General features: G+C 41.3%; 1 pseudogene; it reads left to right on the top strand.

Moving 5' to 3' along the window:
* Positions 1–39338: 39338 nt before the first annotated feature.
* Positions 39339–42083, top strand: LOC134506313 (jupiter microtubule associated homolog 1-like; annotated as a pseudogene).
* The last annotated feature ends 102096 nt before the right edge of the window (positions 42084–144179 follow it).

Below are 144179 nucleotides of genomic sequence, written 5' to 3'. Positions count from 1 at the left end.
AAAACCAAACAAACCACATCATAGCCGAGTACAATGCGGGAAACCACTCGGGGTCTGTAGTTAGCTGGAGATTATATTGTAGCTGCTACATGTCGGAGGAGAGAAAGATCTTTCAATTCCCTGTTCTGATTTCTTAGCCGGGATGTGCACAGCCATGTGTATTCAATACCGCGTTGGAAATCTTGAGTGCTCCATTCCTCTCTTTAGCATCTTCTTCTTTTCTTCCCTCCTGCCTTCCCACATCTCTCAAAAGATTTCTCAGAATCACCTCTTTTAAAATGCATCAGCGAGGAGAAGAAAATTGTCTAGGGCTGACAATGATACTCTAACACATATTTGGATTTTTATTCATGAGATCAAATTGATACAACCGGATCCCCTGTGCTTGGGATTTATCTCTGCATGGTTATGGGCATTGCTTTGCTAGAACTGTCATGGATGATACTGGGATAAGACGAATAACTGCAGGTTTTGGGTACAAGTCGGGAAATACAATCATCGCTCACTTTAGAAGCAAGCGATGCATATTTTTCTGTTGGCTATCACAGCTTTGCAAGCCCTTTGACTCTTTAGTTTTGCATTCAGGCACCCGTGCTGCACATCCATTATATTTTTCCTCCATTAGCATCGGTGTCAATCAATTTGAATTTATGGCGGTATGACCTGGGAGCAGCAACAGTTGCCTAGAGCAAAGCTTTCTCTTAATTTAAGGTGTCCTGATTTCATTTCTTTCAAAACTGAAACATGCCTTTCTCACCGGGAGAAGAATCTATGGCACAGGCTGATCTCAATCTGACCAGACGTTAGGCAGTTTACAACAACCCTCATAAATTACAACACCACCGATAATTCAATAATATCAAATGTAGCAATATGTGATTATAATAAAAATTAAATTTGCGTTGCTGGCTTCAGAGAAAGCAATTCTAGAAAAAAATATGTCTTTCTGGAAGGCTGTAAGAATGTGTACGTGGGGGGCATTCTTGCCTCAAAGATTATGATATTGCGTAGGAGGGAAACACCTACAGAGATACCCTGCTGTTGGCTTCCCAATGTTGTACCTTCAGGGAGTTGGAGACCCCTGAGCAGGCATTCTCCAACTATCTGGGTCAAGTGGGCAGGTTTCATCAGGAAAAGATGGACTCTTAAATCCTCAAGTCCCCTAATATTAGCGGCTTTAAAAGTAGTGACCAGCAACTTGAACTACCCTGAGAAACAGTGACCAGTCCCACAGCAGCAGTGTTAAATGGCAACATTGAGACTAGCCAATTAGTGCGCCAGCTGCTGCTGAGACCTCTGGCTGGTCTACAAGAGCAGCCCCATGCAGAGTGAATTACAGTAATCTAAATGAGACATGCCAAGGAGAATGAGTGACTGTTCTCTGTGCAGCCTCAGTGCATTCAGCCAATGTTACTTAAATGGGGGATGAAGTCCACACTGGTTTACTCCATTCCTTCATGGTCCAGTATGAAGTTATGGTTTGATGGGCTTTCTGTCTGCTGTAACATTATTCTAACACCCTCCTTTACATATTCAGTGAGTGCATAAAGATGCAGCTGGAACACCCCTGGGTAGACTTCAGATGCAAAGCATCACTGTGGGTATCCATGGAGGGGAAGCTATGTCACATCCATCTGGATGTCATTCCTCTGATGTCATCGCAGCTTCTTACGCATCCCTGGTTCTGTTTCCCATCCTAGTCCAGGAAGTTTGGAAAACTGCCAGTCTAGCAAGGCTAAAAGATTCTACCAACTTTGTGGAGATACAACCAAGCAGAACAAAAGTGCAGCAAAGAAACAGCTATAAAATCATGGTCCACGAACAGGACCCTAGGACTAAACAGTGAAGGTGATCAGATAAGTCTTGCAAAAGGGCAAAAAAAAAAAGAAAGAAAGAAAGAAAGAAAGAAAGAGAAAAAAAGCTATGGCCAGTCAACATGATGGCTTTTAAAAGAAAATCAAAGCTTTTTAGCTGCACTTGGATTGCTAAGCAACACTCATCCCAAACTCTTCGTTAGCACTGCCTCTGAATTACCCTTGTACTTAAAGCTATAAGAAAGTATTAACCTTTTTAGTATCATCTTCAGCAAAGGAAGGACTTGGAGGGAAAAAGCAACAACAGGTAAGTGTACACAACATTGTGCTAAGTGAGTGGTCTGATTCCTTAAAAAGCAGTTATTTTTCTTTCTTTTTGATTTCAGTTCCTAAGGCTGTCCCTCCAAAAGAATTTGAATGGCTTGTCAAGAGTGGCTAACATTCCATCAGTGAATATGTCTGTGCTCCGCAACAGGTCATCAGTGAATACTTCTGCCTCAGCAACAGGTCGTCAGTGAATACTTCTGTCCTCTGCAACAGGTCGTCAGTGAATACTTCTGTCCTCAGCAACAGGTCGTCAGTGAATACGTCTGTCCTCTGCAACAGGTCATCAGTGAATACTTCTGTCCTCAGCAACAGGTCGTCAGTGAATACTTCTGTCCTCTGCAACAGGTCGTCAGTGAATACTTCTGTCCTCAGCAACAGGTCGTCAGTGAATACTTCTGTCCTCTGCAACAGGTCGTCAGTGAATACTTCTGTCCTCTGCAACAGGTCGTCAGTGAATACTTCTGTCCTCAGCAACAGGTCGTCAGTGAATACTTCTGTCCTCTGCAACAGGTCGTCAGAGAATACTTCTGTCCTCAGCAACAGAAGCCAAATTTCCATTTGTGGGAAAAAGATTTTGTGAATGAAGCCACCTTTGTAAAGCTTATTGGTTCCTTATGAGCCCTTCCTGTCATGAGTACTGATGGTGAGCAGGAGGGGCCCCTATCCAGGGGGGAAAATGCATGCGTAGTTTAGAGGCTTTGAACTTTCCTTCGAAGAAACCCAGAGCAGACCTGCCTTGATTCTTGGGTTTATCTGTGAAGGTTTCCCATGGCCTTTCAGTTTGGCAGGATTTTCTATCTACTAGAGCAATTCAATAAACACTGGAGACCAAGTCACTGTCTCAGCGTGGTTCTTCGCTCTAAGTTAGGACACTTCCTCAGACCTCCTTCACAGGAATAATCTGCAGGTCAAATGGAATCTGGGGAAGATGCTGCAGAATTGTTGGAAACAAATGCAATCCATTGTCACTGCATTCATAGCTGATAAGGAAAGGTTGCATTTCTTCTCCATTTGGATATCAGTGTTATTTTTACATTAGCCACCAGCCTCGGTGAATCAGTTTCAAAACAGAAAAGCTGCAGAGAATGCCATGATGCAAATTACAACAGGAAGTACTAGTAATCCAATTTTACAGCCCAATTTTGGTGGCGCATTAGAATTGCCAATGCAAAATTGGCTGCTTTCAGAGTCTTTTATTATTGTTGTTATATGTGAGTAAATATTGCAGTTTTTGTACCTGAGTTTTATTAACTGATAAAAAATGCATCTCCTCTGCATCTCCTTCCTTCCTTCCTTCCTTCCTTCCTTCCTTCCTTCCTTCCTTCCTTCCTTCCTTCCTTCCTTCCTCCCTCCCTCCCTCCCTCCCTCCCTCCCTCCCTCCCTCCCTCCCTCCCTCAAATACAGTTTTGACATATATTTACCGCGAGGTTAGAAATATTTATTTCCTGGTATCCAGGCAAAGAATTCCAGCTTGAGCTATGTAATATTTCTTATATGGTGAAATGTTCTGCCGGTTGATACACAGATGAAAGAATGGAAAAACTCTGCTGGAACTGACAATGAAGGAGAGACCATCAATTCCTGAGATTTGGCCATTCTCTGCCAAGTAGCTTGCTCTATTCAGAGAATCAAGATAACATTAATTCTTCTTAAAAGAATTAGCCCACTCTTTAGGTTTTCCCCTGCAGTTTCCACTGACTGGTTCTACTCTACCAACTTGGGTATGCTGGCAGATGAGCTATTTCAGTTTTAGTTTCCAGGGCCTGCTGCTGAGAGAGCCCATCAGTTTTGAAGGTCAGACTCCAAGAAGACACATTTGCATTGCATCCTGAGTGGAGGTTAGCAGAAGAGTCCAAGCCTCTTTGGCTCCTGTGCAGAGTCTGTTGTAAGAAACCAGTGACTGCATTAATTAAGCAACGGACAGAAGGCCGGGCTGGCCAGTAACGAGTTGAAGCTCGGTAAATCTTGCAAGAGAAATATCAATTTGTGTTATCAGGCTTTGCCTATAGATTTATGGAGCTTTCAGTCCTTGCTTTCCTGTTCGTAATCACTTTGGCATTTTCGGGTGAAATTCGGGTGAAGCACTTGGGTGAAGCTTCAAGTTCCATGTGAAATAATGGAATATATTGACAGAGTAGCCAATGCAGCAATTTTACTCTTGTTTAGAAAAATTGCCCATCAATGAAATGTCAGGTGTTGGTGGGGGGAAGCAAGAGAGTCCAATGACAGGTTGAAGTATATATTTCCAGCCCTACAGGACTTGGATTGCTGGTAGTGGGGTGGGAAGAAAGGAACCGTTAGTGAAGTGGGTGAATGGGAAGAAACCTTGAAATATTTGGGGCCAAATGGAGCCAAATCAGTTTTGGCGCCATCTTGGTTTCATGGATGGTCAGTCGAGAACCAATCCCAATCCACATTCTACAGTTATAAAAAAGAAAACATCAACATTTACATGGAAAGAACAGACCTAATGTTGATGCATAGCCCTCTGAAGGGTGGAAATGAGGATGGGGTGAATTCCTGCTTTGCTTCCTCCTCTTCTGGCTTTTTGAAAACCTCATTTTCTTTGGTGTAAATTTCCCCCTTTATCAAGGATACAGCAGAAGAATTACTTGTGATTAATTTATGCCACTGATTTTAAGCAGCCTCTTGGAAGCTGAGCTATGTGGTAACCCACACAGCGATGCCAAGAAGTGCAGAGTCCATCCCTTTTGCCAATTCATCAAATTTGTGGTTATAGGATCCATGATAGGCTACCCTCCAGTCTCTGATTAAGTATCTCTAATGGAGAGTCCACTCCCTTCCAAGAAGGCTTGTAACATGAAAAAAAAAAGTTTTTTTCTGGATGAAGAGAGTGCCATTTCATAGTGGTGGCAGCGGATGGATAGAGCAAACTATTTTGGCCTATCAAAAAAAAAAAAAAAGTTTGGAGTGAACCAGTCAGTGTTCTTGTTCCTGGTGGAGAGAGAATTCCTAACCTGTTACAGGCTGAAGACTCACTTACTTTTAAATGGTGTTAGTTAAAGTTTATTATGGTCACACGCCAGCATCATCACCAATACATCAACCACAGAAATGGTAAAAGACACCATGATGTCTCTGGAGTTCTAAGTGAAAATATGGGTGGGATCATGGCAAAATTCGATTGAACTGAATTTAAATGTAACTAAAATCAATCTGAGAGCCAGTCTGGGGTAGTGGTTAAGGCATCAGGCTAGAAACCGGGAGACTGTGAGTTCTAGTCCTTCCTTGGGCCCAAAGCCAGCTGGGTGACCTTGGGCCAGTCACTCTCTCCTTGCCCTAGGAAGAAGGCAATGGCAAACCACTTCTGAAAAACCTCATCAAGAAAACTACAGGAGCTTGTCCAGGCAGTCTCTGAGAATTGGACATGATTGAACGGAATAAAAACAACAACAATCCATTTAAATCAGCCAATACGATTGCTTCCCATGTATTTACTAATTTCCCCTTTGGTCCCATGAAAAGGAGTGGGGAAACCGGGTTGCATATCTTGGTTGTAAAAGCAAAGAAAACCTAGTTTGCACTTGTCATCCAACGTTGAATTGGAATGAAGCAGAGTGTATTACCTAGCATCAGTGCTATCTGCATCCTTCCCGTGTTTTGATTATATTCTGCTACTGCTGTTTTTCGTAGATGCTTATCTGACCCTTCAAATGTATGTGCAGTATTGCAATTATTTTTTCACAGAAGCCATTTTATTTATTGGCGTCAGACCTGAGCTGTCCCTAAATGCCCTACACCGTCAGAGAATATGAAAGAAAACTGCCTTTTAAAACTCAAGCAACAAATGGAAACCAGGCTGCTCGGTTAGAGTAGGATTAAGATGATAATGTTTTTTAAAAAACGGTAGCAACCAGTCAAAAATCAAAGAGAATCAAAACCCAAATTAACTAATTTCTCAGAGCTGCTGTCACATTGGCTTTCCCCAACCTGGTGCCCTTTAGAGGTGTTGGATTACAACTCCCAGGATTCCCAGCCACCCTGGTTGGGAAACAGATTTAAATTAAACAGATGATGGGAGGATTTTCGAACCCCCCTGACCTAGATCTGCCTCTATGTTAAATATACAGCTGTCCCATCATTTGCTTTTGTAACAATTGTCTGTATTAATTCTTTTATCAACAATCTGTCTAATTTGTCTCATTGTTTTGGATCCAGCCAGGCACTTAAAAGGATTCATACCTCTTTTAATGTGGCTGTGTCACTGGTCTGTTTTTAATCCATTCTGCTCTAGATCTGCAATTACTGCCCAGGTCTGTCCATCACAGAGGGGCCATAAACACTGAAGGACATTTGACACCGGCTCCCTCTTTCCTGATCCCCTGCAAATTGGGGTCAGGGCATGCTCTGAAGGGAAAAACAAGCTGTTTGATAGCTGAGCCTGCTTGCTCATTCATAACCAGCAATCTGGGGGAAGTGCTTCCACCAACCGGCTGAGAATATTAGTCTCAAAGTATAAAAGTTCTCCTTTGGCCTAATTTGCAGGTTCGTTCAGAGAGAGAAGTAGACCGTTAATTCACTCTCGATAGCTTTATTTCCGCAGACAAGAGATTTTGGCCCTGCTAATGAATGGACTCGGCGCACAGATCACTCGCTCTGTTTTTAAGAGCGTGGAGGAAAAGGGCACCGGCGTTTTTTCATTTGGCAGGGAGGTAGGAGCGATGCCACCTCACAAATGGGAGGACACGGAGGGCTTGGATTGGTCAAGACATGCAAGCAGGATGCTGAGTGGCTGTGGTCCTAAGGCCAGGGGTGGCACTTCATACAAACACCCAGCCACCTCTCCGCTTCAAGGCCAGACTCTGTACAGAGTCTATTAAATTGTGGGAAGAAAAGGCTATAAGGTTGAGCCACTGTAGGTAGAAGAAAGCCTGGCACCTCCTCCCCGGCTAAGGGCGATCAACTGCTTTGCATGCTTTGTTTTCCACTGCGCTAAGGATGTTGCACTAGCCAAGCAGTGTCTGTGAGGCTTCTGCTGAGTCCAATTCTGGAGAATCAATTGCAACCATAAGCAATGCCATGCTGGATTGGACCCCTGACCCAACTTTACTGCACAGAGCTTTCTCCCCAATCCCACCACCAGGGACAATGCTGGATAGTCACGTCTCAGAGATGCTGTAGCAGAGTCTACAGAAGGATGGATTAGATCTCTAAAGCCCCTCCTTGCTCTAGGATTCTAGGATGTCATGACATCTTTCCAGATGTTTGCCCCACTTCTGGCTCTGGATTTCTTTCTGGACATGCAGTTACTCTCGTACCCAGGAACACATAAACTGGGTTTTCAGCTCTTCCAACACTATGACATCCTAAGTAGGACCTTCTCCTGTTATACCCTCAAGAAAGTTATCAGAATCCTTTTGACCTTCAAAGTTACTGGGACTAGCAAAAGAATACATCCCTGGGTCAAGGTGGGTCCCTCCTCTGCTCAAGTAGCTTTCTGCATATCTACTTCATTCCTGGGGTACTTTCTGATGACTTTTTGTCATGCTTTGGACCTCACTTCATTGTTGCATGTTGGAAGAGAAGAGGTTGCTGTTTTGGTACCACATCATTTTAGAGTCCCACATCTTTGGGGAATCGATTTAACTACCTTTCTGGTATGAAATAATCAATGAAGTAGAGCAAAGGATGAGAAAATGCTAATGCCATGACATCACGTGATACCTTTCTTCCTTTTTTGCCAATGACAAGGTTGACACAATAAGTCAATATCATTATTTCTCCCTATAGTGTCTGGTTTGGGTTTCAGCAGCAGACCAGAGCTGTAATATGTATAATGGACAACATACCTGCATTGCATTCAAACCATTAAAATGCACATTCATTCTGTCTCTTGATTGTTGGACAAAAAGTACAGTTTTTCCTCTACAGAAAGAAATGCTAAATGGTTGATTTCTGCCTCTCCTTCTTCCAAAGCTTAAGTTTTAGCAAAACATTTTGTGGGACGATGGGGAAAGTTTATTGTCTGAATACAAGGGCAGGCAGAAAGTGAGGTCACGTGCCTCATTACGGATGTTGCCTAAAAATGATTGAAAATCCATGCCACTTAAAGGTTGGCTATTGATTTATGCTACTTCGTGGCAAAGAACAAGCTTTGCATGAAAAAGGCTCCAAATTCGAGCCCTGGCATTTTCAATTAAAAGGAGACCAAGTGGCCAGTGATGGGAAAATCTTTTCTATCTTTGCTTGGGATTCCTGCCAACTCAAGTAATATCAGACAAACAGACCAGCTTGGCTCAACAGAGCATTCAATGGATTGAGTTTGTCAAGGAAAAGTGACTTGACTGTTAAGCCAGTGATTGGAAAAAGGCTTGGCAGCTTGAGTTTCCAGGATCACATCCAGCCCTACCAAAGCCTTTAATGGCTGTTTGACCTTCAAAAATTGACAAAATTCTTAACTCATTGGGTTTGTTTTGTTTTTCCACAGACTTTGGACACAGAAAGAGAATTTGGAACAGACTGAACCAGAGTTAAGATATACATAAAATGAAGCGCTATGACCACACAGATCAGTATAGCAAGAAGAGGACATTTGTGGACCCAAATGTGGTCATCAAGTTAAGTTCATAGGATAATTATCATTAAGTCTGGTACCTTTTGAGATTTAGATGTGGCAGTTGGGCAGCTGAGTCACTCTCAGCGGAGAATGTACAGACACCCCAATTTAACTAGAATGTCATCCAAAACTTGAAGGGATTGTGTAGGAGCCAAGCTTATCTGGCCTAAGATGAAGTTTTATTTATTTGTTTGAACTCCAATCTGTGCTAAACACTCCTGAGCACAAGGATTATATTTGAGAAGGCTGATTTTTTGTTTTTTATTATTCCAATGCTGGGCAGAGTATTTTTTTCCTTTTTTCTTGCCCATCCTACTTTTTTCTACGATGAGTGAGAATTTGCTTTCAAAGAAGAGAAATTAGCTGAAATGGTCATTGATGGAGTGTGGTGGTCTTGCACTGATTTCATGACATGGCTTTTCCAGATCAAGGAGTTAGGAAAATGAGGAGTGGCCAAAAATCAGCTTTATGGCTGTCTACAATCTCCCTCTCATTGTCAAGAGGGATCCCTGCCCTTTAGAAACTGTTGCAGACCATCTTATAAAAATTCTCTTTCAAATGATAGTTCCAAGTGAATTTCAGACCTTTGTTCCACATGTTTTCCCAGGCACTCCCTGCTGATGGCATTTTACTGTTATAAACTGTCCATGTGCATCTCAGTATACACACATTTATGATATCTCACACTGAATATGAAATCATTTCTTATGTATATATGTGTCACAGTTCAAATCATGTGCTCTTCATTTGTACATATGCAGCAAAATAAATGTTTTTGGGTTTGGAAAAAAAAAAAGGAACTGTTGCAGAATTTTTCCTCTGTCAGAAGGAAACCTACCCAATTTCTCTGCTTTCAGACTTGGAAACTTTCAACCCTCTGTGGTCAGCCCAACTTCAGGTCTTTATTCAGAACACCAAGGACTGGAATCTCCAACTTTAAAGGTAAAGGTTTCCCTTGACATTAAGTCCAGTCATGTCCGACTCTAGGGGGCGGTGCTCATCTCCGTTTCAAAGCCGAAGAGCCGGCATTTGTCCAAAGACACTTCCTCTGTGGTCATGTGGCCAGCATGACTACATGGAACGCCGTTACCTGCCCACCGAAGCGGTACCTATTAATCTACTCACATTGGCATGTTTTCAAACTGCTAGGTTGGCAGGAGCTGGGACTGGCAACGGGAGCTCACCCCATCACGCGGATTTGAACCGCCGACCTTCCGATCAGCAAGCTCAGCAGCTCAGCGGTTTAACCCGCAGCACCACCACGTCCTTAGATGAAGCTTAATTGTATTGCAGCAATTTCCAATATACTTGAAAGCCACGGATCCTTTAAACAGTATCTTCCACGGATAATTATTTCCTAGGACACAGGGACACTTAGGAAAGTTAGGCGATCCTAGATGGGCCGAAAATCTGAATGATTTCTCTCTCTCTCTTCTTTCTCAGCCCTTGTTGCTTTGCATAATGCCGGTTGCTTAGCAAGCTTTTAATTGACTCATATTATAGTAGCAGGAGATCAAGGAGGTGAGCGGTGAGTCTAGGAAAGTGCTTCTGAATGGCTTTTCTTGCTCAGCTCATTAAGAGAAGTGGGAGTTTGTCTCCAAGAGGCCAGAAGTGACTCCCAGACTCAGGGGTTGAAGGGTGCCACCGCTGTCATTTCATCTCCTTGTGGCTCATCCTGCGAATCTAAGCAGAGGTTGCTGTCCTTTTGAATGGGGGGAATTTTAATCAAGGCCTGGTTTGTCAGGATAAAAGAACAGCCCTCATTTGTCATCAGGGAAAGAGCCAGCTCTCTGACCGGTTGAAACTTTTCTCGCAAAGTCCATCCTGCATCTCAGAATTTTCAAGCTGAGCCTCGCTGAGAATGGATTCCCTCCACTAGCTTTGGTTCCGGAACTGAAGAAGTTTATGCCTGGAGAAGTTTAAGAAAGGGTGCAGATCCCCAGCGATGAGAAGGGAGGGTAGATTTGTGGCATATGGATTTGGGTCCCTGCCACCCTCACAGTCAAGCCTGGTAGAATTCATTTGAAATAAGCAACCATCTATGGGTAAGGAGCAGAGAGATGCAATGCAAGATTGACCAAGTGGTCAATGATAGATCAGAATAATTTCTGACTGCCAAAATGATTTCTTATATTTCTACCCCTTCTTTCCCCTGCATATAGCATTCCCATCTCTATTTTATCTTTACTGAGGTGGGTGGGATTGAGGGGGATTATCTGGCCCAATGATACACAGTGAGCCTCGTGGCTCAGGACGGACTTGAACCTGGATCTCTTCAGTCCCAATCTGACACCTTAACCACTACACGGTTTTGGCTTTCATATTTAAGGATGTGAATAACAAAACATTTTCTCCCTCTTCTGTTACTAAATCTGGGCTGATGAAACAAAAGGAAACTGGGATGCAGGGCTGGGGGAGGGGGAGAATCCAGAATTGGTTTTGTGCAAAAATGGACTTAGGTTTTGGTTCTCAGTGCTGGCCTCTGCTGTGCCTTTGATGAGTTGAGTGATTCCAATGGTCGATTGGGAGGTGCAACCACCATCACCAGATCCCTTTGCTGTACTTTGTGATCCACTGATGTGAGCCACATGCCAACTACCTTGGAATGCTCTTGGGATCCATTTTTGCAGCTAAGAAGTCACCAATGGGGATCTTTCCAGAGAGAGATCCATGATGACTTCTGGAGAACACTTTCTGGACATCCATATGAAGTTCTGAATTTGGCGTTGGGGTCCTGTTGCATGCTAAGCATGGACTTAGCTATTGAATGAGGGGCCATCCTTCAAGAAAGGGATATGAAGACCTGCCTGTCATGATGCAGAGAAGCAATTTGGAAAGGACATTCTTCCACTTGTCTACCTCGATTGCCTTTTGAATCCTAGTAATGTTTGACAACATTGTCTTTGGCTTGTTAAATTCCAGTTTTATTTCAGTATTGTTTGCATCTTGTTGCTTTCATTGGTCTTACTGCAGGTGGCAATGCTGTGGTGGACTCTATAAAACTTTGCAGGTCACTAATGTACTTCTAATGTAGCAACTGATTCATTAAGGATAGCTGTTCCTTACCTCTGCTTAGACAAAATGCTTGCCTAACTTTTGAATCACTCTGAGATCGCCTGTCTAACCAGCATCCTCTTGGATGAGTGAAAGGGGAATATCCTTCACATTTCATCTCCATTTATGGGATGAACTTAGAAACCCAGCTAGGAACAAGAGCTGTTAAGTCACAAATGCATAGGGGTGCTGTAGGGCAAAATCTCAGTTCTGCACATGAATGCCAGCATTTTGAAGTGAGGACTGGGGAGATGGGAAGAATTTCATTTTTGCCTTATAAAATTTTTTCCAAAGTATTTATGTATCCAGCTTAGGGACCTCCTTGGGAGTACAGAGTCCTTCCTTGGGCTCTGCAAATTCTGCAGCCTACATTTCATTAGCTTTTCTATTTCTAAATTGAAGGGCACAAGTATTTTCTCTGCAGTTTTGGGAGGTTTAAATTCCCTTTATTCCTACCAGATATCGAGTGACATCATATGAAAATCTTCCTCCACTGAACTAAACAGCTGGCACTGCATCTCATTTCTTCCTAGTAAATTTTTTTTGGGGACATTATTTATTTCCTAGATAAAATTAACAGTTACAATTTTAGAATCTGCCTGTGTATTTTCAGGGGTGCAATGGGGTGTAGGTGGAAATATATATAGGAATAATTAAATGAAGGTTATGTAAAATGTGATAGGGAGAAAGGGGCTGATGCAGATGATGGTGGAAATGTGCAAATACATAAGCCTTCAGAAACGCAAGGTGTGATATTTCCCAGCATTGACCATGTTTGCTGTGTAGCCTTCTTTGAGATGAAGGACTGAAATCAACCTGGGGCTGTTCGCTTAGTTATTGATATTGCAGAAGCTGTTAGATGTTCTTCTCCTATGTGACTCTTAGCATTAAAACAGACAAGGTACAACTGATGCAGACTTCGCAGGACTATTCCACAAAGAACGAAAGCAAGGGACACCGAAATAGGAGAAAGCACTGAGCAAAATGACAGCTTCATATGATCTCTGATCACCAGTTCTTCCTCAGCTAGCTGGAGTTGTTCATGTGTTATTCTAGGAAGTGTTTTATCACTATGCTAACTTTCAGGTGGAAGGGAGGTGGAAGAGTCAATAATCTATAGAAAGCAGAGATGTGGGCATCATTGTTATGGCAAAAAAATTGGGCCCCGAGCATTTTTTTGGAATCCAGTCCCCATTTTTAACCCCAAAGATCTATGGATACATTCAAGCATACCAAGGCATTAGATAGTACAGACCAGGAAAGACTATACCTCTGTAGACAACATGGAGCTGTAGAACAGAAGATATTGCCTCCTTAAGGACATCATGATTCACTGCTCCTTAACAGTATTTGGTTCATTCCATGCTGGACTGGGATCTTGATCTATTCAGTGCAGTCCTGTTGATGGTAAGAAGGATGGTTACATTTCCTCAAGGAAACACGAAGAAGGAAAATAAAAAGTGATGTGTATGTTCTGCCATGTCTTTAACTGAATAGTCTAAGGAGTATTTATTCACACATTCCACATTCCACATACGTCTGTAGAGAGAACAGTTTTAAAATAGAGGTTTGAGACAGTCACTATGAACTGAAATGATTTCAGTAGAAACTGTCCATCATTTAGTTAGCAGAAGGCCTAAATGCAAAGCTTGGGCACAAGTCTGACCCCTTTAAAAAAAATTAATGGGTTAAGGGTCTTTGGTCTGCTTAAGAAATCTCACAAATTGTGAGAAGGTAAAGGCTGAACATCAAACCAAGGTGGGACATGAGGGGCAATCCAACTCATCAAGATTAGGCCTATTCTGCTAGGACTGTACTACTTCAGATTATCTCCCACTTGGAAAAACACTTGAATCCAGAAACCTTACCAACCTTGAGAAACAGAAGATCAGTGATGTCAAAGGATCAGGGTTGGAAAAAGCCATGGAAGTCCAACTCTTTGCCAATATGAAATTCCAAACTGAAGCATCCCAGATAGATGGCTGTTGAGAGTCTGCTTTAAAGACTCAAGTAGAGGGGTCTGGATCATTGACTCCACTTCTCTGGATCGTTGGCTTCGCTGTCAAATTGCTCTTTCTGCAAGAACATTTTTCATCACATTCAGCCAGAATGCTAGAAATTCCACTGATTGACCTTGCTGGGTGAGTGTAAATCATCAAGATGGCTTTGAGTATTCAGAAAGTGTTGCAGGAAATAAGATTAAAATTATTCTTATCAGAGTCTGGATGCTCCATGCACTTGATGTAATTCTCCTACCTCATCTATCTTCCAGATGAGATTAAAAAGAATATATTTGTTTGTTTTCTTGAAGCCTGGTGGTGCACTGACTTCTTAAAAAATCACATTTTATTTTGTTCTTAATGGGCAGAATCCAGCAGTAAGAAATATACAGTATATATAATAATAAAAGTGGCAATCTATCAAAATAAATAAATAAACCAAATGCAACACTTAGTGGAAAAAAGTTCATTTCCAACGTTAAAAACAAATTCACTAAAGCCATTAAAAAACAAAAAGAAACAGCAATATAAAACTCAGGCATCCAGGAAAACTTTTATTAAGAAAACTCACTGGGTATATCTTTCCTAATTATTCTACAGTTTTCTTCCTCTGGCAGACACCTAGAAACAGCTCCAGTTTTAAATACAACTGCAAGTCTGCTACCTTAGATCCTACTTATCTAAGTGTGGTTTTTAAAAAAGACCAATGGCATGCCAGCTACTAGACTGTATTTCACACTGTGGTTTTAATTTTTCTTTTTCTTTCTCTCTCTGAAATTAAGATTTTGCTGTTAAGCTAGGAGTCCAAAGAAGTTATTATTTCTTTTTTTTATTTCCAGGGATGGGCTACCACCGAAATGGAATAGACAGATTTTTAATTATGAATTCTAAAATCTGCTACATAGATTGTCAAGTCAACTATGCCATTTTACCTGGGAAAAACAGCCCACAAAGAAAAGATATATATTCATATGTAGGTCACACATCTTCACAGATAAGCACTGCATTTCTAGACCAGCTTCGAGATTTGAGTTTATAGCCACAATTAAGCACAACTCTACCATCCTTCTGGATTCATTCTGCCCCCTCCCCAGAATCTTGCAGCTCTCAAAATGTTGGAAGACTACAAAGTCCCAGGTTCATTGGTTCCTTCTTGAGGCTAATAGGAACTGAAGTACAATGCACCTGCAGAAGTTCTTGCTTTCACCATTTTTCATTGAAAAAAAACCCTACAAAACCCAACCAAATACTGATAGAAAATGAGCCACATGGCATATTGTATGCGCATCCCTGTTCCTTTCTTTTGATAATGCTTAAATGACACAATGTATTTGGTGTCCAAAAGAATCAAGAAGCAGAAGAAGACAACCACCAGCTCCCTTTGAATTAATCACCTTTTGAATTACTGCTTGCTCATGTTCAGAAATAATGCACCAATCTCTCAGGAATGGAATGAAACCTGGAGTTCTGGCCACCTTGGTGAGAAATGACACGTACATAATTTTGCAATTCTCTCTCTGTCTTGTGCAGACAGGAGAGCCTGAATTACTAGAGATCATTAAGGCCAAATTATCGTATCTCCTAAGCACCCTCTACAGCGGTAGCATTCGGATCTCCTGGCTTAAACTTTGCCTTGTTAATCAAGTTCTTCAGAGCCAATGTTCTGATTTTTTTTTCTTTTAGGCCAGCAAATCTAGCTGGCATTATTAAAAGGGCCAATTGTTTCTCCTAATAGCTTCATGGTTTCATCTGCGAAGAAAGCACAAATTTGTTGTGTAAGCAGAGATAAAGAAGCCAATCATAAGCAAGATCCTTGCTGAGATGGAAAGAGGAATATGAAGGGCAGAAGAAGGTTTAAAGACATTTTATATATACTGTCCTAGATTTAGGATGTAAACCATTTATTTCATCCCCAGTGTAGCCATTGTTTGTTGAACAAGCCATGTTGCCTTGGTTCCTACACCATGCTAAATGATAAGTAGATGCATATATTCCACTAAGTCAACAAAGGGATAACATGTGGCATATTGCATGGATCTTTTTTTTTTTTGGAGGGGGGGAGAGAAGAAAGGGGGTAAATACATGTGTTAAATCTCTGTTAGGCTTAACCATGAACTCTGGATGGATGGAGAAGATCCCAGCAAAGAGATTTGTTACTTTTAAAACATGGTTCTTCGCATGGATGCCACAGCAGATTTTGGAGAACATCATAGCACTGATGAGGCCGTTATTGTCTTCCTAAACTCTATCTTAAAGGAATGGGAGATGCATCATATTCACAAAATGACTCTGCCTCTGATAAACCACACTCCTTATTCTGTCTGGCTTCCAGCTTCAGGGATATGCCATTGGACATCTTGGTAATGAGGTTTTATCCAAATTCCATTCATCCCAATGTTGAGTTCTTAACTGGGAACTGGATGCATCATGGCTGCAGTTCTCTCTCTCTCTCTCTCTCTCTCACACACACACACACACACAAGAGCATGAACAATTTTGGAGCGATGTGCATTTTGTTAATATAGTAAGACTGCATGTGTACTCATATACAAACACACACAGACCCCTCCACATACATTGGGAAACACCCCTTAAACTTCTGGGTAGGGCATCTCAGAGGGATGAAAAGTGAAGCTAAATACACATAACTCCATGCCCCTTCCTCTCTAAAAATTGCAATTGTTTCTACCATTTTCTTTTAAAGGGCCTGGCTCTGAAAACTGATATTGTCAATAAGAAAATCTGAAATTTCCAAAAACATGGCACGCAAGTTCCTGAGTTTAATTAATCCAATACTTGACTATGAGCTTAATTTCATTTCCAAACTGGGTTATTCTCTTCCATTTCATTGTCCTCCGCTAAACCACTTTGGGAAGTGCAACCCATCCCAACGATGAGTGACGCCCTTGCCTCCTCCAAAAAGTTTTATGCAGTTTTATGCAACTCCTGGAGTTGTGGGTTCTCCATTGCTGGAGGTTTTCAAGAAAAGATTGGACAACCATTTGTCTGAGATGATATAAGGATTCCTGCCTTGGGCAGGGGGTTGGTCTAGAAGATCTTCAAGGTCCCCTCCAACCCTATGATTCTATGATTCCTCTCTGTATTCTTTCTTGCTCAGCAAAATGTCACTGAATGAATCAGCTTGGATGGACTTGGAAAGAGCAACTGTCTTCTTCTTAGCATTTGGCAGGGTCCACTTGTTGGCATATCTGTCTCCATTTGGCTTGGTCCAAGGCATCTTCAGGGGTGATGTTCATGCATTCCATGTCCTCCTTAATGCAGTCCAAGAAATTAAGCAGTCACCTCTGTGATTCTCTTTTTTGGTATGTTAATCTTTTCCTCCTCTTGGTAAGGGCTTCCTGTGGTCTAAATGAGCTGCTAGACAGTTCTTCATGCAAAAGGAGAGAAATGTACATTTGCTAGGTGACATGTTTCAAACCACATCAGCCCCCTTCCTAGTGTGCAGCAGTGAGGCAATGGTGATCATGTAAGCGAGAAAAATCCATCTTTGTCAAAGAGATAGATATGGAGTAGGCAATTTAGGGGAAAAGTGCTGAGGTTGAAACAGAATGGAGAGGTCCAATTAGGATATATATATATCTCCCCCCTCCAAAAATGGGACATTGCAGCCTCTTCTCCATTTCGGGGGTTCCTCATTTACATCCTAAAGGTAAAGGTTTCCCTTGACGTAAAGTCCAGTCAAATCCGACTCTAGGGGGCGGTGCTCATCTCCATTTCTAAGCCGAAGAGCCGCCGTTTGTCTGAAGACACTTCCATGGTCATGTGGCCAGCATGACTACATGGAACGCCGTTACCTGCCCGCCGAAGCGGTACCTATTGATCTACTCACATTGGCATGTTTTCGAACTGCTAGGTGAGCAGGAGCTGGGACTAGCAACGGGAGCTCACCCCGCCGCGTGGTTTCGAACCGCCGACCTTCCGATCGACAGCTCAGCGGTTTAACCCGCAGCGCCACCGCGTCCCTCATTTACATCCTAGAGGGTGAAAATTTGACCTGGAATTTAGGGAGGAGAACAAGAGCATTGCTCAATGGTGGAAGAAGTTTGGAAACCATGGTATCTTGCTGTCTGGACGGGCCCTGAATACCCTTGAAAAAAGTTGCATTTGGCATCAGCTGGGCCCTACCCTACAAATCTTCTACTCAAAGGAGTTTTGAGTCTTGGTTTGATCTTGCAATTCACTTATGAGGTCCTACTCTTTGGTCCATGGACAAGCATTATCAGGACAGCAAGTAGCGTTATCAGTGCCTTATCCTACAGTGACTTCATGATTTTGGATCTTGCTTGTTAGGAAACTGCACGCACCCACAGGTCTGTCAATTTCTAAAAACAGTGCTCAACAGTGTCCTTTAAGGCCTGAAATTGAGTAGAAGGATTGCAGAACACTGAAGACCCAATCTTCCTTCATTGTTCTTCCTCCTATATGGGGTTGGGCCCTCCTGAATTTAAGCAAATGAATGGAAATAGATTCCTACTGAAGCCCCTGGTAAACTTTTTAATGTTGACCACACCACCTCATTCTGGCCCTGCTGTGTTTCCTCCCCCACCCCCCAGCTTTTTTTTCCACACCAAATTCTTTTTCAGAACTTCTCATATATCCAAACTTGGAAAGCAGCGTTGGATATGCAAGTGTTATCTCAAGGTATCTGTTACGTTTCTGAATCCGAAAAAAAGTCTGGAAACCGGGATTGTCCACATGATTAACTTGGTCTGTGGCTGGTTGCTTTGAGACTGTTTGGAAGCAAATTCATGTATTCATGAGCTTATGGTGAAAGCCACCAGCTTTTGAAAATGAGATTTCATTAGATACATACCCCCTTTCCTTGTCATCATCAAATACCTGGTTTGCACAATTGTTCTATCAATCCAAATCCATGTCAACCTCATATATCCCAGTTATGGGAAAAAGTTTGTGATTCATGTTGGCATTGATGGACAGGATACCCCTCAAACTAAGCTCTTCTTTATTTTGGGGACATCTGTTCATCCATGCATTTTTTTGCAAGCAAAAGAGAGCATATTTCACAGCAACGTCACTGAAAAGTAAGATAAATGCTATTTTAATGCACGGGTGACATATGTTCTTCTTTTTCTTTGACACATTTGGCAGTAGTTCTCTCTCTCCTCCACCTTCCAGAAAAATAAACGAAGAGGACTCCCATCTCCAAATATATTTGTTAAGAGCTGATCCAAAAGGAGAAGGATTACTACAACAGGGAGTAGGATATATATCATTTTAGATAGATCAATACATAAATAAAAACTCTGCCTACCTGCTGGTTTCCAAGGAAATAGATAAGCATTCTCAAAGGGAAAACAACTTCTGTTGCAGAACCTGAGTGGGGTGAGAAAAACAAGGGTGGAGCAGGAATTTATTCAGTGAAAGGTGGCTGGGCTATCGTACTAAGTATTTAGAAGTGGACCTTGGGACACTTATTACTGTTGACATGTGGAAATCAAGAAGACCCTTTTGTGCAGCCAATGGTGGCTTCCAAATCAAGAAGACTTATGCCCCACTGGTTGATCTTGAAAAAGCAAAGCAGAGTTATCCCTGGTTAGTCAGTCCAGAGCTGCAAGTTAGACTGGGAAGTCCAAAACACATCCTGGAAAAAGTCAAGGGCAAATCCTTCTTCTTAGTATTACTAAGAAAATGGCCTGGATGAGGTCATCAGAACTCCAGGTCTTCTTAAAGAAGACTTTAAACAAAATTGCACAATACATTTTAAGATTGCTTTTTCCGACTCTTTGTATTCATTGAGACTTCAGTTCCTAGCCATCCTGTGGGCCATCCTGCTGGGGTTCTGGGAATTAGACCTCCAAACAAATCTTGAGGGAGCATCACATTGAGGAAGGCTAACTTGGAAGGCCACAAAGGTCTGTTTTCTCTGGTTTTATCAGATTGATGTGACCAGGTCCCTGAAATATCCACCCCAACCCTTCCTTCATGGAACCTATCACTTATAAAACACCCCTTATAAAACTTCTGAAAACTTTATAAGCAAGTTTTAGTAGCTGTCTCAGGTTTTCTCACTGACAACATCAGTTTTCAGAGCCAGGCTTCTTAAAAGAAAGTGGTAGAAAGAATTGCACTCTTTAGAGCCAAAGGGGCATATAATTATTTGCTTCCAGTTCCACTTCCCATCTGTTCCCCTTGCAAAGTGACTTTTTGAGCGCACAAGTTTTACTCTGCCAAAGGCAGCTGCCTCATCAGATAGAGTTGATCAAATTCCAGGCTGATGCTAAAACTCACAGAAGGTTCTGGGAAAGCTCTCCTCTCTTGCTTTGCTCCAGGAGATCAGAGGGACCCTACCACACCACATTGCTTGGTTTCCATTCTTCCAATTCCCCTTTCTCCTCATCTCCATCTTTATGAACTTTTAGCTCATGGAAGCAGGCACAAACCAAAATATGGACAAGGGGATTGAAGACATTTTCACCCCTATGGCCAGTGGTCAGAGATGATGTGAGTGTAAAGAATATCTGGGGCAACTGGGATGAGGAAACAATTCATGATTTAAAAGTTGTTTTCTCCACTGGGATATCAGTTACCATTAGGACTTGCCAACCTTAGAAGAGCTGTTTCATACAGGATAGTTGTTGTTTATTCGTTTAGTCGCTTCCGACTCTTCATGACTTCATGGACCAGCCCACGCCAGAGCTTCCTGTTGGTCGTCAACACCCCCAGCTCCCCCAGGGACGAGTCCGTCACCTCTAGAATATCATACAGGATAGAGATGGAAGGAATTCAGAAGATGTCCTTGAGAGTTATCTCTAAGTTTAACCTGTAATGTATCCCCATCTTGTTTATTGAAGGCTCTTGAGGGTGTCTTGCTTAAGTTGGAAAATGAAAGCTAAATCAAGGATGGGCAAATCTCTCATTTTTTCCAAACTTAGTTTCATTCTGTCACGTTTCTGCATCAAATCAATTCTGCATCTCCATCCTTTCCTCAAAGCTAATGGGATGATTTCTATGTCTTTCCGTGAACTTTTCTTCGAAGACCCTACACAATTTTTGTATGCAACTTTTCTGAGTAAATGTACCTTTCTAGGCATTTTTCCTAATACATGGATTTCCCTTATATTTTGCAAGCAATTTTGTAAGATACACACACACACACCCTCATTTTATATGACACACACACACACACACACTTTGTAAGTCTAGAGACTGGAAAATCACCAGATTTATTTTCTCATATGGGTCCATGAAGTGAAGACTGGGTAAATTTTCTATTAAAATGCAAACTAAATGAATTTTCACCCTCGGCCCGCCTTCCCCACCCCTCATCCTTGAATACAATCAAATTTTACAACTTCTGAAAATACTATTGGGAAATTCTGAGAAATCTTTTGGATAGCACTTCTTTCCCATCCAGGTGCCTAACTCTGGACCAAAGGAGAGACTCCAATTTTCTAATAGCCATATCTCCCTTTCCCCACTCTTTTTTGGCAGTTTTTGGAAACATTCCCCTTAATCATATCTTGAATTAATGTGGGGCTTGTTCATTCAGAGCTCTCATTACCCTCTTAATTAACCGTGCACAGATGGAAAAAGTCGAAACTGCTTCACTTGCGTTGTTCTGCTAGTTTTAAAATGAGATGGCAGATGGAAAGCAAGGCAAAAAAAGGACCAGCTCACAGGCAGGATACAAGTTTTCAAGCTGTCACTGAAACGTCAGCAAACGTTCCCATCTGTTTAGGAGGAGAATTGGGCCCGGAAAGGTTTGGGATGCCAACCAGTGAACATAAGTTCAAAGAATTCCAAACAATGTAAGCAGGCTAGCACATTTCCCCTCCCCATTTTTCCTTCTCTTTTAAGAAATCTCTTCTCCAGGCGGTGTGGCATGAATCATGGCTTGTAATGAAAAGCCCTAATAAAGCCTCAGACCCAGGATTCAGCATGGAGGGCAGGCTGCACATCAGCAGGCAGAAGGCTGACCTCCTCTATCTCATCTGTCACCAAGAGCTGGGCATTAAAGATGGTAACACCATGAAATACTCCTACATAATGACGGAAGGAGATCACAGCCATCTGGATTTTATTAGATGGGGTAGTTGAGAAATTGTTTTAGAGGGAGTTTATTGGAATTTTATCATATATTCATTGTTTTATATTGTAAACCACCCAGAGTCCTTCCGGTCGGAGGAGATGGGCGGTGACAAATTTGATAAATAAAATAAAATAAAATAAACAAACATGGAAATAATCTTAAAAGTCATAGACCATAAGTTGGCATGTTGAAGACTGCAACTCTAAAATGAGTAAACCCAAGACCGTTGGGGAGGGGGATAGAAGACTGATTGGAGGTCCTCGGTATGGCTAATCCATTTAATCCCTTAAATCTCCCTCCAATATTAAATAGGGGCCGTATTTTTTTTACCTTAAGTGATTTTGGGATCCCAGAAGAGATGCTAGAGAGCCATGTGGCTATATTTTCTCCCTCTGGATTAGGGCATCCATTTATATAAACTTTCATTAGACCAAGAGACATCTGGTCTAACATCAGGTTCCTGGGGGGTTAGTAAATCCCAGTTAAATAAGATAAAGCAGGAAAGGGGGAATGGCCATAAAACACCAACCAACTATCTTAATTCTGACATTTTCACTCTTAGTATTGTTTAATAGCTGGACCATAAAAGCCTTGTTATTTGCTAAAGTCCTGTTGTTTGGAGTGTAGATTCTGGGTTAGTTTGCTGAAAGTTTGGATACCTTCTCATCATGTGCCTTCAGATTGCATGCCATTGGTTCCTGGAGATCCATTATAGGTCTTCTGGCCACCAATCCCCTTTGGAGTCCTTGGTGCTCTCTGAGCTTGGTTGTTTTCTTGTCAACGTTTCATTGCCCAACTAGGCAACATCTTTGGTGCTAGCAGAAAATGTCATTACCAGGTAATAAAACATCTGCCAGCCAACCACCAAGCTCAGAGAGCACCAAGGACTCCACAGTTCAACCCTGAGCTACAAAGATTCTCTTCGAATTGGCACCATCTCCTTCCCTGTATTCGCTGCCCAAGGCCTTGTGGCAGAGGTGACTTTGCATAGGATGCCACTTAAAACAAAAACAAAACATGAGACCTTTTTGATGGAAAGTCATCTTCTCCTACTGATCTGTGGGTTGGTGTGACTAAAACCCAAATGAAGAGAGCTTAGAACAAACAAGAGGACCATACCCCACAGGTAGCTTTTGAGCTGCCAGGCAGATGGATCTCATTTCCCTTTCTAAGGTTAACTATTCCCCAAGGTACTTTTTAAAAACATACACCTATTTCCACCTCCTTTTCAAACTTCCCCTTTTCTCCTTCCATCCTCCTGAAATCCCTGGACTCAAATCATCACTGTAACTATTGAAGATGTTTGCCCAAGCCGGTTTAAAGCCAATTCCATTTAAGTCCTCCATATCATTCTCAAACATATTTCTCTCTCCTCTTTTTAATCTATGGTCTGGCTGGGCTAGCTCAGTCTTTTAAATAGAAATTGCTGCCTCGGCTAAATGTTGCCTTTCAGTGATTACAATAAATATCTGACAGCGAAGAAAATAAGAAAAGAGACAGGCAAAGAATGATCTTCCTTGTCATACATCTGAGACATGGATGGGTGTCCGTGTGTTTCCTGCCCACCTCCCCCCCCCCTGTATTTTCCCCTGTTTTGCTTTCTTACCAGTCCATTAACTGCTGTTAATTGCTGTGTTCTTTGTGGTCAAAGGTGGCTCAATTGACAAGGGTACTGGAAAATAGATGGAGCGTTTTACAATAAATACACACACCCAGACACATGATGAAATGCCCTTGCTGCTGTTTTCTTGGGGGGAATAAATGGGTGACCCAAGAGTATAAAATAAAAATGCTGAGCTATTCATCTCTGAAGTTAAAAGGGATGCAATCAATCAGACATAGGACTTTTCCCCTCGTCCCTCACCATTCATGAAATTCCTCTTTGCTTTTTGTCTTCCAACGCCGCTGATTCATCTCAGATAAAAGTAAAAATGGAATGAGGGTCGCATCCCTACCATTATCGGCATCAGAGTCTGAGACATCAAAATAATAGATTGCGGAGAAACGTGGCAAAATGCTCAGAAAGGCAAAATTTAAAGGTGGAGGAAAGATAGAGCTGCAGTTTAGCATCTCCACAGCCTGGTATTAAAGGGTTTTTGTATAAAAAAAGATTCAAAGTCTGCTTTAAACCTGCTGGAGTGTCCTGGAGGGAAAAAAAAATGTTTCCCAAAAACTGCCAAAAAAAAAAAGTTATGAAGTACAATAACATGTTGCAGTTTGAAGTGCTTCAGTTCAGTGGTCTAGACCAGTGTTTTTCAACCTCAGCCACTTGAAGATGTGCAGACTTCAACTCCCAGAATTCCCCAGCCAGTGCTGGCTGGGGAATTCTGGGAGTTGAAGTCTGCAGATCTTCAAGTGGCCAAGGTTGAGAAACACTGGTCTAGATGGTGGTCTCAGATGATTAAGAGGGTTTCCCTGGAATCAAAGAGCAAAACCAGTGCACTCCTCCCATTCCCACAGAAATAGGACTTCATATTTTATAAAAATGTGACTCCTCAGCTTACACTGCTGAGAATGTGGTACAAAGAATTCCTATCTGTCTCTTGCTGCTGTTGGTCCTGAAGGAATGGACATCCCTTCAACTTTATTCCATGCAAAAAAGGAAATTAACATGAATTACTCTTCACCACCATAATTCCATGCCCTTACTTCATGCACTGTGCATTTGTCTGTTCTCATCTCCCCCCCACAAAAAAAATCAAAGTGGCTTCCATGAGAGGGAGCTGCAGTGATGCTAGGTCACCTTTCTCCTTGGAGCAACTGAAATTCAAGAGGCAGAATGAAGCAGGATTTCTTACCAATGGGGAAATAGCCCACTGGTAAAGTCCACTGCATTTTCAGAGAAGTGAGATTGAATTTATGAGATAAAGTTCACCTTTTGAAAAATTAGAACCCAGGTGCATCGTGATGGAGCAAGTGCAAAAGGATGACCTTCAGGGGTTGGTGGAGTCAGGAGTGAAAAGATAGCTTTGGCAGGATGAAAAAGCAAAGCTATGACCTCCATGTGTAAGTACAACTCAGAGATTGTCTAAAATTCTAAGTTACAGATGGGACATTTTGGTAGTGTTGGGATTGAACAGCCAGGAGCAGAAAACATTGCTGATCTACTGCATACTGTCTTGTGATTCTGGTCAACCACTTGCTTGCCCTTGACACTGAAGTGTTGGTAATCCTTTCTGTATCTCTAAGTATCCTCCAGTTCAGTATCCAAAGATCACTCCATACTAGCTCAACCAGATCTTAAAATCTTCTGCTGAAGGTTTTCACCAAGTGGTTTCCTTCTCGGTTTCTCTACCTTTACCACCAGTTGCCCCAGCAGAACATTCTCTCTCTGTTATAAAACACAAGGACTTCCTTAACAGGAAGCATATAAACATTTCTGGGCTGAAAAAGTGCCCCTGAGTAGATGGCTTTAGACCACTGGTCCTTCAAGCAGATCATGAGGAACCCAAGTTCTTGGCATCCAGCATCTTCAAGCTGACCTGGAAAGTCTCTTACAAAGGCTGAAGAGCTGCTTTGGAGGTCACGTGGCATTAGAGCCTATTCCTAAATAATTATATGTCATTTTGCTCTCTTCCTGCCCTGAGGCTGTTTCATTCTTCACATGGCAGCGGCTAATTTAATTAGTATCTGGAAGTGTGAGAAATCAGGTCACCTCTTCCCATGTGAAACTGTGCCAAGATGGGTTTACTTTCTCCACATCAGCCACCCTTGCATCTCCTCCCCTTCTTATATTTTCTAATTGGGTAAATATTAATTAGCTGGAATTTCATGCCAAAGATGAAGACATTAAACTGTCATTAACGAACAGGTTGCACTGTTCTCCTTCCCAGGTGTCTCACGTTGACTGCGTGAAGTTTGCACGACATTGCAAACAAAAAGTGGAAAAAATCTCCTGTGATCTACCATCGGCTTCCAGGGCAAGAGGAGAAGCAATGTGTCTGTTTTATTAACTAATTATTTTCTGAATGACGCACACAGAATTATCTGCAGGTTGGGGTTAAGAAAGTGCCCCAGAGCAGATGAATTAAGATTTGCACTGGGAGGATTTTCTAGTTCTGTGTGAAAAAGCTGTAATTGATTCTGGGAACAGGACTTGGATTTGGGGACTTAGGGGGTTCCTCAACCCAGGAAGCATGTGGTTGTAGGAAGTGGAAAGGCTAACCTTATTGTGTCATGCATCCTTGATAGCTTGGTCCTGCTCCTTCACAGGAAATGCCTAATTTTGCCATGTTCAGGAGCCAGCTGCCAATTCAGGATTTCAAGCTCTACAGCAGTGCTGGCTGAGGAATTCTGGGAGCTGAAGTCCACACATCTTAAAGTTGTCAAGTTTGAGAAACACTGCTCAAGAGAGAGGCTGAGATCTGAACTGGGACCTCTATATTAAGCCTGTCTATCTATTCCAGGATTGATAGTTATGGCAGGATCTCTGGTGAGACTCATTTCCATCCCATGTCGTTGCAGGAGAACACCAAACACTTCCTTTTGTTCTACTTCATACTGCGATATTTTGCTGTGGAGCCCACTTATTTATTTTCCCCTTACAGAGTCACCTACCTACCTACCTACCTAAGATAGGAATGTCAGATTGTTATTTACTTATCTGCTAGAATGTTAAGTTCTCCATTTCTCATTCTAATCAAAATTTACCCTGAGTTTTAACCTCCCCTTTCTCTCAAAATAATCTTGGCTTACTGAAGTTGGTGGGGAATTACCACCACCACCACCACCACCATTTCTGGTCCTGCAAAGAGAAGCAAAGAAATGAAACTTAATTTCTGCAGGACAGGGGAAGAACAAGAGTTGAAATCTGCTTTTTCTCAACAGAAATACTATACAGTAAACATAAGGAATAGAAAAGTGAAGTATCTAGAAATCAGAAGGAAAATTGAAACAAAACACAGCCTTTCTCCCTTTCTTATGTCCTGCTGCTCTGTCTTGCAAATCCATACAGAACCAGAAAGCACACCAGAGAATACAGAAATAGAACATTGGCTTCATGCCATCTATTTTTTTTCAAGACTAGCAGCACCAACTCTTATTTTTCCAGGAAGGATCATCACATACATTCCAGCAGGGCCTCATTGAGCAGGCATGTCTCTCTTTCTGCTCCCAAGGAAAGTAAGAGGCTGTTAGGTGTGCAAAATAAATTCAGAACAGTTTCTTTTCATGCTGAAGAGCTAAGGAGCTGCTGGACATCATTCCTGGCTGAAAAAAATGATGAAAATCAGGGGCCCTAGCCTCTGAACAGCTTATGCATGCAAAATGGGGTAGAACTCGAAATAAGAAACAGAGTCATAGAGTTGGAAGGCACACTGGGGACATTCTCTTCAGGAATCCAGATTTAAGCATTCCAGAAAGATGTTTGCATGGCCTCCACTTGAAGAAACCCAATGAAGAGAAGCTGAACATCTCCTTGGGTAATTAATTCCTTATTGTTAGGAAGCTACTTCTAACATTCTGCTGGAATCTACCTTTGTGTAACTTAAACCCAATATTCCATATCTTGCTCTCTGGAATGAGGGGAACATAAATCTCAGCCTTGTATAAGACACCATCTCAGGTATATCAAGGGGGCTGTCCTTTCTCTGCTCTTCTAAGATTGATAATTTCCAACTCTTCTCATCTCCTGACTTCTCTGAACCTGTTCCATGTTCTCCAGATCTTTCCCAAAATGTAGGGCCTACAGCTGGATGCAATTCACAAAATGGTGTCTGACCAAAGCAGAACAGAATGGAATCATTACTTCTCATGGTTTAGAATAACACATATATAATTTACGATATTTCTGTTGATGTAGCCTAAAACTTCATTTGCCTTCTTTACAGGACATGCTAGCTCATATTCCATTTGTGGTCCACTCGTGTTCCAAGATCTTTGCCATAAGCAACATTTCCAGGCCCTGTCCCATAACTGCGTTAAATTTTTGTTTCCTAAGTGAACATCTTTGCCCTTGTTTGGGTTAAATTCCATTCTCTTATTTCAGTGCATTCTCCAACCTTTTAAGATTATTTTGTGCTTTTATTTCTCTCTTCTACGGTATAGCTATTCACCCAATTTGGGGTCATCTACGGATCTAATAAGTGTTTTGTCCATCTCTTAATTCAAATCATTAATGAAACTGCTGAAGAACAGAAGATCCAGGCTTCTCCCTTATGACCCCCCCCCCCACTTGATACCGCTCTCCAATTTGATGAGGATGCACTGAGGAGCACTCTCCAAGCAATTAAGATACATAGTCATGTATCCAGCGCACACTTCAAGACTAGAATGTCCAAATAAAGTTTAGACAACCCTTATTTAGGAAAGTTGCCTGAAAGAACCCTTCTCTTCAACACACTCACACCCATCAGTTAAAGTGCTTGTTTTAGACCAACGAACTAAACTTGGTTCTTACTAAAATGTGGAAATTTCGTATGTTGAAAGATCCATCCTGCAACGAGCAGTTTCTCCTGTAACAAGTGAGGTGGTAGGGCACTGCCTCATTTCACAGAAGTGCTCTGAAGGGGTGGCTTTGCTTGGAGCTCTGACCAAGCATACTTTTGAAGGCCAACTACTGCTCATATTATTCAGATGTCTTCTTCAGTCTGCATGACTGGCAGATCTCTCTAGGATTGTTTGGAATGCTATTTATTTATTATTTGAAAAGCGCTTTTTACTAAGTTCCACCTGGAGATCCAGAACAAGACAGAGTCCTGCATATAAACTTCCAATCCAGATGAAACTTAGACTTAGAAAAAAAATATGGGGAGATTCTAAGAAATCTCATGAACTTGGCAGCTAAACTTGTGTTGTTGAATCACTGTGTTTCCAGACAGTCATGTTCGGCCTGCGAGGCCCCCACTCACTGTTTCCCATCAGTCAATGTTCTTCATCTCTCTCTTTTTGTTTTCTGCTCTTATTCCCATAAAAGATGGCATAGCTTTTTGTACCATTTGCCAAAAAGTAAAAATAATAATAATAAAAAAATGGACTTACTGCTGGAACCAAAAGAAATATATAATGTTAGCAGTTCACTGAGCTGTGATATGAACAAGTTGGGTGTTGAAAAAGAAATCTGAGCTTAAGAGTACATTTCCAGGGTTAATAAAGCTTTCTCCTTTTGTTGTATATTTCCAAATGCTGACTCTAGGATAGGTGTCATCTGTTCTCTTCTAGAATTAGAGACTCAGAGAAATTTCAACTTCTGTAGTCTCATTTGTCCTTGTTAAGGGGTAGTGCTAGGACCTCTGTTCTCTCTCTCTCTCTCTTTTTTTTAAAAAAAATGCCCTATGTTTACTTTTTATTTTATAATTCTGTGACTGCTAGCACCGAATTGTGCTTCACGTCCGAGCTGCAATCAGGCCTCCTTCCACACGCTCATTTGAAGATCTTGAATGGTTAATACATTACCAATGACTATGTTTCTAGAATAGCCCCAACAGAAATCACCCACCATCACACAGTTGGGAAATCTACGAAGCCAATCAGATCTGTAGGTAATAATTTCATGGAGGGCCAATACAAGATCACAGGGGTGGCTGTGGAATGCATTTTAATCCCTCAGAAGTTATGAGAATGCTCGGTTTCCACCCAATCCCATAAGGTTCAGTCACACACCACATTGTTGAACATTTCTAAGCCCAGATGAGTCCTTTCTGGTTCAGAGCAAGGAGAGAAGATGGTGCTGTCAGGATCTCAACCTGTCCTTGCATAAATGAAACATTAGCTTGATGGGAAATAAGTTGCTTGCCAATGAAGATCCTCAGCATAGGGGGAAGGATAAAATGGAGTGCCTCTATTCCTATTGTGAAATGATGGGATGCTTTGTGTCTGTGGATGGCTTCCCATTACTGATTCTCAGGTGGCATCCCAGAACTGTAGCTTTGATTCTTCGGAACCCTCCTGAGTGATTAGGGGCCACTGTAGTCTAATCAAGCAAGACATTTAAACATCAAGGTGGCTGAAAACTTCCCTCGAGTTCCGTTATGTGCGTATTTCTTTTTTATTGCCTCGCTATTTGCTGCTTTCCCCTCACTTTTATTTATTTTATTTTTGTCATAAAATAGTGGGCTGCAGCCTTTGGTGGCCATAAAGCAGCCTCTGGTCCAAGGCTTTCGGCGAGCAGCTGATCCTTGGTTTACAACCTTTCCTTTTTTGCATTATAATTAATCCTCCAATTGGAACATGGCTTGTTTTAACTGAATACTAATTTGAAGGACACAAAGGAGCACTCAAAATATTCGGAAAGGAGGGAGAGAAAGCTATCATTATTTCTTGTAAGGACAAGCCTTGCATGATAGAAAGCCTTCTCAATAATCTCCACTCCCTTGACCTAGAAACTCCTTGTAAATTCACATCTGAAAGCAGTTCAGAGCGTTCTCCCTGCATTTGGTAGCAGTAAGAACCAAATGCAAGTACTAAGTATCATAAACCTCAATCTAGATCAAAAATTGCTGATATATATGGCAGGGAACTCCCTGGAAACCAATACTAATTCCTACCTAACTGAAGAATGTGCTTGATCTCAAGGCAAGACTGTCAATTGAATAGGCAAATATCTACACAGATATCTCTTCCAATATCTTACTGCTGTCTTCTCATGCTAGCTTGACTTTGCCAAATGATACGGCTGGTCCTGCCACTTGTAAAATTTTAGTGGGCAGAGGGAATGGCCTTGGAGGGCAGGCGAAAGAGCCACTACCAAGGAAAGGGTCAGATAAGTGGGGCTTGAGCCCGGGCCAAGAAAGTAACATGAGTAAACGTCTTGGACAAGCCCCTCCTTAGTTCACAAGATGATACAGGGAGGGAGGGGGTAGCGCATTCAGACATGCCAGATTCTGTGATTATAGCTTTACAATAAAAGTAGTGCTGACCTACATGGCATTGGTTTCCTAGTCTGGTCTCCCTTGAAGGGCTGACGAGTAGGGAGAGTACTAGGTTCGCCTGAGGTTAAAGGAAAGATTTTTAGCAGCTATATCAACAGGACTTGAATGGGTTAGCACTTGGATGGGAGACCCCCAGAAATGCCAGGACTGGGGTCTATACTAGAGAATGAAAACAAGCAACCAACTAACCAACCAACCAACCCAAACCTCCCATTAGAGGGGAAAATAATTTAGTGCATTGTTACTAAGAATCACCTAGACATGCCTTGGACAGGACTTCAGAGAGACTTAACTTCTAAGTATTCCAGAAGGTTAACAAGTGGGGGGGAAAGAGACTATTTGGCTTGCATCTCAATTAACTGGTGTTCTCCCAACAGGCACAGGCAATTGTAGGAATCCCACTCCTTGGAAGGAATGAACCTCTTACCTAGGCGTAGCTAGAACGGAGGCAGCACCTAATCGCTTACAAGCAGCTTAAAATCCTATGCATTCTTTCAAACTAGGTTCTCAGCCCTTCGGCTGAAGTATCCGCATGCAGGTGATCTTGCCGATAATCCTTTTTAGATTAGTGTCAGACATTCTGCTGTCGAGTGCTCTCCTTCCTGCACTTCTGTTTACCAGGCTGATATCCAAACACTGTTTCATATGGATTAGGGGAACAGCAGTAACAGACTTTTAGCCTGGATCCTTTTCTTTTTTTTTCCCTTCTGGGTGCATGCATCTCAGCACCTCATAAAATTACATTATAGATTCAGTGTATGAAGAGATGACAGGACTCAATTACAGGCCGAACCAGGGTGCGCCTCCGCCTCCGAGTGAAAGATAGCGATGCGAAAGCTGGTGCTGCCAAACCATGTCAGCCTGTTCAACCATCATCTGAAACTGCCCGCATATTTTAGCTCCATCCAATCCAACCCCAAAGCTTAGTTGGTAGAATTATCAATGCGATGGATGACTTCAGGATGACTTCCAGTAGCCTGGGCGAGTGTGTGTGTGTGTTCCTTTTTTTCCATGACTGTTTAATGCATTACAGTCATTTATTAATGGATAATGTTGGGAGCTGGGAGCCATGATGAATATGGAGCTGACCCAGAGCTCATATTATTTATCTATCTATCCATCCGTCCACCCATCCATCCATTTAATTCAATTTAGGCACTGCCTGACTCTAACTCTTTCTGGGCTGTTCACAATATATTACCATAAAATTATCCAAACCAAAACAAGATGGGATCTGGTCAGTACATACAAAAATAACAAAGATACACCCAACAAGGGGCCACGTCCATTTCAACTGAAGGTCTGGGAGGACAACCAAGTCTTCTTATTGTGGTAACTGGGAAGGGGTGTTAAATGAAGTCCCCAATCATCCCCCACCCCAACTCTTTCTAGTTTTAACCAAGTTATGGCTGTTTCTAGAGCAGTGTTTCTCAACCTGGGTAACTTTAAGATGTGTGGACTTCAACTCCCAGAATTCTGCTGGCTGGGGAATTCTGGGAGTTGAAGTCCATAAGCTGTATGGACTTCAACTCCCAGAATGCTACTTTAGCCAGTGTAATAAGATCTGCTGACTTCCTTCCTCTGCTAGTAAATTATATCCAGAATCTTTACAGTATGGGTCAACTGAGCATGGGTCATCTGAGCATGCCCATGATATTCTAACATGGTACTCACTGCCGGTGAGTCTTAAACATCTACCAGTAATAATTTCTAACCGTGGTCTGTGCTTTAATTCCTCAGGATGCGGACTCCACGCTTTGGGCCTGTCTCTTCCAGACATTATGGATTTGTGCTTATTGACTATTCAAGGGTCTTTGAAATGTTATGATCTGTGTACCCACAGTACACGGACTGGGGCCTGATGATCTCCTATAGGGAGCTGATGAATTTATGAGCTGCCTTTGTGGTGATAGCCCTGTAAAGACTGTTTCTAGCGAATTATCACCTTGGAGGATAATGGGGTAAGGTTTGATTGATCTCGATGTTGGTGTTTTGGTTGCCTCCCTTGTATCCCTTCCAATAATAAATGTAAGTTGGCAAGGTTGAGAAACACTGCTCTAGAGGCTTACTAATTATAGCAGCTGTATAGAAAAGGTGATGAGAATAGGCCATTTATTTAAGCGTAGTTGCTTGAAGAAACCAAGTTTGGCTAGATTCCCATATTACACTAAGGTACAAACCAGGATGGACCACAATGACTGGATTTCCAAATCCTTGCTAAGCTCAACACTAGTCATGTCATGCTTTAACACTGAAAGCAGAAGGGTTGGGCTATCACCGGTTATTTCATCCTAAACTGTGAGCCAGAATGTCAACTCAGTCTCCATGGACCAGAATTTGGTTTTCACGGCTTCCACTTTTCCCCAAGTGGAAAACAGCTGAAAATAATTCTGTCTGGTCCTGCAGGTGAATCAACTGCCATTGACTTAATAAGAAATAGCAACTCATTATTCATGAAGCCATGGGGATGGAAAAGGACAGGAATGTATTTTGGAATGGAAACCATGATCATCACATCTCACACTGCTTTTCTTTCTTTCTTTCTTTCTTTCTTTCTTTCTTTCAACAAGGAGAATGAATAGATTCCATTCCCAAGGGGGGAAAAGGGAGAAGATATCTGCATTTATTCATAATGTCGAAGGCATTTCTCTTTCTGTGTTTGACCAGGAAGTAATATATTCCCACACATTTTTGGGTTCTTTACTTATCCTTTTTGCAGACTGCATTGGCAAATGAGATGTGGTGGAGAATATAGGGATTTAGGTCAATGAATTTCATATCCTGGGCTTGGATATGAAAGCTGTGGATATGAAATGGAATGAACAAGCATGCAACTTTATATCTCTGGGGAATCATCTCAGCATACTGCTTCTGTGTCTGGGATTCAAGCTAGAATAGGCAAACCTGTCTCAGGTGGCCCCTTCCAAGTTTAGAAATACTTCCACATTTTCATGTCGCATTCTGGAAGTATTACAGTTTCCAATCATCAGCTTGCTCTTCAATGCCACAGCAAAGGTTGCATCAATATGTTCTACCCCACAGAAAAATAGTAAGAACGTATACAATATGACCGACTCTAACGGTTCACTCCTCAGAGATATAGCAAGATATAGCAAAAAAACTGTACAAAAATGTACTGTAGGTTAGCAATTTCCATAAAATGCCCATATTTCAGTGGATATCTAGTGGGTTGCTTTGAAAAATCAGAGGCTCACGGCTGAGTGTGTTTTGCTCCTGCTTTGATGCAAGATTTTTAATGGGATTGTCCACTTTTGTTTTGGATGGTGATGTCCATTCAGATATGGGCATCAGCTGCTCCTACTTGGGAATGGATGCACCACTTTTCTTTGGCATCGTTTCTTCCCACAAAACCTCCTTTATTTTGAGTTTAAAACAGGGGGAAATAAATCCAACGACATCCTGCTCAGATGCATTTTACTCCAGCATTTGCAAAAGGCTGCCTACAGATTCTAACCCAAGGTAATTCCAGATAAATAGTAGAAAACGTTGCACTTAGGAGCCCCTTGGATACTAAAATTTCACTGTATGGCAATCACTGGAGAACAACACACACTTTTTTCCTCTCAAGTAATACTGCCTGTGTGTGGTAATGAATTTATTGATCTTGCCATTTTTTTTAAAAAAGCACAACAGTTATTTCGGAGATAAATGCCTCTCATTTGAAGTCATTAAATCTGCCATATCGAGGACAGCTGGGGGAGAAATCGTCCAGTGCTGGAAAGGAAGGGAGAGGAAAAACAATTGCTTTGCTACCTCTTGTTCACTTAAAAAAGAAGACAGATTTAATAATCTGTCAGATGTTTTTTGGAGTACAGAGAAAAAATTGAACGGTGAGGCTTGTTACTATTTTCAAAGGTGCTTATTTAGGAACGTGCAGAATCACAGAACTGGAGGGGGTTGTTAGGGGCCATCAGAGCTGAGTCTTGGAGGACTTCAGCACAGAAACAAAAGAACCTAAGAAAATGAAGTCAGCCCTTGGTCTGTTTATTATGAGTAGTTGCATCTTTTCAGAATTTCAGGCAGGAAACCTACCTGTCTAGAGATGCGCTTGTGATCACCTACATTCAAAAAGTGTAGTTCACCACATTGTTATGGACATTCCCAATAGGTGACTATCCAGCCTTTGTTTCAAGATCTCAGGATACCTATCAGTTGCTGGCAATATGGTAAAACCATGAATCCTGTTGAGAACATTTTCCCCACCTTCTACCAAAAATGAATTTTCCTGTAATTTGAGTCCATTACATTGAGCGGTATCCTTTGGAACAGCAGTTGAGAAGCCTTTGCTGTCTTCTAAACATCTAAATGGTGGTTTTTCAAGAATTCAGAGAGAGGGAAGGGTATTCATGAAGGTGGGCAGCATATTATGAAATCCATTCCAAGTTGAAATATATTTTTTAAAATAATGATGTATTTTATTTTAGGAGATATTTAAAAGAGAGCCAGGTTGGTGTGGCGGTTAAGGCACCAGGATAGAAACCAGGAGACTGTGCGTTCTAGTCCCACCTGAGTCATGAAACCAGCTAGGTGACTTTGGGCCAGTCACTTCTCTCAGCTTTGGGAAGAACTCAAGGGCAAACCACTTCCCCAAAAACTGTGGCCAAGAAAACTGCAGGGACTTGTCCAGGCACAGTCACCAGAAGTCCTTATAGCCAAGAAAGTTGGGCAAAATCTTCTGGGTGGTTCCCCTGGGATGGACAATACCATTCTATATGCCCGCCATTATGGATGTGATAGAAAAAACTGCAACAATTCCAATCAATGCAGGGAGAAGCCCATTTGGAATTCCTGGTACATGACAGCCTGTGAGCATCTGTACAGCTTGGACTGTAAATAAATAAATAAATAAGATATTGATGGTGGGACGAGTGAAATTCTCCATCTCCACCCCCTTGTTTCCTTTATCACTGATTCTGTAACAGCTGTTTAATTAATTGCTTCAGTGGTTTCCTAATACATCTTATTTACATACAAAATTACAGAATAATGGCACGCTTTTGAATGGAGCGAGAATTTAATGCCTGCTCGCCATGCATCGTGGGGTACGACAACTCCAGAAAAAATCCAACCAACCAACCAAGAAGAAAAAATCTGGGTGACTTCAACTGCCAGTGTTCTCCTTGCCTCCTTTATTTCTCTCTTCTCCCCCCCACCCCACTTTTCACCTCTTTTTCCCACCCTACAATTACTGGAGTTTATTTCCCCCAAGTTTTCCTGGTGTCATTTTACAGATGTTACAAGTTGCTGTTGAACCGATAAGAGCCGGAAAGGATGTTTGCTTTTTGGAGACGGGGAAGCAGAACTAGAAATCTGGGCTGGAGAACAGCTCAACTGCTCAAGGCGACCACGTTGAGGATGGATGGGGTGGTGGTGGAAAGGGAAGAACATTATCATTACCTTTTTGGTTCAGGCTTGTTCTATGCTTGATGAAACTTGTTTAGACATAAAATGGTTTTGTTCAGCTACTGGACAGTCCTCTCTTTGTCATCATCCCCCCCTTTAAAAAAAAACTTTTTTTTTTTCAGTTGGCTACACAACGCCCCAAACAGATAAGTTTGGATCTACTGCTTGTTCTCCTTCCCTTTATCCTTTCCTCCTCACCTGATAATTGAGTCAGCATCCACGCCCATGGCAATGCACAAACGCATCAGCAAAGCAGCATGGAATGGAATAAGAGTCAAACCCTTCCTTTAACAGGCTTAAGTTCTTCAATTTTGCAAGACTACTGTGCCAAAACAATTTCTGGAAAATTTTCTGCCTCTTAAAAAAAAAAGAAGAGGCTTCTGTTTGTCTGCCTCATTTTAGGCTTGCCTTCCATTCAATTCAAGATGTAGACTAATTCTCCATTAGATGCCTACTACTGCTGCTACAGAAGATACATCTTCTTTTTAAATATGATTTTTATTGAAACTTTTAAAAAAGAAGATAAAAACTGACACAAAAATCGAAGAGAAATCAAAAAGTACAAGAAAAGAAAAAAAAGGTTGAAGAACAATAGAAAAGAAAGAAAAAAAGATATAAAGAAATGGCTTCCGATATTCTTCACAGCAGTTATAAGTACTATGATATTTTAACCTCTCTCTCTCTTGAGTTACATCATGACTGTCTTCTTTCTATAATCTATCCTGTCTAATTATCAAAGCCATAAATCACAAGATCATTTTTTTTTCATTTTTAGGCAAAAAGCCCATAAGGGGTTTCCGGTCACCAATAAATGTAGACAGTGTCTTTTCTCTAATCAAAGAACTTAATTTATCCATCTCAGCAAGATCTGTCAATTTCACCAACCATTCCTCCATTGTGGGTAGGGTCGGATCTTTCCACCTCCATGCATATAATAACCTCACCACTACCCAAGATACATCTAAGCTTCTGATCTTTGCAGCAAGGAAGAAATAGGCTCAGCTGTAACTCCACAGCCGAAGAAATATCTCCCAGAATAAATGAGGGGAGGGGTGGAAAATTAGCCATTCCTTTTGATCAACCACAATCTCCAAATTGTGCTGTTGCCAGCCATGCCTTTTCGTCATGCATTCTTCTGGGTTTCATGAAGCATCTCTAGGGGGAAAAGAAACCAGGAAAACACAATGTTGTTGACACCATCTTTCTTTGTGAAGAATAATGAAAGGGAAGCTACTCTTGTTCTAACCTTCAAATGCACTTTCTCTGCACTTCGGCAAACACTGTGTGCTAAGTTCACATTAGGGTTGATGCTGTCTCCCAGGCACAGTGAAGCATTAGCTGCAAGGCTCCTGTGGACTTCAGTGCTGCTATTTTCATCGCAACCACACCCATGCTGTCAATTCTTGTCCCCAGCTATGGCCTGCATATGTGATAGTGCTTTCGACATGCTTTTTCCCCCCTCAAAGCCAATCTTTTGCTAGATACTTCATGCAGAGGGATAAACAGGCTGCTCCGAGAAGCTGGGGCATCTTCTCTGAGTTTGTCACAAGCTTCAAAGCTGTGTCTGCCAAAGTCATTTTAAATATAACTCATGCTCTCTTACAGCGAGAGCTAAGAATATAAGGAAGGCTCTGATGCATTAAATCAAAATACTACCTGATCAGCATCTTCCTCCCCACAAAAGTCAATCTTCATGAGTTCTACCGGCAGGGCTTAAAGGCAGTGGCCATGTTCCCTGAACATCCTTAACTAAGCCAGACAAAGATCTAGATAATGCATTTCCACAAGATACTAAATGGGGCTAGTGTTAAATCTTAGTGTGTTGTGGGGGGGCTGTGAATTAGCATTGAGTTTTGTTGAGTTAATCTATGGTCTGGGGCATTGTACAAATGCATAAACTTGAGTTAATGAAGTTAAAAGTCTTGCATAAACCTAACCAGTATGACTTCCCTCTTTTTTTGCCTTTACTAATTTAATTAATACAAAGAAAAAAATAAAACTACAGAAAAAAGCAAAAAGAGCAAAATAACTTATATAAATGCTGTATAAAACTTTATATACATATATACAATAGCTTGAGTAAAGGATGGCCATATTTCATTGTAATTGCCCGTATATAATCTATGTCTGTAAGCGATTCATTCATAAGTTGGAAGTAACATCAGGTCTTCAATCCACTGAGTAATTGAAGCCATAAATTTATCTTTCCAATGTAGAAGGACTAGTCTCTTAGCAATAAGAAGGGAACAGGATCAATTTCTGCTGTCCAACCATCGATTATCAGAAAGACTTTTCTACTTAACTCATTGTTGTTAAATTTGGAAGAAAAAATATGAACAAATATTGGTTTGAATTTTTGGACACACTTTGTACACTTTTACAAAGAGTGTTTCAGTCAGAGGATATATTTCAATGCTGTCCTCCAAAATACCCAGAATCTTTGAATGTGCTCACTTCTTGAGCTGTGAACCATGTCATAAAGTTCTGAAAAGTATGGGGTTGGACATGTTCTTACAGGACCTATCTGAGATCCAAAAATTGAGGTGGACATTTCCCAAGATAAATTTAAGATTAAAATAAATAATCAAAGAAAACTTGCCACAGCCCAAGAGTTAAACTAATGTGTTCCACACAGGTCATTTATAATTCAGCTTGTAGTTCTTTTGCCCAGCCTCCTTCAGTCTTGTATCTTCAGCTGAGGTGGACCTTCCCCTTCTTCTCAGCTATTATGACTAAAGAGATTCGGTTTTGAGAGTTGCCCAGTGTATTTGGCGTTTATCAGACTTGCAGCAATTGTTATACACATTGACTTGAGGATAAGCCCAAAGGTTTCTTGGGATTTTACTTCAAGGAGACATAGACAATATATGGTTGAGTTGTCCTCTCTTAGCAGGACCTCCACTCCTATGATATTCATTGTGTCTGGTTTAGGTCTTCTTCCACAAAGATTCATTGGAGATTTCTACCATGTGGAATTTAGCTATAATTTAGCTGCCTGATTATTATAAACTTCACTGAAACTTGCTGGATGCACATAAGCCATCGATCATTTGCAAACTCTTATACGTGATCCAGACACCCTCTGCAGATTCTCCTGCTAGCTATTGATTCTGGTGACATTACGTATCAGTTACAAAAGGTTTTACTCCTCAAAATGTTCTCCCCCACCTCTCATAAAAGTACCTGCATATTTATTTTTGCAGCATGATTTATGAGGACATCATCACAGGTTAGAAAGAAAATTGAATTTGCAGAGGATTGACACACCATGGGAAATCAGACAAACATGGGAGAATTTAAAGACTGATGAGGAGATGGGTGTTGGATATCATACCAGGGCTCAGCAGTAAATCACAGCTCTCCAGATATTTAACTCCTTATTCTGAACTAGGCTGGACTTGGCAGAAGTCTCTCAGGCGTAACTTGGTTAGATTGGCAGCTTTATTGCAGACAAGGATGTAGCTAGGGTAAATCAACACAACAGCTGGCTGTCCACTGTATTGTAAAGACATCATAAATCTATGATGCAGTGTGCAAACTCTAGGCTACTTCTGACCATCAACAGAAGCTTGACCAGTCTCTTGGTAAAGGTAAAGATGTTTACCTAAAAGATTCTCCTAGCTTGGAGACCCCTTGCCTAGAAATGAAAGGAAAAACTACAGAGAAACTGAATCATAGTTTAAAGATGGAACAGCTAAAGATGAACCCAAGCATTGACTGATATCTCAGTCGGCTTGCATGAACGAGTGGACCTGGAGCTTGAGTGGGAAGTGTTGGGTGGCTTTAAGGAGAGGTTATTTGAGTCAGATCAAGGATTAATTTATACTGGGATGGACATTTTTGTTGATAGTGAACAGCTGCAGTGGACAATAATGTGAAGTGGCCATCATGCCATCAGACACATGGGGGAGGCAATTTTCCTTTTTCCTATAATTTTTGGCAGGGTGGTCGTGCTCTTTGGGATTTTAAAGCTTATTTAAGGGTTTTTTCCCCAAAAGGGTGGAATGTTTCTGCTTCCCAGAAACAGTCATGAAGAAATAGGTGAGTTTCAGTAAAGTTCTTCTACTTAAATGATCCCAACAAAAATGGAAATATCCAAAAGATAAATGGTACAAGTATTCCCTGCTTGGGAAGATTAAACATAATCATCATCTCCAGCCAGCAAATGAAATAGAAATTGTGATTCATTGGGATTTAAACCCTTTTAAAAAATGAAACACTCCAAATCCTTGGTATGGGTGGATGAAGATGTCAGCTCTGTCTTGTGCTATTTTCCATGCAGAGTGTAGAGGTATAGAAATAAAGTAAGTAAGAAATACTCCATTTTTAAAAAATCTCCAGTGTTTTCCTTCCTTGTGATGACACTTGAAAAATTGATAAATTCCTACCAGATGAAATTCTCATTCAGTCCTGCCTAATGTTTTATGAGTGAAACAGATAACACCAATAATGTTCCTACAGAGATGGTATTAATGAGTAGAAGGCAAGGGAAACTATTCATATGTGGCATTTGCAGAAACTTGAAATTAACAATTGACACACAACAGAACACCCAAGAATTCCAAAAGCTTTGACTTCAGTATGGAAACTTCATTATCTGAGTATTGAATTCATGGGAGTGGTTTTGAGAATGCTTATAACAGAGTTCCCAGTTTTCTCCAGTGGCTCCATCCAAAACCTATTGCTTCCTTTAATCACACAAGTAGATATATTTAATAGGAGACAGAGAGAGGGCATGCTATCCCAAGAATTATTACGAACTGAACAATTGTAATGCACCGGGTAGCAACAATCCCTCAACGCCTGCTTTCCCAAGTTTGCATCGTTAATTGACATCTCATTAAAAGATCATTAAGAAGCTGAAAATGAGATGACACACACACACACATGCGCTGCACAAGATAAAGCTCAGGACGTCAGAAAAGGCATGGAGTTTTGGCGATGAAAGCCCAGCAGAATTAAATGTGGACTGCTAAGTGACAATATAATTAAGAAAACGTGAATGAGCATATGTAAATATGCATTCATGTCAGGCAGAGAGTGTATTTACATATCTATATAGTCATTCATCAATAAATATGCAGGCTATTGCATTAAAGATAGCATCCAATGCAGGTTGCTTTCAGGCTGTTAAGATGGTAGGGCTCAGTAGAAGGTATGGGCATATATTGCAAAACCTGTTGCCAACAGCAGAATCACACAGGCCCTTTCTTTGTAATCATTTTCTAGAAATCTGGGCTTTCTGATCAGGACTGCAGATGGGAGATTGGCTAAAACCACTGAAGGAGGAAAGAAAGAATGAAAGAAGAAAAATAGCTATGTAGATATAGATATCACCAGTGGGAGGTGAGCATAGAGGTGGAACAGTATCATCCACCGTTACTACCACTGTCTATAAGGGGATGGACCCCAGTGGATGAAATATCTCTAAGATTTTCTGTCCCTCAGATGGTGGCTCCAGTGACAATGTAGATGTAAATTGCCAAAGGGGGGAAGTGGGGGTGGTTGGGTAGGGGAGAAGACATAACATGGCACCCATCATCTTTGGGACCCCAGAAGAAAATCCACCCTCCTAGGCTAAATCAATGTCTGAGTCCACCAAGGTCTGTGAAAGCTCTGAAGAAGTTGGGTCTCAAAGGAGAGGCTCTTCTGATGCAAATTCTGGGGTCTATACCAACCAAAGAGTGGGGAAGGTGAGGCTCCTGAAATCACAGTAGTTGAACTTAAAGCTGCCCCAGGCCCAAGTGATGGAAAGTTCTTCTTGTCCAGTAGCTCCAGCACCCGTACCCTTAAGGAGAAAGCCACCGACCGGGAAATCTAGTCCAGTACCTGGTTAGACTTGATAGTCCTTCATTCCTAACTTCTTGGAACAGATGCCTGCGGTCTCTGTTTTTCTTCCATGCTTGTGATCTGCACAACTTGAGCATGACTCTGCTCCTAAAGCATTAAAGCAGCATTTTATGTTCTTCACATTTCTATTTTTATTTTTTAAGGATTTTTTTTTCTTCCTGACGTCTTGTCTGAGTTGGTTCTAATAGAAGTAAGGTGTGTAATTTCTTTTCCTAGCGGTAGACTGGCCTTCACTAGGCGACCCATGGCTGGTAAAAGATTTCTAATATTGTATACAGTTTACAGTGGTGTCACAAAACTAGGCTGGTTTGATTTTGTATCTGTCCTAAAATGTACGGAAACAGCTTTGTTGTCTTAGAAGGATTGGAAGGTGGGGTTGTAGAGGCAAGAGATGAGTGTCTCCAGCAATGGGAGTCTTGGTTCAGCCTTGACCAGATGAGGCCAGTGCTAATGTAAAGCTAAAGATGTGAAGTTTTGGTCCTGTTTTCTGAATACTGGGTTCCATTTTAAGTGACAGCTGAGAAGATGGTGGCATCTTACAAAGGTATTGGGTGGAGAAATGTCTTGGGACATTGTCCTTGTCGAAATGACTCTCTGAACTACGAATGCTCATTCTGGTGCTTGATCAGAAGGTGGAAAACTCCTTCTAGAAGTAAGTTGTACCTTACTAAAGCTGAATTGTTGCTTAAAAATAAAGGATACAGGGTTTTTTTCCCCCAATAGCTACCTACGTGGAAGCAAAATTGGAAAATACTAGCTGTGAACACACATGGACAAAATATTAAGCAGTTTCGCCCTCTCCCTCTCCACAGTTATTACCACTGAAGAAAAAGAAAAATGGAAAATCCAGTATAGTGTTACAAGATGAATGAAGCTGATTATAAAACCATCATAACCCTCTAGAAATTGCACAAATCTATTCCTTTTCTAATACTTTTTTAAAAAAAAAAAATCAAGTTGATGGGGGGTTGCGAGGAATTCTTAAAAAGTTTAAGGTTTCTTATCTTTAGTGAGACAACACATCAAAGTAGTTTTCCCCCACATCTTGTTCCTGACCGTTGAAACCTGGAAAATTGGTCACTACTGCAAATGGTGCACCATCCAGAGGCCCTTGGAGGCTCCTCCTTTTGGTCTGGAGATGTCTCTAAAGGTTCTAAGTAGAACCTCTCATATTTGCAGAATAACAAAAACCCAATATTGACTCCACTTGCAAAGAGTACCTACTCCCCAAGACATCTATCCAAGAAAGGTAGAGATAAATTGGCAGATTGAGCAGCCTGGACATCACCACCTGCAATGAATAAAAGGAGTGGCCATTTGAGGCAGGGATCTCAGCCAAGCAGGATCTACACATGGCAAACACCCGGGGTGTTGATTACAAAAGGAATTCAGTAGCAAAAGCCTTCTAGAGCATGCCATGTTGGTAGTTTATAATATGGAACAAGTACCACTTTTTCAGTCTGTTGAAGCAATGTTTTAATTGTCAAGTTAAAAAAAGTTGTCAAATTAAAAAAAAAAAACGCCTCGTGGGGCGCAGAGTTGCAGGCTGCAGTGTTGCAACCAAAACTCTTCCCACGACCTGAGTTTGATCCCAGAGGAAGCTGGATTCTCTCTCGGGTAGCCAGATCAGGTTGACTCAGCCTTCCATCCTTCCGAGGTCGGGTATGGTGGGAGAGGCAATAGTTCCTCCTGGGGCTGGTTGGTATCACAGAGTCTTCCCCAAGAATGACATCTTCACTCCTTGGATTCTGTTTTTATTTTATTTTTTATTTATACTGGTTGTTGATATTGCAATTCTATTTTTATGGTTTTAATTGTTGGTTTTATTGTGAACCGCCAAGAGTCCCCCCTTTTGGTGGAGATGGGCAGTGATTTAAATTTGAATAGTAAATAAAGAAATAAAGAAATAAAGAAAATGAGGACCCGGCTTGCTGGGAAAGGTGACGACTGGGGAAGGCACTGGCAAACCACCCCGCTCTATAGTCTGCAAAGATAACATCGTGAAAGCGGCGTCCCCCCAAAGGGTCAGACGTGACTCGGTGCTGGCACAGGGGACCTTTCAGCTTTCACAAGTACCATCTTTTCAGTCTGTTGAAGCAATGTTTATTTGTCATACATTAGCAGATCAGCAGTTCTACTGGCCTTGTTTTGATCTTTATTCTTCACTTGCTCAAAGAAAAGAGCTAGTTTGTCTCAGAACTGCACAAAGATCTTTGCTGATATTTTATTCATCTCCCTCATTTATTTTCAAATACTGATGATGTTTGCTTGTTTTTCCCCCAGTTCAAGAAGCCCATTTCATTCTTGCACTTTTATATCTCCCCATCTCCCCCCCCCCAAACCCCCCCAGCAATTAATGGGGAGTGGGTTGGGCAGTTCTGGTTGTTATTATTATTATTACTATTATTAAAACATCTTCTGAAGCTCAGAACTTTGCTGACACTCAGCAAAAAAGATGTTGAGAAATATCTCTTTTTTCACCCTCCCCTCTCTGTCTTGCTGAGCGTCATCCCCTTTGAGATGAATACTTAGACGTCTTTTGAATTCCAAGTGGGAAAATACAAGAACAACAACAACAACAAAACAAATGCATGCATTCTGACAGTCCTCTTTAATCAGGATTACCCTCAACTCTTATTCTCTGTCCTTGATAAAACACGGTCATGGTTTGATAGCCTCTCCTCTTAACACGCTTTGCTAAAACCTTGCTTTTCGAGTTGCAAGTGTTCGTCACATTTAAAGTTAAACGTTCCTGTCCAGAGTTTCAGTCAAATAACTGCCTTCCAGAAGTTTTAGATTCCAGTTCTCAGAAACCTTGAGCATGGGCCAGGCTGGCTGAGGCACATGGGAACTGTAGTTTAACACACTGAAAGTTATCAAAGTGTGTGAGAGACAAAGCAAATTCTGGACAAATCTACTGATTCTCTTTTGAGATTTTGAAAATGCAAGTATATTCAACCCTATTTCTGTCTCAGGTTTGATTAAAAGTTTATATGGCTTCTATCTATCTATCTATCATCTATCTATCTATCTATCTATCTATCATCTATCTATCTATCTATCATCTATCTATCTATCATCTATCTATCTATCTATCTATCTATCTATCTCTATCTAGATTTTTGCATATGTTTCTCCTAATACATGTTTTTTTAACTCCATTTTTCCACTTCAAAGGCTGAAGTATGCTTTTCTTGAGAGTTACATTGAAAAGCTTAGAGAAGTTTAAACTTGGAATATAATTGTCCACTGATGCCAAAATGAGTAAGAAAGCATTAATTAGGTCAGACTGAACCATGAAACAATTCCTTTTCTTCTCCATCCTCATATTCGGCACTCCAAGGGAACTACATCTGGCATTACTAACCCTGGAAATATTTACTGCTCAAAGAACTGGGGAGCATGTCTGTGATACCGATGTGAAGGTGGCCTTTGTAAAAAGTGACTCACATTTGCTAGCAAATTCAAATGTTAAAAAAAGAAGAAAAAAAACCCACGATGGCCTTGCTTGGGTCTAATTGGAATCACAAAGGAGCTTCATGACAGTGTTGTGTGCCTTCCTTAAAGAAAATCCATTCTTAGCACAAGGGAGAAATGCATTTTTAGAAACTGAGAAACAGGGGCAAATTAGAATAGGAAGATAGAAGTTGCCAGGTAAAAGCATTGAAGCAAGTAATAGGCATTAGCTCAAGAGGCGAGCTAATAATATTTTTGAATGGAAACTGGAACAGAAGTCTCTGCTTTACATAAGGAAGTCATGAAGCTTTTCTTTTCAAAATTCTCTGATCCTGGGCACTCACTGAATTAATATCATCTTGCATTTGTGAGGCACTTCCCTCCTTTTTAAGAGTCCACAGGGGTTACAAGGTGAACATTTAAAACAAAAAAAGCTTCTCCATGCCTGTTTGGTTGATCTGGTTGGTGATCAAAGTTCTGAAATGAGAAGGTTGAAACTTGGATTCTTCAAGTGGTAAACCCTTTGTGGTCCTCCACAGATTGTTCTGTGAATGAGGAAGGCCTTACAAAACTCTGCAACTTACACAAACATGATTTCACCTGGTGATTGGCTGATCATGCACCCTGGGTTGCTTGGGCAATGGCTGAACCTTCTTTGAAAGTCAGCCAGAAAATTCCGACATCGTAAGGGTGATGAATCCTAAAATGCCTCCATTAAGGACCAGGAAGTAAGTTTTAGGGTCTTCAGAACATTCTCGTGGTCATGCGCATCACTCCAAACCTCGTTTGACCTAATGCTAGCTAAGAATCCTTACCCAGACTTTAACTTCAATATTTGTGTTTTCACAATCTGCTTTACTAAGTCGGTTTTCAGATGAAAGTCCTGTCCGGAGTGCAGACTTGGATTTGTTGAATTCCAAAGTTTCCTTCTTTAAATCTTTGTTTTAACATCCTGATGGGAATGGGTTGCTGCAGACATATTCCATGTGTCTTTTGTTTTCCAGCTGTGATTTAATCTGGTTTTATTCCTGACCTCCCAAGACTAAGAACTTGCTTCTCCACCAATGACTGTAAGTGAACAGAAGCTTGACCTTCAAAAGGCTGTGTTCACACAAGAAACTTGGCCAAGTCCAGTAATGACAAAGCCTTTACATTCAAAGCTTGGTTAGTGTTAACCTTGGTTCCATTTTTTTTTGGTGGGTTAGCATGTTATACAAACTCATCTGGGGAATTTAGTTTAGTTTGTTCAATAATCAGGTTAACTGTATTGTGTGAATGTGGACATTATGCATAGCAGGCTAAGCCATGCTTTTAGGGACTGGCCTAGTTTCTTGGTTTTTGACTCAGCTTCATAAATTCATACTGTTCATCTATGAAACAGTATTTCTAATTATGCTTTATTACTTGTTCATGAAATAAAAGTAACACCAAACTAGGGTTATCACAAACCATGGTTTGCAAATACCAAAAGACTATGGTATGATATCCTTGGGAGAAGAGCAATGACCAATCTCGATAAAATAGTTAAGAGCAGAGACATCACACTGACAACAAAGGTCCGCATAGTTAAAGCAATGGTGTTCCCCGTAGTAACCTATGGCTGCGAGAGCTGGACCATAAGGAAGTCTGAGAGAGGGAAGATCGATGCTTTTGAACTGTGGTGTTGGAGGAAAATTCTGAGAGTGCCTTGGACTGCGAGAAGATCAAACCAGTCCATCCTCCAGGAAACAAAGCCAGACTGCTCACTTGAGGGAATGATATTAAAGGCAAAACTGAAATACTTTGGCCACATAATGAGAAGACAGGACACCCTGGAGAAGATGCTGATGCTGGGGAGAGTGGAGGGCAAAAGGAAGAGGGGCCGACCAAGGGCAAGGTGGATGGATGATATTCTAGAGGTGACGGACTCGTCCCGGGGGAGCTGGGGGTGTTGACGACCGACAGGAAGCTCTGGCGTGGGCTGGTCCATGAAGTCACGAAGAGTCAGAAGCGACCGAATGAATAAACAACAACATGGTATGATATGTTGATTTGGCAAACACTTTCTGGACACACTGTGAGAATTGGTTCAAGAGCAACACCAATCCAGAGTTACGTTTCTGAGCTGAGTGTTGCACCAGAGTATATGTTATCTTAGAGCTTCCATAGTTTTAATAGCAAACAAGTAAGGAAGTATACAACTTGTAGGTCTTGAGGTGTGGGTATGCAATCTTAAAAAGAAATGCCTATGTCCTAGTTTGGGGCAGATATTTTCTTACCTTTCTTCAAGATGAAGAAGCCCAAAAGGCTGGGCTTTTAACTGGAGAATATTACTGGGAAATGATGTGAAAGATAGCCTATTAATGGGCAGAATTTGGAGGAATAATTTGATTATGGGAGGCATGCTGAGAAACACAATTTCCATAAAAAGCATCTATCAAGACAGTCTCGGGGAAAATATATTAGAGTGGCACCATTTGATTCTGAACAACGAAGGAAGAAGAATGGATTATAAGAAGGGTGAAAAACAGCTTCCTAAAACAAATATGGTGTGTAAATACCTACATCCACAACAACCAGCTTTTGATGGGTCATATTTCTATACATACATCAGGAAAACCAGCTTGTAAAACAGTTCCATCCATCTCTACTGTGAATCCAGCATAGCACTGGATGATTTCCACACATGATAGTGATTTTTAAAAAAAAGTCTGGGAGAAGAATGCATAGTTTATATGTCTATGATTCCAGAGTGTTCTTAGCTAAGTGAGACAGAAAGAACTTGCCATAAAAATTAGGAGTGGGAGAAAGTAAAAGGGTCAGAACTATGAATTCAGCCTGAGCTGGGAAAACCTCTGGATTTGAATCCCGTCTGATTTCACCATGTTTCTGGAGATGGCTACACAGTTGGGCTTGGTTGACTTCACAGCTAATGCACCAACTGCAGTGATACTTCATCTCTGTGGAAGGCTGTGATTTTTTTCCCTCCCTTGTTAGGCAAAGGTGTCAGTGTGTCACCAACAAAAAGTGATAGACTGGGTTGATGTTCCATTTTTGGAGCTAAGAAGAACAACTATTAGCATGGTCCTTTAACATCAGGCATCTCAGAACTGGTTTGGAACTACAGATCTCATGGCTGAAGACCATTGTGCGTCTTGCTCCTAATCTTGAGAATCCCTTTCTGTCTTTTCGGTAGGTCCTCATAAAGCTATGGATTTGGGGCTTCTTTCTTCCAAAACAGGCTCTTAATCTTTAAAATGATGATCGTCAACCCCATCGGTCTTGATTTAAAGACTGGAAATCATGGTACCTCTAGGATTTGGCATGGGTTTTGATGAGGTGGCTTCTGATAAGAATTTGCCACCAGTCACCAGCAAGAACATTGATGGACAAGATTAGGTTTGTTTTTAAAATCATACTGGGGAAAGCAAAACTGACAGATTTGTTTAAACCTACATAACATGTATCTAAGCAAGGGTGAGGGAGAGGGAATTCAGAAGTCCTTAATTCCATTCTATGGTAGAAAGAGCAAGTAAACCAGACTTTCTGAACCTTCAGATGGAGATTCTTGGAAGCACTACTTTAGCCAAGAGAGTTAGGAAAATGCCCAGATTTTTCTGCTTTTAGTATCTATCAAGTAGGAACAAACTACTTTTCCAACAGTGAGTTCCACAATTATCCATATGGCAAACATTGCAGATAGAACTTGATTTTTCATGCCCGTAGCAGTGCAATTCCTGTCTGAATGTGATCTTGTTCACACTGCACAGCCATTTCTCCATTAGGATCAGTTGTTTGCATCAGTTAAACAGTCTTAACTTAAGCAGCTATTAGTGGAACTCACAATAGTGACAGCTTAGCCAATCTGGAATCTCTTGTGTGTTGGTGAGAAAGACGTACTTAAATCACCAGCTGCCATTTTTCTCTGTTCCACAGCTTTCTTAACCCAGGAATGTCTTACATCTTCCTCCCCACCACATTTTCATTGGCTATTGGTTGTTATTCGCTGCTGATAGATAGAAGGAGAATAAAATTCTTTATATAGCCTTTGAGTATCTACATAATGGCTGTGTTGTTTGTTCATTTTAGGCTTTGGAGAAGAGAGGAATCCCCCCCTCAAATTAATGTTTGATGGCATACCATTTACATGTATTTATAATTTAGATTTATAAGGCTGTCCAGCTGAGCATTGACTTAACCTCCAGATGTATCCACATCCATGGAAGTTCTACAGCTATCCAAACTGACAGCTGAGACAGACAGACAGATGGGTGTGTTTTTGGACAGAATGGAGATAATCGATGAACTTGCTAGCATTGCTAAGAATGGCTTTCAAAACTCAGATCCAGTGTTGGAGGGATGCAATCTTAATTACGTTGACTGTAGGCTAAGTCCCACTAGGGCTTATTTGGAGGACAGTTATATACAGCATAGCAAACCTTGGCTTATTTTGAGCGATGTTGGTTTATACATCAAGCATTAAGGAGAGAGAGAGAAAGGGGTTTGAAAGCTCAGCTTTGGTGCACCACATGACAGTGGGATTTTGAACAATAGGAGAGATCCTTGCACAGGCCACAATACCTAGTCACAATGGAGCAATTAAAGGCAATCACGGTGTGCTTTATATCACAGGACAAATGGCTCGCAGCATTAAAGTCTTGGAAAATCTCTTATGAACATGCTAATAATGTATTAATTCCTTTAATCCCATCAAACTTCCAAAGTATTACTGTTTTTCAAAGAAAAAGAAAAGAAGAGGGAGAGCTGGAAACAACAAGAAGAAGAAAAAACGATCAGGACAGCCCCATGCTATCAATACCAATTAGCTTTGTATTAATTTTTTTTTCTTAATCTGTCAGAATCAGATGAAGATGTTTGTCTCCCTTGGAAGGAGGTTTAGGCGGAGACAAAGGGAATTAAAAAGAAAACAGCATCTTTAAAATGTTCTGACTCCCTTCCCGTTCTTTGTTTCCCCCAGCTCTCAATGTAGAGTTTTAGTATTATTTCGTCTTGTTACACATTATCCCTGCCCTTTCCCCCATTCTTCTGACTGTTAGAAAAATGTACACATAGATATACTCAGCTCTGGAATGTGGCTGCAAAGCTCTAATTTTCATTTAATTATACTTCTAAACAGAATTTGGTCTAAATCTCCTTTGGGCTCTCCCTTTCTCTTCTTTCCTTGTCCCAAATTATTGTTTTAATGCTAAATTTTGCTAGGAAGAAAACTTCTGGCAGATGCATGACAAACTGTGCTCCCGCACTCTCTGCTCTCTTTAACTTCCCTTGAATTATTGATCTTTTTCCAGTGTGGAATTTGTCTTCATTAGACATATGCCTCTCAATGCTGGTACTGATACAAAATTGGGGGCAGTCAATTGATTAGTTGCACTTGGAATTGGGATGCGATGTGCCGAGCCTTTACTGGGGGTCCCCCGGGCCGAGTTCTCCTTTGCAGGATGCCAAAATGGAAATGAGATTTCAGAAAGACAAATCAGAAATTAGATGAGAGGTTATTACAATTCCCCCTTGCCCACTTCCCCCTGAATTAAATTGCAACATGGCACAGGTTGGGTGGTGGTGGGGAGAAATCAGCACAAAAATATCAATCCCTTGTTCATTCTTGAGATGTGAATTTCAGCAGCTCAAAACATTAAAAATCATTACTTTTAGCACCGAGGCCCTAAATTCAACGTTATGGCAGCCATTCCATCAGATAGCAAAAAAGGTGTGAGCAGAAGGCTATTCCAACAGCAAAAATGCATTAATATTTGGCCATGACTATAGCGTTCCATCAAGAATACCTGAACTGTTTCCATCCCATCTAGCCATGATGAGAATTGGTGCCTGAATTTGCTTTTTTAACCCTTTTTAATCTTTCCCCATATTTCCCCAGACCTTACATCTTACATCTAGGAAAAGTGATGGGGAATGTTGGCCATAATTCCAAATTTTGTAAACAGCTCTGCAATCTTTTGGGGAATTAAAGAACAGGGTTAAAAAGAAAGCTATAAATCACTTAAAAATATAAGTGATGGAGAGAATGCTATATTTGTATTTTAAACTCCTGGAGAGAGGGCAGAATAAAAAGCTACAGGTTAATTACAACCACAACAACTCTGGGCAAAATCAGAAACCTGGCATATGGTATATTTGGAGTACTTGCAATCGATACCTAATTTTGAATATTTTGAGTCCAACCCTTCCCTCTAGGTTTCCAACACCCACCTATCTTTCCTCCTGCTTATCCACCTAGTTCTCTGCTCCTATTCTATGGCAGCTGAGCAGTTGACACAACCCAGATCTGTACTCTGGTCAGGTATGGACCTAGTGGATGGACCTGGTCAAAAAGTAGAGGGACCAATTGCTATCTCCTAAAATTAAGATCCAACTACTGTACCATCTACCATCTACCGTCCTACCATCCTATCACCTGCCATCTGCCATCCCTACCTACTTAACTTACCTGTCTGTCTACCCATCCACCCACCTCCCAATCCATCCATCATCATTTACTGCTTATCGTAATCTGCTCTACCTCCTGCTAATATCCTTCTTCCTCTCTAAACACACATGCAGTATACTGTTGAGGGACTGGAAGCTGGAGCAGAAGAATCACCTCCCACTCCTTTAAAATTTCAGCAGTTACAGCTGAGATTTCCTGACAGCCCGTGTTGAAATTCTTTGGAAGTTTGACAGGATTATAGAGGATTAATACATTAAAGCATTACGACTGAATTCACTAGGGTTTTTCAAAATCACCACGTTCTTCTCTCTTTGTCCCATTGTATAGAACAAGGAGCATTAATAAGCCAAATAAAAAATCAGTGCAATAACCACCTTAATATTTGCCCATTGATTCCAAGGCTAGCAATAATTTCCAGAAGTTGGCTTTGGAATCAGAAGTTCTATGGTCAAACTGCCCTTACCATTAGAATTTTTTTCCCCCTAACATTAAACCAGAATCTGCCTTCCAGAAAGTTAAAATTATTTTGTGTCCTGACTTCTGGAGTGATAGGAAACAGGTTAGGATCTTCCACACTACATCATTTTAGGTATTTGAAGAAGGCAATCTATTCCATTTTGTCTTTCTTCCCCTCAAGTTTAAAAAGTCTCAACTCTCTGAATCGCTCCTTGGGGGAAATATCGTTTCCAATTCCTTGAACATGTTTCTTGCCTTTCGCTGAACCCATTCCAGATTGTCCGAATCCTTGGGGTGGCGAAAGATGGACCCATTACTCAAGATGCGATCTGGATAGTGCAAAAAAGAATTGTGATTTGGGTCTTGAAGATGGCTATTGCACCCTTCCCAAAGCAAAATGCACTATATACTTGGTTTCTCTTGCCAAGACTATCGATTCTTGCAATTTTTTCCCTGCTTCCACATTAAATGTTGCAAGTAAAGAGCAAATGTTCAAGTTGAATCACAAAGGATCACAGCATGCAGAGCTGGAATAAGAACTCAAGTTTTATTGATTGTGTGAAATTATAACAAAATCACATGCTTGCTCATACTAATATAGCATTTTCGGAAAGTGTGTGAGCATGTGCCTGTGTGTCTATGCTTTGTTGTACCTCTTATGTAACATCTTTTAAGGATCTTTAATAATAAGGTTTTATTCAATTACTATGCCAATCAGGGTCTGTTCGTGACTAATTGGTAATCAAGTTCACGCCTTGAAAGAAAGCAGAAAATTCAAGGATGCTCGCTGTTGTGTTTCTTCATCCCTCTGTTCCTGCAGAAAAATACAGTACAGCCCGCTACAATGGCAACAGAGCCTCGGTGCCACTTCTATATCAAGGCTGCCCCATTGGCTCTCAAGGAAAGTGCCAGTAATGTTTCAATACTGTGAAGGACACCCATCTCTCTGTTTCCATTGCCTTGCATTCTTATCAGTTGCAAAGCAATTCTTTGTAAGTAAGACCCAATTAAAGTCTTTTACTAATGCATACACATGCTCAAACTATCTTTGATGAATATTCTCTGTAAGACTGGAGTAACACTGTAACCTTCAATCTTCTGAGGACCAGTGACTCACCGTAAGCAGCTAGCTTAAATAAGGATTTGTTAGGGGCCTTTTCCCATTGTTGGTTCTCTCTGGCGAGTTTTCCACCACTGTTAGCAACATGGGACGCCACATGAATGAACCGTTCTTTACATGAGTTGTAAATAGTAATTGGATGAAGCAGAGAACAAGGGAAGGCAACAGTGGTAGTAGAAGAATGGAGGGCTGCAGGTGAGGACATGTCATTCGCTCCGTCCCAGGGCCCTGACAAAAATCTCACCACTCATCTGGTCGCTGCTTCTCCTATGAAGCACCTGTTGGTGCTCACCTTCTTCAGAAGCATCCTTAAAAGGCAAGAAAATAAGGATTAAGTTGACCATCCAGCTCAATATGAACATATGAGATGCACTGCAAACCTATAGCACACAAGCCAGAAACAGGAAAAAAAATGCATTATTTTAATCTCTGTTATTCAAATAAGTCTCCTTCACATATTCATTCAAGTTCCACCTGCTCTGCCTGGGCATTCCTTGAGTGGCGAGTGGCGACCGCAGGTGGGGAGGATATAAATGGAATACCTAGCTAATAAAATAGTAGTCATAACATATAGTTACAGTCATCAACCAGTGGGAAATAGGGTCCACAGCTGCAAAGATAGATCGTGAAATACATTTTGCACAATTAAAATCCAGCCTTGTTTGATTTTATCCTGGGAGGGGAGAGGGGATCAGTAGCCTTTCAAGGAGATAGGACTGAAATCTTCCTGCCCCTTTGGATCATTGGAATGCCGGGGTGCTATTTTTTTCTTCCTCCCTCCTTATCCAGATCTCATTTTCTCTCATGTCATTATAAGCCTCAAGACAGAGCTGGCCTCAGGCTCATATTCGTAAGCAAGTCGGCGAGCCTTTTGTTCTTTATATATATATATATATATATATATATATATACATACACACACACACACACATACATACACACACACACACACACACACACACACTCATGCACATACATATACATGCATGCAGAGAGAGAGAGAGAGCACACAACCAAATGCATAAGGTCCTATGGACCTTATTATTTTTTAAACACTCTATGCTTTTTTTCCCCCTCTTGTTAATCATCTGTCAACTGCTCTGAGTTAACATCTCAACATCCTGAGTTAAATCCTATTGCTGAGGTTAAAAAAAAATGACATGGGGCTGAGTACCTAGAGGAGCAGTCAGAATGAGGCACCGAAGGGGCTGGGTGGTTTTCTCCCATCCTGTTTCTCTGAATAGAAGAATAAAAGACCACATTGATTTGAATCCAGTTGGTGCTGGGTTTTGCTTAAGTTTGGGGGGGGGGGAATGATTACTATTTGTGTGCTTTTACAACTTAGCCGTTCAAGCAAATCCTTCAACCACCTCCTCCTGGGGATGGGAGCCTAGATAAAAATTGGCTGTGAGGATTTGATGTAGGAGAAAGGAAATGGGAAAGGAAAGAGAGTTTCTAGCTGCCTGCTTGGCACAACCATGGGATGCCTCCCCCTTGCCCCTGCCCACCCTCAGGACCATCCTGTCTCCCTCCAGCCTGCTTTTAAAGTGGGCTGCACTTTAGACCCTTCTCCCTATGGGAGTGCTGCTTACTGGAATCTGGTAGCACCCCCCTGCTCCCTCCACCCATATCTGGGGCATGCTGTTGGCCTAGAAGTGCAGCAAGCTGGAGGGGGGCACTTGATAATCCCTGGCTTGCCCCCTCCCCTTCCAGGCCTGTCCCCCCCACCCAGCACTGCCCTCTCTGAGGAAACGCAGGGAGCCCGCAGGGTGCCCAGATTCAGCAGAAGGGGTTGGCAGGAACCAGCTCCCTTCAGCATTTCCCTTTTCAACCTGAATGCATATAAATTGCTTTATTTAATCTGTACGTGATTTTTATGCCACATCTTTCCAAAATGCTTTTCCTGGTGGGTTCCTTCCCAAGAGGGGCTACAGGCCCCATTTGGAAGCTACAGTACAGTTTTGGCGAGGGACAAACAGGCCATGCAGGTGGTGCCCATGGGAAGAAACCATCATGGGACCCATTCACAGGATGGCTCTGGCTTCCTTTCGCTTTCTCTCTGCAATAAATTTATAAAGAGCCAATTCCTTGCTCCCCAGTGTGAGGCAGAGAAATCAATGTGCCTCACCGCCCCGAACCTCCCATGGAGCCTGTTAAGGATCTCCCCTCCAATTGCTTTTTTATAATTATGGGGATGGGGCGAAGCTGCTTTGCTGCCAAACAGGGGAGCAGCTGCTAACATCCTCTTTATTTCCAAGAGTTCCCCATGACTTTGATCAGTAAATTAAAAAATGATTGGCAGCTCAGAGAAATACTGAAATATCCACAATGGAGGAGTGGATTGTGAAGATGGTGGAATTCACAGAAATGGCAAAACTGGCCTATTTGGTGAGGGCTCAAACAAGTATTTTCATGGACTTCTTGCTGAAAATGAAAAAAAAAAATGAAATGGTGATTTTAGGATTTGCTGATTAAAAAGGGTTGAATGTGGGAAGAAGGGAACCATGTAATGTAACCTTAAAGAGGGAGAAGGGATAATAAGTCTGTCTGTAACTGCCGTAAAGAAGATCAGAAGTCGCTTCTTTAGATATCTTTTTCTTTTTTCTATCTATGTGGTTTCTTGCACTTTTTTCTTTTACCCTTTTCCTTTTTCTTAATTTTTCTTTACATACTTTCATGTTCATCTTTTGCTGATGTAAAAATCTCTAATAAAAAATTATATATATTTATATTTGCATGCAGCCTTGGCAGAAGGCAGCCCAGATGAGGCCAGGCCTCCGTGCTGGGCAGAAAGCTGCCCCCAACGTGCCAGGGTGCACCCACCTCCTTGCCAGGGACTGAGCCAAAGAGGGCTCCAAAGGATGACAGGCACTACTGCTGTCAATCAAATTGGGAGCTTTGCAGCTGGATACCTCTGGATGGGAGCCATTTAATGTGTGGTCTCCAGTTTCCATTGTACCCAGCAGCCTGTCCTGAGCATGCAAGTATGTGAAGGGACTTGTATAGCATCCAAGAGGGAGGTGGGACTATAAGATTGTCACTATCTGTTGAAAAGAAGCTTGGAAATAATTATATTTCTTAACTGAATTTCTTTCTTTTGTCGTTTATGCCCTGAAAAATCCTTAATAAACATAACTACTTGTTTTAAAAAGCATACAAGTATGGCGGCCTTGGGTGGTGGCACTACATTTCTGCCCAGATTCCTAGGGTGTACTGATGTATCTTTCCTTATTAAATTCTGCATTTCAAATACCTTCAGATACAAAGGCATGTTACGGACCCTGTCCATGAAAGAATGTCAATTGGTGGGGCCCAGGAAGAGAGGCTTCTCTGCTGTTGCCCTGGCTCTATGGAACACTCTTCCCCCAGAGGTGAGGCAGGCCCCCACTCTCCCAGCCTTCTGGAAAGGGGTGAAGACCTGGCTCTGCCATCTCGCTTGGGGCGGGAGGGAGGACAATCAATCCTGGGGGTGGTTAGCACCCTGAAGATGCTCCCCAGAAATTAAGAACTTTTTATCATCTATGTCTTGGTTTTTTTTGTTTTTTTTAAATTTAAGAATATTGTTTTATTGTATTTTCATGACTGTTTATTGTTTTATGGTAAACCGCCCAGAGTCGTTCTTTGAGTGAGATGGGCAGTGACTAAATTTGAGATATAAAATAAAATAAATAAAATAAATCTATCTATCTCCCACGTTTCTACTCCAGTGTGTATTCAGGGGCTGATTATATTTTTAAACAACAGGAACAGATGATAACATTAAAACCACACCATCAAATTAAGACTAGCCTTAAGATTAAAATCAGTGTACAGTTCAAAGCCCAACTGTGATGCTTCTTGACTGGTTCTCTAAGACCTGGAATTACTCTCACACATGAAAGTAAGGGACTGCAGGCTTCAGAAGTCAACCAGCTGGCCCAAAGTATTCCCCCCCCCCCCCCGAGTCTTATTAACAATGCCCTCCTGCTCTCTTTTCCTTCCAAACATTTAATCTGGTCCCTTTATATATGCTCAGAAGACAGTTCAGCCCAAATCTGACAGGAAGTATTTCCTGAGCCTCAAGCTTCAAGATCCTTGGCTAGATGTTCTAAGGAGAACGATGACTGCCAGGTTTTTCCAAAACTAGGTTGAAGGGAATTGATTCTATAAAGCTAGTTCCCCATGAAAGGAAATGCATATGCAGAGCTCCAGCATAGGAGACATCATACATGTCTTGTTCAACTGCCAATTATATGCCCCAGCAAAGACCAAGTATCTAAAACCACTTCTTCACAGAACAGCCTACTGGGACCCTAATAGCAGACTGTCCTACTTCTTTCAGGGCAGCAATGTGTACATAGTTAACAGAACTGCCAAATTTATAATCAAGTCTGCTTGGTTAAGAACCCATTATATCAAAAAAATTGGGATAATTTGTAAAAGTGACTCACTTATCTGAATGTAGTCTAATCTGCATCCTGCACAAATACCACTTTTATTTTAATTAGTCAACTGAGGTTGTGTTCTTCCATTCCTGTGTTTTTCTGATATGGTCAATGGACTAATCAAAAAACTTTAACTATAAAGCTAGTTGGTGATGGAAGGAAAATAGATAACATTTATGAAGGAAGCTCACCCTCTCTATGCTGCCCATTTCACTAACCCAAGAAAAACAGGAGACTTCCAGTTCACCCACTCTTCTGGATGTGAAGCAGATGCCTGCAAAATTGGAGACCACTTGAGACTCTGTGGGCGTGTAGCTGAATGAACCGTTCCCAAGCTGAGGCTCCAATGAAATAAAGGCCCTTAGAAATGGTCTATTCAAGGTGCTGAAACCCTCCTTGTAGTTCTCAATCGCTGTCCATGGTGCTGAAGCCCCCTTTGTAGTGCCAAATCTACAGGCTGAATATCCGTGATGCTGAAGTGGTTAGTCACATAGTACTTTGTTTTTTTTTGTGAGCATGTGGCTTAAAGCATTGTGTGCCCGCTGCCTGTTTATGCAAACTCAGAAAGTGGGTTAATTCAGTAACCAGGTTAAGCATATTGGGTGAGCAGCGCCAAATGTTCTTTCCTTTTGCCACTGGAAACAGCAGCAGCTGGTAAGTGGCATTCAAGGGCCTCTTGCCTTCCAGCAGTGGGATCATGCCAAACCACCAGCTCATTAGCCATTTCAGCAGTAGGGAATTCACATTTTTTCCCCAGCCACTTGCCTGCAGAATGGGTGCACTGTTACATTCAGTGCTAATAAAACAGCTGGAGTTTCAGGAGGCATCCAGTCTGTTGGAAGAGATGTTCAGCCTGTTTGCAGCAAGATCATATTGTGTTGATGGTCTGACAACAGAGGTTCATCTTGGTCTGGCGGTGGGTGGCAATAAGTTTACTGGAGCCCTAGGCCATGTGCTCCAACTCTTTGGATGCACTTCCAAAAGTTGCTACCAAATTGTAATTGGTAAGGTCCTGGGTGGGAGAAATTCTGACAAATGGTGTCCAAATCAGCATGACTGTGATCTGGTTCAGGTTTCTGATTTGAATTGTCAGATGGGAAGATTTGGCTTTAAAAAGTGCCCTCATGCTTGTGCCGAAGGAGCCAACTCTTCAAAGTGGTTCAAGGGCCACTGATTCAGTTCAATGATCAAACCAGCTGGCACTTCATTTTGGAGATTCAGTTTGAAGGACAGTTGGCTGACAATTCAGCAATTGGCTGAACCTCCTTCAAATCAAACCTTTGAATCAATGCTTTGCGTAGCTCTAGTTAATAACGATGCAGGGAGAAGTCATATAAACTGTCTTTTTATTACTTCCACTTTTAACTTGAGTCAGATTTATGTTATCTGAACCTTACTCACTTCTTTATCTTGCCACCAACAACTTTTCACACTATCCCTGGAATATCACTCAAAAGTAATTTATGCTCTTCAGATTTTCTTTTTAAAAAATCACTTAATCTATACCAGAAAATAAATTATGTGGGGGTCTATTCCCACCCTTGTTCTTTTCCTGCTTTGGAATTTTATTTTTGTCGCTTTTGACCCCCCAAACCATATTTTTTTGGACAGAAGGGCAGGATATAGACCACACAAGTAAATCAAGCTAGTATAAAATGGTGTATTTTCAATAGCGTTATGGATATATCTCACGGTTTCCCTTAAGTATGATTTGTACTGCATGAAAACAGAATCCTCATAAATAGAAGGGCAAGAGAAATGTGATACCCAAAAAGAAAATACAGGGGTATACAATCAAGGAGCAAAATTCAAACGCCTTGTTGCTGGGATGGCTCCCTGATATATATTGCAATTAGAAATGGGAATTTTCAACTTCCCTTCTTATCTCCAAAGATGTTGGGTTAAGTGCCTTATGGATCAGATAGATGCATGTGGCTTTTTTCATGTCTAATCCTTGCCTTGTTTGATGTACAGGCACATCTCCAGGACAAATGAATGAATTTATATCTGTCTCTCTTGCAGCATGGATGATTCCATCACAGCTTAACTAATGTTTTATTTTTGTTTTTAAAAAAGCAAAGTGTAAACAGGATCAATTTATGCTTTTACGAGACATGGTTGCGTTGGGCCCAGAGGGTAACAAGCTGAACATTGCTCTACAGAATTCAGTTTGCAAACAAACAAACAAACAAACAGAAAGCCCCCCACAGAGACAATACAAGAGCTATATAGTTAAATTAGCCTTTTCATCTGTAATTCTTAAGGAACTGGGTGTGGAGGGGAGGTTGAGGCTGTAGTAGTGTATGAGCAACACATGCTTTTTAACATCTATGTCTTGGACTATATTTTTATTGAAGAATATCGTTTTATTTTATTTTAACAGTTATTTATTCTTCTTTTATTCTAAACTGCCAAGAGTCACTCTTTGAGTGAGACGGGCGGTGACTAAATTTGAAATATAAATAAATAAATAAATTCTGGTCAATCACCGATGGCTTGAAGGAAACTCTTGGTTTAATTTTGGGCAGCCCTTCACTCTTGTTGCTGGCTTTTGAAATGGAACAGAGATTTGAGGAGAACTTTCTCTCATTTCTTGAAGGTCTTCTGCTTGGGGAAGAGGGAGGAAGGTGTCAGAAAGAGGAAAAAAGGCATGTGAATGAGAAAATGCCTGACCTCGTACATTGCTTCCAGTCCATTTTCCATGTGATCTTGAGGCTCTTGTTATTATTGGCTCTTGTTCAAAAAGATGATTTTCTCATTTGGAATATATCATTAATGGCTGTTTGCTGTGATAGCTGTGTAATATGTCCAGTATCCAAGGCACTGTAACTGTGGAGCATGTGCATGGGTCTATGGCAATCAACTTTTCTGCTTGTGGCTTTTTTCCAAAACACCTCACAATTTCCCTTTAGTTCCTTTGAGTTTCTTACAGAGTCATCTTATAGATGTTTCCACTGATAGCAAGTTGCCCAGAGAGTTCTTTGTATTGGGTGGAACTCAATTGCAACCAGCCAACACACCCAGAAGTGCTTAGTTTAGGAAAAGATTACAAAAATCCATAGGCTGGGTGAGGGAGAAGTCACACAAAAACACACCCATTTGCAAAAAATAATGCATCTCTTAAGAAAAGCAGACAGAAATGTGCAGGCCAAGAGGATGCTCTGGAGAAAGGAGAACACATTTTCATGCAGGATTCCCCCTGCCCCACCCAGAATGTTTGTGAACAGACAAAGAGAACAGGTGCTTTCAAACATTCAAAAGCTGGAGCAAACCAAAAGGCAGATCCGTCTGTCTCTCCCAGCAGCTTCTGATTTTCATCTGAGAAAATGTGTCAGGATCCAGCCCTCTTTTCTAGCTAGAAACACTAAAGACTACCTGGTGTTCTGCACTTCCATTTCCTAAAGATAATTTGTTGGGGACCATCCTCCTGGAGCAAAGCCTTGACCCCTGCAGACTTCTTTTATTTTGACTTTAAAAATGGTGCTCAGTCCTTTGAACTGTTGAGGTGTCAACATAGAGATTATGATTGCCCGCTGATCTAGCATCTGGAACAGATCATAGAGGCTTTTTTGGGTGGGTGGGAAGTAAATCATATCACAAAGGTAGGAAGGAACTCACTGATGGTATCAAAAAATGTTTGGAGATGGGATTGGAATCTTCTCCTTCTCCTTCTCCATCAACATCATCCCTTCTCCTTCTCCTTCTCTTTTCTCCTCCTCCATCATTGCTTCTCCTTCTCCTTCTCCATCAACATCATCCTTTCTCCTTCTCCTCCCCTCCCACTATTCACAACAACCTACAATTTGCTTCAATGTATTCACAGGTTATATTATCAAAATGCAGGGAGGGGGATAGTTAACTGGTTGCTAAACATGATTCTGAATCAAGTTTGGGAGTTTCCCTTTTATGGCAGGTATAAAAACGAAAATTTTATATTCTTGCAGCCTGATTAATGTAATTGTTTGGAGCATTCATTCAGCTCTGTGGATTGCTAGATGTCAAACCTGCCCTTCACTTTATGTTGCTGATTTTATTGCTGTTTATATTCATTTTCTTAACAGCTGTGAACAAGTGTTGGCTGGGTCCCCGATACAAAGGATCCAAGAATTTCCCATCTCCATTATAGAATCACAGAATTATAGAAGGGACTGTGCAGATCATCTAGTTTACCCACAAATCCACTACCAGAAGGGGCCCAACCAGATGACCATCCATCTCTACTTGATTCATTTTTTTTTTAACGGTATGGCATAGCAGTTCAGTGTTTGTGCTGGTTTTTCTTGCTGGAAAATCCTTGTGAGGTCCAGCAGCCAGATGTGTAGACTATTTAGCTGTGACAAGTCACGTTGCCTGGGGTGCATCATGAGGAGGCTGGTCTACATTGCACCGAGTTGGGCTGAGAGGGAGGGACTGGCCCAAGGTCACACAGCCGCCTTTCATGGCTAAGGCGGGACTAGAACTTTCCTACCACGCCTGATTGGCTCTTGGGCTGAGAGAGGGGGACTGGCCCAAGGTCACCCAGCCGGCTTCCATGCCTAAGGCGGGACTAGAACTCAGTCTCCTGATTTCTAGCCCAGCACCTTAACCACTAGACCAAACTGGCTCTCACATTATTCAATTGTAACAGAAGATTGAGTCATTCTTGGTGGGTCAACAATATTGGACAATGGGATCACTCATGTTGAAGTCATTTCTTTGGTCCTTCCAACCACAGCAAAGGAGGATGGGATGTTTTACCTCCTTCCCCAATTTTTGGTATTTTTTTCTCTGGGGACAGGCAGGGATAACAAGGATGAGGCGGTCAATCCATGGGAAGATAGCATTTCATGCATTTGTTTCTCTGTCAGTTGATTAGATTTGTGTCCCACCTTGGCATTAAAACAGAAAAATGGTGCAGGCAACAGAAAATGAAAGCCCAACTAATTTAAAGCAACTTAAAAAAAAAAATTAACCAGATGTCACGACAGTTCCAACCGGAGGACGGGAAAGAAATGAGGAAAACTGGAAGGGTCAGAATTTGGCCCAGGAGTTGTAGGGCATATCAAAACTGAACAAAACCCAGAGAAAAGAATTTAAGTTGTAAAATTGGGGGGTGGAGTTTGCCAGATAATTTGGAGTGCCTTCTCATTACAATTCCTCAGGGTACTTTCTGTGTCTGCATTCACGTCTTTTCATTAATATTTTCTATTTTCCAAATGTCAGGGATACTTCGTCGGGGGGCGGGGGGGGCGGGGGAGTCTTCTTGTAAGAGGGAAGCGACCATTAAAATAATAGAAGATGCTGCTTATTACTTTCTCATTTCAATATGGCTAGTTTTAGGTTACCCCCATTAGAGTTCTTCAGCCCCCCCCACAATTATCTGACTTTCACTGCTTGATAAAAGTCTCTGGTGCACATCTCTCCTTCTTCATCTTCCATATAGGTACTTAGTGCTCCAATCAAGTCATCCTTTTAACTTTCCTTTTGATAAGCTTTTTGATTGTGACGGGTGGCATTGTCTTGAAAATGGAACGTGGAGAGCTTGCTAAGATGCTTAAATGGGGTTTCACTTTCTGGAGTGTAAACAAGTATCTCCCAGTGGGCCTTCCCTTATCTTCAGTCATTCACATTGCATGTGTCACAGACAGAACATAGCAACTCAGCACCAGGCTTCAGGGCACACATGCGTTCATTTTCATCAGCAGGGAAAACATGTCCCATTCTGGATTTCTCTAGCAATTCGCTATTCGGATTGCACAGTGACAAGGCAAGAGGGGTGCATACATCAAAGGAAGAGATGAAGCTGTTTCATGAACAAGCCCATCTGGTACCTGCCTTGGATCTGTGTTACTGCTCTCTGTGGGCTGGAGTATGGTTTGGAGGACTGCAACAGTGCCTACCTGACCCAGATAGGTCAACAGGAAAGGAGGAGACAAGAATCTTCTGCCTTCATCCAGTTAGGGGTGGACTGATCCAGATCTGGGAAATGACTCTAAATTGGCTTCAAACAATTCTCACCATGTGATGTCCAAAAAGCTCCCTTGCCCTCAAATGGGTAATGCGATGGAGGAGATCTGTTTCCTGAGTCTGCAACATTGTGCTCTGTTAGTGTTCTTCCTCCAGTGGATTGGAGAGACCAGGACTTTATATGGCCTTCTGCCAATGACCTCATTGCCCCTAATGGATGCTGAGGTTTTTGGCCAGATGCCTTATACCAGGCTATCTTCTCTGCTTTGTGGTAGCAGGAGGTTGGATTTTGCAAGCTGTAGCGGTTCATCTCCCGTCCTGGTTGGCTCTCCCACCAACATCTCCATCCTGAGGGATGAGAACAAGCACCCTCGCTCTTACTGAATCTCTGCTCAGCCTGAAGGGCTTTCTCATTCCTATTCTACCCTGCCTGATTTTGCACTTCCTAGCAGACATCTTGTGTGAGAACCCATGACATTTGGAAAGTCTCAAATGTGTCTCCACTGGCAGATTTACCAGCTAGTCCAGGCCCAATAGGAGGAACTAGGTCAACTGACAGGTTGGATGGCTTAAGGTCTGTAGGGAAGAATTTTAAAAAAAACCCTGTGTCTATTTTTGCACAGTGCATATTCTGTATATCAACCACCTTTCTCTATTTGGTTTCAAGTGACCTACATTGCATGCCAAAGTAATTTGCAGCGAGCAACATCCCTTCCCCAAAACAGCATGACACAGAGTAAACCATTCTCCAAACAGTTTGCAAAGAGGTGGAAAATAAGCGATGTCATTTCATTACCCTTATTATTTATTATGAGTTCATCCCTCCCTCTCTTTTATTATAATATCTTGCCTGGTGGGGAGTCCTAACCAAATAATACAAAAGGCCCCCAGGAGGCTTCATCTGCCCCCTCCCCAAATCCTTCCTGGGATAGTCAGAACACAAAATTCCTTGTTGGTGTTGATATTACCAGCAGCATGGTGTTTGGCTATTGAAAATCCATACTGCTCTAATATTTACAGTTATGGTGTTGTAATAAGTCACGAGACAGCCTGCTGTTATCTGCTTTCAGCCTGGGCTTAGTTAGGAGAAAAAGAGGCCGAGGAAACACAACTTAAAAAGAAAGAAAACAGGAAATGGAAATGGATAGCTTTGTTTTGTGAAGTACAGGTAGTCCCTGTTTAGCAACCACAATTGGGACCAGCAATGTGGTCATTAAGTGAAGCAGTTTCTAAGTGAAACCGCAACTGTGCTTATGATCTTACTTCAGCTTTCCTTTGCTCTGCAGACCTAGAAAGTTGTAAATGCGAGGCTTGGTCGTAAAGTTACATTTTCATTGCCATCATAACTGCGAACAGTCACTAAACGAGGCAATCACTAAACAAGGACTGCCTGTACTCTGTGTTCATTTGTTATTTAGATTTGACATCTGGTCTGCACTGTGGAATTGGGTCAAAAAATGAGTCCCATGCGAAGTTTCACACAGTTTCCCATCTTTATCGCCTTTGTCATTTAAATTCTACTTCATTTGTTTTGGGTTGATTCCTTTAAGGTTAAAGGGTGTGAGTGGTGTGATTTTAAATGTTTGTGTTGTCTATGCCAATTCCATAACACTGAAAATTCCAAATCCTATCAAAACAAAGAGCGCCATGCAGTGGCTTGGAATAGTATGGATGCTGTAAAAAGAGTGATGGTCAACCATTGGCTAACAAGAACTGCAGTGCCAGAGACTTCTGACCCTAAGGGCCACTGTGACATTACCAGAAGAGCAGGGCTGGAATCTGGGACTCATTTTCCTCCTCTCTCCTCCCTCCACCCCAGGGAAAATTTGATTGCCGTGGGAAATTGGCGAGGAAGTGTGCCGGGCTTATTTGAAGCACTGAAGACAAATTTAAGATATTGAGGACTTGGGGGACCAAAAAGCAGGGCACTGGGGACCATCTGCAGCCTCTAAATCACAGGCCAGTTAAACTCTGGATTGGAAGGTTTTAGCATCATGTTAGACTAAGTAGCAAGTTCACCAAAGCTGCAGTGTTAAGTCATCTGAAAATGGATCTGTTGAACCACGTGCCTATGGAGTGATTTCCATTTGAATCAGTGGCCTCCTCACTATCTTAACATAGACAGGCCCTTTTCTGTATTTTATCAAGATGAAGAGCTAATTGAGTAAGACAATATATAGGGTCTTCTTCATGGCTGCACCAATACTGGTGCAGATACAATTTGCTCTGTGAAATCACTGATGGTTGCTGCCATTTCTCCCTGCCAACCCTTTCCTTGTATAACGTGTTATTTTCAAACCTGCTTGGGATAAATATTGGGCTCATCCCTTTCAAGGTTTGGTGCAGATGGGTTGGAAGAATAGCATAGCCTAAATGGCTTTCTCAGTAAAGTAAGAGAAAGAGCAAGCAATTTGTTGTGTCAATTCTACAGTCCTCATGATCGTCCATCTGCCTACAGAGATATCCAGAGGGAGAAGATCTACCCATTTCCCATCGTTTCCTGTCCAATTTTTGTAAAGCGCTAGAAAGTTGCATACCTGGAAAAGGTTCTACCCAACATGTTCCTTTGATTGCAGGGAGGGGAAAGAAGAGGGAAACGGTGCAAAAATGGGATTGCTTCCCCTCTGAGACATGGTGGCCTTTTCCAGAGGACAGTTTAATCTTTTCAGAGACAGATGAATAAGGAACTCAATAATCTAGTAATGCCAACAGAGGATGGGGAGAGATGGGGAGAATTTCAATAGAGGACAGGAAGAGAAACAGTTATAAGGATAAATCCTCTAAGAGATCTGTAACATTTTCTGCTGAAATATTCAGGTGGGGTGGAAAGTGGACCTATATTTCTCTGGGCAGCCCATCCTGACCTACTTTTGAAAAATCAATGGACAGCGTTTCACTTATGCTGATCTGATGGAGAGCAGTGGGATCAGTCGGCCGGCCTCTTCTTGGTTTACGTTGCTGAAAAAAACCGGATTATGCTGGCATGGAAAATTCAGTTGGTGCAGCATTGATCTAGGGCAACCTACAACTCTTACAGTTGGGTTTGACGTTCCTCACCATTTTTCTAGTGCAGCTATCAGATCTGGCAGAGATCCATCACCCCTGCCATTAAATCAGCCGTCATCGCTAGCCATCTTTTCTTATAGATGGATGTGCGTGCATGAAAAATATAGAATACGAACTCTGGCTGATTAACAAAATGCACTTTGCCCTCAGGTTAATAGCAGATTTCACAGGCTTGCTGTGGAGTAATTATTAGTTAAGGAAGGTCTTGCAATGTTGGTGTTTGGTTTTCTGTTTTGTTTTAATGTTCTCCAGCCAACTGGCACCCTTTGAAATTAAAGGTTGGTTGGATATTTTTTTGGGGGGCAACAAATACATTTCAAATCTAACCTTCAACCTCCCATCGTGTGTGCATGTGTGCGCACCCCCCCCCCCAAAAAAAACACAAGGGAATTCAGAGCAGTACAGAAATGGAAAGAAAATTTCTATCCTAACTGTTCATTTGAAAAACACTGATTGGCTTGTTGAATAAGTCCTGAAATAAAATCTTTCAAAGGGCTACCATTTATTTATTTTTCTTTTTTTCAAAATTGCCAATGGCTTTGCTGATGTGCATCTAGTTATACAGGTGCAAGATTATATTTCTACACCCCAGAATTTTAAATGACTGAGAGGCTCATTGCACACAACCACATTTAACCTGATTACAATAATTATTAATTTTTCTGGCTTTTCCCAATACCTGAAACTAGCAAATAAACCAGGTTCACCCAACACGCAGTCACAAAAACCAATCAGGGCCAATATTAACCAAGATTAACTTGTTATGGGAATGCAACTGTTAGGTCTTTACTCAACCTGGTTAAATGTGGATGGAACAGTCTTTAGTAGACAAATTCCTTTGCGTATGACAAAGGAATAAAGGCAGAGAAAGATCAACTTATTCCAGTACAACAGACCCCATAAAATATTGTAGATAAGTTTAGGCATGAAATGATTTCTATTCCAACAGGCCTTTAATTATTCTCACACAAATTTTTAGTGGCTGGAATCCTGACACGCTGTTAGGGTTTCACATTACAATCCTCCCTCTTTTAGTTTTGTTAAATATATATTGCTGGTTTATTGACTTATTTTTCTGTTGATAAGTATTATGTTTGGGGAGATGTCTTGGGCCCTTCCCACCCCCCAAGACAGAAAAACCAACATGGGCTTCAACAACACAACAAGCCCTTCCAATTGCTATGTCTATGTTTGAAATGAAGATGGGCCTCTCACAGAGATAAGGATTGTTTTTTTTTCTGGAGTGTGTCTCTTCAGAAGACACATGAAACTCACATAAGTAAATCTACTCTATATTTATCCACCTGTTCCCTGCAGGGAGTGAACTAGCACCTCAAAATGCAAGAATCCTACTTCTTGACATCCAAATTCTCTATGTCCAGGGTTTATATTATGGAACCCAAACATAGGCTCACCTGTTCTGTGAAAACAACACAGGAGCCCAATTTTCTGGGTTATGCTCCTGCCTTTTCGTGTGTGTGTTTGCTACAAAAGTGTGTTCTGTGTCACCACTTATGCTTGTGAGTCGGCAGGATAAGTCTCCTTGAAACATTCCTCCTTTGGGTGTGGAACAGAAGAGAACTTCCATTTAAATCCAGTTGGTTCAACAGGTCTGCCTAGACCATTTCCACCCGAGAAGTCCTATCTGAGAAAGAATGCTTCTCCTTAACATTTATCATCATTTCTTCCTCCTGGCTAATGATTTTTCTATTGCTTGTCATTTAGAATGATTTGGGGTAAATTACAAGAGCAGGTAAATAGGTTAATATCACTGATGGCTTACTGGCTCGTTGAAAAAGAGAAGCTTGCTAATCATTTGTGGCTGTCCTGGGTCCTTTGGATTCCAGACAATATCACGATGGAATTAAATCAGACATCTAAAGGTGGAAAACAAGACATGTGTGAGTCAAAGCAGGGAGAAAGGAGAACAGACAATATCTAAAATAGTGAATCTAAAATAGGGCATTGATTAACAGTATGTGCAACGTGGCCTCATTCTGCAAAATTGGGGCCATGAGCAGCCACGCAGAACACTCCATCCAGCATAATTGCCTTTTTTCCTTCCTATTTTATATTCCAACATACATTTTAGCCTCACAACAATCTTTTAGGGTGGATTTGGCAGAGAGAGAGAGAGAGGGAGAGGGAGAGACAGGGAGAGACAGGGAGAAACTAAGACTGACCCCAAATCAGCCTTCTGAGCTTTCTGACTGATGGGGATTTAAATCTGGCTCTCCCCAGTTCTTGCAACTCAGGTTTTCTGGCATAATGTTTGTACAGATGGCATTCAGGTTGAAGTTTAATCAAAATATATACATGGCTTCTCCACAGATGGCTGGGAAGCCATAGAACCATAGAATGGAAGGGCTGGAAGATGCCAGGGGGATCATCCAGACCCATCCCTGCCCAATGCAGAAACCTACTAGTACTGCTGGATGCTATAATGCAATCCAGCTGAAGGGTCCTAGGGAGTGTTCTTACAAAGGCACTTCAGTGGTCTTGTTTGGTAAAAGAAAAACACATAGTGAAGAACTCCAATCTTTAGTGACAGTCCTACAATATTCCCTGGAGGGTTTTTCTGCCTCTCAGAGCAAAAGAGTCTTATTGCAAGCACTGGATTTAGTCTGCAACCCAGTAGAAGGACAAATGTCCTGCCTTTAACATCTGTACACTCAGAATAGGGCCACCCTTGAAGACACTTGGGAAACTGCAAGTGGCACCAGACATGGGTGCCCACCTGTTGACAGGTAATATCCATGGAAGTAGAACGATACCACTGCATGAACTGCTCCGGCTACCAGTGTATTCTGGGGTATGATTGAAGATAATGGATGTTATCTATAATCTGCTTTATGGCTTTGGTCCTTTGGGATAAAGGAGAGGAGGTTTGGGGGCTGCTGTTTCTCATGCTGGTTTTTAGTGGTGTCGTTTTAGCGTTTTCCTTATGCATCATTTCCACTGATGTAGATTCTGGAACTGTGAGCCTCCCAGAATCTTTGACTGCAGCAGGGCGGACATTGTAGCAAATGATCGCACCTCTTGAGACCCAAGGAGATGCTTTTCTGTTGGACTGCGTGGCTCAAAGAGATTCTTCTAGTCATGGAAAAGAGCTGAAGATGCTACAATTCTTCGTCCTACGCGCCCCTTTTAAGGACAATTAGTTTCCAAGTCTTGTCCCTGAAACCAGTGGTGACACATCGAATCACCCAAATCCCAATAACTCTTACAATTTCTCTGTGGAGATGTACACCATATGGAGTTAATTAGGAGCACAACAAAACAATCAATTAATCCCTTAATTAGTTTTCCCAGGGAAAATGATAATGAACCATGTATTCAAACAAATGTCCAATCCACATTGGTAGTGAAGACCCCCCCATCCCTCGCCAAAGCAGCCTCATGTGGGAACCTCATTCCAGACTTTGATTTTTTCCAGACACACTGACCATAAAATTTAGCCCCAGTCCAACCACTGCCTTTAATCCTGGAGATCGATTCTTTACAATATCTGAATACAGTGGAAAACAGGATGGTGGGGACGTGCTCATTCAAAAGCGGGGATAAAATATATTTATATTAAAATACCAAATCCATGGGAAGCCAGAATGCCACAGCAAAGCAATTTGAAAGGAAGAGAATATTCCTGCAGTGGTGGCATTAATTTATTTTCTACACTTTTTCTTGTAGTATCTGTTAATCAGGCTGAATAATGGGGCCCTCAAACAGATCATGGGACCTGATTGTGATGGTCCAAATACATTTACTTTCCCTGGGGGGGAGGGATTTTTTTTAGGGCCAGGCATAATATTCCAACTTCTGCATTTTTTCAGGGACTTATTCTAAAACCTCATTAGCTGAGTACATATGTCCAGGTTAATCTGGAGATTTGAAACAACACAGCATATTCTATTATACTGTTCTTCCTATAGGCATCTCCATAAGAGTTACATTTTGCCCCTTTTGATTCAATATATAGGCAGAACAGACAAGTTCTATATCAAGCATCTTCTTCTGACATGAAATATCTTTTCACCCACACAGTAGCAGAAATTTGTGTAGATGCAGCAAAAATGAAGCGATAGATAATGTAAACATGACCGAACCTTGGTTTACTGATGTATGCGTTTTTGTAATTTTGCTGATCAGTCACTGTAAATAAGGTATTTAGGATTCAGGTGGTCTCATCTGTAAATGTTAAGAGCTGGCAAACTGGTGCAAAGTGCAGCACACTCAACAGAAAGCAAAGGATATCACACTCCTCCTCCTGAATGGTTTTAGGATTGTTCTGAAGTGATTTGAAGATCACCCCACCACTTTTGACTGGCTGATTTTGAATCTTGAGGCTGCCCTTAGTTTACAAACAGTGGAACAGGCTTCCAATGGTACCATTAGAATCCAATGCTTCAAAGACATTCTGAGTCTATTACAACTTTCCCAAGGCATGTTGGGATGAAGGAATAAATAATGAACCATCTCCTTGGTGTTCAAGATGGTCCATTTTCATGTATCTTTATTCTTAGACAGAAAACATATACTCATCCCTAGGCTGAAAACAGAAGCAGAGAAAAATAATTCAGGGTCTTTTTTCCATACTTAATGAAGATGTGCCAAAGGGTAGGGTATAGCAGGTGGTTGCAAGATAAGCTTCAAGGAAGGAAGGAAGGAATAAAACCTTCAGATGGTATGAAAATGAAGTCCTCTATCTCCAGGACAACAGTGTGGTATGCAGATGGTCAATCTGATGCTCTCCAAATTGCATCAAAAGCAAAAGGGCTGTTTAGGCCATAAATGAAAATATTTTCTCTCAACCCATGCAAAAACAAAAACCCATTAAGGTCAATTCCACTAGAGAATCAAACTATCAAGGGCTACTAGTCTTAATGGATGTTGACTACTTCCTGAATCAGGGAAATCACTCTTCACAAAGCCAAAATGTCAAGAGTCAATCGTCCTTCTTTGAGTGTTTATAAGCTTAGTGAATGCAGTGGCCTGCCATGGGGTGACCAGAATGTCAACTTGAGCTTTTGACCTGATCCAGCCTTAGTCTTCTTATGGAATAAGAAACTCACTTCTGGAAGGGCAATTTATTTTATTTGTTCAATCTGTATAGCCACCCATCTGACATCCGTGACTCACAATTTCTTCTTGTAAAAAGGAGGAGAAACTTAAGAATTTGTTTTCTGGGAACTTTCTAGAGCAAGAAGAAGAAAAGAAGGACAAGGACAGGAGAAAATCATGCCTGAAAGCTGTTTTGAACTGTGGGAGTCTACATGAAAATGCAGCTCTGACAGCCTCCTGGTTAGAATGCAAATAGATCAGCTTTGTTTGAGTGACCCATGCTAAGTGGTTTAATGCAGCCAGCAGCCATCAGCTCATGAATTTTGTATTACATGCTGAAGTTCCATGAGTTTGCAAACGTCTCCCTAATAATGAAACCTCAATGTATTTATCTTCATCTCTCAGGCAAACAGCATAAATATTTTCAAACTGGAGAAAAGGGAAAAAAGAAAGAAAAAAAAAAGCAGCAAGCAAGCAAGAGGTGGAAAGAAAATTATCTGGTTGCATTTAAGCATGTCTCCCCAATTTGTTCTTACAACTGTTTAAGTTAGCCCAGACCAGTTTTGCTTCTGCATATATGCATCTCAGCCAGAGGGTAGTGAGCTGCACCTGGTGTATTTATTTTCTTGTTAGAGACATTAAGAAAAAGAGAGAAAGCATGAAATACATTTACAGTTTAAGAGAGTGCAGTGCAGGGGGAAAAAAACAACTCTGCCTTGCTATCTAAAACTCCTTTCATCCACCTCCGTTGGATGGAAGAATTTGCTTTCAACATTTATTTCAGGGTTGACGAACATGATCAGATGAATTTCTACAATGAAGCATGGCATTGTTGCATTTATTTAGGGATACAGAGGACAAAAGGTGACTGTCCTCCCTTTTGGTGAATAATCCTAATAGTCTGCAGACTCCCTGACTTCTCTCACTTCCATTGTAGCCTGAAGAAGGACCTCAAGAGGAGAGGTTTCTAAAGGGGCTTTCTCAGTTCCAGAAGCTGGAGAATAATAGAGGGATTTACTCTCCAACTTTTTGCAACGTCCCTGCTTTCCCATACTTCTGTTCAATCCAAAGGAAATTATCTCAGGAGGGAACTCCTCCAAGGGAGATTTCTCAGACAGGGAAGTACAGGCAGCCAGGAAGGCTGTGTAATGGTCAAAAACAGCAGCCTCAAAAGCAACAGCCCATCCGCTGACCCATCTTCCATTTCTGACAACCAGAGAAATTCAAGAGAAATTCCCAAGGGCTGTTGAGAATTAGGTAGGAAAATGCAAGTCTCTTTGACCAGGGGAGAAACAGTAAATCAGATTTCAGCGAAGGCTAAGAGGCCACCAGTTCTGGAGGAGCTACATTCCTTTAAAAAGGCTTTCTTGCCCCTACCTTTAACTACTAGCAAAGACCTCTCTTGACCTCAATTAGGAGAGCAGACTTTTGAAAGACGACGACGGTTGTTTGCCTTCGAGGGGTATCTTGGGGGCACATTCCAAGAAGGAAGTGGGAATGGGGGGAGGGAGCTAAAATTGATTTGATTTGATTAATTTCATTTGAATTAGACATCATTCATATCATGTGACCCACATGTCCCCGTTTGGTCATGCAGAAAAAGCTATTGGTGGCCATTTTGGTGGGTTTATAGGAAGACCTCCAAGTGTTTGAAGTTCAGCAGCCCTCACCTACGAAGGTCAAGAACTGTCTTCTGTCTTCCACTGCAGAGAAGAGAAGAGAAGAGAAGAGGTCCTTCTTGGCTGTGGAAGGGCAAGACCCACATCTCGGTTTCCCCCTGAGCCAATTTCCAGAGCACGGTTCAGACGCTTGAACGATGATGATCTGGCAAGCTTCTAGGGCCGTAATGGATTTTTATAGGGCTCCGTAACATTTCCAGAGACCTCAAACTCTGGAAATGCTTCTCCCTGTCCCCTGAACCCCCCTTGCTTTTGAAACATGGAGCGACTGCAGAGTGCAGAAGGTCAAGGCTTCGGAAGCTGAGACAGCAAGAGGAAAGAAGGAAAATGTCGGAACTGCTTTCATTGTTTTCATGAGGCTCCTTAAGCCCAATATAATGCCTCAATTTTAGAGATAAACAATTGGAGAGCAGGCCAGTATATTGCAATGACATTACTGAAATGTGGCACTCCCTGCTGAGTTACATTTCTGGATGGTATTTTGTTCACTGATGGGTACTTATGAATTCTCTGACACAATTCTCCAGGGGCACATTATGGGAAAAGTACAGCGTACTGCTGCTCCTGTTTTCTTATTTTTTCCTGGTTAAGTATTGCTTTAAATGGTCCAACTCTATCTGCCCCAATCCTGCTGTCACTGTTTTGCCCGAGGAAGCAGAGGCATCGCTCTTGTCTTCGCTACAATAAAGCACCAAAAAGTTGATCCCAAAAGGAGGATAGATAAATAAATAAATAAATCTTGGCCCCAGCTGAATTTATCTATCAAATTTTTATCACTGCCCATCTGCCCCTGCAAGGATAGTGGCGTTGTGATTGTTCACTGTAAATCTCTCCCTATCTACATATCTATCTACCTACCTACCTACCTACCATAGGGACGTGGTGGCGCTGCAGGTTAAACCGCTGAGCTGCCGATCGGAAGGTCGGCGGTTCGAAACCGCGCGGCGGGGTGAGCTCCCGTTGCTCGTCCCAGCTCCTGCTCACCTAGCAGTTCGAAAACATGCAAATGTGAGTAGATCAATAGGTACCGCTTCGGCGGGAAGGTAACGGCATTCCGTGAGTCATGCTGGCCACATGACCCAGAAGTGTCTATGACAACGCCAGCTCCATGGCTTAGAAACGGAGATGAGCACCGCCCCCTAGAGTCGGATTCGACTGGACTTTACGTCAAGGGAAACCTTTACCTTTGCTACCTACCTACCAGACAACCCCCTGACCTGTTGGGTCATCCTCTGAGAGAAAGGTAGTGCAGTCTGATGTGACCAAAATTAACATTACATTTTAGGCCGACCAATTTTTTTTACCCCAATGCTGGACAGTCCTGTGATCATCTACAAGGAGTATATATCATAAATAGAAAGATAACTGTAGTGGTGAACAACCTTCAATAATAAGGGAATATTTACTTAAACAGATAAATAGAATGACCACGGGCAGGCAAAAAATCAGTGGGGGCGGGAGCGACTTCCTGCCGGCTTCCCCATTGACCTTGCCTGTGGGAAGCTGGCAGGGACCACTGGAAATCATGATCATGTGCCTGCAAGGGCACTGCAATGGCCACAACTTTGTGAATAAAACTGGTCTGAACATTGTGGAAATGTCAATTCCACAGGAGTAACGTGTCCTAGATTTTTTACGCATTCTTTAAGTTAGCAGATTTTAGGGACCTTGATTCAAAAATTGTTGGGGTATAATGCGCCGTTTGGGCTAGCTTGAGGGGACAAACAGACAAAAAGATAAACACAATAATATAGGCACTGAAGATGTTGCCTAGTCTGGCAATGAAATGTCTGCAAGAAAACAGCAAGGCTCAGAGAACACCAAGGACTCCACAATGATATATATCAGCTTTTCTGAATTCTGCCACACGCTCCCCCCAAGCTTGCATGTCATGCTTCATGGATCACCACTATGCATTCTTGGAGTGCAAACCTTTTTAGAGATCTTACCTGGTTTTTACCCAACCAGACTTTACAGTGGAGTTAAGATCACTTTTCTATGCCAGGTCAGCTGTGTTCTTGGGGAAATGTATGCGAACAATCTAGGCTTAACATTGCAAAACCCTTGATGCAGGCCAATGCAAAGCAGACTGTGTAGATTTCCTTCGCAAGCATAAACTAACATAGCTGTAGCTAGCAGCCATAGAAGGCAGATGCTAGGAGGTGATGGGATCTAGCTGAAAGAGGCCACTTCTTTTTCAAATATTCTGTTTTGCCAGCCTTAAAAAGCTTCTGCCTTTCCATGTTGCATAATGTTGTCTTACTGTCAGTGTTCAAGAACTATTCAACTTCTGGTTGAATGGGTGGTGCCATATTTTTCTTTATTTCAAGCAGCAAAATACCCAGGGCTGACCCTGAAAAATTGTGTGGCCACCAATTATGAATACTGTTTTATCACCTATTATAATAATTCTCATGAATTGTCTCTGTTGATGTGATGCTAACAGAAACAGCCGCGAAGAAACAACTCAGATTTACCTGTCTGCAGGTGCACTAAAGTGGAATTGGAAGGTGGTATATAAATCTTATTCTCAGGGTGCTTGAAAATTTCTTTCAAATTTCTCCACCCACAATCACTTTCACCAAAACCCTCTTGTCCTTTGCAGGAGGAAATTCCTTGACTTCCGTGAGAATGGGAAAAGAGGTAGCTACTTGGGAAGTTTTACTTTTGCCTAGCAGGAGCAGCGTTCAAAAATAGACTGAGCTGAACCCAAAACTCTTAAAAGTTTCTGTGAGGACTTTGGGGCTTGGGAGATGATATTCCTCCCCATTCAGGAAAATTGATTTCTTGTCACATAAGTTCAGCAGTTAAGAAAAAAGGTGCTTGTCCTGTTTTCCACACCTGTCACATCTACTTCTGTAATGAACCTGTTACACAGACCTTGGCAATGGATGGAAACCTTTTCTGACATACTTGTCAAATGAATAGGCAGGAAACTGGGGACAATGGATTCAAGGCAGTGAACTTTTAGCATTTGGATGGACGATGACAAGGGAATCTGGCTCACTCGTCTGAACAGAGCAGAGGACAAGGGACAGAGAGAACCATCAAAGAAAGTTTAGAGGTTATTTGTTATTTCCTTTTAATCCCTGAAATCTATGCACAGTCTAATAGGCAGATGCAGATTCATTTCTTTGCACATTATGATCATTAGCTACTTCACGTTTCTGTTTTAATAAAGACCCAAAGAGGAACAGCCCTGTTGTCCTGTGTTTTGGGGCAATGAAAGAGAATCGGTATTTTCACATAGAGCCAAATGTACTTTTTCAGTCCTCTTTTTAAGGGAAATCCACTTATTCAGACCCTCTCTCCTGCAGTGGGATGGACTATCCATTTTCAAACCTTTTGAAAAACTGAACCACTTTCCGTAAAAAGCAAATAATCTCACCCAAAAGACCATTTGGAGAAGTTGCAGTTATCTTTGGCTTACACACCAGATGCTGATTAGAATAAATCTTTCCATTTTGGGGCTTAATCAAATTTCTCCCCATCTCTTGCTATTCTTTGCCTGTTGAGCCTGGCCAGCATTTACTGGAAAAAAAAATTGAGGGTTTTGAAATTGCAATGAAGAGGTGTTACCCCCCAATTGTGCAGTCTTTTTTTCTTTTATTTTTAAGAGTTCAGTGATTTGAAGAGCCAGAAGGCTCTGACCTTGGAATCAATATTAATTGGACAAAAGAAGAGATCGTAGACAATCTGACTAGATGGTTCTGGTAATTTAAAAGACTTCTTTCTAACCTCAGTGTAACATAATACAATCCAGGCATGGAAAACAATGTTACTGTAAATGTGAAGCCTCCATCCCAGTCCAGGCCCTGTTTTCATAATACCTTTAAATGGGTCTATAGGCTGAGAGTGAGAACCCAAAAGGCTTAACTTATCCAGTCAACTAACACAGCGAGGTATGGTTTAGCCCCAAACAAATCTAGACTTGCATAGGATTAAAATATCTCTACCCAATCAACCATATCATGGAAATACCAAACCTCAGTCAATTGTCATGTGTTGTCCACCAAGAAAAAGAGATAAAGCGTGGCTGGAAAAGTTACTGAACTCTTTGTCAAGGCACATCAGCATCGAACATACTTCCCAAACACTGATGGATTTCAGCCGCCAAGCCATGGTTATTGCTGCGTGCCTGGCCCATGGAAGAAAGGTTACTTGTGGGGCAAAAGCTTTTGGGATATCACAGATTTCTTGAAGAAAGTGGAGAGGGTCTCTGTAGCAAGACTGTGTCCTTCCTGAACAATCAGTAAAGCAATTTAATTGAATTAGTGGTTGATTGGGTAAAGGATGTTGTAAGAGACTGTAAGGTCAAGATGATGGAGAACTTTCTCCTTCTCCCTGAAATTGAGGAGACCCATCTTGAAGAATGTCTGTGAATGTTCTCCTCCACCTCCTCCTCCTCTTTGGAATCACTTGTTCCATAGTATTGCAAAATCTGGGGCATGGCTGGCACAGGAGATTTTGTTTGCAGTGAAAAGGAAAATCCAGCTTGGACCCCAAGTGTGGCTGATTGTCCATCGCGCCCAGTATTGTTAAGACTAAGCTATGATTTGTTGAGGGGTTTGAAAACCACAATGGTTTGGTTCACACAAGACATGTAGCCTGAATAGAAACTGCATTAGAAATCCATGATGTCTTAGTGTGTTGTGTGAATCCAGGTCACAGAAGGCAGGTTTCACATATCAGAGAACAGTGGCAGCTGAGCCAAATCACTTAATTAATATAATATAAGCTCTTTGGAGCTGTCCAAAGTCCTGCAGTGCCTTCAGGCCCCCTCTAAACTGTCATAAGTCAGAGCACTAAAAGTAACTGACCAATAGCAGAAATGAGTATCATGGCGTGAAGCTTTGTCATATACCTTAATGTACTGCCAATATCCATGCAAGCAGGTTAGCTGCTAATATCCCAAGCCCTTTCTCTCCTTTCAAGGTGATTTGCATCACTGGAGACATGGTGAACTTTTTCTTCAAGAAACAGATCCCTGCATAACCCTCCAGATCACTACCCAGATTCAAATGATTTCAAGGCAGACCTGGAAATGTGACTGCCCAGCTGGTCAACCACTTTGTTTCCCTCTGGATTCTGGAGACTTTAATTTTCCTGTCACTTTAATCCATATTAAAGAGGATAAAGCATCGGGAAGCATGTGTTTCCAAAACATCAGAGAACGTCCAGAAGCAACAGGGGCCCTGGCCTTCACCAACAGTGGTTCCCAGTTTGGCTTATGGTGGAGGAGGAGGAGAGAAATAATTTGGAAGTGGAAAGGCAGAAAATAAGGTTCACACTCATTTCAGAACCCAGCTGCCTAGGTACTGTATAGCAGGATGAACATTATATGGACTCAGCCCCAAAAGTTTCAATCTGTCTCCAAAAGGGGTAAAAGGTAAAGGTAAAGGTTTCCCTTGACATAAAGTCCAGTCGTGTCCGACTCTAGGGGGCGGTGCTCATCTCCGTTTCAAAGCCTTGGAGCCGGCGTTGTCCATAGGACACTTCCGGGTCATGTGGCCAGCATGACTCACGGAACGCCGTTACCTTCCCGCCGAAGCGGTACCAATTAATCTACTCACATTTGCATGTTTTCGAACTGCTTGGTGTGCAGGAGCTGGGACGAGCAACGGGAGCTCACCCCGCCGCGCGGTTTCGAACCGCCGACCTTCCGATCGACAGCTCAGCGGTTTAACCCGCAGCGCCACCGCGTCCCCCCTCCAAAAGGGGGGAGGTTCTTAAATATGCGGCAAGCTGTTGTATCCACTTCCTGGGGCTTCAGAATTAGAAAGTGTAATGCTTTCTGACTCTTCTCAAATATCATTGGTACTTCCTCTTCTTTCTTCCTCTTTACTGGCAAGTTATTTGTCGTTCTCCCAAATGGTCACTTTTTCCAGTTTAGATAATGAAAGCGCTACATTAAAAGGGTTTTTCTTTACTAAAGCCTTAATCCAGCTGGCTGTGTTAACCCATATGCACTTACGACTGGAAAGGTGTTTTTCAGTTTGCTGTGTGTGATTGGGGTGGGGCACTGGTGATGGAAAATGAAGCATCACCACAACAAGCTGTTCCAGTTAAGCTTCCCTAAACAGATCATGGGATTTGCATAATTGCCCACTGCTGGAATTTAAATTATTTAGCAACACTGCTACCGAAAGAGGCAAACAGATCCATTAACTCTGTCAACAGATCTCTGGCTAAAATCACTGTGCAGGGTAGCCATTGTGGGCCTCACTTGGTTCTCTCAATCAGAGCTCCAAGGGCTCCAAAGATGATGAGAAAGACTCAGGTCTTGAGTCATTGAGAAGGCCCAGTTCTACTACTTGAAGCAGTGGTTTCTCAAATGTACATTCTCTACTGTAATCCTGGAGCTGGATGAGATCAGGTTTGATTTCTCTACTGTAGTGGCAATGAGAATCCCCTGACCCATTCTTCCTGGCTAGCTGAATGTGCATGGGATACCATCCCTAACAAAAACCATTGACTTAAACTTTGTATTTTTAAAAAAAAGATGCATGCAAGACACCCTGGCAATGCAGCCTTTGCAGCTTCTGGATTGGTCCCACCCTCCCAGACTGGATATTGGTCAACCCTGGGCAGCAATGGGTACAACCATTCTTCTTGTTTGGGCTGGATCTTATGGCTTTTCTGTATCTGGTGTGTTGCTGAATATGTACCTTAGCATTTTTGCCTGACTTCTTGCTCACCTCCAACACTTGCACACAGTTCACCATGACATGGTTTATCCAGTACTTCTACTAATATTAGAAATAGCTCACTTAGTTGGCCAACATTCTGCAGATGCAGGAAGGTTGGAGAAGTAGCCCAGCTTTGCAGCCCTTATCCCCACAGACTGATTATGTGCCATCAAATTGGAGCCAACTCTTAGCAACCATGGATTTTCTCAGAGTAGGCTGAAAGTCGTTCCCCCCCTCCCCAATGTCTGGTTGTACTCACTTCTAATTTTTCTACCAGTGTAACTTCAAGGGTCTTCAACAGCTTCATCTCTGAAAACTAAGGAGACACCTGACATCAGTGGGCAGGGAGGCTTCATTCAGGAGCAATCCTATTTAGTGCCTGATCACTTCTTTGTTTCAGAGGCTAACGGGACACCCAACAAAACTCCCTAAAATTCTAAAGCCTTCTAGATCCATCAGCACTCCATCCATGGATGGAAGGAAAAAACGCTGTGATGGTAAATCACAGTCAGATAGTAACACCAGGACTAATTTTGATGCAATTGTGTTCTGATTTGATCAAGCTACTTCTCATGTGGTGCTTTACCAATATGCAAGAACTTAGGTGCACAGGAAGTCCATAAACCTTAGACTCAGATCGCAACTTAGAAAAAACAGATGAGTAATAATTTATCATACAGGCAAATAGCATAGATAAAACATTCTGGATTTATACTATTTAACTCTGGGTGAACAGGCAAGGAAAGAAAGATTTTTGAAAAGTCAAATCCCCAAACTTTAAATGTCACGTCCCCGTAGAGAAGAGATGACGCAGTGTTTATTCTCTCCTTCTCCCCACATACTATGGATTTCTGACCCCTACTCCATCGACCAGTTTCTAAATAAAGGTCTCAGCTGTCTCCATTAAGGCTTTCTGATGAAGTTAACTGAATCATATTCATTTTCCATCTGTTGATTTCAGCTAAGGCGTCTTTGAATTAAAACCTGAGGCTCGAGTCAAGCTTGTGTTTAAGTTATGTATTTGTGAAGGAAATCCAATATAGATACATAGAGAAGATTGCCTGGAGCTTCCATGCATACAGCTGAATGGAGAAAAAGGACCACTTTGTACATGCACATTCGTGTTAGAAGAGTAAAAGAATATAAGCATTCATCGTCAATTATGCCCCAGATGTTGTTTCCCTACAATTCCCATGATCCCCCGCCCACACAAGCCAGATCTGTGGTCCAACAAATGTTGCACATCCCAGGCTATGGAAACCTATTTTAGAGCTCATAGGAATATGAAGCTACAGCTAGATAGTTCTTAAATCAAGGGATTCTGAAACCCTTAACTAATAGCAGCAGGAAATAAAAACTCCCCAGTTGCCCAAAATATGCTGCTGAAATAAAGTTATATAGAGTGTTTATTTTGGGTGGCAAGACCAGGAGACCCTTTCAGTTCTGGCACTAAAACTTCCTGGGCTCCAAATGCTCAGAGGATATCAGTATGATTCAGATTAGCCCCTGTGGGGTTGCAGAAAGAACTACAGCTCGTAATTCCAGCACTGAACCTCTTCACCTATCCTTTCAGTGACCTTTTTGCTGGCTTTTCCAGAACCCTGAACCTTAGAAAACTTCAAGAGTGGGTTTGCTGGAGATTGCAGGGAACAGATTAATATCCTTGCCCTCTGACCATCCATTTAATCCAGTAAAAGATGGAGAACTTGTCTGGGAAAAGGAGAAACCTTCCATAGCCAACCAGGTTGGCCAATTTGTACTCCTATTTTTCCATCCTATCTATGGTCAGGATCCATGAATGTAGCAAATCTGTAGAAGGATACCCCACCCCACCCCGAAGATGCCAGTTAAAGAAACAAGGAGTTATTGTAAAATTGCCCCAGTCTTTTAAAATAAGTATTTTGCTTTTTTAAATTCTGAGTTAATATTTCACAGATATCATTATAATGAAGAGACTGGCAATATGAACTAAGGCAACAGACGAGGAATTGTATAGTACCAACACAAACAAAAGAGAATTAATCATTATAATAAAAGGTTGTCAACCAAAGTATCAATGAAATAAAGCCTCAGTGTCTTGCAAATGCTCCATAAATGTTTTAAAGTGATATGCGAATAAAACAATTGATCTAAATGCTACCATGGTTGAAAATGGAACAGCTTTTTAAAAATATATTTCTTCGTATGGCTCTGATCATTTAAGTTTAAAGAGAGGACTAAATAATAAAGATTAGTCTTGCAATCTTCTTGCATGGGAATTATGTAATAAAAAGATAAAAATAATCTCTTAGTGCTCTTGAGAGGCTTATAATATTGAGTTCTGCAATATTATCCTCTGAACTTTCTATGGACACATAAGATGTGTCCCAAACTGCTTTGAGGCTTCCTGTAAGTTTATTCCCATCTTCAGGCCAATAACCACACTAGAATTTTTACAAGGCGAAGTTTGCAAATCCAGATTCAAATTTCCTTGCAAGGCCAAGGAAAAGATACACAGTTGAAGAAGCACAACAAGATTTGGGTAATCAAGAATGCTCCTCTTGCTTGATGGTGGGTCTTGGCAAATGGCCAATCGTGTTCTTGGCTTTGAACAACCACCAAAAAAAGGCCCCTAGATAAAAATGGATGGAAAGAGAGAAAATGGGAGAAAATTTAGCTGTTTTCTCCTGCAGCTAAAGGTGAAGCAAGGGAGGATTAATTATACATAAAAAAGGAGCTGTGAAGCTTGTTAGAACTCACCCTCTGCCTCTTTTTAAGGAGGTCTGAAACGTTCATTGTTGATTGCACACAAGATCTCTCTCCTATCCACTCCCATTATGCTCTGTCTTTCAAGAGAGATCAGAGCTTTGGCCTGCTTGCCAAGTGAACAGACTTGTTCTCTTTTTTTTGTCCTCCTTTCACACCCCTCTCTAAGTTTTCATATATAAGAAGGTGCATCTGCTGAGTTTGGGCACAATGGAAGGCTTGGTTCTCATTTGAGGCAGGTCACGTGAACATAGAGTTCCACCAGACATGACATCCTACTGGATCAGGAAGCCCTGATTAGAATGACTTATGGCCCTGCCTCCTTGCTTTTAGACCTCTGCAACCTGCTCTTGGAAGTGTTTTTGAAGATGGCCAAGAAGCTTCCACCAGTCTAAACTGTGGTAGCCCATCAGCTAACTGGCTTGCCCTATGTGCTCCTGGCAGGGAGGTTTCACTGAAGATCTCCACCCCACCTGAAGTATAGGGACTAGCTGAGCCTCTGTGATGTTCCACATGCCTCCCAAGGTCTGAAACTCTCAATCTCGCCTTTTGGAAACTGGCTGTTCTGCTGAGCCTTAACAGTGTTGTTTATTCGTTCAGTCGCTTCCGACTCTTCATGACTTCGTGGACCAGCCCACGCCAGAGCTTCCTGTCGGTCGTCAACACCCCCAGCTCCCCCAGGGACGAGTCCGGCACCTCTAGAATATCATCCGTCCACCTTGCCCTTGGGCAGCCCCTCTTCCTTTTGCCCTCCACTCTCCCCAGCATCAGCATCTTCTCCAGGGTGTCCTGTCTTCTCATTATGTGGCCAGAGTATTTCAGTTTTGCCTTTAATATCATTCCCTCAAGCGAGCAGTCTGGCTTTATTTCCTGGAGGATGGACTGTACTTAACAGTGTACCAGCTGATTATTTGATAGCTTTCTCTACTTCATGCTCCTGAGGTTATGGCATGTATTTCTTTTGTTTTTATAAATAGGTTCAAGTCCTATACAAATGGGGGGGGGGAGAGAGATAAATGAAATCTTATCAAATGGACATTCTGAACATTTGTTTGGAAGAATTGCCAGATGGGTCTGAAGGTGAAAAGCACCTGGATCTCCTTCTAATAAGGATCTGCATGCTGGTTACCCTGTATGTAAATACCTTCCCTCTTGTGGCCTTGTTTTATCTGTTTGTTGTTTTAAGGGGTTCACAAAGTGTTTTAATTCTTGGTTTTATTGTACATTGCCCAGAGTCACTTTGGGTAAGATGGGCAGCCATATAAATTTGACAAACTAATAATAAAACAAACTCCTCCTCCCCAAAGATCATGAAAAAGAGAGGTCTGCCTTGCCAACACTTACACAGACCTTCTGCACACCAGAGTCACACCTGACACTCAACCACTTCTTGGCGCTGAACAAAACTTGGATGAAGTCCACCACTGCAGTTTACACACCATGTTTTAGATCTCAGCATGCAATTCCTGTCTAAACAAACTCTGGCTTAATACTGGGGCAGCCCAAGAAGTAGAGTACTTTAGACCTGAACTGCCACATTTCCTTCTCTCTCCACATGTTGCAATGACTGAGAAGAATAAAAAAAAGTGTATACCTAAGGGACCGTCTCATCCCTATCGCATCAGCCCGTCCCACCCAGTCATACAGAGGGGACATGCTACGGACCCCGTCTGTAAGAGAACTTCATCTGGCGGGGTCCAGGAGGTGGGCCTTCTCAGCAACAGCCCCCTCCCTTTGGAATATCCTTCCCCTGGAAGTGAAATCAGCTCCCTCCCTCCTGGACTTTAGGAAACAGCTAAAGACCTGGTTCTGTCATCATTCCCAGGGTGGGAGGGAGAGCGGTCACTCCTGGGGATGGTTAGTTTCTTAGAAGAACCCTGCTCTGCTTGTGAATCACAGAACTTTCAGCCATCAGGTTCTTATATTTATTTATTATATTATTTTATAGTTTTATATTTCTCTTATGTTTTACTGTAAACAGCCCAGAGTCCCTTCTGGGAGATGGGTGGTGACAAACTGGATTAATAAATAAATAAATTTCACAAATGGCAGAAGGCAAGATTTCAACTAACCATTAGCAAAAGGTCCCTGATGGTTTGAGCCAACAGTGGAATCAACTGCCTAGAATAATACCCAGACTCTATTAGAGGGATTTTAGCAGAAGCTGAATAGACTAAAGTGGGATGCTGTAATACAGAATTGTCTTGGCAGGAGGCTAGATTAAATGCTTTTTAAAGCCCCTTCCAATGCTGAGATTCTATGACCCCTTTTTAAGGATGAGTCCTTTCCAGCCATTTTTCATCAGCATAAATCTCCTTAGCTTACAGAAGGAATATTTTTGTTTTTATTTGGAGGGAGCAATTTGAACAGGCTGGTCTGAGTTTAGAAAACAGCTCAGAGACTGTCCCAGACTTTCCACTGAACAGCAAAATGCAGCTGCCACCTTTTCAAAACCCACCCTTTGCTCCCTTCCCTCCTTGGCTAACAGAAATACTGAGGCAGTTGTACAGGAAAGGAGCCGGGTGGAGCAAGATGGGAGAAAAACCAATACAGATCAATTTTGTATCAGGAAGAAAGAAACCAGCGTCTCTTTCATTCTGCCTTTAGCTGATCTACTGCATTTGCAAACGGTGGTTATTGATAGAACCGGGCGTTTGTTGTAGAGCCTTGTAGCGCAGTATTAAATTTCAGCTTTATTGCCAAAGTCAGCAGTTCTTTGAATAAGGATTGAGAGAGATGGAATGAAACAAGGCAAGGCAAACAGCACTTCATGATCAGAAGTGGTATTTCTCAATGCGTCAAGCATTCAACAGGGTTGAAAAACTCCAAATAGTTCCAGAAACGTTAAATAAGAGGTCAATGGTGGAGATGCCAGGGGGAATACTCTCAGCTGTTCCCTGCTAGATGCCCTCATCTTGCATAGAAAAAGGATGGAGAGCTGAGAGACCATACCCCCAGCACTATCACAGCCACCCACTCATGGTTTCTGACCTCAGATCTCCCAAAACTAAGAGCAATACAAGCTTTGGACTTTGCTAGATCTTACAAAAAAATCCCACGTTTTCCAAAAAAAATATCAAGGTAACCCCTGGAGTCCTTTATCTGGTCTATTACCCTTTCCTTTACAACAATCCCAATAAATAGCTTTGGCAAATATGTAATCCAGGGTTCAGCAATGGCTATCAGAGATCTAGTATCTAATTATTTTTAGCCTAATTCTTTAAAGCTGGAGCACCCCATAGCTTGGTGATGGGTTCCCCATGGCCACAGACCATTTTCCCGACTCTCCTCCTACAGTTGTGAATTTTACTTCATGGGGGAAAATCATGCTTGGAGCTCAGAATTTATTTCTATCTGGTAGTTAAAATCTTGGACATGATGTTTCTCTTTGAACCTCATGACTGCCTACTGGGAAGAAAAAAAACTGATGTGACAAAAACAAGCTAATACAGATTTTTGTCTTTCTGGAGCTCAGACTGCCTCTTTATCCTCTATTTAAGGTTGGGGCAAGATTTCTCCCTATCAGTCCTGCCAGCTTGAATGAATACTGACATGCATGCTCTCATGGAAACCATTTTGCACAGTCTGTCAAAACTCTAGGACTGCCTAGCTGGGAGAGGTCCTAACTCAAGAACTATAACGCAGGCATTCATCATGCCTACCTATGCCCAATTTAAGCCAAGGGTTTCCCAGTTAACCCAAGTTGGGTTAAAAGGAGGTTGGCTAGTTTGCAGCTCAGAGTATGTTGAAAACCCAGCACCAGTAAGGATTGGGGACATTAAGCCACAAGTCCTTGTTTGGCTATGAAACTACCAAGCAACCTTGGAAGCCTAAACTCTTTCTCACTCTGGTCTACTTCACATGGTTATGAAAATGCACTTGGTGAAAAATCTACACATTCTGCCCTTAGCTCTGAGACGAAAGAGAGAATATAAGGAGATAAGCCAAGCAAATGTTATAGAACACTAGATCATCCAATCAACCTTGGAGACAAAACTGCAGCTCAGTCTTTTTCCTTCTTCCCCCCTCCACATCTACCCAGTATCCTACTTAGACCACAACTGCTTCTACTCAACAAACACACACCCTTTCAACAACCCCAGAAGGCTGGAACTGAGGCTTTTAAACCTTAGCTCCTATGCTTTGCCCAAATTCAGCTGCAAGCCATCAACCACACCCTTGCAAGTGTTCTACAAACAGGAATAGCCTTGCTCACAAGGAGGACTTTTCTTACGAGAAGTCCTGCACTGATCTGCTTCTTTAGCCAGCAACCAAGTTCGAAGCCTTGGATACAAGTGCTTCTTAGGACCAGAAGAGGGATTAAAGGTTGGGTGCCAGAATGTCTCCCTCCAGGGACTAGGAACCTGCCTGAGAATTCCTAGGAATAAAATACATCTCAGGGAAGTTTTTGAAAAGATGTCTCTCCCTCAGTTGAAGAGCATTTTGGTTCAATGTATGTCAGGAGAAATCAAATTTGGAGATATACAGAAATCATGGGGTGGGTTGGAACATCCATAGCTTGGTGCCTGAGTCTGGAGAAACTTACAGTACCTTGTCCTTTTTGCTTGCTTTCCAGTGAGCCCCACAATGTATTTCCTACTTACATCCATTAGCAATTTCTTGATCTCCCCTCCCCTGTGAGTTTCATAATGACGGTGGTATAATCACAAGCAGATACTCCATCAGGGGTCACAAAAGAGCAACTCAAGTTGATCAAGAGAGTCCTAACAATGATTATAATGTAGAACTGATATTGAGTTGTTTAACAACAACAACAGCAAAACAACCACAGATTTCACTTTTTTAAAAATTGAAGGGCCATTTAAGAACCTCTGAAATAAAGAATGAAATGGATCCTTTCCTTGGGTTGCAGCAGAGTCACATTTCATTCCTGTTGCTTGGCCCCCCAATAAATAAATAAATAAATAAATACATAGCAAATAAATAAATAAAATAGATTTTTCCCCACTTCTTGCTCAGTGGGTGATTTGTTTTGCATTAATGCCTTTCATAACTCATACATTGCGCCATTAAAAATTAATGCTCAGTGCTGACATAAACAAATGAAATTTGTATTATTAATGTTTTACATAGGTAAGACTTTGTAATAACAGATTCATCATAACAGACTGTTTTAATTAAAAGACTCATTCCTTCCCTAAAATGATTACAGACATATATTCGAGGTGTGGATGAAAATGAGACTTTTGATGGGTTATCAATAGAACCTTTACTGCAGCTGCTGCTTTGTTTTTTGGAAAGATTCTGCCCAAGTGATAAATAATCTCATCATCCTATTTTTTGTAACTCTAATGATGTGCCAAACCATGGTATGCTAAACCATGTGCTAAACCATGGTGTGCTAAACCATGCCTGAAACCATGGTATGCTAAACCATGTGGTAGCCATTCATCACCCTAAGCCAAAACCAAGCCAACCACATGAAGATTTAGCATAATGGGTGAAACCCAGTGATGTATTTCACTTTGGTTGAGGAATAAGGAGATGTCATTAGTCCAAGGAGACATTGTGGGCTGATGTGACCACTTGATGGGACTATGTCACACTATCACTGATGTCTATGTCCTTAAGATGCCTTCACACTACAAATTATTTCAATGCATCTTCCCTCCCTCCATTGTTTTTAGACCATATGAAGAGTCATATTAGGAATGGGTTGGGAAATCTGAAATACCTGAAATATGCTGTATCTTGCAATTTGATTTTAATGAATAGTCTGCCCTGAATGAAACATATCGTTTCCTATTTTTTAAACCATGAACTGTTTGGATGAAGCCTTTCCATGTGTCAGGCCTCAGAGAGTTAACCCTCCATGTTCTTCCATTCAGGGAATCAAGGAATGGAAGGGTGGGAAAGGATTTTGGAGATCACTGAGTCCAAACCCTTGTTTTAGGCAGGAATCTATCGCTACAGCATCTCTGACAGATGGGTATTCAGCCTCTGTGGAGTTCACCACCTCCCAGAGAAGTCTGTCCCATTCTTAAACAACTGTTGTCATTAGGAATGTTTTCTTGAAGTCCAGCTGAAATCTACTTCAAACCCATGGCTGTTTGTCCTATCCTCTGGGGAAAAAAAAGGCCTGTCCATATGAAGGTTGATGTTCTCCAAATCAAAGATCTCCTGGTGCCTTAACCACGACACCAAACTGGCTCTCCTTTCAGGATAAGACTGACAGAAATGATGCCTTTGCAAGCTGTCAACTGTGTAATGTTCACACTGATGTGTGTGGGTGGGGTGGTGGTAGAAATTAGCTGGCAAGCAAGAAGATTAAATGCAGAAATGAGATAGCAGCCTCCCTCCAGGTTTTCATCTGCTCTTTGCAAAACCTGACTGACAGTATTGCCCAGATGACACTGTTTAATTGCAGCAGGCTCCATGGGGTTATATCGGGCTGCAGGAACATGCATTAAAGAAAGCAAAACAAAACAACACACACCAGTTTCACACACTGCAGGCAGCCATACACCAGAGTCAGCGAGCCTCTGACATGCTTCCTGAGGACATGGTTCCTCAATGTCTTGAGTGCATCTTCAAAGCCTCTTCTCATGTTGCTGCAACATTGTCTTTTTTAATACAGAAGGGGAGAATTACACAAAATACCCACTGATTGAGGCATAATCTTAGCCATCTGGATTCCACCATATTTTATATTTTTTATCTATTTATATTTATATTCATTGTTATATTCATTGTATTTATGGTGGTACTGTATTTTAAATTTTGTTTTTTGTAAATCATCCAGAGTCCCTCCTTCGGGGGGAATGGGCAGTGATAAAGTTTGATAAATAAATAAATAAATACATAAATAAAACATGGAAAGTCACAGTATCATTGTAATGACACTGTAATTAAATTAAAATCTGAATTAATGTAGCCTTTGGGGAGGGTGATATTTGGTATAAAAAAAAAAAAAGGCCACCAATTATTCTCCATTTAAGCTGATCCAGTGGGACATTACAAGAAAGTCTTAATAATAACAGCAATGAAACAATGGAATGAAGGACCCAGAGGAAGGGTGGGCTCCCTTTCATTAAATGCATTCAAGCAGAGACCGCACAACGATCCATCCAGGACGCTCTGCCCCGAACGCCAGTCCCAAGTAGGGGGCTGAACTTGATGCTTCAACGGCCTCTTCCACTTCAGGATTCACACGTTGTGCAAGGCTACCATAAACCATGGTTCTCAAACCACAATATTTGCAGTGAGAGACTAAGCCAACATCCCACAAAACTCCTGGCTCCGCTGAAGCTGAGAATCCAGCTGCAGGAAACCGCCACAGGCAGAGTCCAGCAACACACAGCCGCAGGTTGGGAGATTTAAGAACTTCTCAGCCAAGCGAAATTTATGCCTGTGATATTGTTCCAATGGGGGATTCATCTTGGCAGCTCTTTTCACAATGTGCAGAGCCGGTGGAGGGAGGAGAGGTGTGACCTGTCCAATTACCAGGTGCTGGAGAGTTGGCTGGAGCACATGTGTGCCTGAGATATGCATTTCAGGTTGGCGTTAAGCTCTCAATTGGCTGGCGAGTTTGGAGGAAGCAATGGCCGCCCCTGAAACATCCCCATCTTGTTGACTTGGCAACCCCCAGCCGATGTGCATTTTCCTAATGTCGCATCAATAATTGATCCACATCAAATGTAGAATTATTAGCTGCCACAGTGGCTCCCAGCACCGACGGCCGGTCTTCTGCCAGACAACTCCGCAGTGGATGTATTTTAAGGAGAGCGAAGTGCAGATAGATGCTCCCTTCAATTCTTTTGGTGTCCTGCCGTCAATCACCCCTTGTTCCTTCCTTCATTTTCCTACTGCCCCAGGGAGCGAGAGGGATGCTTGACATCAGGAAGTCTATAGACGGGGAACAGAAAGAAGTCTGGAGACTCCATTTGGCAACCGATTGACAGATGGGGATAATTCTGGTTTTTGAAAATAGAAAGGGCTGGTTTGGTATAGAAATCCTTGGCCCTGCTCAGACATACCACAGAAAGCAAGACTTTGAGGAGGGAGCAGGGTAGTCCTATAGGAAGAGCCACATTTTCCCCAAGAGAAACCATGGGGGGGGGGGTCCACATCAGTGGTGAGAGCAATCAAAGCAAGAGGAGTGGGTGAAATCCTGCCCTGTTTCCTTCTGTCTCTTTTGCCCTTTCATTCCCTCTAATCATTCTTTTGTCTCTCTCTTTTCCTAGCAGCTAAAGGAAAAACATCTATGTTTTTTTCAAAACGATCAGTAGAAATTAGTTCAAGGACACGATGGAGTCCCAAGGATGGATGTCTGCCCTTCCCCGTGTAAAGTATTTGCAATCCCTTCCTTTATATGGGGACCTGATGTTGTTTAGGGAATTTTTACATGTTCAGCTTTGTTTGCTGAACAAACTTAACTAGACAGGAGGGGGGATTTAGTATGCCATTTTAGCACCTTAACTGAATTAATTAATGTCTGTAACCAGTGTCAGTTTTCTCTCAAACAGCCCCAACTTTCTCTGAGTTGAACTAACTCCTTTGGGCTCAAGTAATATAATTAATTTATCAGAAGAATAACTCTTTTGCACATCTGTAAGATACCATACCATAAGATCCTGCGGAAGGATGATTATTTACTGACAACAAAGGTCCGCATAGTTAGAGCAATGGTGTTCCCCATAGTAACATGTGGCTGCGAGAGCTGGACCATAAGGAAGGCCAAGAGAAGGAAGATCGATGCTTTGGAACTGTGGTGTTGGAGGAAAATTCTGAGAGTGCCTTGGACTGCAAGAAGATCCAACCAGTCCATCCTCCAGGAAATCAAGCCAGACTGCTCACTTGAGGGAGTGATATTCAAGGCAAAACTGAAATACTTTGGCCACATAATGAGAAGACAGGACACCCTGGAGAAGATGCTGATGCTAGGGAGAGTGGAGGGCAAAAGGAAGACCAAGGGCAAGGTGGATGGATGATGTTCTAGAGGTGACGGACTCATCCCTGGGGGAGCTGGGGGTGTTGACGACCAACAGGAAGCTCTGGCGTGGACTGGTCCATGAAGTCACGAAGAGTCGGAAGCGAGTGAATGAATAAACAACAACAAGATACCATCCGTGCAGGCATTCATTACTATGAAAACCGGAAGTCATAATCTAGGAGTTTGTTAGCTGGGTAGATAAGCCAACCCTAGTCAAAATTGCTTCTGTTTTCATTGTTTCACGGGGCACAATCAAGAGCAAGGACTACTATAAATATTTGTCCCAGTGGATCAGCTTAATGGACCTCATGGACAAAGAAGTTGAGAACCTCAGGACAATGATAAGCTTGCTTACCAAGCTGATGAACATACTGGATCTAACTCTCTTATTATACTGCTTTGCATTGGCTACCTAATAACGATGTCCATTTGGAAAATGAGGCTGCATCAACAATATTGAGAAAAGCATCCCCCCCCCCCATGTCCTTGGATTCTGGCAATTTCCCCTTTAAGCAGTAAATATCACTGCATACCTCACTTGATGGTAGGTTGAGGCAATACCATCTAAGCAGAAAAGGAGGGAGTGATTTACATCTATTGCCATTTTCTTCATTTCACAGAGCTCTTGGGCCATTACGTTGGTTTTCTTAGAGTGATCAGCTGTCTGGATTTTGCACAGTTGGCTTTGGAGACTGCTGAACTGTATCTCACAGCTTCTACTTAGGTGGTGCAGAATCCTCAAACCTTCAGGCTGAGTATTGTCCCCTCCTGGACAGAAAGGACAGAAAAAGGAATCCATAATCATGTTCAACCTTGCTTGAACAAGGTATTTTTGGATCCTTCAGTCCTGATCCTTGACCCTCAATCCTGTCTTGCCTCGTGACTCCTTTTTTTTGGAAATGCTGTCTTCTCTGAGACCTTGTGATGCTCTTTCAAGAACCGTTATAGTTGGAAAACCTCAAAAAAGTTTTCGTTCCTTGCAATCGTTTGCAACACCTAAGAAACCCAAAGCTCTTTGATGAAAGCAGTTTGCACATTGAGCTGTGAGTCACAGAATGACAAGACAGCATGCTAGTCAAGGACGTGTGAATCAGCCCCAGAGAAAAACAACAAAGATTTTTAAAAAGAAACAGACACATGCAAACAAAATTGGTAATCCATCTACCAAAGTATCAACACCGTTCTCTGCTGTCCCAAACTTCAGAGACCAGGTGTTTCAAAAGATTAATTTTAGATGTCCACAAAGGCTTTTCTTCAAAGGAACAGGAGAACAAATATGCTCACCTGGATTCCTTTCATTTTTTAAAAGAAGTTTCTTTTCTCCTAGTTGATATTAAAGATCCATCCATCTCTGCAACACCTTGCTTTCTAAGATGGTCTCACCAACTGTTAAAAACCTTAGCTTCCAACAAAGGTTCCCCTTTGCTACACTAAATACAGGTAGTCCTCACTTAGTGACCACTTTAGACCAGAATTTTGGTTGCTAAGCAAAGCAGTTGTTAAGTGAACCTGATCTGATTTTATGACCTTTTTTGCAGCAGTTGTTAAGCAAATCACTGCAGGCATTAAGAAACCACATGGTTGTTAAGCAAATCATGCGGTTCCCCATTGATTTTGCTTGCCAGGAACCAGCTGGGAAGGTCGAAAATGGTGATCACATGATGAGACTCTGCGATGGTCATAAACGTGAACCAGTTGCCAAGCACCCAAATCATGATCATGTGACCGTGGAGACTGCAATGGTTGTAAGTATGAGACCCGGCTGTAAGCCAGTTTCTTCAGCACCATCGTAAGTCTGACCATCACTAAACAAATGGTGAGGACAACCTGTATCTCTGGGAAAACCAGTCCCAATGAAAGCATAACAGGAACTGCCTCTGGAAGGATCAGCATACTGTACATCTTTTTGAAGCTTTTTCCTTTTGCCTTGTGATTCAAGCCTAGAATGCAGAAAAGCATAGTGCCACCCCCCTCACCGGCCTGTCCTTAAAGAAGCAGGTAGGCCACATTAAGAACGATGGCAATTAAAGAAGAAAACGGATGCTTTTTCACAACCGGGCAGTGGCCTAATGTTGCAGACAGGATGGTGCCAGTTGCATTCAAAAGAAGAAGGAAACAACAAGAACAGCAGCAACCTCCTATCTTGCATACTGAACAAATAAACACAGATCCCTGAGAATGATGGAAACAGTAAGAGAGGCCCAGCCATTCCTCCCACCACATATGTGCTTTTAAGCACACTGATAATTGCTGAAAGTGTATCTTGACTGCATCGTTTATCATTTGCAGAAGAAGAAAAGAAAAGAAAAGAAAAACTCACCAAGTTTAAGAGTAAGCAATAAACAGCAATGGGCAATTCGACATGTTTTCACACATTTTGCAAACTCATAATTCTCCCTTCCGTTCCGCGTTCGTGCTGGCCAGCAATTAAAATGAAAAATTTTCAAGATAGGTGTTTTAGCACATTTTTCAATGTGCAATTCTTCCCCCTTCAAAATTCCTAACTAGCTATGCATTTGGGTAAATATAAACTGAAATGTTAGAAAAGAGCCTTGAAATGAAAATGCAGGAATGAAAAGGCTGGGAAAGCCAGCTGTTCACGGACATTTTGGCAGTCCTAAATTGGCAACGTTGATACCTGGAATGGGATTGCATGGACATTTGGCACACGGACTTAATCCTCTTTGCACCTCTTTGCTGATGTGGAACCTGAATCAATCAGTTTCTTTTGAATCGATTCAGAGATTATTTTGCAGCTGGACGTGCACATGCTGATCAAATCAAATCAAATCTGGATCAAAGCAATTGAACCCGATGGCTCCAACTGCAGATTCCAGTTTGAATCAGAAGGGACATCCAAGTGGAATTGACCCTTTCGATAAGATTCCATATTCGGATCAGTTCTAGGAGGTTTGCATACGTCTTAGGTGGCCTTGGAGATTTCATGTAGAAGTAAAATACATTAGATCAGGGGTCAAGACCAGGACACTTGATATTCAACTTATGCATAATAAAGGTAATGCAATGGCTATTCTTTTAGACTAATGTGATGGCAGCATTAGATAAATTCATAAATAAGATGGTGAGTAAGGTGGCTAATACCAAAGGCCATGGGCTACTTCTGAACCCAATCCAACATGTCTGAAATATCATTTGTTGGCAGACAAGAGCAGCACTGAGTTATCTCCTATCCAACTTGTTCATTTCCAGGATACATCTGGCTGTGCCTCAGAATACTGGATTAGATATACTCTTGATCTGATAAACCAGGGTTCTTCTTACATTCAACCAACCCACCTTTCATTATAAACACTGAGCAGTCCAAAGTGTCTTATCTTCTTATCTTCTACATTGAGGTAGGCAATGTATGGCACATTCTTCAGTCCTGATCTCTTCCTTGCCCCTCAATCCAGTCTTGTTCCACAACTCTTTCTCGGGAGCGCTGTCTTCTCTGAGAACTCTTGATGTTCTTCCAAGAACCATTATAGTTTGAAAACTGAACTACAACTCCCAGCAGGAAATGTTGACAATCATCAGAGATACTGGGACTTCTTGTTCAGCAACACCTGAAGTGTAACAGATTGCTTTCTCCTGGGGAGCCTGTTCTAGGTGAAATGAAATGGAGTTACAGATGGAAGGCTATCAGAAACAGCTCTCTGCTCAGTGCAAAAATCTAAACTAAAGCATTCCTGATAGGTGGTTATCTTGAAGATATCCAGTGAAGGGGAATTCCCTCTCTCCCATCTGCTCAGGCCATTCGTTCCGCTCCTGAACTGTTGTGGTTGTTAGGAAGATTTTCCTAACCTTCGAACAGGATCTGCTTTTGAGCCACTTACATCCATTGTTCCATGTCCTGCACTCTGGAATAATGGAGAACAGCATCTTGATCTTCTGTGGGTCATCCTTTCAGGTATTTGAAGACAGCGATCCTATCTCCACTCTGTCTTGTCAAGGTTGAATAGTCTCAGTTCCTTCAATCTGTTGTTACAGAATTTATTTTCTTATTCCCTAATCTTTCTTATTCCCTAATCATTCTTCTTCCAGTTTCTTAGAAGACTTAACATGGGCTTAGCATCAGACAGTACTCAACGTGGGGTCTGACCAAGGCAGGAAAAAGTAGACGTTGGGAGAAGGATAAGAGTCATACACACCAGGAACTTTCCCCAGTAAGGGAATTATTGTGACCATGGAATATTATGGAATAAAGTCTTCATGCTTCTAATACATGGCCCTTGCTCATATCCCAACCTTACCCTATCATGGCTGTTTTCAAACTGTGTTGACAAGATCTGGAGATCTTGCATCATGTGACTTGGATTCAAAGACCTTAATGAGACAAGTTAAGGGCCTTGGTTAGGATCTGGCCTGGGGAGAAAGCAATGTAATGTGTGGCTGGGGAATGGGAAAGCCATAATATGTTTACTCTGGTTTTAGTTTAGGGATATGAGACACCAAATAGTTCCATTATATGATAATTATTTGGTATTAAATTATTGAAGCAGTTGAATTATTTACATTGTTTCAGAGCCACAGGCCAGACCAGCTACTGGTTTCAAAGGAAAAAAACAGAGCAATCATGCCTTCCTGAATGCTGGGGTAGAGACTGGAGGTGGCATGTCTAGAAGTCTAGATTTCATAAATTTCAAGTCAAGGAAAATGCTTGAAGAAGTATGGAGGTGGGGGGAAAAAGGCTTGTTTTGCCCAAAGACTGAGAGAACACAATATTGAGAATGTAGAAAAATGGGGGCTCAGCTTTGCAATTGCTTGTCCTTCTTATTTTGAAAACCTGTCCCTCTGGATCATTCTAGCAGGAGTGTTACCTAGTCAACTTTGGCCGATCAGAAGATAAAAGAAAAAAAGAATACATTTGATGAGTACATGGATGGGAGATCACTAGGGCCACCATTAAAAATAAAATCCTTGAAGACAATGGGAAACCACTTATAATCTCAACGAGGAGACAACTTGGAGGTTGTCCCCAGGAAACACTGCTGCTGGTTTTTATTTTATTTTTTATTTTGCTATCTTGTCATCCCTCTACAGCCTCCCTGGCTGTCCCCACTTCCCAATCTGAAAAAGATTCCTGGGAGGATCTCTCTCCTACAGGTTCCCCTGATGGAGTTTTTAAAGGTTAATAAAAGAACTCCAAGCAGCTAACAACAATCTTGCAAAGTAGAAGCGTGAACCAAAAGAGAATTTGCACATTAAGCTTAATTGAGTTCAGAAATAAATTCAGTCTTCACACAGTAGTTAGATGAAGAAAAATAGAGATAGCTTACTTTTATTCAGTAGATCTGGATACAGATAGATTCATAGTAGAAGGTACTTAATCATCACTGGTTCTTTGTAGGCACATTTCTGTGGAAATAGAAATGTCTGCATGCAAGTGAGATGAAAGAGACGAGAGCTGCATTCTGCAGCACCTCCCACTTGCAGGTGTGCCAGAAGGGTAATGGAGACTGTTAATCCCCAAGCCCAAGAAGAAGGAGGAAGTGGAAATCAGGTGACCCATGTGACATCCCACAAGCACAATAGAGACACATTTACTAGAAAGACCCCCTTATGCTTATGAGACAATGCTGAGTTGACCCCTGATAATTCCAACATCCCCCTGGAATTGAAAGGGAGCTGAAGTTCAGACTGATGGAGAAAAGAAATACAGGAACCTGATAACTCTCTTGTGAGCATCCAGTTAAAACATTTTATGTTGGAGAAGGGGTGGGGGGGGGGAGGAAAAAAAATCTACCAAACTATAGAAGAATTGTGAAAAAAACATGGAGAAGAATTTGTTGCCATAGCTCCTGACCTACCTTAGGGAAAAAAAAAAAGGCTTCACATCAACCTAATCAATGCTTGGTTTTGATAGCACCATCCCACCTGTGAAGGGCAGGAGAATCGTGCATTCGGTCACTCCGTAGGTGATGAGAAATTCAACTAAATGGATATTATAGCTCTTCATGAGCCTGGTGCTCAGCCATTTGCTGTGTCCAGAAAATAAGCCTTTGATGATTCCATTATTTCCTTTCTACAGATTTTTTTTAAAAAAATAACCACCTGCCCTGGATATCCCAAAATAAAAAACTCAGATATCACTCTTCCTTTAAACGACACATCACAGGTGAAAAGAAATAATAATAAAGGGAGGGGGGAGATAAAAGACGAGACAACAGAAAGAGAAATAAGTGCAATCTCTCCTGATACTGCAAAGAGAGAGAGAGAGAGAGAGAGAGAGAGAGATAAGAATGAGGAAGTTTTCAAATAGTCCCATTTCTAGGCAACCAAGGATTTAATGCCAGATGTACAAGCTGGGTTTAGAAAAGGCAGAGGAACTAGGGACCAAATTGCCAATATCCGCTGGATAATGGAACAAGCCAGGGAGTTTCAGAAAAACATCTATTTCTGTTTTATTGACTATTCTAAAGCCTTTGACTGTGTGGACCAGAACAAATTGTGGCAAGTTCTTAGTGGTACGGGGATACCAAGTCATCTTGTATGCCTCGTGAGGAATCTGTATAACGACCAAGTAACAACAGTAAGAACAGACCATGGAACAATGGACTGGTTTAAGATTGGGAAAGGAGTACGGCAGGGCTGTATCCTCTCACCCTGCCTATTCAACTTGTACGCAGAACACATCATGCGACAAGCTGGGCTTGAGGAATCCAAGGCTGGAGTTAAAATCTCTGGAAGAAACATTAACAATCTCAGATATGCAGGTGATACCACTTTGATGGCTGAAAGCGAAGAGGAACTGAGGAGCCTTATGATGAAGGTGAAAGAAGAAAGTGCAAACGCTGGCTTGCAGCTAAACCTCAAAAAAACCAAGATTATGGCAACCAGCTTGATTGATAACTGGCAAATAGAGGGAGAAAATGTAGAAGCAGTGAAAGACTTTGTATTTCTAGGTGCAAAGATTACTGCAGATGCTGACTGCAGTCAGGAAATCAGAAGACGCTTAATCCTTGGGAGAAGAGCAATGACAAATCTCGATAAAATAGTTAAGAGCAGAGACATCACACTGACAACAAAGGCCTGCATAGTTAGAGCAATGGTGTTCCCCGTAGTAACATATGGCTGCGAGAGCTGGACCATAAGGAAGGCTGAGCGAAGGAAGATCGATGCTTTTGAACTGTGGTGTTGGAGGAAAATTCTGAGAGTGCCTTGGACTGCAAGAAGATCCAACCAGTCCATCCTCCAGGAAATAAAGCCAGACTGCTCACTTGAGGGAATGATATTAAAGGCCAAACTGAAATACTTTGGCCACATAATGAGAAGACAGGACACCCTGGAGAAGATGCTGATGCTAGGGAGAGTGGAGGATAAAAGGAAGAGGGGCTGACCAAGGGCAAGGTGGGTGGATGACATTCTAGAGGTGACGGACTCATCCCTGGGGGAGCTGAGGGTGTTGACGACCGACAGGAAGCTCTGGCGTGGGCTGGTCCATGAAGCCACGAAGAGTCGGAAGCGACTGAACAAACAAACAACAAGGATTTAATCCTCAATGGTAATTCACCATGTGTGTACATTTCTACCAACTCCCTCCTTTTCCTTCTTCATCTAAATAGAATGGCTTTGACTTTTGTTCTTGGTGTATAACAAAGAGAACCTAATGACAAGGCGTTCACGTAAACAAAGTTTCTTTCCAACTGCATACAATAAAGGAGGAGGAACCATGGCTGTCTTCAGAAAGATGTGTTCCATGGAACTCTGCCATTTGAGTCATCTAGTTGAAGTCATAAGAGACATCTTCAAGAAAAGAAGCATGCAGGAGCAATGAAGGCTGAGCCCTTTGAGCTGGCAAGGACTGGTTAGTGAGGTCATATACTATACATTTGGCTTGTGATGCCTACTCTCACACTGGGGGTCCTCTGAGACAATTTCCTGGAGTGATCTTATGGATTAGGGGTGCAGTACTTGTAGAAGCACTGCTGGAAGACCTGAGAGGCCAGGTTAGAGACAGATCATGGTGGAGAAAATCTATGTGGTCGCAAAGAGCCAACACTGACTTGATGGCACATAATCGGTCAATCAATTTGTAGGAGGCAACATCTTGACATCTACTCCTTCCAGACCTCACTTGGAGGTAGGTGGAACAAGAGCTTTTTCAAAAGCTGTTTAAACCCACCTATTTCTATTATATTTCTATGTATTTATTTCTTATTTCTCTCTTATTGCTGCCTTTCTTCTGATGTTGGACAAAGCTGAAGTTGGAAAGAGGACCAATAGTGAGGATCCATGATTACCCTCCCACCATCTTCATCCAAAATGACGATGTCCTGAAGCCTTGTTCATTTGTATCTGCCACTTGGTCCTTCAAAGAGTTTCAGAGATGTCAGAGATTCTAGCATTGAGGTCCTCCAAGGACAACATTTTAATACTGTTTTTGAGCAAAACCGGGCCTCCTTTACTGTGTAATTGTATTCCGCTGATGAATTAATCTTATTTTCTTAGCATGGACCTAAACTGTTAACATTCATTAGACTAGATTCATGGACTGGATAACTTGCTCTATTTCCAGTTCATATCACTTTTGCCTGTATTCATTTCGTAAGCCTGGCTGCTCTACATTAATGTACAAGCTGATTTTTTTTTTAAAAAAAAAACCTATTTGCGCAAAGATTTGCATTGGAATGAATTTAAATACATCTCTGAAATGTGCTCTCTCTCAAAAGTACTCATCTTTTCCTCCTCCCTCCCTCCCTCCCACCCTCCCTCCCTCTCTCTCAAAAAAGTGCATTTTTTAAAATGCGATTTTTTCTGCAGCACTTCAGTGGTTTTTCTCAAAACGCTCTTTAAATAAAAATTGTGGTTGTTGTCATATGCCAAAGATGGGATCACAGTGTTTGGAGCTGTGCAAAATTCTGTCCATACCAATATTCCAATCCAGTTAGTCTGAGATATGCAAACTGGATTCCTTCCCCTGTTCCCAGTTGGCAGATACAAGTCCGTCTTACAGAAAGCCAGCGAATATTTGCATCTGGTTACATTTTCAGAGTTAGATCTGCCAAGAAGGAGACATATAATTTCATTGGAAACTTGCTCTTTATCCCTCTTATTTTCAGTCAATACCTCTGATTCTACAAATGCATCAGAGGGAATGGGGAATAAAAAGAAGGGTGGTAGAAGTAGAAAAAAAAATCAATGAAATGTGAATGGGAGGTGTTTACATACTCAAATCCACAGATGCCCATTTCCAACCCATTAGTCCCCCAGGAGCAGTGAAATTCTGGTGTTTGAAGCTGGGCTAGTAATGCAGCAGAAGACAGCTAACTGGAATTTGCTTCCTCATGGATTTTTAAAAATTCTTTTTATTATTCTCCTTTTGTAGTGTAAGTGGTTCCAATGAAACATGCAGGCACAGTGTTCAATTTTTCCTGCCTTCCCATTGACTGCTGAGTCTGTCCAGCCATTCAGCATACCCAGCAGCCTGAAAATAAGTTCATTTGCATTGGAAGAAAGCAAAATATTTTTCCCCTCTGAGGCCCAGGAGCAAGGATTAAAGCAATCTTAGCTCTTCAAATGAAGGTTGGGACCAAATCTGTCTTCTACTTTCTTGAAAGTTTTCATCTTCTGGGTAAGAAGCTAGTAGCTTCCTATCTTATTTTCAGGAAGCTTTAGAATTTCTTTAAAATTCCTTTGAGGGGGTGGAGGTTGGATGCATTGTTCAAGGTGGTGTGGTGTGGTGGCATGATTTTATGTTAGAAATCTCTTTGTCTCACGGAGCATCCCTGGATACTCTTAAATCTCCACTGACACCCATCTGCTTGAGAATTGGACCAGATTTGCACATCAAGGCCACACTTTGAAAAAGGACCAGGCCAGATGCCATGCTGTTGACAGTTTCAAGGTTTTAAGGGTTGATCCCAGTGTCTTAGGCCCTTGCAAGTCTTAAGATCATACTGCCCTTTTACACCTCCAAACGGTTTTAAAACAGCCCTGGAAATATTGGCCTGATCCATTTGGAGGTGGTAGGCTTGGGAGTTATACTTACTGCATGCCTTCCAGGCGAGATTTTTAAAAATCTTTTAATCTCTTTTCTTGGAGTCGGACGGAAATGTGGGAAGGCAGGGAGGCTGCAATGGAGAGAATGTAGTGAATGCAAAAGGGAACATTCACCCTTATCCCTTGGCCATCTCGTAGCAAAATACAACCAAGGAAAGAATGCTCTACTCCTGATCATTTATCTGAACTGTTGTTTTTCTCGGGGGGGGGGGGAAGGGGGGAGTCCCACTCTGTTTTGATCAAACTGGATGACAATCAGAGAAACACGTTCTATTATCCAGTTTTGATGATTAGAAAAAAAACTGGGTAATAGAAAAAAGTGAGCTTTCCTTGTAATAGATTAAGAGAGAATTTTGCAATTGCACTTGTTATTTCCTGCAAAGGAAATCAGAACCTCCTTTCTTTCTTTCTTTCTTTCTTTCTTTCTTTTTCTTTCTTTCTTTCTTTCTTTCTTTCCTGTTTCTACTCTATATTCGTTTGTGTTCATTTTTATGTTCTTTGTAAAACTCTTAATAATAATAATAATAATAATAATAATAATAATAATAATAATAAATTATTTTAAAAAAGCAAAAAAGAAACACACTTGAACCAAAACTCATTCCAGAAGTCATTTTTCCCCAGATTTTTATTTATATGGTTCATCCCATCAGGCCACATTTAGGAGTGAGAGGAAACTGTTTCCTCCCCCCCGACCCGCCAACCCCCCAATAGCTTCACATTCTGGAAGTTGCATTTTTGCAAATGTTGAGAATTCTAAATAATGGTTTTCTCAGTCCCATACGTGCTGTAGCTATTTATGTTCCTGGGTACCCTAAAAATAAAACAGTAAACAAATGCATGATGACAGCTCCTTGGGAAACAGGACTTCTTTTCTGCATTATGAAACAGCCAAGATTTCTTAAGTGGTGGTTTGCAAATTGTAACCTGTCTGGGACCAGGAGCGTTTTCTCTTATGGAGGGTCATTCCTAATCTGTTTTAGGAACGTTCTTTGACCCCCCACTTCCACCCAACCTGATTTGCATTTCCAGAAAAGAGCAAAGAAAGGAAACATTTGCATTCTCTTTTGCTAGCAATCTTAGAGACAAAAGGTGTTGTCAGGTTACCCTTCTTTAGGAATCATTTAAAATTAAACCCAAACAGAAGAATGAATAAATTATAAGAGCTGGAGGATTTATGGGGAAATCAATGTTACTGTGATTTTTAAATTGGCACAGTCTCAATGCCTGTCAATGAGGCATGCTACAGCTGATTTCTGCATGGTTATGTTACTTCAACTTAGTTTTTATTGAGGTGATCACCCCTTGTCCAGGTGCTATAGTTTCATACCACAGTGTTCAATTCATACATTTGAAATGCGCTCCGAACAGGTCTTCCCTGATCATAGAAATATATCATATCAGTGAGAAACAAGGCTAGAAAATTTTGCATGCCACTGCTAGTTGGTTGTGTGTCTTCCTGCCATCTTCCTGAGCATTATTTGTGCAATGGAAAGACACCCAGCATGGGCTTAGTAAGAGTGATGAAAAAATAACAACTAGGAAAGGAAAGAGTCATGCCTGTGTCTGAAGGTACAGGAAACCAAAGTCATGACCTGAAAGCCTCTTGGAAAATCAAGACTTATCCCCACTCCTTTCTCCCCAGAAAACAGCCATTTCAACCCTTCTTAGAAATCCTTCAAACAAGGTTGACCTGCTCCCCCACTTAGCAAAAATATTTGTGGATCACACAAACATGGAGCAGGCCATCAGCTTGCTTTAAAAATGCTTGGGTTAGATGGACTGCTAATGATTAGGTCTTTTTTTAAAACAACGACAACAAGCACTACTGCAAAAATCAATTACTGTTCAGTGAAGAAAAATGGTTGGTAGGCACCGTCAAGTTCTTGCAGCAATTCCTTGCAAATGGGTATGCAATTACCTGCAGGAGGTTAGAACATAATTAACATGGAATCTGCAGTTGCAGACTATCGTGCCAAATGGTTTCAAGCTACAGTCAGAGTTCAGAATAGAATTGGGAGCAGTCTATGACCACACTTATATTGTAGATTGGGGATGCAGGCAAAGCCTTCTCGCACCCCATTGATATCATCAAAGATTTCAGGTTGTGTAAAAATTTGGTCTGCAGACCTCCTGGATTTTAGGGCTGGGGCCCTGGAACTGTAGTTCCACAGTAGTGTCTGCTTGATTTGCCAAAGAACCTAAGTTCAAGATTTTTGTTTCGCTCGTTGTCAGTAAGGCAGAATTTCAGCGAGCTGAACCCTCTCAGTAAAAGCCAGTGGTGCCACTGAGAGCTAATGAGAGCCTTGAACATAACAGAGGCCTTGGAGAGTAATTTTGGAGGTGCCTGGAGATTTTTTTAAAACCCCCTTTGTCCCTGGCATGCCTTCTATTTCTGGAGAATGCTGAGAAAAAGGATAGTCTATTCCTTGGATTCCAGCAGGTTCCGTAGACATCCGAACAACCATGAGCCTGCTTAGCTTCTGAACCCTGGCAGGCACTGCCAGGGAATAATAAGATTTTAGTCTAGACTGGGAAATCAAACAAATATCCTAGAAGAAGCCAGTGGCAAACCACATTTGCATTGCTATCAAGGAACCCACTTAACAGACACAACACTACAAGGGGATCAGTGAAAGAAATATTCCAAAATATATCGTAGGGAAATTTGTTTGCAAAAATGCACTAATTATGAAAAATTAGAGCACCGAAGAGCTAAAAGTTGACAGTCTTTGGGGCTACCCTGGTTGGTCCTAGTAAAGGTCTCCAGCTAAAGGTTTTTGGATTTGTTTTATTCATGGACCAGGCCCTGGCTGTACATTAAGCCAATTTCCAGTCTATTCCTGCACAATTATTTCCTATCCTAAACAATGACAGTAGGAGATTGGGTTGACGTGTTCTACCCCACCCCAAACTACTTGGTCCTGAATGCCTTGGAGGATAAGAATCGCCAAGTCATTTCCTCTCCTTAAATAAGTGGAAAGACCAAGAGGTTCCACAGTTAGCCTTTTTTGCAGACTAGAAACCTTGTTCTTTCATTTAGCAAAGAGGGGAGTGCATTCACTCAGGGGTCTTGTCTGCAGAAGCTTCCTTAAAAACAACTGCAATATACATTAGTTTGTCCTTTTTTCCCTGGTTTGGGGAGGGGGGGAGGGAGAGAGGGAGGGAGAGAGGGAGGGAGAGAGATGTCAGACTTATTAATGTGCTTGCTTTCCCCAAGCAGCATTTAGCTTCTTATCGCTCCATGTTCCTAAGCAGAGACACCAGCTGAATTTGAAAGAGTCCACTGAAGTCAGCAATGGAGAAACCAATATCTGAAAGCTGCAGGAAGAAGCATCAGGGGAGAAGGTAAATGCAAAATTTAGGGATGGGTTGCCATTATGAGGAGCTGGCTGTGAACAGATGTCCAGAAATTCAATGGAAAATTCATGGTGCCTTCTCATCATGTTCTCCAAATCAGCCTTGAATTTCACTGATCGGGGAAGGGAGCCAGCTACAATGGAGAAAAGATCTGCCTTTGTTTGAAAAAGCTGGTTCAGCTGAAAGAATTATTCTGCTCTGCTGGTACCTTTTAAGAAACATATGGGCAGTTGCAAGGATTAGGGTGGGGAATTACTTGGAGAAATATTTCTGGAATGTATATGGTCATTGTCTAGAGTACAAGCCAGCCCTCGATGCTTTCACCTCCACTGCCTCCATCAACTGGGATAAAAGTAGGCATGGGTGCTGCAGTCCATCAGATCCATGAAGAGCTATTCAGATTCTAAGAAAAAGTAAAAAGATGTTCCAATAACTAAATATTTGAAATGAAGGGTTTTCCAAAGCAGGCTTCTTGTGTTCCACTTGGGTCAGCTGCCTTGGAGAACACCCCATGAAGAAGGCCTTAGCCATGAAAATCTTATTGTTCATGAGCAGTTCTGTTTTTCAGACAGTTACTTCTTTTTCTATTTTCCCAAGCCTTTTGCTCACCAAATCCAGTGTTTCTAGCATTTCTAACCAACAGCACAGAAGGGAGGAAACAGAACTATAGACAATGGGAGGACCTACAGAAGACACTGGCCTGCCTGCCTGCCTTCCTTCCTCCCTTCCCTTCTTCCCTCTCCTTCCTTCCTCCCTTCCTTCTCTCTCCTTCTTCTCTCTCCTTCTTCCCTCTCCTTCCTTCCTCCCTTCCTTCTCTCTCCTTCCTCCCTTCCTTCCTTCCCTCCCTCCCTCCTTCCTTCCTCCCTTCCTTCTCTCTCCTTCCTCCCTTCCTTCCTTCCTTCCTCCCTTCTTCCCTCTCCTTCCTTCCTCCCTTCCTTCTCTCTCCTTCCTCCCTTCCTTCCTTCCTTCCTTCCTCCCTTCCTTCCTTCCTTCCTTCCCACTTTTGAAACATAAAAGCAGCATAATATCATCTTATTTATATTTCCACAGAGAGGGCTCAAAAGTATTTCAATATAACTGTAACTTTGCTAATTGAAATCAGTAATTTCCGTGCTCGTTAATAACAAATCTCTAGGAAGAAATAACCCCACCACAATTAATGATCACCATTAAAACAAAAAATCCCAGGTCCTTTTACAGCATGAAAAGTTCTCTGGGTTCATTTTATAGCTGATGGGCACAATTAAACTGTGCACCCCTTTCTCCTGGCTTGGTAAAGCTTCATACCTATCATGCAGGATTACAATTTAGTAAGGCTAATTCTAACCCATTGCTGCCAAAACTAGTTAGTCTTTGGATTTTTGTAGCCCTAGCACTGGGAGAAGACTCAAAATGCCACAAAGGTCAGCCAGCAGATGCTGATTCTAAGTAACATTAAGCCAATCATGCATGGAGGAGAAGGATATTCCTATGTACTCTAAGGAGGAAAACCAATTTCTGCAAATTTGGAGGTGGGGGAGGAAGAATTATTTCACCCACTCCTACCTCCCCCATTTAAATTTGCTTCCCTCTTCGGAGATTTCAGTGACTTGGCATGTTTTCTTCAAGATACTCAACCATATCTCGTCAACTACAATTCTGGGAGTCGTCTCAGTTTGTCCGCTCCACGCTCTCCTTTATATTGGGTCATTGACTTCAAAAGGCATTGGAGAAGAAGCAAATGGGCTTTGGACATTCTCCCCTCAAATGGTGAGAAAGTGGAAAGAAGATTGCCTTGAATTTCTCCAGGGGAGGAGAAATCTTCCCACCACTTCTCTCCCTTGGGGGTGACAAGAGCGCTGCAATTAAAAAAAAAATGTGGTGGGAGAAGGTCCCTCTTGAGGTCTCTCCTTGGGATTAGAGGGAAGGGTGGGAAGCCAGGGAGGCTGAGATGACTGGAGAAAAGATCTCTCTATCCCTAAAAAGAGGTTCAAACAACCCATAGAGATCTATCTTATTGAAACTACTCATAAGCGAAGGTGGAGTTTTGCTTACCTGGTTTCCCAAATTCTGTATCCTAGTTCCTTATTTCTTGACTTTAAGCTGATTAAAGAAATTCCACGTGACTCTTGCTTCCCTGGTCATGTTCAGCTTTTATGGCTTGACAGGCTGCCTCATGTGATGACACACTAAATTATGGGTGTTTGCTTCTGAATGAAGTATCTGTGGGCCCCAGATTGACTGCCCACTCAAGATGCCTGCTGGTTCCACCTGGTTTCATCTGGATGGGAATGAAAATAAGTTCAACCTTGAGCATTAAAGCCTTTGCTAGACTCCTATCTCCTGTTTAATATTTGTTCCTGATGTCTGGTTTGCTTCTTGGTCTACCTCCATGGTTGTCCTTCGGCTCTTATCTACCCTTTGCTCTTACTTCAGGTTTGATTGTGACCTGCTTCCTGGTTTATCCTGACTATTAGTTGGTCCCACAGCCCCCAGTTCATTTTAAAAGCTCTCTGTAGTTCTGCCCTGACAGGCTGGTGGGATTTTTTCAGAAGAAACGTGCCACAAAAATTAATTTGATTGAACAAATGTAATGCTAATGAATGCCTAACAACCTGCATGTGCTTTTAATGAATAGATAATGAAATAAAGTAAGAGTTGCATAACAACAGTGACAATAATTGAATAACGGAAACAAATATGCTGATATGTCTGTACTCTGGTTTAGTTTTGAATAGCTTTGCTATATATTTAATATATTTCTGCTCAGAAGGAGGCACCATTTTGGTAGAAACCTTTAGCACTTTCATACACTGAATCAGACCTTTGGTATGGCTAGCACCAACTAGCACCAGCCTTTCAGAATTTCACACTGGAGATTGTTGCATTTTTATTCATATAGTCTAATGTAGGGTTTCTCCACCGGGGTTCCGTGGCACCCCAGGGTTCCAAAAGAGGTCACTAAGGGTTTCCTGGGAGATCTCGATTTATTAAAAAAAAAATATTTCAAATTTGGGCAACTTCACCTTAAAGAGATGAGTTTCATTCTTTATTGTTAGTTTAAGAACCCTGTTCATGCATCTATACAGGCCTAGCCATGAAACAAACTTTGGGCATGCCAAGGATGTGCTCAACCCCCAGGTAAGTGCATCTGAATTTTCATTCTAATCTGCAGTAGAGATACACACTTCTGACCTCGAATCTGGAAGAACCCATTTCATTTCAGCTTTGTTTGGAGGCCCAGTGTTGAGCCCCAGGTCAGGCTTACCAAGGAGGAGAAATATTCCCGGTGTCTAACTGAAGGCCACTTTCTTTGAACATCAGCCAGATGTCAAATAATTCAAGCAATTTTCCATTAAAAACAGTGTCAGCAAGCAAAGCACCAGTTTCTAAGCCAAATGGGTTTGGGGTTTTTAAATTTCTTTTCTCTTCCTCTTTCATTTGTTCTCCAGTGCCAGAGAGATTATATTAAAAAATCATCATCAACAAAGATCACATGATCTTTCTAATCCATATCGCCATGCATTAGAGCCCTTTTTTCTATTTTGATAGAGACAAACAAAATATTCAGCTCAGTGGGGTAATGCCCCCTCTTAAAACTCACCCATGTTCTCTCTCCCTCTCTCTCACAGACATGCACATTATAATAATACCCCTGCCCATTTCCAAAAAAATAAAAAATGTTCAGATAATTAAAATAGGAAACAAACAGCAATTTTGTTCCAACTTCAATTTTGCAAATCCCTGAAGGGAGAGAAGGATGGTCATTTCATAGAGTTATGCTGTTTGATAAAATGTAATAAGGACTCGGGGAGGAGAGGAACTGGCAAATTAAAGGAAAATAAAGGGATCAATGTTTGCATTCTCAACATGATTAGAGATCGTGAAATTGTACAAGGAGGAACTTTTGTTCCCAGCTGGACACATAAACCAACCATCATGATAGGCACATCAAAAGGGTACTTAGAAAGGAAAGAAAAAAGTGTCTTTCCTAAATCAATAACTTTTAGAAACAACAGGAAGCTGCCTAGATGAGAGCCTATTAAAAATCAGGGTTTCCCCCCCCTCTTGCTTGAAGATGTTTTGTTCATTTAAACTAGTGGTAGACCATCTGGGACATCAAAATCATATGTGGTTCAGAACGCCTTCCTCATGGACCCCAGGAATGAAAGGTCCAAGGGATCTGAACCACTTGAGATCTTGCGTCCCAGATCTTTTTTAGATTTGTGTCCTGCCTGTTCTCAGGTGGCTTCCATGGAGCTCTGTCTTCATTTTTACTTCAGAACGAAGACTTCATGAGATGTGTTGGGCTGAGAAATAGTGGGTGGTCCAAAGTCATCCATTTCACACCCCATGGTTGAAGGTGATACAAATAGTGTGTTCTCTGTCACAGTCCAAGACTTTAACTGCTACAACACATGGGCTCTCACCTCACAAACCCTTGCTCAGTTAATAAAAATATCAGATTTCCTCTTACATCTATATTCATGTCAAATCATACAATTATATTATAAAGATTTAAGCAAGCTGACATAATAGAAAATTAAGCATAGATGTTGGTCTGTGCAGTCCAAAGTTCCAAATTATCCTTCAGGTGGGATTCTAGGAGCTGTAGAGATATAGAAAAAGAGGAAATTTCTTTGGGTAATTGTAATTACACTGGATGGTGGGAAGGCATGAGGATACCCTTCTGACTTGGCAGTTTTTTCTCAGTGTTTATGAACTATTAAAAGTTAGTCCATCCCTGAAATAAAACCCAAAGTCTTTTTGGACCCGTATCCTACCTGGCAGAATCTCTCAGAAGAAGTCTGTTGCCTAATGCTTCAAAAAGGATTCTGTACTTGTTCTGCTGGAATTAGGACTTTTCAGTAATCTGGGGATTGAGGAGAAATAAATTGAGTTCACATTTTAATCCCAAATGGAGTTCATAGTGATTTCTGAATTGATATGCAAATTCAAACACAGTCCCACTTTAGGAAGATGGACTTTGGCGTGTCGGTTTTCTGCGGCGGAAAAATGTATAAGGAAAAAGCATGCCAGGGGAAAAGCACACCAAAACATGATTATTGGCAAAAATAGCATTCTCATGAGGAGAAAATTGCTGGTAAAATACATGTTTGGGGAAAATAGTGTAGGAATATTAGGACAAATGTTGATGAAAATGCACACACATTTTCATATTTTATTTTAATTGCCAACTGATGTGGAAATGGGACAATTATCTGATTCATGTTCCCGTTGGCTTGTGTTTCTTTTGTATTTCAGAAGGAGGGTTTTTTTTTAACAACAATTGTGGGTTAATTACAGGTTTTGCATGAACACGCACACAGAGATACACACACTCTCCTGCAGAGACTACGGTCCCAGCAGCAATCTTACATACCAAAATTGAATGAATCCTCCAAGTGTGGATTCTGAGGTAGATAATTCCCATACAGGTTGGAAGATGTGAACAGGCTTGGGGGACTGTGAGACTTTTTAGGACTGCCCAGAGAAAGAAAGACCCAGATTTTTTAAAGGACTGTACAGTTTCCAGCAGGTAAATTAAAAGTTAGGTCAGAAAACAACCTTCAGCCTGGAAGGTGGAAGCTGAAACCTTCAACCTTCGTGCATCCTTCAGTTTCATTCAATAAAAGTCCAGCTCCCATTTATTATTTTAACTTTCTGGTACTGAAATAATCCTTAAAATTTCCCCAAGCCCCAGGTCAATAAAGCCAATCGGAAAATAACTTTGAGTGGATCCATTAGCAAATAATTTGACTACAAATGCTGGCATAGCACATTACAGAATGTAACTGAGTTCTCCTCCAATGCAACTTATGAAAAGGAGCTGAAAGAGGTTGCAGTCAAAATTGTGTGCAGGTTCCTGGGTCTTGTGCTTTTTGGGGTGGCGTGGTGTGGTGTGGTGTTTAGAATTCCTGCTGAAAAGGTAGCAAACTCAAATCTACAGTTCTCTGAATTTTTGAAGCATCTCCAAGAACTTAGCTCTACCCCAAGTCCATCCTCTTTCACCACACATGGACTATGCTTAATTCTTCCCCTACAGCAGATTAGTTTCTGAGCAACCAGGATGTGCCATCTGTAAGGAGTGGGAAGGTGGAAGAGGTTACATGTGAATGACATATCTGCTTTCTGTGACTAAGACAGAGCATCTGAAGGGAGGTGGCTTTGGCACCTGATCACATCACATGGATGGCCACCAGTTTGCTAACAAGGATGCTATGCCAAAAAATAGTTTTGTATTTTTTTAAACCCAAGCTCATTTAATTTGATGGGGGAAAAAAAATAGGCTGCATGAATAAAGCATGGTTTCAAAATAATGGGGAGTGATAGTCTTGCACTGCATTCTACAGTAAGAACCATCAGAGAAGCTGGAACAGGTTCTAAGAAGGCAGGAGACTGAACGTCTTATGAAAAGAGATTCAGAAAATTGGAGGCAGTTAATGTTTAGAAGAAAAGACTGAAGAGACATGGAATAAATGTTCAGATATCTGAATGAGGGTTATACAGTATATAGTAGGTGTTGAGGCTTGGTCCCAATTGTTCCAGAGTGCACAACACACAACCCTGGATTTTAGTTGTTGGCAAGTTCCAACAAAACATTACAGTCAACTTAGAGACAGCCTTACAGTCACAGAATCCTGGAATCCGAAGAAGACATTTAGGTCCTTGAGTCCAAGCCTTGCTTGGTGCCCAAATCCACCTCCATTTTGGAAATTGGGTCTATTGTATTGTCCAACTGCTCTTACTGTAGGAAGCTGACTTGGGCACCTGATTCAAAATGGCTGCAGAAAAGGAAGGAACCAGCTGCACGTGACCCCAAGGAAGGTGGGGTGAATGCAGGAATGGAACTGTGCAATAGGGGCTGTAAAAGAAGGCAAAAGTATTCATTTATTCAGAGTGAAGGCAGAGCTGCCTGTCCTCACTCTGAACTGGATTAGTAGCATTACTACCACCTTATATAGCTATTGTTTTGATGGCAGTGTTTTTGTCACACTGATTGCATGGCAACCAGCTGAAGCAGCTGCCAAGTGGGCATTAAAGAGAATGCAAAGGATGCCAAATGGAAGGAATGTGGGCAAGCCCAGGGTTCAGGTCTTATCTCCCCTCCCATTTTATTTATTTATTTATTTAATCAAACTGTATCACCCCCACATCTCCCCCACATGGTCTTGTGCAACATCTTCCTATTCTGACTTCTTCTTTGGAGGCATTTGATACACCCATGCTTTGCAACAGCAGGGATGGGGGACTTTTTCTCCTCCCCCCCTTCTTGACTGGAAGAAATTAAGTGAATTACAGAGAATAGGCATCTATATGCAAATGGACTGGTTTTACATAATGTAAACTGGTTGCAAAATTAAACTTTTCTCAGAGGAGATCGGATGCTATTAGGGCAAATTATTCTGAGCCCAACTCACAGGTCAAAAGCTCTGCAATTTGTAGTCAGAAGGCAAACAGAAAGACCAGTCCAACTTAGGATGCTGTTTGCATCCAGTGCCTGCAGAGTTTTTTGATGCTATCTTCCAACTGTAGCTGCTAGATATAAGGTTTCCTGCTTCCAAGCCCTGTTTGGAACCAAAAATGTATTTGCCTTACATAAAACAGCAGTCCCATGTCAATGTGACATAGGTTTTTGCAAAATGCTTTCTCCCTTTCCCTTTTCATTCTTGTTTATGCTTAAAAAACCATGTAATTATCTCTCCATTTTTTCCCATTGCCTTTCTCCTGAAAAGAATCCAGCCACAGATTCTGATTGAACTGTGCTGATGTTCCTGCTTGCATGGACACTCCCTGGCCAGCCAAACTGTTTAATCTGTGGTTAGCTTAGAGACAAGCCCACTTCCATTTGAGGGCCACAAGGGATTGAGAAAGAGAAGAGGTAGTTGGTCCCCGTCCCCCCCCCCCCCCCCAAATTGTTGCTTTCAAGGTCTCTTTTCAAATCACAGTATCCAAATAAGTCACCAAATCTCTCATTGTCTTGTTTGGCCAACAATTTGGGTTTTATTTTGCATGTTAAGAGGTTTGGGTGTTTCAAAGAGTTCAAATGGGTTCTTTAAAGCTTGCTGAAGGAGCCCCTTTGTTTCTTAAAAACAGGCTCTGATTTCACTCGTTTCTGGATTGTGGCCCTTGACACACCATGCAAAGTCTGGAGCAAGCAGATGAAAATTGTGTAGCCTTCTCTTTAGACAACCTAGTGGAAAATCACACACAGAGACAGGGTGGTGAAGAAGTTTAGGTGTGGGACTAGATCTAGGAGATCCAAGGTGGAAGTCCATCATCCAAGGTTGAAGTCCATCATCCATGGTAGAACTCCATCCTCAGCCATCAAAGTTCACTGGGTGTCTTCAGGCCAGTCTCTTTTAGTCCAACACAATCTTACAGTGCTGTTGTGGGCATAAGATGAAGGGAAATCCACCTTAAGCCACCTTCAACTTCCTGAAGGAAGGTGTGACATAAGGCTTATGAAATAATAATAACAATGGTGATGATTGATGCAGAAATGCGACACAGCTGGCTGGACATGAATGGATAGATGTAAAACTGATCTGAATAAGATTCAGACTGAACCATCCTTTCTTATAATTTATTTCCTCCAACAAAGAAAAAGATCGTCTTTTCAGCTCCTGGACATCTTAAGAGTATCTTATCTATAGCTTCATCAATTCCTTTGGTATTTTTCCCATTCAGCTTCCCCTCCCTACTTGTTGAAACAATTGTAAGGAAAAAACATCACTTCCAATCTATTCAGTTCCCTCTTTCTTCTCCAGTTTTAATCTGTCATTTTTCTCCCTCTGTGAAGAATGTAGCTTAATATGTTTTGTCATAACCAGGTTTTCAAGCCCCCTCCTGCTGATTCTGAAGTCACGCACCTATGAGTGGGTGTATTTAATTTTGTCTCAAGAACCTTTGGCGTCTGCTGCAGTCGCTGCTTCTGGGGTCTGTGGCTTTTCTGTCAGATCTTCCCTTCCCAGTGAAATCTCATTAGCATCACTTTGCTAAATTAAATGGAATTAAAGTTGCAATCCCAGTTGGTGTCCAGAATGCTGAAATCAAATTGGATACTGCCTGAAACATCATGAGGAGTGACATCACTGATGCTACTCATGAGCACAGGAGTAGTGCGGTGCATTGGAAAATGGTATGGTCATTGTCAAGAAGGATGGATTTAATCTTGTCATGGAATAGAGCAGGGCAGAGCCCCAGGCAGCTGTTACATGGGAGGTGGGAGTCATACAGCTGCCACTTAGGAGACAGAGCCAAAAATCAGAACCAGGAACCAAGCAGAGAGTCCATAAAGAGTTGTCCCACATCTCTGCCTAAACTGGAATGTTAGATGACCCTTTCTATTGGGGAGAAGTCATCTATTGGATGATCAAGCCACAACCAAGGTTTGGTCAATGTGGTTTTTATGAGTGATATTTAAAAGCATCACTACTGGCAGTGAGTTCCATCATTTAACTACTTCATATAACTCAGAAGACGGGCTGAATGGAGCTCCCAGGGTCCTATTTCCAACGGCATTCCAGCATCTCATGACCTTTCCTTCAGCAGCATAGTCTTGACCCAATTTGAGAAGATTTGAAGGATTTTTAGAGGAGGGGTGGGTGGGAGCAGTTTCCTTTGGGCAAACCATTAGCTCCGTATGCTAAATTGAAGGTACAATTTAAGTCATGGGTGTAATAAATGTCTGGGAAAGCTCATTGCTTTTGTTTGGCAAAAGAGAAGATAGAAGTTGTGTCTCACTCTGTGAGCTAACTTCTTTCCAGTGTGTAGGTTTAATTAATTAATTAGCTAGATAGTTAAAAATATTTAGAGGATTCCTGTCCTGCAGAGCACCTTTAGGCACGTGTATGAAAGCAGCCCTATCTTATATACTAGTTAAAAAAAGAAAAAGAAATAGAATAACCATAAATATGGAGGAAGTGCAACAATTAAATGGACCATCCACATACAGACAGACATAGATCAAGAGGATAAGCAGGTTAATCAATTTCTTGAGGCCTCAGACGCAAAAAAGGTTTCCCCCCCATAAAGCTAAGTTGCAATAAAATCAGTGTTAGAAGAGAATGAGGTTGACTTCATGGGCAACAATATATTATGAATATGACCTTCTTCTTTTCTTTGTATTTTTTTTAATAGCTTCTTGATATGGTCAAATGGCTAATCAATAAATTGATCAATAAATGGATTGACTGATAATAAAATCAGTACATGTTTAGGCATAGAGGAGGAGGAAGAAATTTCCAAATTTCTTGGGTGATGAAAAATGAATGTATATTTGTACATTTTGTTCATTTTAGTATTCTATTATAAGGGTCGATGGGTTTCTGGGTTGTGAGATGTATTTTGCTCGGCAACAAGAGCCAACTGTAAATAATTCTAGGTGGAAGGTGAAATACTTAGAACTAAGGAATATAATGCCCCTGAACATCTGTTCAGACCAGGAATATATATTTTTTTGTGTTAGAACTCGGTTTAGTCCTTTCTCATATAAATTCACTTTCCACTTTTGAATCAACCCAAACACCAAAACTCCTTCAAATTTGGCAACGTATTTTTCCACTCTAGAAGAGGGTTGTAAAAACTGTTGATTGGAGGAAGATGCACCCAACAGGGTTTAGACGGGTGAAAATAACACATACAAACAAATGCAAGAGAAAAAGGTCTTCCAAATGTTGAAAAATAAGAACAAAGCAAAAAAAATAATAATGGAGAAATGGAGGGAATTTTTCCTCGATCTGTAATGTAGGCTGGAGAAAACTCAGAAGCAACTGGTTCATAGGTCTACAAATATCAGTTCAGGTCAACGATACATCAAAATTATCAGTGGAAGTGGGATGATGGACCACGACCTCTGCGTAGCCCAGCAAATAAGTAGTTAGTAGGCTGACCCCAAGCTGCATCTATGACAATCATGTCAATGGCTTAATTTTTCTCCAAGTTACCATAGGTCATTTTAATTTTCTCATACCACCTCTTCAGGCATAGTGGGACATCTGCTTGCTTCAATTACTTTTTTGGGAAGCTGCAAGAAGTGAACATTCTAGTAATGAAAAGCACAATCTATATCCTTGCAGATCTTGCTGTCTTCCCCGGCCATACCATTTCGGCTTTCTAGGAGTCAAAATCTGAAGAGACATTTCACCTTTCCAAGCCATCTTCTGAAAGCTTAAATACAAACCAAGATGCTGAAGTATTTGAATAGGTCTCCAAATTAGGTCTTCTTTGATGCACAAACACACATATGGGCCCAGACATCAATATTGTTGCATAATTAATGCAAGGTCTTATCTAAGGCAGACTGGAATGGGACAGAGTGTTTTCAAAAATCAATTTTCTGCCTGAATTACAAACACTACTAACTGAACCTGATCAAGGGGAAAAAAAAATCTCATACTGGTAAAGAAGGAGGGAAGCGTCTTAATTAGGAAAGAAAGCCAAACCAGAATCCTAGCTTTGCTTCAGTCAGAGAGCACATAATGTTCAATTTTGCAGACATAAAGGTGAGCAAAAAGAAGAGGACATGAGCTTCTGGGCTGACAAAAGTACCAATTTGATTACCACGTAACAGGAACTGCAAGTATGAAAATGTAATTAAACCCCTGTGCTGAGGACTTCAACAACCCAGCCTTCCTTTTTTCTCCTAGCAGGTTTACAATCATGTGCCAGTTGCAGATGATTCTGGATTCTGGACCTGTGTTCCAGCAGCAATTTTTATAGACTTCCCAGGCAGATCTTTTTCTATGCCATGTCCAACGCAGATTTCTTTGACACGCTCAAGACTCAGAGGCATGGCAAAGTAGTTGAAATTTCCCTTTCTGCTGCCCCTGGTGCCTTTGAGTTCAGTCAAGGAACTCATGCTAAGTTTACTGGTATCTGAACATGACCTACTCTTTATTCCTAGCAGAGACACCTACTGCAGAAATCACAGGAGGCTTCCTTTTAACATTCAGTGCTTTTTAGTTTTTCTGTTTTACACTGTCTGGCTAATGATACTGACCTACCTTGGAGGGTGCTGCTGGGCTGAGTTAATTAACTTTTTAAAAAGTGCTTTGGTTCAGCCTCTGTAGAAGTAAAAAAAAGAGAGAGAGAATTCAGATATTTTCTAACAAGTGCAAAATGTCACAACAATCCAACTTCAGTACATAAGGCAGAGTCTAGGGAAAATGTTCGCTTTGATTTTAATATTAATGGTTGGGAAGTTGAACCCTCAAAGGGGCTATGTAGATATTCAAGGAAAGAAACTGATCCTAAGTCATTTTCCCAGACTGTTCTTCCAATAATGAATTTGTGCAGGAAATGCGATGGTGCCTGCATGCGTTGATTCCGTTACTGATCTCTAAAGACTGAAATAGCAAATCATCTGAAGGCAAGCTGAATATACATGACACTATTCCAACCTTCAGGTGATGTTTCAGGGGTTAAAGATAAAATGAAAATAATGGCTTAGCCCAAACATGCAAGCATGCGAAATGTGCAAGCTGGTATTGAGATGGAGAGAAATTGAAGCTTTCCAGAGGCTGCTGAACTAGTTCCTACTCTAACCAGTGTGGCCAGTGGTGGAGTCTGCTAAGAGTTCACCAAAATCTTGAGGGCCATAGGTTCTTCACCCCTGTGTTACACCAAGGGTGAGAGATTGTGGGGAGGGTGGGGCAGGAATGGGAGACAGAGCAGACATAAACAGTCAAGAGATACCAGTAAGTCAACTGGCAGATTATCTTACAAATGACAACCCAGCCTATGCAAGGAGACCAGGAAGAAGCATTTCAGATCATCCCAAGAGGCTCTGCCTTGATGAACTCACTAGAAATGAAGGTTAGAAATTCCTCCTGCAGTTTCCAAGATTCTGCATTTATCCAAGGCAAGAAATTAAAGATGTCTTCCTGAAATCTACATGCTGTAGCTGTTGCTTCCTTGATCTTGGCCAGTTGTTTGACTGGGGGTTTGACTGAGAGGAGTGATCTAGAGGATTCTTCTCTTGACTTGGAAAAGGACTGAACAACTCAGAGGTCCCCGTCAGTGCTAAAGTGCCCCAACTTTGCATCTAAATCAGGTTCCCTTGCTCACATCCCTAGCAAGCCACAAATCAATAGCACCTGGGCTGGCACACCAACCATTATTCCTTGTGCTGGCTTATTTTCCTGCAAACATCATGAGGAATGTTGTGGAATGCATAAAGCTGTGCAACAAAGTGGAGCAGAGCACAACCCTTAACAAAAACAGGCCCGAGCTTGCATATACAGATGGAAGCATCTGCAGGCTGCGTAATTATATTTTCATTCCAAAATCTTCTTGGAGGGAGGGCAAGGGAGGGGCAGGGGGTGAGCCATGACAAGATTGTGTATCTCTCAGTCTGTGTGATATATATTTTAATAGCCATAAATTTACAATTTATCCCGAAGTCCTCTTCCTAGCTTCCATTACTGGAGATTTTATTGCCTGCCTGAATGCCACACATCTGTGGAACGCACATCATTTCTCAGATGCTCCAGATGTGCCTGCTTCCCACCCCCTTTAAACATTTGTCGTAAACACGCGAAGCCGTTTGTTAGCTTTAATGCTCCATTGTGGCTCAGGTGAGGCATTGAGACTTGCCTCCTTTTGGCCAGAAGATCTGTTTTCTTTTGCTCTCTTTGTCAATTTCAAGGTGATTAGAATGCAAGTAGAATGGTCTACCGTTTTTCTTTTTAGCATGGCTGCCTGGCCTTGGGTCCATCAAAGGAATACACACACTGGATGCATATTCAGAATTCTCCCCTGCAAGCCAAGGGCTTAGGAGGCTCTGACCACACTCTTTTATCTCCAAAATCCTGTGATCCACCAAACTTGAATCTTTTTGCCACATGGGTAACAATACAACGTTCATCGGCCAGTGGAAAAGATCACACCAGTAAGGACAGGCAGAGTGAATTTGGCAAAGTTGCGTTATCACTTATTGAATAAGCTAGTTTTGGGACACGGGGACTGGGCATTTGGGAAACAACAACTCAACACATCTGGAGGGTGCCAAACTGGAGTTCCTAGTGAAATAAATGGAGAGGTCTTCCTTATGGATTTTTCTGAGATTCCTCTCCAATGCATCCAATTGTAAAGAAATTTGGAGCTGATCTTGGAAGTATGAGCAAACCATTAAGGAGGGACTTAAGTAATGGCACAGCCCAGAGACAGAAGGAAGCATGAGAAAAACTCAAAGTAGCCTGCCTTGATTTTGTTTGGTATAAGATGGAACAGAAAGAGATTTTGCTAATATACCCTAGAACAATAAAGTAGCGTTCCTGGAATCTCTAGAATTTTACAGTTTTTCCAGTTAGTTTAGGTAGAAAAGGAACCGGGCATATCCCTTATACCCTCCACAGACTGGGGTATAAGATGACATCGTCACGCTCTTCTGCCCTCCAAGCAGCCAAATCGTGATCATGTGATTGGAGGGGTGTGTGAGCGCTGCAGAGGTTGTAAGAGTGAGGACCGGTCACAAGTCAGGTTTTTCAGCACCGTCGTAAGTCCGAACCATCCCTAAACAAATGGTTGTTAAGTGAGGACTACCTGTAGAGGAAAATTAGGGAATTTTTTAATTAAGAAAAATGACAGAAATTTTAGATGCCATGCTAATTTTTCTAAAAAAAGAAAATAGAAGCCAAATGGGGTAGTTTTGCTTAGCAGATGATACAGACTGTACTCTACAAGAATAAAACACAAGGTTTGTTTCATATAAAATGCCGCGCGGCTGAATTCAGAATTCTCCAAGCCACCCAAAAGACAAGAATAGCCATATTGGAGATGGGGGAAAAAATCCATTATTAAGGCTCTGTTGTTACTGTAATCCCAAACTCACAAAATAGGGGGCAAGAGTCTTCCAGAAGTTTTCAGCAGGTCCATTGGTAACAAAGGGAGAAAATGAAGGAAGCGATATTACTTATTATTAAAGTATATATTCTGCCCTTGTACTAATTAAAGCATTTAAAACGGTATCTTTTAAAGGCCCAATGAAGAGCACATTGGGAAGAAGGATGGGTGAAAACTCTTCACAGAAGCACTTGGAAACGTTTTGGATGAACACGCCACCCTTCCAGGCAACGTTTCGGAGAACATTATTCGGGGAGAAAATTGTGGGGGAAAACGTTATAACACATATAAAGAATGGGAAAACCTTACCAGCTTTTTGCTTCTTTCTTAACAGGGAAAAACTTCCAGGCTTGTAGAAATAATGGGATGACTATTTTTGATACGATTAGACAGACTGAGTTTTCTTGAGTTGAGGAAGCAACAAACGACTGCAATAGAATCAAAACAGACTTTTGTGCAGGTAGTGCTTGCTTAATGGCCATTCATTTAGTGATGGTTTAGACTTACGATGGTGCTGAAGAAACTGACTTGTGACTGGTCCTCGCACTTAAGACTGTCGCAGCATCCCCACAGTCACGTGATCACAATTTGGACGCTTGGAAACCAGTTTTCATTCATGACCCTCGCAGCATCCTGTGGTCCCATGTTCACCATTTTCGACCTTCCCAGCTGCCTTCTGGCAAGCAAAATCAATTGGGGCCTGCGTGATTCGCTTAACAAACACATGGTTCACCTAACCCCCATGGTGATTCATTTAACAGCCGCCACAAAAGAGGTCATAAAACCAGGTCGGATTCACTTAATGACTGCTTCACTTAGCAACTGAAATTCCGGTCCCAGTTGTGATCGTTAAGCGAGGACTACCTGTAGCTTAGAGAAGATCTCAGCTGAGATAGGAAGGCTTTGTATGAAGGAGAAGATTTCTCAATGGCTTTAAGACCAACCAAGTATGGAGAAAGCCAGCTGTTCTGACATCTGGGCTCCATTCCAGCCAAATCCAAATAGACAGGAAACATAATAGGGACAGGGTGCCCATCCATAGCAAAATGGAGCAACAAATCTCCTGGTTTTTGTTTTTGTTTTAATCTTGTAAATCTTGGTTGGAAGGAACAGGGCAAATCACAAGAATGAGTTGACCAAAAATAATATATCAAGGCCGATTTTAAACAATCCTCACATCCATAGATGGGAAGTGAATTTTCACCACTTGTAGTGGAATTCAATATGAACATCTGAGGTTTCCCTTCTGGATCCTGTCTGTAGATAGAATCAAATAGCTCATTTTCAACCCAGACCTTGTTTGTTAGCACTTTATTCCTGTGAATAAATTCTAAAGCATTGCAAACAAGGCAAGATGAATTCTGAAGCTTACATCCCATCTAGATTCCATAAATACTTTTAGTTGGACCTCTAGATTTGGGGCATTATAAAGAAGGCAATATTGATGTGTTCTCAGTGCCAAATGGTGAGAGGAAACTGTTCTAGCCTAATTCAGTCTGTGGTGTGTGTGTGTGTGTGTGTTTTAATTATTTAGCAGGTCTCATGAATTCTAAATAGATTTCATTATTTTGAGGTGAATCAGTTCCTAACCCTAGAGATGACCAGTGATTTATTTATTATGCAGTGTTTTTTACCATTTGAACAGCATGCCGATGAAGATTTAAATCTCCCCAAGGTGGTCAAAGAAGATTTCAAGATCTCTTTGCAGCTGCAGTAGACCTATTGCATAGCTACAGAACTGTCAACCAAGCTGAGAATACTTGAAATCTATTTCCTTATACTGTCTTACACTAGTCATTGCTTCCGAACATGTTACCTGTGGCCCAATTCTTCTGACACATTGGTCAAGACTGTTGTTTCTCCCTCTTCAACATATTGAGATTCTGCAAAAGTGAATGTAGAACTCTGCCATTTCTATCATTTTAGAAATTCTCCCATCTAAGCTTCTGGGAGGAAAAACACATCATCTATGGAATGCTAAAGTTGATGAATAGGGATGGGGGAATCTGCTCATCTCTTGGTACAATCATCTCATGGAACTTAAAAAAACACAACCCTCAATTAAAACCCAGATTTCTGCAATGCCAATTTTATGATATTGCTAGTGTCTAATTAGTCCCATTATATTTATGCAATGCTGGTTGCATCCCTGCCTTTATAAGGCCCACCTAACACAGCAGTGGGAATTGTGTGCAAAGTAAAGGGAAATGTGTTTTTTATTGCATTATTTTGAGAGGGCTAATGTAATATATTTTTTCTTCTAGCATTAGGATCCTTTTCCCTCATTTTTCTTTTAATTTTCCTGGAAATAATAAAGTAATTAGGGATCTGAAAGGTTAGGCTTTTATCTAGATTTTTTAAAAAAGAACAATAGCTTATGTTTTTTAAAAAAGACATACATGTGCACACTCACACACACAGCTATAATAACTGGGACTCCTTTACCATTATGGGACATCTAATCTAAACCCTGGAGGGTTGTCTCAGAAAAAATAACCTTTATTTGTTTGATTGCTTCTGTTCAGTTAATTTGGCTTAATTACTATATTTTTCCTATTAGGCTTTAATTACATACAGTATTTTCATTATAAAGTGTAATGTTCCCAAGTAAGCCATGTCAAAAGCAGAGGCAATATTATGGCATTTTTATTTTACTTCATTAAACCTAGGATCAAAAGCCCTGCATCTTTTAAAAAAAAAAATTAAAAAGGGACTTTTTGCACTGCATATTTGTTTTTCTTCCATGATATCTGCCTGCCTGTCTATCTATCATCTGTCTGTCTGTCTGTCTGTCTATCTAATCTCTATCATCTCAATCAATCAATCAATCAATCACCTCTACCTCTACCTCCATCCATCCATCCATCCACTCAACTTTCCTGTCTGTCTGTCTATCCACCCATCTATCTATCTATCCACCCACCCACCCACCCATCCATCCATCCATCCATCCATCCATCCATCCATCTCTCTCTATCATCTATCATCTCAATCAATCAATCATTTCTACCTCTACCTCTACCTCTACCTCTACCTCATCCATCCATCCACTCAACTTACCTGTCTCTTTGTCTATCCACTCATCTATCCATCCATCTATTGTCTATCAATCTCTATCTATCTTCTCAATCAATCAATCAATCATCTCTACCTCTACCTCTACCCCCATCTATCCACCCATCTATCCACCCATCTTTCCATACATCTATCCACCCACCCACCCATCCATCCATCATCTATCTTTTCTGGTTCCTCTCTGATATACAACTGGAGGGATATATAATATTCTTTTCAGGTTATGGACTGTTGACCTTTGAGATGCATACCAGACATAGTGAGAAGTAAAGCCTCTTTCAGGTTCAGCTCAGCGCCTGCTGATTTCATGAACACCTCCATGTAATTTGGCAAAAATATAGAAGTGGTTTTATCTTTGCTTTCTTCCAGGAAGCTGTTCTGTCCTCCCACTACAGCTAGTGGTCCCCTATCCCACCAGCTGTGACCTGGTTTAGCTTTTTGAGATCAACTAGTGTTGATCAAAGTCAACTAGTGTTGCAATCTGGCCCAAAATACTGGTGGGCTAAAGCCTAAAAACCAAACAATGCAGAAATAAATACTAAAGTTATTTTGCTCCTATTGGCCAGTTGAAGCTGCTGTTGGCACCCCCCCCCCCATATCCTTAATAATCATCTCACATCTAAAAAAAATTAATTTGATGGCAACTTTTAGAAGGGCTCAGGGACACCATGTGGGGCTACAGGTTTGTCAGCTGTCATTCTCTTTCATACAATGTATTTAACCTCCTCTGGTTACTGAATGAAACTGTCTTTGCAAACAAGCATAAATTACACTCACAGGCTGGGCTTGTACAAGATGCTGAGCCAAAAATCAAATGCAACACACCACTTAATGATAATAAATAATGGCCTAACACATTTTACATCAACAACCCACCCCACCCCCACCAGTCTTTCTTCCTGGCCACCCCCTAACATAGAGCCTTGTAATCTCTACGCAACCTCCATCCTGTGACATTTTCCTTCGGGGCTGCGGAGGAGCATTCAAACTTAGCAGCCTGATTTTTCAGAGACTTTTTAAAACTAGAAATAATGAATAAAAGCAGTGTGTTAGGTCTGAAAATAGCACACCGATTTTACATTTTTAAAACTCTTGAACCCTCCCTATCACAAAGAAAGGGACGTTAAATTGCAGTTCTCTTCACATTGCCACATTCTCTGTGTCTCTCCAAGACATTAAAAAAAAAAAGAGGGAACATCCCCCATCAGCCATGAAACAACTGCCCCCCTTTATTCTAAGCAGTATCCTGGATGTTATACAGGGAAGAGCTGATGTATTTTCCCAAAGGATGGGGGGAAAAAAGAACTCTGTTAAACATCCCCTCTGCTTACTCAACACGCATGCAATATCCTCATTGCATATTCTAATCCATTTCTCTTGCCTGTGATTTAATGCACCAGTTAAGGCTTCTGATGTCAACCTATGTGAGATAGAAAAGTTTAAAAATTCATTGCTGACCTTTCGTTGACACATGGCACTTTCTCAAACAGTTGCATTGGCTGGGGCATCAAGCTCCAGATCTTAGGTTTTTCATGCAAGGAAGAAGGATGAAGCCTGGGAAAAGGAGAAAAGATGGGTGGGGAGGGGGGTATTTTCAGGAAAGTTCTCCCCGAAAGGGTAATGAAAAGCAAGCAATGTCCCCAGTGGCTCTCAAAATGTGAGAATGGAGTATGAAAAACAGCTTTGACTACAAGGAAGGCAGAACACAAAGCATGTTCTTAAGAAAAAATAACAAAAAATAAAAGCAGATTCTTTTAAAACTGAAGATTTTCAGAAGAAATTGATGGAGATTGAGCACCCTCCCCCTTTAAAAAAAGATATGAAAAGAAAAAATACATCTCTTAAATGTCCTCAGAGATTTATTTATTTTATTTTCCCCCTCCAGCCTGCAAAGCTGGGTTTGTTTATTAGAAGATAAGATAGTGAAAAATGTATTTTGCAGGAAGAAAATAGTAAAGCTGTTTCCCAGGCAGATAAGAAGGGAACTTTCTATTTTATGCTCAATTGAATGATTTGGGTACATTATCTAAGAAGCAATAACACCATTTGGAAACAGTCTGGGAGATGTGGAACTGGTGCATAAAGTGGACAAAAACAAGAAAAAAGGAAAGAAAATGATAACCAAAATGATTCATAACTGCTATGGACTAAGGAAAGGCAAGATAATCTTGTCCGGGCTGGGAAGGGTTGCATTTATGAAATCCTGCTAGCAAAGACAGTTAACCTCCAATCGTTAGCGATAGGTGAATAAATTATTGATGCAAAATTTTGCATCAAGTGAGTATGGAGCCCAGCTTTAATGTCCAGCTATTCTTTTTTCTCCAGGAAGGCCATTTTGGTGTCTTGAAAGCAAAATGATCCATAGGTATCTCCACTGCCATTTCAAACAGGCTTCATCTGGGAAATCTGGTTTTGGGAGAGAAGATTTAATTGCAATGGGATGTGACATTTTAATGGTATTAATGTGTGTGTGTACAAACACACACACGCACCAAGTTGTCTGCAAAAGCCCTCAACTTACAAGTTTCTTTTTAAATCTTTACTCCCACATTCCTCTCATCTTGTTTTATATCTCTATTTAGTATTTCAAGATCCAAAATAAACAGGAGAGGAGACAGTGGGCATCCCTGTCTCATTCCTTTTTGTATCTCACAAGGTTTTTATTAGATCTCCATTAACAATTAGTTGTGCTTTCTGTGAAATGTAAATCGATCTTACCCATCTTATAAAGTTCTCTCCAAAATTCGTATCCCCCAAAACTTTGAACAAGGAGGTCCAATCCAAATCGTCAGAAGCCTTCTCTGCATCTAGGAAAATCAATGTGGCTTGTTTTTCATTATGTTGCTCCAAATATTCCAAAATGTCCAACCCATTTCTAACATTGTCCTTTAACTGTCTTTCAGGTAAAAACCCACATTGATCCTCACGAATAAATTCTTGCCAAATTATTTTCAGTCTATCAGCTAGAATCGTTGTGAACAACTTGTAGTCATTATTCAATAACGATATCGGCCTGTAGTTTCTTGCTGAAGTCAGATCTTGTCCTCTCGAGGTATTAGTACAATATTGGCCTCTTTCCAATGCTCTGGCGTCTTTCCTCCCTGTAAGACAGAATTCATCATGTTTTGTAAAGGTTGTACAATTAATCCTCAAAACATTTATAATAAGAACCTGATAATCCATCCTGTCCAGGCAAACTTCCTGTTTTAATCTTTTTCATAGCTTCAGAAACTTCCTTTATTGTTATTGGTCCATTCATAATCTATCCTCTGTAATTTTGGTAAAGTTTGTTTCTTTAAATATTCATCTATTTCCTCTAGAGAGATGTCACGTCCTTTATACAAGCTGGAATAATATTGATAAAATGCTTTTTGCTTGGCCACATGTCCATTTATTTATTTATTTATTTATTTATTATTCAAATTTAATTTCCACCCATCTCCCCCAAAAGAGGGACTCTTGGCAGTTTGTAATAAAATCCAGCTATAATCCTAAACGTTAAAATCTCATAAAACCAAACACATAACAATTATGATAAAATGCAATAAATACATATAAAATCCAAGAGGGTTTTTAATTCAGTGTCTCTCTCCTGTAATTTCAATATCACTTTCTTTTCTTTTTCTTTTCATTATACACACACACACACACTATATACAGTATATACATACCTACATATATACATATATGAGCTAGCCAATTCCCTTGTTTCTTTGCAAATTCAATTTTTCTTTTGCTTTACATAATTCATTTTTATTTCTATTTCTCTTACTGTTAAGATAGATAATTGTCATTGTCAAAGCTTAATTTGCTGAGAAATACTTATCTTCTCTGGAAATCTAATTCTTCTTTTCTCTTTATCTGATCCAAAATAGCTTGCCTTTTCTCTTGACTCTTCTTTTTGAGTTCACTATGATGTTGTATAAAATAACCTCTAACAAAAGCTTTACTTGCATCCCAAACCATTCTTAAATCAGTGCCTTTAACTAAATTATTTTGAAAAAAATATTTTAGTTTCTTTTTACAGTCCTCCACTCTTAATGTATTTTGAGTAACCAACTGGTGGCTGTCAAAAGGTTGTCAAGATCCAACAATGTTTGAGCCACCAAAGTCCTTTGTAACTGAACAGCTTTCAATTTTAGAGAACTTGGACAATATTTTACTTCATTTCAGGTTTTCACCTATTTGGAATAGGAAAAATAAGCCCATGAATGCCCAAAATGCAATTCTTTATTGGAATTAACTGATTTACTCACCACTTACCATGAACAAAACTGCAAATGTTTTCAACCATTTGGTTACCTAGCTTCAACTGTAGCAGGAGATTCACAGTGAAAAATAAGCCTGAATGCTTGTGTGTGTGTGTGTGTGTGTGTGTGTTATATTTGCTTACTGTCTAATGTCTATAATAAATTGAAACTGAATATTAGGGAAATAGATTTTGACTCTCAACATTAGGAGAAAACAGAATTGTCCATTAAACTCACAACCTCTTTTAACTCTGTTGTTGAAAATGGACCTATGATGTAATCTAGTAGAAAAGAAGGTCTATTCCTACCCATTCCCCATTCCAGTACTGCATATTTTCGAGAGAATTCTGGCTAGAGATATACCCATGTTCTAACTATCTTAGTTGGATAATGTCACTTCTACTAATGAACTTCCTACTGTGTATGTTTTAAAACTTTTTTTTTTTTTAATTGTATGGCATAGCAGTTTGGTGTTCATGCTGTTTTTCTTGCTGGGAAATCCTTGTGAGGTCCAGCAGCCAGATGTGTAGACTATTTAGCTGTGACAAGTCACACGTTGCCCGGTGGGCACCACAAGGAGGCTAGTCTACATTGCACCAAGTTGGGCTGAAAGAGAGCGACTGGCCCAAGGTCACCCAGCCGGCTGTCATGCCTAAGGCGGGACTAGAACTCACAGACTCCTGGTTTCTAGCCCAGCACCTTAACCACTAGACCAAACTGGCTCTCTGTTTTAAAACTGATTTTATGGATCATCCTGTCCTAGTGGATATTGTTACTTTTCATCATAGCTAAGTCTATTTAACTATATAGAATTATAGACACCCTTTCCATGAATGCCAAAAATAATAATGAGAACATCTATTCTTCTCCTCATAAACCTGCTTAGATAAATTTTAAGTGTGTTGTGTTCAGGAGGTAGCAGTGGTGAATAAAGGGAATTTACTGGCTGCCTAGTTATTAAGGCCTCATAAATATCACCTTCTATAATGCACAGTGTCTTAGAAGGCAGGAAATGGCTGGAGATAAAGGTTTGATGGGTAGGCAAGTGACAGTGGACTTGTATGATGTTGGTTCTTATAATAATGTGCTCTCTAAGTTGCTTATAATATTTCTCCATAGAAATCATTTAGATTGAAAGCCTAGAGTTGGAGAAAGGAGGAAATGAAGTGTCCGGGGCGGTCTTCAATCAGCAGGGATAGCAATATGTCCTTGAATCTTGGACTGGCAGGATGTCAAATCCAAAAGCCAGAAGATCAAGCTTAAAGGAAGGACTGGAGGTCAGTGGCAGAACATTGGCATGGCATGCAGAAGGGCTCCAGGTAGGATAGGAGAGGTTCCTATCTAAAAGCCTGGATTGCTTTTCCCAAACAATTCTGGACTTAAAAGACAATATTGGATCATGCAAATCCACACTCTTAGATGGTCTGATGGTTGGTTTGGTAGAAGGTTGGCCCTTAGACTCATAGGAGTACCAGAGGATAAATACCTGGATCGCCAAGATGTCAAATCAAGACTAGTAGGTAGGAACAGACCCTTTCTCAGCCAACCAGGAAGAGAATCTCATTGAATGCTGAATTTGCATAGTTTATAGGTCATTACCTGAGTGATGAATGTCAGGAATGTCCATGCAGGGAGAGATCAGCAGGGCTGGGCCAGTCAGCTCCAATCCAAATGAATCATGGGTTTGATTCAGAATGTGGGTTCAGTCTAAGGAGGAGAAAAATCAAGGCCATTGAATCTGATTTTTGAAAGCTATTTTTTTTTTAAAAAGTAGATTTTCCAAATTGGAAAATCATTTCAGTTTGAAAAGACTTTGAATCAACAGGATAGGATAGGATAGGATAGGATAGAAGACTTCATTGGCCAAGTATGATTAGACATACAAGGAATTTGACTTTGGTGCAAGAGCTCTCAATATATTTACATACCATCAGAAAATAAACCATAATAAAGTAGTAACGTTATTTACAAAACTATACAATCAAAGAAAGAAAAAAAATTGAAGGAAAATAATACTACGGCTATTAACTAACACACACTCATATTCAAAGGGAGAATTAAGGGACAATATACTGCATCTGTTGTCTAACATATGTTCACATTCAACAGAGCATTACCGGTCACATCTTAGCGGTCATGTCTCACCATACATTATCAATCATTATATCATGCTACATTAATTAGGAGTTCAACAGAGCAATGGCACGAGGGGAAAAAACTGTTTCAGTGTCTAGATGTTTTGACTACTATGTTTTGGTACTCTGTAGTGCCATCCTGATGGTAGAAGTTGAAACAGTTTATGTCCAGGAGGTGAAGGGTCTGCAGATATTTTCTCCGCCCTCCTTTTGACCCTTGCAATGTACAGGTCTTCTATAGAAGGCAGGCAGATTGCAATAATTATTTCTGCAGACTTAACTATCCGTTGAAATCTATATCTGTCCTGCTTGGTTGCAGAACCAAACCAGACAGTTATAGAAGAACAGATAACAGACCCAACAATTCCTCTGTAAAAACTGTTGAATTAGAGCTTCAGAAGGGACAGTGAATCAATCCTATGGTGACAGTAAGATTTCTTGGGGGGAGGGGGTAATCTGCCCTATCCCCAATGATCCAGTCTCATTTTGCTATGAAGTACTCAGATATACCCCAGCAGAGCCCTCCATGGCTTTAAGATATCCAGCCCTCCTTGACAAAAGAAAGATAGCATGGCATTTAAATATCTCCCTTCCTATCCTTTCTTTTTTTTGCTTTTCTAGTTCACTGCTTTTCACTTTTCTCGAAGAAAGTTACTTAGGTGGGTAGGGAAGAGAGACTTGGCCATGAATTTTAAACGCAGCCCAATTCAAGATGGTTGGCATTTGTTGCAACAACTGAAAACTCTTCTAGGTTTGTTTGAATTGAGGTAGAGGCAAAGTTCAACCTCCAGGACATATTTAAAAAAAAAATTCACACACACAAAAACAAATGTATGGCTATACTATTCTCTTGGAAATATCTTGAAAAGGGCAGGATATTGGAATCTGAGACAATAGGGAGAGAAACGATCTAGCAAGGATGTGGGTTGGCATTATAATGAGAAAAAGGTTGTTCTGGGAAAAGATGAACTTGAATAAAGTGGAGCCAAATCATTTTCTTGTCTACTGAGCTAGAATGTGCTGAATGCCTCTGGGGAATACTGCAGGAAGGAGGAGAATATGAAGGGACTTTTTGAAGGTCCTACATATTTTCCTGAATTATTTTTAAGGGTATCCCTTTTCACAGTTGTTTACGGTAGCTGTTTATACTCTCTGTTGCTATTTTCCTGCCATCCACCATATAGTTGGTTTATTTTTAACTTTCCAAGTTATCCCAGGCCATCAGGGATCACAGCACAAACACCATGATATCCATCAGCAGCTAGCCAATCAGACATAGCTTGGTGAGAATGCTGTGGAGTCAACAAAACAAGAATAATGCTTCCTGGTCCTTACTCTAGAGAAGCTAACACTCTTTTTCCAGTTCACACATGCTTTGGTCATGTGGGCATGCTTGATAAAATGGATGGTCCATTTTTTGCAGGGGGTGGCAATGTTTTATCTGTGAAAGGTACCATCACAGTCTTCTATAAATAATGCATAATTCTTCAGGAAATAACTATCTCCAAAGCTTTCCAGGCAAATTTAGTTTCTTCCTTATTTTCTTCCTGTTTTCTGTCTCTCTACCTGTCTATCTATCTGTAGGTGTATCTATCTTCTGTCATAACACATATGAAGTTTGTAGCTGCTATCCTCTTAACTGGGTATGGTTGGGATACATTTCAAAAAGTATATTTGTCTTGATATTGGTCTTGTTATCGTTAGAACTTATAGAACTTTGTTGCTGTTTTTTTTCTTGACCTTAAAGCATCCTTGTACTACTATTATGCTATTAACAGTATTGTCACCAAATATTTGAGAACTCCAAAATCTGCAGGGTGATCTGAAAATGTTCCAGGAGCCCTATTTAGTTGACTTGTCCACGTTCTCTCTTGGGATGCTGGGATGCGTCTTTCCTTTGGACCTCAAGAAGGTCTTCTGCTGTTCTTTCCAAAGATTAATCACAACAACACAGAGAGAAAGATAGAGAGATGAATGATTGAGCAGAGTTCCAAACAACTTCTGTTAGTGTCTCCTGTCCATCATGATGAGTTGAGGTCCCCTGAAGAGCCCACACTTATATCTTTGGCTCACGACTGAGATGAAGTTCACAATAAGCTCTATTGAGCCAAGAGAGAGATCTCAAGGTTTTGGGGACAGACAAAATGTTCTTCAGACCCAACATCGGGAAAGCTGGTAGCAATTCTTGTTAATGAAGGAGACTGCAATCAATGCATATTCAGCAGTGGAGGAAAATAGCTGCATCTGATGGCTTTTCTTTCATGGGCTTGGAAAGAACCAGAGAGGCCTTGGAAGGGGAAAAAAATATTTGGACACTTGCAAGCAAAAACACTAAAACCCAACCCAAAAGATTAAGAACTCCCTACAAAGGGGAAAATGCAATAGGGGCTGCAGCTTTTTTTCAGTTTTGTAAAAGAACTTCCTACTGCAGGCTCTATAAAGTGGTCTTGATCCAGACCCAGTTCTTTTATTTCTCCTTTTAAAAATAAAATAAAAAAGCATGCCTACAGAGCCATCATTGTAGACAACCAGAGAGACGCGGCTTTATTTTTTCTTTAAAAATCTCAAACGCTGCCCTTCTGCATATGAAGAAACAGGCAAAGCTCAGTCAATTCTTACGGGGAAAAGCATGAAGAAAATAAAATTCTTGTTCAAGCAGCCAAATGCAGTGGATGTGGCAAAGACGTCCTGCTCTACCTAGAGGCCAGGAAGCCATAAAATTTAAACTAGGCTTGTTGGTGACACTCACACTGGAAGACCATTTTCAAGCAATGCTTGCCCAGGTTGGAATTGGCTGCTTTGGCAATGAAAGACTGATTGCTGAAAGTTTGTTGCGAGAGTTGCAGCCGCATTCTTCTTTTCTGCCATATCCTTAGTGGCCTTTTCTGCTAGACTGCTCTCAATGTAAATGTATTTCTGGATTCAAATCACAATTGTCCAAAGACCCCCTGATTATAATCATAGGTTTCCAGAAGCTGGAAAATAGTTTGGTGTGCGATGATAAAGGTTTCCGATGAAAGCTTTGTCTCACTGCCTCGTGTTTGCTGCATATTTAATCTAGCTGAGCAGAATTGCTGGGGACGGAGACGTGCTAGCAGCACTCAAATAAGATAATTGAATGTAAACTAATTCATCATCTAATGTCACATTTCAGCCAGGCATAAATACCCAGAAATAGTTATTTCCATTTAGCAAATAAACAGAAACTCCAGCTTAGCTTTGGAACGGGCATTTTCTGCCTTGTTTGTCTTCTAGAGAAGATAGACCGTAAATTGGCCCTGATTCCCCAGCCTTGTGGGCTCTGAGTTGGACCTCCTGGCCCTGAAACCTATTTTCCCTGTCCAGATTTTAGCCATCTTTGAGACACCCTTTTTAATCTGAGCAATACTGCAAATCCTACCCCTGTTATCAATGAAAAAGAACGCCCACTCTGGAACTTCACCAATTACGTTTTCTAATGCAACCATTTGACTTATGGATTTTCTTAAACGTTGCACTTTTGTCTCCTCCCCTTTATGATTTCAGCCTCTCTAGGGCAAAAACCATTAAAAAAAACTGTTCTCGTTTACTTTTGAGGGTAAAACAGTCAACTGGCCTCATTGCGTAGGAGAATCTATAGTATGCAGAAAAGCAAATGGAAGTGCTGAGTACAGGAAGATTCATAAGCCTGTTTCCCATAAGGCAAATGCTTTATTCTCCCCTGGTGAGCTTGCCTCTTTTATGCCAAAGAGAGCAGCCAGGTTTAGGTAAAGGTAAAGGTTTCCCTTGATGTAAAGTCCAGTCGTGTCCGACTCTAGGGGGCGGTGCTCATCTCCGTTTCTAAGCCTTGGAGCCGGCGTTGTCCCTAAGGACCCGTCCGTGGTCATGTGGCCAGCATGACTCACGGAACGCCGTTACCTTCCCGCCGAAGCGGTACCAATTAATCTACTCACATTTGCATGTTTTCGAACTGCTAGGTGAGCAGGAGCTGGGACGAGCAACGGGAGCTCACCCCGCCGCGCGGTTTCGAACCACCGACCTTCCGATCGGCAGCTCAGCGGTTTAACCCGCAGCGCCACCGCGTCCCTTTAAGCCTGCCATATGTCCTTAAATCTCTCATGGTATGTGTATACACAGGATGCAGTTACTCAGATACAAAAAAGAATTAAAAATAGGCATATTCTAAAATAGCACAATAAGATCCTGTCCCACCACATGAATGACACCCTCCTCCAAGCCAACCCATTCCCCCAGTTAACTTATGCACTCTGCATGCTAGCATTCTCCAACCTTTGATGATTCAAGCACCCAACGGCCATAACCAAAGCAACCACAAAGATGGAATGCCTAGAGAAGCCTCATTTCTATGGAGCCTCTCTAGGCCTTTATCCTGAATGTCAAACAGGACAATTACCTCTCCAGTAAATAGTTCACATAAAATAGTAGGCATTAGATGATGGGGTGGAGTTCCTTTAACCCTGTTGAAAACTAGGTCTGTTGAAACAAATCTAACTGGCTAGGATTAATTGATTTCCTTTTGATGGACACCCGTACCACTGCATGTTGTGGGAACAAGGCATGTGGATAAGCATGGAGAGGAATTGATACAGCTCAAACTCATTCCTCTTGTGATAGCTGAAGAGTATGTTTCAGCAATTAAAAGCATAGTCTTTCCTCCTTCGGTGGTTGTGCTTATGTTAAGAAGCTTTTTCCATGCATTCAGCCAATATGCAGAAATTTGGAGGTCTTCTCCTTGCTAAAGCTATTCAGTGCACACCATTTTGTTTCCCCATACTTCCCACAAAGATTACTTCAGTCTAAGACATCATGGGCAAACAACATGGAAACCTAACAATTTGATGGTTTCATTTCCTCCCCACTTTGGCCCAAGTTGTCCTACTACCTGAAACCTTGAGAGACTGACAAAATGGCAGCCACCTTGTTAGCTCATGGTTGATGGACCCCAGGCTTCTGTGTGGGAGTTCCTCTTGGTGCCAGTCAAAGGAATCTTCTGCTGAGATTGGTCCATGGTTCACAGATGCAGTTTTCTCTCTGCAGAGTCAGTTCAGATTGTTGTGCATTAGTTGAGTACTAGAGGATGGTGTAATTCTTTGGTAGTACTGTAATCTTTTTTCACTGAATGAGCTGCCTGGGTTCATACCCTAAGCTCTAAATGCTGGCTTGTAAAGCTAGTGCAGTGGTTTGCTTCAGAGAGCATGATAAAGCCAAATCAAAGAAACTCTATGAATGGCTTGATGCAGCATCTTTACATGGTTGATAGACATTGAAATGTTATGTTTAAAAGCCTCTGATGGATCTCTAATGACCTACTGTGGTCAACCTCCTTGGCAGGTTTGGCCACGTGAACCTGCTGAGATATAAGATGAGGCACCAGCGTTTGATCCCTCTTGCTGTGTGCCATTACGGGCCATTCTTTCATTAGTTGGAGATCACTAAGGAATTTCTACCATTACTGGAGTCCATTAAACAGAAAGCATGTGGGAAAAATCACCGTTTGATTTAGTCAAGCAACCCGGCAATATTGGCAAGATAATCACATAAAAGTGACACCATTTAGGGTTGAGCTGTTTGATTTTATGTCAGAGTGTTTCAATTTCACACATTTTTATGATCATATATCGGCCTAACGTATGCATTAACCAGCATAAAGGTTAGATAAATTGTTTTAGCATTTCAGCATAATGGGTCAGCGCTGAGGTGTGGAATCCGAAAAATTATAATTGGAATGCAAAAGTGCGAATTGCTGGGGCAACATAGTGTTCCCCCCCCCCCCCAAATTACTTGTACAATGAGATTTGCAGAAGGAAACCACCACTTCCTGCCTCTTTAGGACTACAGGGAACAGCTGGAGCAGGTTATGGGATGTTGATAAACACCCATTTTTCACCCGGGAACACACAAAGGCTGCCTTGATGGCCACCACGCATATCTGATCCTTCAGAATCCCAGATGGTTTGGGCTGGAAGGAATCCAACCAAATTCCTTGAGAACATTACTGCCCTATTACGGTGCAGAAGGGGGAAACAGCAAGTCCCATGGCTGTAGCATATGAAGCCCCATTGCAAATATGTAAAATTGGCCTCCAGTCCTATATTACTCCAGCACCATATTTTACTGTGGTTGGTCTATTCTGTTCAGCAAATGCTTTGGACCAAGACTTCACCTGATGTCATTTTGGAATAAAATCCTTTTTTCATCTTTGAATGATGCAAGCTTTCCGCAGCAACCTTGATACTCCCAACAGTCTCCAAAGAAACTTTCTACCTCCTCTTGATTTTTTTTTCTCCCAAGTCTCTCCCTCTCTCCATAGAAAACTGCAGCACATCTGTGCATATTCGTTCGTTTGTATTTAACTCCAAGGGGAAAATAATAATAATAATAATAATAATAATAATAATAATAATAATAATAATAATAATAATAATAATGAGCTTCAGCAATTAAGCGAGTGGGAGGAAAGTTGGTTTTGTATTTTATAATTATTACTTGGTTGATTTCCCCCCCCTTCTAAACATCTTTTAGAGATTAAGTCCAATTAGGAAGCAGATGGCAACGGAATGTTGTCAAACATTTTGGACAGGCAGCAAATTACTGGCTTAATTACGTAAATAATTAAAATTTATATTTACACCTGATCATCCAAACAAGGGTGAAAACACCAATTTCAGGGTTTGTTATGATCCTTGGCATGGTGTCAACTTAGGACAGCTTCCCTTGATGCATCTTACTTTCAAATGAGGCTTCTGTGGCAGGAAACATTGGAATGCAACGGGGAAAGGAATCTGGGAATTGCACCATCTCATCTGAACTTGAGCCCAGGCCAGAAGTTCATTTCAGATTTTTTTTTCCAGCTCAAAACGATAACTTAAAAGCTGAGGAGGAAACACACTAATTTCCAATTTCCACCCCAATCATTGCCCATCATCACGCCTGGAGATGTTCTGTTGGTGGGAGCCATGAATTTTTACCTCTAAGGCTGTAGAACAGTGATTCTCAACCTCAGCAACTTTAAGCTGTGTGCACTTCAACTCCCAGGATTCCCAGCTGGCTGGGGAATCCTGGGAGTTGAAGCCCACACAGCTTAAAGTTGCTGAGGTTGAGAATCACTGCTGTAGAACAACTAACCTAAGGCTGGTAAGGTAGACAGGGCCTATGGCTAGATATGGCCACAATCCCCCAAGACAGAATCTAGGGAGGGAATGTTAAAATAAACAAAAATGCCTCTTCATTAAATGTGGTGGACATACAAGATCTCACCTACGTTCCTGCAGCAGAGCTCCAACATTTCCACCCTCCATTCAGTTGCTCTAACATTTATCTCTGTTCTGCCCACTCTTTACAGCCTTTGGTGAGAAACAGAAATAAGAGCTGCCAGGAACAGAAATGGGTTCAGAAGCCTGCATTTGGTGGCTGCAAATCCCAAACCAAAGCACCAGTGATGAGAACAGAAGAAAACAAACAGAAGTAACTGAAGGCACAATGTAGCACTGACATTAAAACATGGACACTGAAAATGACAACATACAGCAGGGTGACCACACTCCATTTAGAGCAGGATTCCCTCCCCCCCTTTGGCTAAACTACAGGGACTTCTTTTTCTCCGTCTCCCATCCCTCAGCATTTGCAAAAGGACGTCGCTCCTCCGTAGCAGCAGAGTGTGTTGATTGGTCCAAATTGGGCATAATCACGCTCTTACTTTAAATACAGAAGTCGTGTTGCTCTCCCAGGTGAGTTTTATGCTTTAAGTGCTTCCCAAACTAGCAATTTGTCAGAGTGGTTCTCATCTGTAACTTGTCTATTTAATATGTTGCAAGCACTTTGGATGGGTCTCTCTCCCTCCCTCTCTCTCTTTTTGTGTTTTGCTATAAATGATACAAGATTATTAACTCCATAAGCAAAGATGATTGTCTGGCCTGGGAAAATGTAAATGGCTACATTTACCCTCGGTCCAATCAGGGTTATCTCCAAATTTTTTTGCATTTAAATTTATCTTCTGATTATGTATTCTCAAAGAACCTGGTCTCCTTCTAGTATGGATTGTGCTATTCTACTCTACTCTATACTATTATGCCATGCCATGCCATGCCATGCCATCCTATCCTATCCTATCCTTTTTTTTTAGAAATGAGGGATTTTGTATTCCACCGAGAAGTCTGCATATTCTGCTTGCTGTGGATTCACTTCCATGTTACCAGTGATCACTGTTGTGTATGCACAAAACCACAAAAAAGGAGGCAGTTTTAATCTTGAGTGCATGAGAGACTGTATTAAGATTCAATGATGTGTGTGTGTCTTGGGGGGTGATCACTGGGCAAGATCATCCAACACATTGATCAAATGAACAACAACAAAAAAAAGTTTTGAGGTCATCATACTGACATTATTCTGGATTAAGATTGTTTTCAGAGATGATGCTTTCAGATTCTGATTATTTTGATGATCGCTTTCACTGAGAGGTTTTTATAAGGTTTCCTCATATTGATGGACCAACCTTCTTTAGGCAAGTATGCTGTTGGTCCTCAACTGCTGTTTGCAATTGACATGTGAGGGTTCTCTATTTAAAGACTAATGCCTTGACTTGATTATATATTGCTTTTCAAGGTTTGAATCAATATGCATTTTTAAAATCCTACTGTCACTTAACAACTACACTTACAATATTTGGGGAGACTCCCATTTCGTAGAGACTGAATTTGCCACATTGTCATGCTGACTATTATGTTTTTTGGGGGGAGGGGGGTTGATCTACCTTTCCAAAACAGTCCTATGAAATCCAAAAAAAACCTTGCAAAATAAGAACACCAGTCAGATAGATGTGGGGGTGTTGCGGTATTTTTTGGTGCATTAGTGTATATTTTGTCAATCTTATTTTGACTGTATCTATTCCCTCTGCTCTTTGTCACCCAACATTGTCAAGCTATCAACACTCAGGGCTTAGAATTCTATTTTTAAAAAAACAGACAGGGACAAATTTGGAGCCACCTCCTCCAGGGAAAAAAAAGAATCTTCCAAGTTTTCTAGAATCCTTTCCTAACTGAAATCCTTTCTTGGATATAAAGATTCTGGGATTTAGGGATGAAATGTCAAGGAGCTACCAGTCTTCTCAATCTGTCCAAAGCAAAAGCTTCAGTTCCCTGGTGAGTCAACATCTTCCTACAGTTCACCATCTCAGATCCATAGAGAAGTTTCCAGGCTTCTGGTTTCTACCTTGACTTGACTTTGTGAGTTTGAAATCTCAAGTGGGTTCAGTACAATCACGCTGACCAACTGCTTAATGGTGTTCAGCTTGAAACCAACTTGGCATTTGAGTGGAAACAGTTGAGATATAATCTAGTGTGTGAAAAAATGGGATTAGCTCCCCAGAATTGTCACATTGTGAATGGAGCTTATTACAGCAACGTGTGCATCTGCATTTAAAGCCTGCCTGGGAATCTGGGCCACTGGCAGAAGGCTGAAGCAGCCGTTAATCCACACAAGAGAACATGTCTTTAGTGAAAAGCTTGTAAATACTTCATTGTAAATATGTACAAATAATAAATATTTCAGGAAAAGCAGGCCAGAGATATAATAGCACTGTTTCTCGTCTTGGTCGCACTTGTTTTAACCATGGAAAAATAAATCCACCACTGTCAAAAGCTCTTTTTATTAGGAATAAATAAGTCCAACATTTTGTTAATTAATTAGAAGTGCTGTACAATCCAGCTCATGATTATTGAACTGCTGGCTGCTCTGGGCAAAACCATGTTTTCTCTTAGACAAATATTCAAAACCAGAGCCTGAAGTCTCTTTTAGTACATGATATGGAGAAGGAGGAGGAGGAGATAAGATATCTTACTAACTTGGGCAATTATTTAAGAAAATGATATTGCAAAGAAATGATTAAATCAGATCTTCATAAAAGAGGGGATTTCCAGAGCCATAAAATAAAATGCTAGTGCAAAATCTCCCACAGCCTGTAGCCTCCACCCTTCCAATTCAATCCTACAGGAGGACACTTGTAAGGGGATCCTTCAATAATGGGTCTAAGGGAACACTCTACTTTCCAGAAAGGATCAAATCTCTCCTTCCCCTGAGAAATTTGAAGAGACCTTTGTCTGCTGAATTGTTGAATTCTAATTAGAGCTGCTAGCTAGAGCTTTGATATCTCTTTCAAAAGAGGGTAGAACCTGAGCAGGTATCCCTTCTACTCTTCTGCAGTTCTGGAATCCTTTTGAGTGATTGGCTCCTCCCCCTGAATTCCCATTTTACCCCTGGCTCCACCTCCTTTTCGCCACCCATCAGTTCCACTTGGTGAATTCTGGAATTCTGCTGGACAACTGCACAATCGTGAAGTCCACCCTTGTGGATGCTTGTTCCCACCTCCAGTGGCCAGAGCCTTGGCTGAAAAGAAGACAAGAATCTTCACAGGGCCAATTAAACCACCGAGGCATCGTTCCTAAATAAAGTTTAAAATCGCCTAATGAAGGTAATAAATAAAATTATAGCCTGATGATACATTATTTGATGCCTCATTGAATTTTCAGTCCTTGGATTATGAATGGCTTAGACATGCTAAGTAGTCAATATACATATTATCAAAGGGTGTTAAAATAAGAATTTATGAAATAAAATCCATACACCAGCTAAGACAGGGTGGAAATGGGAGGAGGAGGTAGTGAAGAGCCTGGCAAGAGACATTAAATCAAACATAAAAATAGGGGGAAATGCTCCCTCTATAAATCCATAATCTTAAATAAGTCATAAGACAGAGCTTTAGGAATGAATTATCACTGGTCCTTTGTCTAACTGGCTTCTTCATTTCAGATTCTTGTTTGTTTTCTCCAAAGAAGTTGGTGAATAGATTTATGCTCATAAATACCCATAAATATAATCCAGGTCCAATGTAACCAACATTTTGATGATGAAGGCCACTCTCGATGCAAAATGGGTGGGGCTGCTTTACAATCATTGGCATGGTCATCCCATCTGGTGACAGTGAGTTCCATAGCTAAACCATGGCTTCTAAAAGTCCCGCCACTCAGCTTTGTTGGATAATCCTATTGTAGCAGTAGTAACTTTATTGATTAGTCAAATGGCCATCTCAGAAAGTTGGGCATCAGCCACTATAAGATATAAGATCCTATTCATTCAGTCTCACAGTTAGATGTTGCTTTTGCAGACCAAGTTCATTAGAAGACCTGGTGGTGGCCCCTTTGTGCACAGATGTGGGGAATGGATAGCCATTGCTAGGTTTCTTTTTCTCCCCCACATTGCTTCAAATGCAACCAGTTTAATTAGATTGAGAAGACACACCACTCTGTTGACCCCAAGCCAAGCGTCTCTCAATATCCCTGCTAAAAATCAGAAGCAACTGAAATACAGATCAATAGTTGCTGATCAATTTCTTTACGGTATGCATGAATTTATAATGGCAACACCAGTTTTCCTTAATTCTTCTTTTACCCAGTTTCTGTTCAGCAGATGGCAAGTGCTTTGATTACCTCCGCACCTTCTCCCTGACAAATGTAGTTTTTTTTTTCATCTCCCCTGGTGAGTTTCATCTTAGGTTGTAATGATAGTGTGAAACTGGAGTACGGATCTTACATGCAACTTTGTTATGGCTACAGTACAGTAGTTTTCCCTTTGCTAATTTCCACTCCCAGCACGGAGCTGTGCCTTGGTAAATCTAATATCGATGAAATTTTAGCCCCGTATGTAGCAGTGATGGGTAAAGCAAGCACTTGGGAAAGTCTATTGATGGTTTTAAGAGGGAATATTCAACATCACATTATTGTAACTTAAATATCATTTTCAATCTATTCTGAGATTGAATGATATCATTCCCTCCCTCCCGCCTCTCCTTTCTGTTCCTGCAGCAAAAGACATTAGATCAACTGCAATTTTCTTATATTATCACAAATATTTCAACCCTTAAACGAAAGAGAGAATGAATACAGGATTTGAACGCTCTTCTCAAATGGGGGCATTTATTTTGAAAAACAAAACAATGCTCTGCTGTTTCAAAGTAAATTAGTTTTCTGCAGGGCCTCTGATAATTAATCTGGGCATGCAAATTTGCTCCAATCTGATTTGAACAATGGATTCAGTTTGGATCATCAATTCAACCCCATTTATTTAAGTAGCGCAGTTGCATTGTGCCCGAATCCAAAAACTCCCGGTGGAACATGGAAACACTTGATTCAATACATGAAATTGTGGAATCAAATTGCTTTGCTTCAAGCATCTGTCCCTGCCAGTCTAGTATGGGAAGTCGATCTCAAGATCATTTCAAATCATCTTCGCAATCTCTGGATCGAAGCTTTACCTAGCCATAAACATCATGGACATATTTTTTCAAGCAGTTTTTAAAGCTAGTTTGATTTTGCTCCTTCAACCAAAGGCTTTGGGAGCAGCTGTACAATTGAAAATGGGTTAAATCTGTGAGCAAAGACACCAGTGTTAGGATCAGTCTTGGCTAGATTGTCAATGGCAAGGAAGAATAGAAGGGTTAAAATGGATACAGAGATTCTTGATTGCTTGACTTTTGCTTATCCTTTGATTGCACCCCTATGATGAGCAAAAGCTTATTTAGAAGAGGAGGGCCATTCAAACAATGCTTTCACACCTTATTTTGAAGTGGTACAGCCTCTCCAGGAAGGACTATACCGCAACCCACCCCAAAGTATCAACTATTTCTATGACTGAGGTCAGATTTCACTCCAGCACCATTTAACTTTCAGTGTCCAATGACTAATTTCATTGCTGTCTCTGGCATCCAATGCAACATGTCTAATGATATTTTTTTTTAATGATCAATACATTACTAATCTGAGTGCATGAATTACACCTCTATGCTGGGTTCATTAGTGCAGGAGTTTATAGAACAGCTGAGCTCTGTTGGTCACAGAGATAATACAACAGATCATAGCTTCCTTCATAGAAAGAAAATGCAGGTGGTTCTCACTTTACAACCATTTGTTTAGTGATGGTTCGGACTTACAACAGTGCTGAAAAAACCAATTTACAACCGGTCCTCACACCTATGACCGTCACAGCATCCCCACAGTCACATGATTGCAATTTGGGTGCTTGGCAACTGGTTCGCATTTATGACCATCGCAGAGACCTGAGGTCACATGATCACCATTTTTGACCTCCCTGGCTGGCTTCTGGCAAGCAGAATCAGTGGGGAGCTGCATGATTCACTTAATGACCATGTGGTGTTATCAGAATTCAGACAATTCTGCAAAATCTCCTACTCAGCCAGGCAGGTGACATATTGGTGAACAGAACTCGAATATATATTTTAAAACATGTAAACACCAATTAAGCTCAATGCTAACATTAATATTAATTTAATTTCTTAAATTGATATGCTACCTGACTCCTAGCAACTCTAATCAGTTGTCTACAATCAAAAGACAATTAAGTCTTGGCAAAAGAGAAAGAGTGAGAAAGATGAAGATGAGTGTCTAGGAAAGCTGATTTTTCAGGGCCATTCCAGGATTGGGAAAAGGACAATGATTGACTGATTGATTGATTGATGATGTGCCATCAAGTCCTAGCGACATGATGATAGATGAACAATGGCAATATTCATTGGGCAAGGACAATGAGCCTCACCAATAACTAATTTGTGTTATTGATTGGCTAGGGTGAATCAGTTTAGCCTCCCCAGACCCCTGTGACTTTTTTTGGCTAACACCATCCCTCTTTGGCTTAGTTGTCAGGGCTAATTAGCTGAGTTAGGATGTTCACACCTTGCATTAACCTTTTCTTGACCCCGTTAAATGAATCCCATGGCCCCTTGTATTGGAACAATGAGCTCTCAAACTGCCAAGATGGGTCCCCCAATTTCCAAATAATATATAAGGACTGAGTAGAGAAAGGAGTATTCATCTGCTCCCTTCCTTTTGCGTTGAAGGGCTTTTGCATTTGATTATTAATACCTCCACAGCTTTGCAACCCAGGAATGCTATTTCTCTCTTGCCATCTCTCTTTCCCTTCCTTTTATTTCTCTTTTTGTTTCTAAGCTTCCACTTAGCGGCATAGTGCAGTGCTTAAAACCCATGTTCTTATCTGATTTGGAGTTTAGCGTCTGAAAGTCCTCAAGCTGCTTTATCTAAAGATCTGGCGCATATAATGGTGTACTTAAAATTCAACAGCTGTGTAAAAGAAAAGGGAAAAACATTTAGAATCCCTCCAAAGATACTTTTAAAATGAAGTGAAGGGAAGAGTGAAAATCAAGCAGTTCAGATACTGGCTACATGAAAACATTTCTGGACGGCTTTCGGGGAAATCCGTATTTTTGGAAGCCAGCTTTTCAGAAGGAACATGAAACACGATATTGTAGGGCTGGAAATTTGCATCCCCCTCCCCAATAGTGCTGAATTATGAATTTATCAATGTTCTATGAAAGAGAATAAAAGCCTCGTGTGGCGCAGAGTGGTAGGCGGCAGTATTGCAACCGAAACTCTCCCCACGATCCGAGTTTGATCCCAGCGGAAGCTGGATTCTCTCTCAGGTAGCCG

Source organism: Candoia aspera, chromosome 16, assembly GCF_035149785.1.
Source record: "Candoia aspera isolate rCanAsp1 chromosome 16, rCanAsp1.hap2, whole genome shotgun sequence".
NCBI classification, from domain to species: Eukaryota; Metazoa; Chordata; class Lepidosauria; order Squamata; family Boidae; genus Candoia; species Candoia aspera.
The sequence above is the reverse complement of the archived record's forward strand: the minus strand, read 5'-3'. Positions and strand labels throughout refer to the sequence as shown.